Here is a 142,398-nt window from a genome sequence, read left to right as displayed (position 1 = left end):
GTTATTCTTTTTGCCGCTTTTTAAAAAAAGAATTTACAGCTGAAATTAAAAAAAAATTAAGAACTGGATCAGTGTATGTGTGAGCTCTGTTTTTAGTCTGAAGCTAAAATCAGGCTGTGAAGAGTTTAGACTAGAAATCCATTCAGGTGTTTTCTTGCATAACAAATGACTTCATGTAAGTGATACAGAGCAGTGGCAATAAAAATGTGGGAAACAGACGTGCTCGTGATATTAGATCCTTGTTTCCTTTCAACAGAGACTTCGACAGGACTCTTAATTTAATTTAGGTCAGGAATTGGCTATAATGTGTACATTTTTTTTAAAGTTGCAATACGAGGAAAATAGAAAAAATCTAATTAAAACAGCAAAAATGAAGTCTTCAATTGTAAAAATAATAAAAATAATCATCTCATTTTCTGAACTGCTTTATCCTCACTAAGGTCCTTTTTTGGGGCACTTCTAGCATCTGAGCCTTGCTATGATACACTGCATGAAGAAATGTGAAGTATTGCCCAATCTTGTACTCGAGCAAAAGTTTGGCATTGACGGTAGGTTCACACGTCGAGAGACGCTACTGTCCTTGGATGCGACGTGCGTCTCATTGCGACCACCGTATTACCTCAAAGTGTGGCCTTCATTACCCATCCTCATGAGGCAGACCTTGAACTGACACCGTACTCACTGTGGTATGTGCATTACCTGCATCAGTGTGAGTGGCGTCGTCGCCCACATCAGCGCGGTCCAGGGCCGAGAGATTCCCGAAGCCGACGGATCTTAACGGAGGCCGCGTCGGGGTCGTTGGACGACAGATCCACGCCGGCCTCGCCGAACCGATGTGCCAGCGAGCTCAGAATGCGAGACGCTTCATTGACCAGACCTGACCCCGTCGCCACCTGTTGCCACACACGTATACAAAATTAGATTCAAAGTAATTAAACAGTTTGGTATGGTGGGAGCTAGTTGTACAGAAACAGATAGGCATTCGAGTTTGAATACTCGTTTGTCGCTACTCTTATAAGCCTTGTGGCTGGCGACCAGTCTCAGATATCCTTCGGAAAGCACCCAATCGACGTCCTCACCTCTTGCACGATCTGTACGGCGTCAGTCTGCCATTGATTGGAGAAAACAGCACAGTTGATTGCCAGATTTAAGATCAGTAAAGGTGCCGGCGATGGCGCCCGAGCGCTGGGTGAAACAAGGGCCAGCACGTTGCCGAGAGCTTCCTCGGTATTGAGATGAGGAGGACGAGGGGAAAAAAGGAGACGTAGGAGCTGCCAAACTTGCTGGACATACACCTGCGGACACAATGAAAGTCACCTGTGCTTAATTCTCTCAAAACCACCACGGACACGACGCATCGCTTCCATCAGGGAAAGGCAGCATGAAAGGAAGAATCAATACTTCATCATTCTCTATCCCTTGGATAGGGGTCATCTATTATTTACTTTGAAAGCGACTGTTTTTGCACTAGACACCCACCATGATGCGAAAAGAACCAAATTCATCACTAAGTGGGCGTGGATATGCGGGTAGGGGGTTTCTTTTAGGTGAGTGGGTGTTTGGATGGATTTTTGTACAATTGTATCCATTTACTGTCAAATAAAATACTAGTTAGATCTTAAAGAATACAATTTCTACATCGTTGCAACCAGAAGAAAAGGTCATTGGGCAAGTATTTTGTTTTCAAGGTGAAAAGGCATACATATTAATTTATTGATTAAATTTAGTTTAATGTATTTTTACGTGTTTTTAGAATCCTACGTTTTTGATCTACATAAAATGTTATGGTGTAAAAGTTTATATTTTGGACATTGCATTTGAGATACTGGGAAAAAGTGATAAGTAAAACTGCAGTAATGTAATTATGTTTATAATTAAATAAATGGACTGGGCTTGGTTGTCTAAATATTTGTGTGTTTGTGCAAAACTACAAAATTGTGAAACTGTTTAAATTCTACTAGAAGTTATTCAAATAGGTAGTGTGTGTGGTCTTAATTACTACCACATTTTCCACAAGTAAAACTATTAAATAATACAATATTATTTTCATTTTAGACTATTGCCCATTCGTTTTGTATTTTTGGTTTTCTTTATCCGCTGAATGGACGTAGACAATAATGCAAGTCCAATTTTCTGGGTTTTTGTTAAAAGCCCTTCTAATACACAATTGAACTTTGAAGAAGGTCATACCAGTCTCTGATTCCTTTGGTGCTCCCTATTAGTGGGGTGGTAGTAAAACGTGAGGAACCACAGCAGGGGGTGACACTCAGAAGTCTCGGTGCTGACCAGCACCTGAAGCACCTCTTGCACCCAGTGGGAGCACTGGACCAGCAGGAACCAAGCCTCAAACACTGCACCAACGTTCCTGCGAGATTCAATGAAAAGATTACTTTAGAATCGACAGACAGAGCGAGAAAAAGAAAGACAGACAGACAAGATAGTGAGTGTATGTGCCTGTGTGTGGACGTACGTACATGCAAGTGCGCGTGTCTAAGCCATCACTGCCAGCTGCCTCCTCTTCCTCCTCTGTCAGTCTCCGTAATGAGTCGCTGAGCCAGTTCAGGTGACGTCTGCGTGCCTCCCTTGACGCCTCTGCAAAGAACACACACACACACGGCATTAAAATGTGCACTTTTCCACTCAATTAGCAGCTGCAAATACTGCAATGTAGTCAACTGTGCTCAGGCAAAAATGTTCCCAATTTAAAAAAGTGCGTTCTCGACAAAGAAGGCGACAACGCAGTTTAGGAAAATTCCTTCTCTTTAAGTGCAGTTTAATGGCATCCAATACAAACAGTGTATCAAGTGTATGTTGTCCTTATAATAACAACTCACTTTGAGTTACTATATATGTAATTTAGAATAGAAATGCAACCAGTTATGGTAATATCCTGCCTTTACTGTTTTCGGTGCTGGCTCACTGCTTCTCATTTTTCATGTTTAGCAGATACCATTACGCCTTCCCATTTAAAGTAATATTACTGTTAGTATTATTAATATTTACATTCAAGGTTTTGAGGAGAGTAACCATAAACAATAGAATATAAAGAATAATGAGGCATAGGACATGCATTATTATGATTATTATGCATCATAGTGATATGCACATCCAAATCACAGTCAAGGCTTTAGATTCTGAATATCTATTGGAAAATTTTATGGATTTTTGCATGCTCCTTTCAGTAAAAAAGAAACAAACTGCTCGCTAGTTTCATTGGGAATCGACAAACTTTAACTTTCCTTTGCAGGCATCAGTTCAAATGGATCTGATTTACATCGTCGCCATTGGCAAATGGAAAGAGTTTGACTGATACTAGAAAAGGTGTTCCCAATAAAGTGTCTGGTTAGAGTGCAACTCAGTCGGCAGTTTCTTGGTTGAACCCTCAGGCCGTGTTTTAACAATGCAAAAGCAACTTTTTTGTGAGGTTTAAATCGGGATAAAGAAGTGAAAAGTTCAGCTTGTCACACTTATCATTTCTATTCAAGCCGCTGTGAAAAATTACCCTTCAGCGCACTCGCGCACACAAACACGTGCACACACACACACACACACACACACAAATAAGTAGTAATCATTAACTCAGAGTTCTGGCTCTGCTCCAACGTTCCCTTAATAGCCCCATTCATGTCAAACTTTCCTGTATGTACACATGCTGTCGCACATTGATAAGCACCATTAGACGTGTCCTTACACCACCAATGCTGGTGACAAACATATGCAATATGATCATCTTTATGAGCTACAAAGGTCCAATAGCATCCAAAATGTTGCCAGCTTTAGGCTTGGTGAGCTTTTTACACCTCGTATATCTTTCAATCTTGACTGCCTTCATTTTTCTTCTAACTTGACAGATTCTTTTTGCTGGTTTTAACAGCTCTTTTTAAACGATCCGAAAGGAAAACATAAGAACCGAAACACTTAATTTTATCTTCATGTATCAATATGTGAATGTGTTAACATGAAACTAACAGTTCTAGCTGAACTTATCAGAGTCAATATTTGAAATGGCAGACTGAAAATTTTAATTGCACCAAGGAATGTAGAAGAAAATAACTCTGGATGAAAAATTGGGGTCATTTTGGCACTGTCGAACATCAAATAAATAATAAGGAAAACTGCTCTTGCCGGGATAGTAAATACATTCTATTTGGTAGAAATATTAAATTTTCCATAGCCCTGCTACTAGCAGTTGGCAAAGATGCAACAACGGAAACATTGTATAAAAAGGAGAGAGAAGGAAGTCCCAGTAAAGCTGTATTGATATAATAATTTGATTTTTGTAGCAAATAAGTCTTCTTCCTGAGTGATGTTACATTTTTTAATTTGTCCGTATTTATTGTATTACTTCGAGATGGAGCACATTTTTAAAGTGTGTCTTGCATTATATATTAATATAATACAAACCTATTTTAGGAAACAAAGGATTGCCAAGTCATTTAAGGCGCTATACTTCTTATTTAGGGGTCTTTAGTTTTGCAGTTTAGTGCAACTGGTTCATCTTGAAAGCCATCAACTTTAGATTTCTTTTGAATGTCTGTTTGCCATCTGAAAAATTATAGCCTGGTCGCACGTTTGCTCGGTTTGATCACAAAAATATACCTCAAATCTTAATACATGATTTTGACTGTAAAATAGCCCATGCTTACTGGAGTTCTTGAATTCATTGTCTAGGAGCCTAATGTTGTATCTATGAGTCCACAGCTGAATACTTTTAGTAGGTGACAACAACTGCACATCATGTGAGTACAATCACCAGTTTTTAAAATAGTATTGATTGGGAAAACAAGTGTTCATTCAGTGGGCAGCAGGAAGCCGGATCTCGTTGGAATAATACGAGGCATTGTGCATTCATTGTCCAGTGACACATTTACTGACCTGGAGGCTGACTCAGGAGCGGAAGCAGCAGATTTGGAGGGGAGTGAGGGAAGAAGGCCTTCAAAGGCATCTGAAGTGACAAAAGAAGTGTGAATGAGTGAGGAGCACTGCCAATGACAAATGTGGCTGCGACGGTCAGGTTGCGGAGCGCTGACACCACGGTTGCTGAGTGTGTAATGTGGCGTGTAATGCGATGGCATTTCATGCAGTGGGGTCTCAGTCATCAGCACACCAGTTAAGAAGGCTGCCACTGCCATCTAATGTTCCTCCAAAAACTAGCAACAATTCTCAGTCTGTTTTCATGATATTCTACACTTGTGAACAAAATAACCTCATTTATATTAACTTTATATTTTTATATATATTTTTTATTAATCTATTTATTTTTTTTAAAAAATTTATATATTTTTTTTTTAAAAAATGTGCAATTTGTCAGTCCTATGATTACGTAGGAGAAACGTTAAATTTTACAAGATGGAAAGACTCTATTGCAAGATGGGGTGTCGGGGTTAAATTGTTAATGCACTGATGTCATTCAAAAACAAAAAAATGAAATAAAATAAGTAACAAGATTCACTGTGCCTGTGTCTGTAGCAGAGTCAGTTCCCTGTAGAAGCAGCTGGTAAAGCTTTGGATGAGATCCCAAAGGCGCGGCTGACCTTGTTTCTTGAGTATGGCCCTGTGAACACACACACACAACGGCTGAAAAACAACAACATGAATAACAGCAAAAGCATCACCTTGACTAAAACCGCCCAAGAGCAAGAGTGATCTTCATATCATTTGTCAGTTCTCACCTACGCACTCGTCCATCAACAAAAACAGAAAATGTTTTGCATGTGATTGTTATTCATTTTAACGATTTTCATTTTATCATTTTATCTTTTTTGTGTGTTTTTCGCATACAAAATTGGTATATATTCTCATCTCATCTGAGCCCATGTATATATGTATATATTCATCATTTTTAAAAGGTTTAGTATAGTTGGTAGCATTGAAACGGATTCAGGCTTTTCAAGGTAAAATGTGTCTCTCCTTACAAAAAAATTCAAGTTATGAAACCACTTCTGGAACAAATTAAATTTGTAAGCAGAGGTACCCCTTTATTTTTAAACTAATGAATTCAATAACAAGAATACAATAATTTAGAGTTTTGGTTAATCAAACTGGTCAGATAACTCATTACCCCATGCACCAGTTTAAAAAGACAACTGGCATAAACAGTCTGACTCACCTGAAGATGTCATTGACCAGCAAGAAGATAGAGCAGTGTTGAGCGCAAGCCTTGGGCTGGAACACACAGAGAAAACACAAACTGTGACCATGCACACACCACAAGGTGTCCCTCCTCACCAACTTTTAGAAAAGGTCAAATTTAATCCATTTCCTCATATCCCCACTTATCGTGAGCTCTTCATGTGTTTTAGATTTAACACATTCTAAAAACGCCCCAGCACAAACTCTTAACAGCTGCATTGCGACCGTCTGTCCTCCCTCGCTCTCTCTCTCCCCTCCATGTTTATGTGTCTCCATATTTGATTTGGAGTTTAGACAGTTTTATGACTAAACAACACATTTACCATACACTCTCAGAGACACTGAATAAAGTACATTGTGCTTGTTATCAACTGCTGCAAAATAGGTATTGCATCTCATCTCAAGTTGTTTCGAGTCAGCTTTGAGTGAGCCAAAATGAATGTTGTGTGCTTTCTATAAAATGCTCAAAAATACAATTCCGGTCTTATTCTCGATGCCCATAGCAGGAATAATCAATAAGTAGAAGGAAAAAGCTTTCAATACATAAAAGTATTAACATCCGTACTGAAAATCATTTAATTACAACCAAGTCTAATTATTGATGATCAATTTATCATATTAATTAAAAAAGGTACAGTAAGGGTGAAAGGTAGCAAATGTATGACAAATTAGTGAAGGAAGGGGTATAGTCAAATTGTATGTATACGAGACAGTAAAACTACAAATTTTAAGTGTCATAATCCATAAACGACAGTCATAATATTTGACAATTTAATTTATAATCCCTAATTTACGCCAGATGTTATTTTAAATTCAAAAGGAAATGGGGTTGGATTCCACTTCAAAAAAGTTCTAATTTCCCAAAATATGAAAAGCAATGACACCTACATAAACAGACATGTACCCAAGTCACATATTTCTATTCTAATCTCTTGAAAAAACAAATTGTGTGTCACCAACGTCCAATGTGCTCTTGTTAGATACCCAAAGCCGGATAAAATATTGGGATAAAAAGTACGGGTGGAATCCTGCGGCCAATACACCATCTCAACTTTTTGGGGGGTAAAAAGATGACCTTTGCAGGGAAAAAAAAATCGATGTAAATTGGAGGATAGGCTGCAGAAATGTATTATAACAAATATTAATTGGCCAATGTTATATTTGCAGATTCCTTTGCATGACAGTGTGCACACAGTGCCATGGCTTCTGCTATCTAAAGCAGATGGATGCACTTTTTAGCATCATCCTCAATTTCCTTTATCGCTAACACTTACAAGAGGCTCAATTACGGCACGCAACAAACATCCTGTTTTGTGTTTCCTTTGCTCCGGTGGTCGGAAACGACGGAGCAAACGTTTATTGTTTTTGGACTCGAGTCAGAATAGATTATAGAGGTGACGGCACGACTTAAAACAACGTCTCTCAGCTTGTCAGGTTTCTCATTTTGACTCCAATTATTAAAAAGAAGGCGACGAGAGACACCAGTCAGTCTACTTTTTTTGTATGTGTGTGGACATCTGACACCCAGACAGCCTAAAGACAAAATGAAAGCTAAACATTTGCGTCCTACCCTTGTAATGGCAAGCACCCAATGCCAGATGTAAAATCATAAACATAGGATGTCCTCTAAAGACGTGCGTGTTTGTGTATAAGGGTGTCAAGGTGATAAAACCAAGAGGTAAATCGGAGATCGACGGAAGTATAAACAAATCACAGAGAGATCCAAATAAAGGATAGTAATTTCTCTGCCTTATATAAAGAAAAGTGTATAACTTCCTTCCATCTGGCCTGGCTGATTAGTAACTCGTGTGAACACACGATGGCAGAAAGTACAATCAACAAGCGGATATACAGTACTTCTCAGTACAATGTTGATCATCTATCTTACTTCACAGCGAAAAGAATTTGAAACTCAAGTTATTCAACTGAATATGGCTTAAGTGGACCATCACTTGGAAAACAGCAATGACGCTACTGATGAAAAACTGAGCAAGGTCCGTTTAGTCCAAATACCACAAAAATAAAGTTTAAATAGATCAGATTTAACCAGAAAAGGTTGTGATTTTATCTGAATACCTCAGAAAATCTTACATGCTACGACAAAAAGACATAATAAAATAAGGATACCACGGATAATTACAATTTTGTGACATAACAATTTTGTAGCCATAACTTTATGATATACACTATAAATACGCAACAGAATTCTTCCATAAACAGTTTGACACATCTAAAGCACATGTTCACAAAAAGTGCCACATATTCTTGGTCATGGATCAATCGGATTCCGTGATGTGTGCTTGTTTTTGAACTTCTTGGGGGAATCGATCCATTTGCACTTGAGCAGTGATTATTAAATAGTTTTAGTGGTTTGGCTTGCAATTTTACGACAATCGTCACTATTTGTGGCAATCAGCGTGGTTCTATTGTTTTTACATTGTGAAGAAATGTTGATAAAAAATATTTCATAACGCTATACTCAACTATATTTTCTTTTGTCTTGTTTTTTTTTTTAGCTCTTCTTTCAGTGATCCCTTTAGCAGTGTGTTTAGCAGTCATGTAGAAGAATGTACAGATATGCAGATATGCAGCAGAATGTACAGATAGAAATGTGATGCTATTTTCAAAAGGATATGGTAACACTTTACATTAATTGATGCAAAATCTTATGATCAATGACTTTTCCACACTATAAACCCAGCTCGATCTTCCGCTCTGTTAAACGAGAAGGAGGGGTGTGGGGACTCGAACGATTTAGCGCGCACAATAAAGACTGTGTGGTGTATGCCAAATGATGTGAGATGCAGTTTGAAGCAGGCCAAATGACGTGGGGCACATGCTGGGCAAATCCAACAACGGCAAAGGAAAGTGTCAATTAATTTCATTTTTTTTTTCAAAACTAAAACAAACACGTGTAAAAGTCGTTTCATGGATTTTTCGCTATAAAAATTGTGCTACAGAATATCGGGATAAAAGGCAAAATCAATTTTCAAAAAGCAAATTAAATTGGGAAGTTCTTAGTAGAATCAAAATATAGAAAACCCACCAATAATGACTGAAAAAGTTGCCGCTCGAGCTGCAGCGGTGACAGCGGCATGTCAGAGAGGACAGTCGACTCCAGCATGCTGAGCACCGCCTCCTCCAGGCTGGGCAGACAGTGATACCAAAGGGCAACAACTGTGTGATCCTCCAGTGACAAGCAACCGCTGTGAAAAATCAAGTCATATCTATTATGTCACATGACATTGTTTGAAATTGCAAGGGAAAGCATCTGCGATCCAGATGTTGAGGTTCAGCTATGGATACTTTTAAAAACAATGCAATCACTGAGTGGAACTAAGAAATGAGAGCCTTTGATTTGTGTCCTGATATAGACAACATACTTAACATTGATTGCTCCTTGAAGAATAGGAGGAAAATGAAAGGCAACATGTGCCAAGCATTGTTGCCAAAAGAACTTGAACTACGATAAGTGGAAATGTCTGATTCAGGGACAAATAAGAGGCTGAGGCCCAGTACTGATTAAATAACTATGAATGTGTTATCCACTACTCAAAATACGAAAATGCATTGGAAATATTAAGAGCCTAAAAACAGAGGCACACTTTAGTTATTATTATTATAGGAGAATTGAGCTGTGAATTTAGTACAATATACATTTTGGATCTGATAAAATAATCCAAGTTCATACTATGCAGTAGATAAAGAAATTTGCACTACTAGTCTCAAACACTCATCAACTCAAACATGCAGTACTTTTACAAGAATATACAAAAAGTCCTATGAGAATCATAACGTAAAAAGCTCAAATCATCAAATGACAAACAACAAATAATATAAAGAAATGTGTTAAAGAAAAAAGTCCATTGTTCATATTAGATGTGTTAAAGGTAATACCTGCTATAGGCAGCGCTAAGAGCATTCAGGAAGTCATGATTAAGACTTGCTTGTGTACAGGTGAATGGCCGCTTCAGCAAGGCTCCAATGAGAGGAGCAACCTCACGGCAGGTAATTAGAGGAGTGCACGCCTCACTTGTAGCCACAATCCTATCACATGAACACCTGCAGAAACAGACAATAAGCGTAGGTACAACATCATGCTGGCAAAATAATAACGTCACACATTTTTTCCTGTTATTTTGCGGATTAGCAGAAGAAGCTTTTTTCCCTTACCTTTCATTCCTATCACCCAACGAAATGCAGTTTTCCTCAATGTTTTCTTGCAACCGGGCCACCACCTGTGCATTACAAACCACATGATTGTATATTGAATGATTCATATAGGGTTTTAATAGGTCACGATCCTGAAATGTCCAGTACCTTGCTAAGGACTTGCAGATGGTACTGTGGTGGGGACACATTTAAATGTTTGAGTAAAACATCAGATGGAGATTCTACATCTTCTGTGGCAAGTTGACACAAAAGTTTCTGCAAAAGAAACAATTGTCAGGGCACATTTTTATAAATGATGTCCATATCATAAGTGGACACCAATAAATGCAAATGGTTCTTGACTATGAAAATGGCTGATGATGGTGATGAAGGGTTAAGGAGAGGAAATATTCAACAGCTGAGCTAGATATGCTGGCGAAACAGCATTTGGACTTTTCGTCACAGGAAATTTTAAAATGATAGTTTCTCATAAAATGATACATTACACTAAAGAGGGAAAAATAAAAGTAAGCTAGATAGGTTACAGTATTCTGTGGTGAGATGTTTCAAAAAATATTTTAGGTTAGGTTTGAAGAGGTTCAGCTCCCCTGATGTAACCATTTGTGATTCACCACACTAAATTGGCTTGTTTAGTAAAGGCTTTTTGACAATGGCCTCACATTTTGCTGAAATATTTTATAAATTCAATGGACCGCAGTAACAAGCCCACCACAAAAAAAAGAACTTTATGCATGTTTTTAAAGACAAAAGGCAATCGCGGGAGGTGAAAATGAGACGAGTCAAATAGTTGGAATGCCGCGTGGCGAGTCATCGCCATGCTCTCGGCGAAAATGTGTGGTTATACCCTCCACATCGCTTCACAAAGCAAACCCCAATCACTACCATGTGAGCATCCCAAGAGTCCACACAAAAGCAATCCAATTCATTTTGGAGGAAAAGTGGGATTGACAGAGTGAGAAGAGCAAAGGAACCATGGTTAGAACCAACGACGACCAACTTGAATACACAGAAATTCTGTCAGTTTCCAAAAAGAAGAAAAGGGCGTGTCCACCAACGATGAAAGCCAAACTAACTTTTGGAGGCAAATGTTGAGACAAAATTCGTCTTTTGTTCCCAGAAAAACAGCAACCGCACTGGCTTTTGGAGACACCACAGCAATTATGCCATTAAAACCAGGCATGCATAAAAGAAAATGGAAAAAAAAAAAAACACAGATGGCATTTACTAGGCCAAAGCTGAATTGCCCAATGAGAGATGCATATATAGACAGATTCAGACCAATTCCAAAATTCAACAATCTATTCTGAATGTTGCCTTAGTTTTTTTTCAGTATTTGTACCATTTATTTAAATTGGTTAAAATATACGTGAGCAAAACTTTTTTAAACATCACACAGGTGGTCGAATATGTGAGTTTTGAGTTAAAATAAACATACAAATCAAGCTTCTAACTAAAAAAAAAACTAAGATGACACACTTATAAGCTAAGGACACCACGGTAATGGAAAGTAGGCGGTGACGCATGAAGGGGCCATCACACAGTTGCTGGGTATGCTGATGTCATTCATAAAATCATATCCATAATGGAGGTTTGAAGCATTCGTAAGTAAAGAATAACTGCATACAACTGTAGAATTCAAACTGTATAAGTTTGGGCATTACTTCTTACTTTAAATGCATCTCTGGATAAAGCTGGTATATTATTTGATCATACATCAAGATCTTAGAAGAAACACACTTTGAATAGCATTTAATAAAAAGTGACATGTTGCAATAGCAGTGGATGGTTGACGTAAACCAAATGATTTCCAAAAAACACAAAAAATTACAGTCAGTGTGAGCTCAGAGTCAGAGCTATGTTTTAACACTGGAAAGCAACCGCAGAGGCTCCAGGGACCGTCTGTGGTTCACACCGCTTGAGTCACTAAGAAACCCCTTGAAAGAAGAAGCAATCAGCAGCCCTCTAATATAACACTCTCACACTTATTTATCATTTCCTCAAAGACCCTGGCATGCTACAGCCGTCACTGTGTGGTCCTCCTACAAGGGCAGGACACAGTCAGCTTCAAACGGAGCCAAAGAGCTCAGATGTGGTGATGACATGCACACAATGAAGACAGACAAAATGAGAGGGTAAAATATGTTGACACACGCAATTTTCAAGGAGGAGAGGAGACGATACAGACCAAAGTCCAACCAAAACACAGTGGATACGCAAAACCATCTTGGTCATTAAAAGGGGTAGTATTCGAAACCGTTTCATTAAAACTTGAACAAAGTTGTATTATCCACAAGCCAAACCAATGGCAGTGCTCTATGTTGAGGAGAGCCCATTTATATTTTCTTTGGAAGTCTTGTTTTCCTGATTAAAATATCAGAAATTGGCATTATAGCTCTACCCATCTGAAGTAAAGAGACATAGAATGTCCATGTGTTTTGGGGGAAATCAAGTACAAATTGACAGGCATTAAAAGAAAAACTAGGTGTATATAGGAAAATTCAAATGGATTTCTACATGGATCACTGCATTTGTCACTTCTCAAATTAGTAGTTAAAATGACTAACAGCCATAGATTGCGGTTTGAGTTCAAGTTAACTGTAGCTAATTGGAAGAAAGTATAGTAATAGAATCCATACCTGTATCCAATGGTTAGCCTTTCTTTCCAAAGCATTGGCTGGGTTCTCAGAGTACAGCTTCCAAAGACACTGGAATACTAATGATCTGCTTGTATCTTGAAATAATAAGAAAGGAAGAACCATGTATATATAGTGTGCTAATTTACTAGAACATGGAACAGTTTTCAAGGTGTCTGTGTTACTCTTACTTACCATCAGCAGTCACAACAGGGATCCAGCACAAGCGACCGAGAATTTGGCCCAGAGAAGGCATCTTCTTCATAATTTCTGTTGTCGAACTCTTGAAACATACAAAAGAAAACCTTATAGTGTTTAGAATTTCACTGATCAGCCCCATTTTCCAATCACGTAATAAGATCAAGGAAATTTTAATATATTTTGCTACCATCCATTTATGCCTACAAAACCATTACGTGTGTTTTTATTCTATAAATATCTCTGCAGGTTTTTGTGTGAAGTGTGAAGAAAGTATAGGGAAAAAACAATGAATGAAAAGACAAATTGAGTTCCCACTTTCGCAAACTAACTCTAGCATCAACATTATTACTCCAACTTTAATAGAAAAAAAATAGTTATTAACAGGAATAGACACTTAAGTGAGCCTATGAACAGTAACCAATCCAGTACAATTCTCTTCATGAAGTTTTTTTTTTTTACCACTGAAATTTGTACGACGTCAACAGTCCTCAAATTCCCGCCATCTCAGCAAGATTACGGCAAAAAAGGAAAACTAGCCAGAAGCTCACCGCTTTCCAAGAAATTTTCATGTTGTGGTTCTTGCCATAGCGGCCATAGTTAAAGAATGTACAGAGCCTGGCACATGTCCATAGTGCTTTACTTTCTGTATGTGCTTGTCTGTGCAGCTTAGAAACCACCATGTGCCCTATTTCAAAAGACAGCCAGTTAAAGTATGCGGGAGGTTTTGAAATTACTACATTTCAGGATTTAGAACCATTTAATCTGACATCCCCCAGCAATAAAAGACAACAAAACACCAAAAGCAAATAGTTACATATAAGAAACATACGTATATATCCTAAATGCAGAGAAGCCTGTGTACTGTATTACCTAATTAAGGCATATCAAGACTGTATCATGTTTGAACTGTGAGGTAATTAAATTCAACAGCGTAGCTTTGTTGGAGGAAAAAGTCCACACAGCTCAGTGGGACATAAGCAAGTTTAATTGAGGCAATGTGCTGTTGCTCAAGCAGAGGAAAACTCAATTTGGCCACAAAAGTGTTGAAAGAGCAAGCTCACATGCAATTACACACAGCTGCCTTTGTGATGGCTTCTATTGGTTGAAGGAACCATGTTCAAGTTATTCTATTTAAGGTCTCCAGTGTCAAAGGCTAGGATTAATCGTGAAGATAACTGTACTCTGTATGAAAATTTAAACTTGGTCTTAACAACATTCTCCCAAAATATTTGTTTTTCTTTCCTAAAAGCAAATGGTCTGGAATCTAAATCTGCTATAGGCCCAAGGTCTTAATTAAATCAAACAGACAAGATTGCTATTTTGACACATTTAGTTATGTAAAATCACAATTAATTGGGAGCAGAATTTTCACAAGATTTGCCTTTGGCTTTTGCCAAGGTTGGAAGAACAAGACAGAATGAGTTTTCTGCCCCACATTGGGAGCAGCAAGATGAAGTGGCTTGGGCATCAGATTAAGATGCCTTCTGGAAATCTGCAGATCTCCCCACTTGGAGGCGGATCACAAGAAATACACATCTGAAATCCACTGCCTAACTGAGGCCCTGTTCACAATGTTATTTGAGGCTAAAACTTTCGGTCCTCGTACTTTGATTAGAGACAGACAGAAATTAATTGCTGTAAGACCAGGATAAAGTTTGTAGAGGATCTTGCTAATTTGAGACAAAGAAATCTAAGCGGAAACACTTGCACAGTCGGACCAGTCCAGACAATAAATGACAGAGTTACTATGGTGAGCACATGAATAAAGTGTGTAGTGAGATTACACAAGCTGTTTGAACTTTTATATAGGGACTGCTGGGGTTTTGAATTGTTAATGGAATCAATGTAACGGGAACCATGAGGAGATCAACAAGAAAATGAGAAACACCCAACTTCTTTTCAGAGCAACTCCTCTTATTCCACACTTCACTTTTTGGTCACTAGCCACAAGAAAGTAGTTAAGTCATCAACGGATGCGAAGTGCTGCCAAGAAGCAGGCTATCCTCAGCTGGTCTTTTATGACTGTGGTGCCTGTAAAAAGGATTTTAGTCCAATTAAACTATAGCAGCTTTCTCTCTCTTTTTTGATCTTTCTTATCCAGTTCTTCATTTTACGCACCTCACCATGACATATGCCTGGAATCATGCAAACAAACGAGTGAAAAGATGTCCGTCTATGCAGTAGCTATGAAAATTCTGCATTTCACAATTTAATAAATGATTTATTGATTAGATTTTTAATTCATTGATAAACTGGCTTTTTTTGATGCCCACATCTATATTAAAAACAACTTTATTTGATTGATGGGTTAAAATGGGTTAAGTTCATTCAACTTTAAAAAAGAACGAAATGCGCTTACGGAAATCTAATTGGGAATATTAATATGATAACGAGTAAATTAAATTCGACAAAATAAATAAAACCATAATTCAAGGTAAAACGATGTAATAAAAATAGTGCTCATCAGTAGATGGCTCTTAACCTCTTTTGGTTAACTTACTAGCCACTTTACCAACTTTAAAATAGTTACAGGCAGTGAGTGTAGAAGACCGACAAGAAAATAGTTCAAGGAAATTCGTGAGAAAGAATTTTAGTGAGAGCAGCAAGAAAAAATGTCTGTGCCGTGTCCCCCACCCTTCTTGCCCAAGGCTGCTGCAGCTGATTTGGGGATACATTAGGTTAGCACTGTGGGTCCCTGTGCGGCGATTACCTGACAAACTCAACATTGCAGTGCTGCCAGCCAGACATAGGGGACCACTGCAGCGCACAGAGAAGCCTCTGTCGGCCTACAAACGCTGGGCTTACTGTACCGAGCTGGCTTGGACATAGACCGAGAGTGTGCGTGAGTCTGTGTGGACTGTGTACGAGCGTAACTTATTACTCTGATGGCCATTTGGCTGCTGAATCAATTGATAATTCATCTCAGATGGCCGAACGTGTCAGAGAGGCATGCCTGTATGAACCAACAATCAATATCTGTCAAAGCACCGTACTTTCTGCTTACCATGCAATTGATGTGTATAAGGAGTCTTTGGAGGAAATCTTTCAGTGTGGTCAGATGAGAGGACGCATCTTTCTGAATGTCTACAATTTCGGCTCGGCCCCAAGCTTCAACTTTGTCCAGCCACAACTGCATTTCTGTTGGCTGGACTTGGACCGCTGATTGAGACATCCTTAGAGATAGATCCTTAGAGAGAAATGACATAAATGTCATGATTACACAGGAAAGTCATGGACTATTGTCAAAGAACTGGGAAGTGAGCCAGTAAGAATTCACATTGGTTTAATCAAAGTTTAATCATGTTTTGTTGAAGGTTGCACAATGTAAAACAGTAAGATCACACTATTAAAAATAAAGAAATGTACTCAACATGAACTGACTCACATTATAATTCACTTTTTATGGAGCAAATATGCATGTAATTGGGTCCAGTCTCAGAGGATGCAATACAAGTGCTGTAAATAGGTACAGGATCGAAATCAGTTTTGCTTTCTTAACATTAGATAGTTTACAGAGATGCAGAACTGTCTGTTGTGATACTGAGAAGCTTCTCTACCAAGGTAATGAAATGAAGTAATCTCATAAGTTTATATTCCATGTTAAATGGTTTTCACAGTAATAATGTCATCTATCTGAGGAAACATCTGTTATCAATTTATTCTTCCATGGCCCTAGTATTGTGTAATGACAAAATGATTGGTTAAGCAATGATCCAATCAAATCAATCGAAATGCAAAGCAAAACATCCATTAACACAGTCATCTTTTAGATATATCATTGTCCAAAGAAGCGATATGGTAATATCATTGAGATGGTGATTTGCTATCCTACCTTGTACAAGCATGCTTTTGGAATGTGAAAAGAAGAGTTAGGAGCTAACAAATTAAAAGAACCCAAAGGACCACAGAAAAGATTCCAACTCTTGACTGAACAAAAATGGCAGGAAACTATGGAGGTGGAGATTGTGCATTCATCATGAACAAATACAAAAGTAATTACAAATTAAACTGATTTGGACCAAGCAAAAAGTTAGTCATATGTAGCTTAATTGAAGTGTTTATTCAACTATGTGAACTGTTTTCATTTTTTTGTCATTGCCGATCTACTGCAGATCTGTCTGGTATTCAGCTGCAAACTCCATTTCCTTCTCAATGACCCACTGGATGAGGTCGTTTTGGGCCTCCTCCTTGCAGAGTTCCTGGGTTTTCAAGGCCAGAACTTCCTCTAGACCCTTCTGATAAGACAACTGACTTTCTGCTTCCATCAATTCCACAAAGACTTCGTTCCACCTTTGCTCCTCCTCGTCACTCTCGGCTTGTTTGATCAGGAATGGGCTCGATTGACCTTCAGTGTCTGTGTGGTTTCCTTCGAAAGCCAATTCTTGAAGAAGCCTCATCTTTTCGTGTTCGTCTTCCAAACACATGTCCCGCACCCTTTGAAGAAGATCACTCTCGTTCCTTTTCCTCGACTTCTCCACTTCCACCTGCTCTGTCAAATACTCCACCTGTTGCCACAAGGTCTTGTACTCATCTATTTCTAGCCGTAGTTTGGCAGAGAGTTCCACCACGGCGGGCCCTTGAGATGTAACCCGTTTCTCCAGACATTGGAGCTGCGCTTGCAGTTCCATCACTTCTTTTTGCAAAAACTCCTTCTCTGCCACGCAAAACATGCTGAATATCTTTTGGCGAGCTAGGCCATAAGTATCGAAAGCTAATCGCATCAGGCGTGAAAACATGATGCATGGTTGTTCGGGGATAGACTCGGGGGAACAAAACAAAAGTATGCATTCCATCGGTCATGCCAAAGCACCAGCCGAAGGCAGCAACAATCCTTTTGAATTTGACTTCCAAACCTTTGTGATGTCACAATATTTATGTCATCACCATCGCAACACCTGACTTCATAGCTGATAAGCATTATGTGACAAAAGCGTATGCGATGGAATGTCTTAAGGATGCAGACTAAGAATGGAGAGTGGTAGTCAGTCCAACATTCTGAATCTGATTCTTCCTTCAGGAAATAGCAATGTACCAAGCACCTATATGCAATTGTGGTGAAGGCAAAGCCATGCATGATTTATATAAAATATACAGCACATTGCCCATGTTAACCTACTAACTGAATTCAGAGAACTCCTGAATTCCCCCAAAATATACATAAAGCACTCTTAAGCTGTTGCTTCAGTTTTTGGCCGACAGGAGACCCTCTGGGAAAGAAGCAAGATGTGACTGATCAAATATTATCTTTGAAGATTTGTCCGACTAAGGTTGTGGATTTTGGGTTGGGATCCGTTTGCTGTTCCAATTAAGGGACTGTTTATATTATTCCAGTATAATCAAATCTGTAAAACATCACTTTCTAGTTGAAAATCAATGTGTGCTTCTCTGTTTTGGTCTCATGTGTGGAAAATATCAGGAAACCCCTGAATATAGGCTTGAATGAACACAAACATGGACACTTTTCACCCTCATATTACCTTCAAAATCAGAGGCAGGCACGTTTTAGAAACATGCAAAATAAAAAACTAAATGATTGCCAAAATAATAATTAAATAATTCAAATTGGAGCTGTGCGATCTCATTTATCGTGGACCAAACGCGTCTATCACAAACGAAAAGAACGCGGTTCCTTGCACATGGATAGTTATTTTTTTCACGCACACTCATCACGATCGTGTACCAAATGTTTCTTAGCCTGTGGACAAAAGGTAGTGCTAACCGAAAAGACAGAATGCATCACATTAAAATGAATGAAACTTTTATATGGAGGTAAAGTTACCTTTTCTCAGTGGACTTTGACAAGGTACTGCATTCCCATCTTTAGGGAAAGTTCCGCGTGCAAGGGAAAATGATTGGCTGATAGACATGACGTTAAAAACGCTTCAGCCAATGTTTTGTGGGAAATGTAGTTTAATTGGAGCCGCGGACACAAGACGCGCTTAGGTGCACCGATTAAAACATTAGTACATTTGAACATATATTATTCTCACTGAGGTATTTGGGTAAAACATTAAAATTGATATTTATTCAAAACTATATAAATGTGTAATACATTTATTTTAAAATATTTATAAGGTGACAATAAAAAAATCATAAATTCTATATGCAAGGTTTGATCATTACAAAAAATATCTTGTCATGCTTAAAATTATTTATAAAATCCCTTCAATAGGTAGAATTTCAGTAAGATATAAAAGATTACAGACAATGTATACTTGTCTAGCCGCATGCTGTGTTGCGCTTTCTTCCAAAAGGAGGTTGCAGGAAGTGGTGATGGCCAAGATGATGCTTTAAAGGTCCTTCCTACTCTCTGCCCCCATTCTTAGTGAGGTGGGCCCCATTATTGAGGAGAGTGAATTTAATGAGTCTCTGGAGCAGCGCGCGTACCACGCTGTGATGAACTTTGAGATGACACTGTCCACTGCACACCTGTAAAAAGTTAACTACGAGGTAGTTGAACGGCTTCCTCAGGAACAAGAGGCCCAAGAGGGAACTTACTCATGGTCATGCCCCAGGATAATAAAAAGAGGGACCCCCACAACTGGTTAGAATCAGTATTTTTCCCCCTTCTCTCAGTTTAAAGATGAATGAAGACATTTGTAGATTGATGAAGGTACGTCAATGTTTACAATAATGTTTTTTTTCCAAGTGAGACTGCTTGTTTTCAAGTCCAGTTTTTCCAATAGAGACAAAATACTGAGAACAGCCTTCCAAGCGAAATAAAACCTGAAGAAGCAAGAGGTAAAGTACTCCTAAGTATGCCTCTTTCCCAAGAAACTTGGAAACAGCAAATCACAGGTAAAAATGTTGCATCATGGCTGTTTTTTGTTTTTGGTGTTGTTGTTTTTTTAGTAATAACCTGTTTAACCTCTTGGACTCTTGCAAGGTATGCATTTGTAGTCCGTAATTTAACATTGTAGTCTTTGAAAACCTAAAATGTGTCTACATGTGGACGCCAGGTCACAGGAGGTTAAAAAAAACAACACTTCACTCTAAAAGACAGTTATTATCATCTGAAACGTAAGTAAATAAACATGCCCTTCTCCTGGAAATGAAGTCTAAACAAAATCATTAGTTATAGTGACTTTGTGATTATAAATAAACACTTTTACATCCCCATTGCAAAAGTAAGTGTGCCTGCATGCAAACAAATAAACCTAAAGTTAAACGATTCTCAAGGTGTCTGTGAGGCCTCACACCAATCCCCTTGACTCACACACACTTGTGTGGATGAGGACCGGCATCAACAAGCCATGCGATGCTTCCTGCAGATATCTTCTTCTATTGTGCTTCTTATAAAGAACGTGTAAATCTGCCAGGATCGTGTCGGTGTGAGTGTATGTGTGCTCCCTTGTCAGTAGCACAATCCCTATACATTTGAAATTAGACAGGGCTAGAAAGGTATCAGTAGTAAAGTCAAAGAAATGCTTTGCTTTACAAACGATAAACAACTATAAAGAGGACACTATGATTTAATACTTATGGGTAATCTTTTTTGGGGGAACCCCTCAACCCAAAACAGTACATTCTTGCCAAATCTCAAGGCCTAAAAATGTCAAGTTAAGTTAAAGAGTTCAAACTGACAATTGTCAGCATGCTGTGAACGAGAAAGTTGTTACTGGGAGTTTTTATTGACTCTAAATAAATTATATGCTAACCTCCTTTGGTTGATTGCAAGTCAGCACTTGTTTCTTATGATCATAGAAAAGTCTTAGTTACCCACCATCATCCATCTTGATGCTTTCAGTGCAAAGCAAGAGGATAACATAGGGCTGCCACCCATGCAGCTGACAAGGGCGGAGTCGTGGGGGGCATCCTGCTCCCTGCCCCACCAGCGCCAGCACCTCGAGGCCACGTGCCCTTTTTTCATGACTGCGAGCAGGGCCAGCTGCATTCTGACTACAACCAATTTCCTTGCAGTCTATAAAGCTGTCAGTCAAAATCATATAATGGAGGCCAGGGAGCCAGAGTTGAGCAATAGGGGATATACAAAGGGGTGTGTGTTGGGGGGGCGGGGCAAGAGTGTTTCCGTGCCATATGTTAGAGGAACAAATACAGATTCATAATTGAACTCGAAAAATAAATTATTCAGTGGTATTTGTACTTACGAAGTATACATTGGTACACTCGGAAAAACTCAAAAAACAGCGTGGTAGAAATCTGTGACAAATGAAGGTAGAGGGTACACAAAAAGCATCATTGTTACACGGCTCCTAGTCGATGGGAGGTCAACTTTGAAATGAAATACAGCATACTACAAGCATATTTTAGTTTCAATGAATGCTTACATTTTTAAATGTCGGATTCTGTAATTTCTTGCAACATTGTTTTGTATCCAGAGACAAAATGTTCCCATTAGGCCATTGTGGATGCTCATAAGTACAGGTAACATTGTAATAATTATATTTACACTAGTAACACTAGTACAAATGTAGGAATACTAAAATGTCTACTGTACAAATAGAATAAACAATATTTGGATTATAATTTGATGCACAAAATAATGTATAAGACATAAATCAACATATTAATTACAACTAATTTATTCGTAAAAAGTAAGAGCACTACGCAATGCAACCTTTTTCGGAATTTCTTTTTTATTCTTAAAGGTATGAACAAAGAGACAAATAAGTTATACTTTTGATATTATTAGTTAGAATTCTATCAGTGTTTGAACATGAATATTTGGCGAGCTAGTACAATGTCCTACTTGGATGGCAACACACACACACACACACACACGGATGTAATCATAGGTTCACACAAACACACTTGAACACATGCATTCATCTGCGTAATACTGAAGGGGAGGTGTTGACGTTGTGTGCACCTTTCCCGTGGTATGGTACTGTATATCATTCCATATAAACTCTTTCAAATATACTTCTGTCAAAATAGCCTTGACCGCGACTATGTACATTACAAAAATAAATTTTCATATAAATAAATTATATGGCATACATTTATCTTTGTAAGGGAATGACAGCATACATACAAAATGGCAGTCAGAATACCCCCCCTCCCCATTTTTCCTTAAAAAAGTCCTCTAAGAGCTATGATGAGACTTGTAGTGTAAAGGTTTTATACCATCTTTTTCTTATCCTCCTATTTAACATTAGTAAGCACTTTATACAGATCAAAAAAATACGTAATAGTGTTGTTTTTCATCTCATAAAAATCCCTGCATTTGTTATCCACTGGCATATCAACAAAAATGACAAAAAAAACATTTCATATGACAAAAGAAATATAAATATCCCTATTGAGAGTCGAGAACAAACCAACCATGTTTAAAATCGAATAAAATAGTTGCCAGCTATGATTTCCTCCACTATTGCCAATATGACTTGGAGAGAAAACAAATAAAATAGAAATAGAATGACCCAGTTCATGCAAGCAGCTGATTGAACAGAGGATAGGAAGAGGTCACACACATACACACAGAGGAAGATTTGGGCTGAAATCAGAAATGAAAAGTTTGTTGGCTACCAATTCGCATTATGGTGCTAAATCCAGTTAAGTTACAAAAAAGATGAGGATATAAAATTAAGTTTATGTAGCATACAGCCATTATCAGGCCAGAGGGCTAACTAGCTTATATTTCTGCCTTCAAGGAAGAATAAAGGCTCTGTGAGGAAAGTTGTTGCTACGACTTGAATTACAGTTGATGGCCTGGGCGGGCCAGCTCGTACAGTATGTAGTGCGAATATTTAGCTTATTCGCAAGGCTAGAAGCAGAGAGGTTTAACCACTCAATGTTTGCTTGGACCCTGTTCCAGAACTTTATGAGGTGGTTGAAGGAAAATACAACAAGAACCTGGGGTCACCCACCAAGGTTAAACAAGATATGTGTCTACAATACAGGTGGGGAACATAGGGCATATGATGCAGCCCATCATGCCAATTTAAGGGCAAAATGTGTCAAAGGAACATGCAAATGCTCATAATAGATTATAATAAAATGTATATATATATTTTTTTGCAATTCCACTAGTATGATGATAAATTAAGAAGACTTTTTGGGTATCAATTTTTTGGTATTTTTAGACATGAATTCATTATATCTCCTTTTACCAGTGTCTGTTGTTTTATTATTTTGTTACGGATTCTAACTACTACTTGCTGTCAATGGGCATTGCAAGACTGAAGAAAAACTTCAGTGGCCCTGATAGGACTTAAATGTTCCCCACCCTTTTCTACAAGAGGAAACAAACACACTGATAAGAGAAGTGGAGTGCACAACACGTTCAAATGTAAAAGGCAGTGACTTGAAAAAGAACAAACAAACAACAAAAACAGCTTCACTTAAAACAAAAGGAAAAAATAACTTCATATCTGCTTATCTTAAATAGCACGCATAGCGTGTGCAATTAGAACAGTCATTGTAACAAAAACTACCACAGGTTTGTGATAAAATGTCAACGTTTACACACACACACACACACACGTACCTTTGTACAACAATCATTACACACCCACACTTTTTTGCTAGTGAACAAGCCTAACCATATTTTCCCTCATGTTCGAAATGAGCATGATATAAGTTAGTTGGGTTCCTAACAAGCCTAACATACGTACATGGAGGGGTGGAAATCACAGAGCCACAATATGGTATTTTACCAATGATATAGACTATTATTAGAATGTGGAAGTATGTCAACAATAGCATCAAGATACCATCTTTTTGCATAATAGGTGTTGTACTAAGATACTATTAATATTGTGATGCATGATCTTTCTAACAAAATTTTGTATCAATACGATATTTTGCTAACTTTGTTAAAATAATCACATTTTCTGAAATTGTAGATTATCAATGATACCATAAGAATTAGAATACTAATAGCATGTAATCACAAAGCAGTATTTGAGTGGTTTCACAAGTATTTTTGATGGAAATGTTATTGTGACACAGTGTAAACATGGAAATATGGAAAATAAATGAATTAATATTGGTTATTGCATAAAGCATTGGAATATCATATGACTAGCTCCGCGATTTCCACCATCAATAAATCATGTCTTTAAATTTCTTACTACATTTGCATAGTTCAAATTGGTTTAAAATGTTGTGATGGAATCATACACACACATACAAACACCACACAAATGGCTGCCCCAGTCCATCAACATGAGGACTTAAATCACTCTCTCCCCTTTCTAAAAACAAACAAAACAAGAGAGCTACTTCTTCTGTTCCTATTTACATATGTAGACATCTTTTTAAATATAGATAGAAATATTTTAAGACATTAGGGGGTTACAGTAAGAATGAGCACCATGAGGAAATGGCATTAGGACCATGGGTGAGCCAGGCCAAGCCACATCATCGGCGTATAGTCCACATCTTTGGCCGTGACATGCACAAAAGGACTGCAAGACAAGAAATCTTCATATTAATAGCATATTATTTGAAATATTTTTTCTGATTAACGACATGTACTGTATGAAATGGGATACCTCAGCTGGCGCGCCTGCCACTGTCGCCGTCAGCTTCCTCAAAGTCCAGATCTTGAAGCTCCATGGCCTCCACCGTGCTTCCTCTGTGACTTGGGTGGGGGTCCGTGGGGACATGGGGGTCCTGGAAAAAGGGCTGGAGATCCTCCTGGCGGTAACCGTCCGAGGTGGCGTAGCCCGTGTAAGAGGAGCCGGGGGGATGGACAGCGACTGTGACGGAGGCCGATGCCGTCACCGTGGTGATGGGCTGGCCGTAAGGGTTTGCGTGATGCGGGGGTGCGCGGCTCCGACGGCTTGCAGAGTGTTCTCTGTGGCCGTGGGCGCCGGCCTGCCTAGAGGATTGGAAAGCGTCTGTACGCGGGCGGCCAGGGGGTGGGGCCTGCCAATGCTGCTGGTCCTTAGGGTCCCTGTTCCGTGACGGAGCACCGAGCCCAGCTCCAGCATTACAACCCTGAGTCTGTGCAAGAATAAAGTCAAATTTAGTGGTATTTTAATTTAAGCAATAACTTAAATATGTAATTATTATGGAGGATGGGCATTTGTATATTACAATTACTTCACTAAATACTGGGGAAAAGAGGAATTGATTAAACAATTAGAAAAAAAACTATATGCAGTTTTCAAAATGTCTTTTGGAAAGGAAAAAAATCATTGAGTTTTCTCAACAATTGATATTAATTCATTTTCTGCACAGTTTATCCAGCTCACAAGGGTCGCAGGGGGTGCTGTAGCCCATCTCAGCTAACTATGGGCATTCATACATTTTACATGGTAGAAAATTTGGGAGTGAGTTTTCAAACAGGTTGAACATTTCAAAGAGCTTTTGGTTTTTACTTTTAAGAACAAATAGAATGTAAAATGGACATTTTGAGAAACTTTAATCTTACCGAGGACATATTAGAGGATGGGGGATCGGGCTGTCTGGCTGAGCGCCGATGTCCCGATCCCACCCTCCTTTCCCCTTCTGGCCTGTTTACTCTTCCTCTACTGGTGTGGAAATGGTACTGCTGTTGTTCTTGGGCTCCAGCTTGGTTCCTGGTCGGAGGCAAGTTGTCGCTCGGCAGCCCCTGGCTGGCACCTGAAGCGCTGCTGTTGACGCTGTACTCGGAGTCCGACGAATCTGAAGCACCCGAGGTGGCCGAAGCGTTGGGGCGGGGATGGACCGAGAATCGGACTACGTGAGACGGAGACTCTGGGGTGGGTAACCTGCTGCGGCCATCCACTGGCGAGACCTGACATACAGTAAACAAGTCAAATGTGTTCTTTTGGGCCGGTTTAATGTACTTTTCCTTCATGTTAATTTATTTTATCTTCATTTGTCTTACCTCAGGATAGGGACCAAAATAGGACAGCAAAACAGGAAGAAGGACTAATCCGTTAAGAACTCCCAAAACTGTTAAGATGGCCAAGACTGCAAAGAAATACCTGCAAGCACAATCCAAAGATGCTAAATCATCTTCCTAAAGAATGAAATAATTTTTAGGAATAAATAATAAACATGACAAAACAGAAGGGACAAAATATTTTTGGCCAAACATTTTTGTCATAAGCACAATCTTCCCTAACAAGAACTGTTTATCTTGAAAATATGCAACTCATCTATTGAACCTACAATAAAAAATATAAAAAAAAACATTTAAAAAAAACAATGTACTCCAAGATGCATGCAAACGTGTTGGTGCTAATCTGTGACATTACATGCTGTTTCTAAAAATATGAACAAAAAAAATAACAATGCCAGTTAGCAAATAAAAAAATCTCTTTGAAAACTACAGACATTTAGACAAGCCCAACCACAACGAATACCCATGTCAAAACAAACACCCATACAGTAAATCCTCTTACACAGCCAGGCATGCACTGTGTATTTGAAGGAAAACAGTACCTGATGCGTTTTTAAGTCCGGCTAAAAGAGGGTTAGTCTTAAAGATACCAGGAAGGGAAAAGAAAGAGAAAGCATAATTAGCCAGTGCTGATTAATGCGAGAAAAATTAGTGGCCTGCAAGGGGTTCTGGGATGATTGAGAATAAGAGTATACTCTCTTTTGGGTGTGTGTGTGTGTATGGTGTATAAGCAAAACATGAAGAAAACAAAGCAAAGAGGAATGTGAAAGGAGGAGGCGACGGGTAAAAGAGGGGCGACGAGGAGGACCTCCCTCTCAAGAGATTGAATGGAGCGAAGGGTATATGTATTAGAAGCTTGAACAATTTAGCGGGCAAGGAAGGAGAAGCCCGCCCACCTGCTCCACCTCTGTGGCCCCCTGTCTTTTATTTCGTTTACTCACTTTCCTCTTACTTCTTTCTGAACTAAGGCCCTGTGAAATTCCCGGGCAAACCACAACCCCCCCTCCATGTATAATTAAATCTCCAACATATCAGATTAAGAAATACACCCCTCACACCCTCTCACGCTACCATCATTAGCTTGAGATCTCTATCTAGAGCACACATGGACCAGGAACAACTTACTCATTTACATATGGAATCAAAATAAAATGATGCATTTGGATACAGGTTAAATTGGTTGTTTTACCACACCTCTAATGTATGAATAAGGCAGTCAGTCAGTTGAATGGTCAGCTATTTTGAGTCCATGAATTATTTAAATTACTTTTTTCAGATTCCCAGTGCTGAACTATATATTTTTTTCCTAAATGAGTGGTACAGTAACCAACTTTGTTTTAATAGGAAAGAAACTGAAAATATTGTTTCTTTTTAGATAACATTATTCATTTAGAATTTAGAAAAAAGTTTAATAAAAGGTAAACATCCAATGATTCATTGAGTTCATATAATTTTCCCTTAAATTTACCATTCATTTATTTTACCACCAAACAAAGTCGATACACATCGTGGTGAGACGGAAAGATTTCACTGGATTGGAACTTCATTAGTCAACCTTCTACTGAATTTGTTGTTGCTTCTCTCAGGTGGAGAACAAGCTGTGCAAACAAGTACGACAGTCCTACGACAGTTTATAAGGACACGTGAAGAAGCCTGCTTATCATTGCGAAAGAGTCAGCAGTGTACACGCCTACAGGCGACAAAACCCACCCTCTTTCTAAAGCGCATGCTTGCGCCTGTCCACGAAATTACTAACACCTGGTTTAATTCTCTTTTATGTTTAGCTTGACTGTAAACTTTACACAGCTTGAAGCCCCCAACCCCCCAAGATCTGTTGACTATGTGCCAAACTACTGCTTGTGAAGTAAGATGAGTTCATTGCCACCATACAGCGCTAGTATTTGAATTTATTGCTTGAAAACCAAAGCTCCCCCCACCCCTAATATAATGACTCACTCATATCTTGAAAAATATCTAAATGGGGTCACTCTTATCTCCAGGAAGTCTTATATGAATGAAGTATATGAAGAAAATATTGTGCAAACCCTGCAATCCAATGTTAATACGTAATTTGCTTTAACATTTTTGCATATCAATCTCAGACAAGATCAGTTGTTTTAACCAAAAGCACTACATACCTCACAATAAGTAATAGGTCCACTTTTTGTTAAAAATATGAGCTTGTCCAGAAAATAGTTGGTCGTTGTTTCCAAAGAAACAAGGGAGATTATTACTGCACACCAAACTACCATTATAACTGTGGTCCACACCATGTGTGGTAAAGAATACATCACTAATGGCACGCGGACACACATAGAGACTCGTGTCCATGTGCAGCTCACATACCGGGGCCCAGTGCCCCCGCCAAGTTGTTTGGAGTAAAAACATTCACATGGCTGACGAGGGAAAATCAGGGAACCACTCAAAGCAAGAAAATATGAACGGTCCTTGTTGTTGCTGCAACATCTTGGGGCGCTGCTGTGTTTGCTCACACAACAGGAGAACCTTCCAAGACCCAGAAAGCAGAACACAGCACTGGAAGTGAGGAAGGATTGCCCTGTGAGGGTGCAGGCTAGCAGGCACACTATCGTTGACCCTCATGATTACAAGGTCAGAGAGCAGGTTGGGGGAGGAGGGCGGCGTGGATGTATGGGCACATGACTAAAGTTTGCGTGTTTGGGAGTCACATGGATCTTTTCTTAAAGGAGCCGGCTGCCCAAATTACACAGCCAGCCCATGTTGCGGCTTCACGCGACCATATATATTCCAATGTGAAATTACTCTCTGAGCTCACTGGAAATTTCTCATAATGCTCTCTGGCCATGTGAACGTATAGAATGATGCGTGATCTACAGCGTCACCGAAGCTGCAGTCTTTGCAGACTATTCTCATATAGGATACAGACTCACACGCACAAAACCACTGACAGAGCCCCCACACTGTGTCTGCTTTCTACTTCTCCAGGCTTTCCACAGCTGTGCTCTCAGCCCCCCCACCCAATGCCTTCCCTCTGCACACCCTATGCTTTTAAATTTCTACCGAGGGCTGTTTAAAGTAAATTTCAATAGCCAGACGATTTTTCTACTCTTCTAGTACAACCTAGTAAAGCCTTGTTACTGCAAAAAAGCGCAACTCACCTGACTTTAACCCCATTGAGAAGTTAGGTTCAAGAGAAAGACTAGGGAACATAAGCCCCATAAAGGCCAATATCAAAGCACATGAAAAATTCTAATTTTAATTTTTTGAGTCTCCCATAATCGTCAAAGTTTTAAATGAAGCCATAAAAAAGGGACTGTACGCAGTAGGTATTCTCTTTTTACGCACGATTCTGTTGCTTTGCTATATAATCTATCATCTTGAGGGTAAATTTCGGACAGTCGAAACCATTTGACACACGACTCTAAGAATCTGTACCTTTAAACCAGATGCTAACCACATCCCAAGATGGGTTTTTCAAACTGTGCGTCTAACAGGGCATGCTACGCATTTCCCCATCCCACTTCTGACAACATATGTCCGAACTTTCTCTGAATTTAGATTTGATCCAGGGTCCCTACAGACAGAATATTCAGTCTCACATACAGACAAAGCCAGATAAAGGTTGTAAAGTTATAAAGATAGGGTTGTTTTAACATGTTTTAAAAGACTAAGGATAAAAACAGTGCAATTGAGGAAACTTCAACAATTGGATTTAAAAAAAGTGTTCTTCAGGTAGTTGAAAGAAAAAAAGGTTAGAGGGGTGAAAAGGAGGGGAAGAAACCCTCATGCATGACCAGCATCTCCGGTAGATTCCAGGGCGACATGCAGGTTGAGGCATGGTCTTTACGGTTTGCTAACACCACTCAGACCCCGAGAGAGCATTTCAAAGTGTTGCAATCCTGTGATCTTATACTAGCAAGACTAGCATCCATAAGTGTAGACAGGTATTCACCTGACAATGAAGTCAAACTCCGAGCCCGCGAGCATCATAACGCCCAACAACGTGGAGAAGGCACCGTCGAGCACCGGTGCAAACATGTGCTCCAGAGCCAGCACTGCCCGCTTGTGACGATCCCCTATGGCTGTCAGGAAGGCCTTCAGCGCACACACACACAGAAAAAAAAATACTTTAGCTAATTCTTGAGCACCCACCTGGTCACACCACCTAGCCAGCCCACATATAAAGTTGATATGCATACCAGGGCCACATGCACAGTGAACTCCACTCCAATGCCCACTGAGGCGATGAGAATGACAACTGGGACGGCACTCAGCTTGATTCCCATTAGGCCCATGAAGCCAAACAGCTCCACTGTCATAAGAGACAATACCAATACCTACAGTACATGGAAACAGCAAGGAGGGTGGTTAATACATGGATTTAAGGCAATGCCGTTACATATTCAGCACATGTACTTTATTTACGTGGACCTTTCTGAACTGCTTTGTGCTTAGGCAGCAGAATGTGGCACAGTTAATAGTACCAGCACATGTGGGAGGAGTATAGTATTTGTCTTTATGGAGGCCACTGAGAAGACAGGGACAGAAGCATGGAGTAAATGCCATTATCAGCTGACAGGTGTCAGGTTACATGGGGCCCAAATCCTTTGAGGATGGCAGGCTAGTAAAGCAAAGAGTGTGTGCATGTGTGGATATAAATATTAAGCAAGAACAGACAAGGAGGTGGATGAAGGTACTATGTATAATCATTCACTATTACCCCTTGTATCTTCTCATTCACACACAGCCACACGCTTCATAGTGTAATTTTCTAAAACAGTTTATTGAGAGTGAATAGTATTTTTTCTAATGATTTCAACTACCTTCAAAGTGTCTTAACGTCACATCATGTACTCACAATGATACCAGCGGTCCATGGGTTGAGTAGGAAGAGTGCGCAGACCAGGAAGGTGCAAGCAAGCACCACACTGATGGAGAGGAGGAGCCAGTGGCGAAGACTGACATACTGCTCCCAAAAGAGGAAGGGGTAGCCGTTGGGATATGAGGGAAGACCCTGCCGACTGTAGTTGCTGCATATAGCCCGAACACTTTCGATGGCCTCGACGAACTGCGGTGTCTCCCGGAGCCCGTTGAGGTAGAAGGGGAACTGTGCATATTCGATGGGCTCGGCAGCAGGGACTAAAGAACAGATCAAGCAAAAACAATGTTAACCCTGAAATGCATATTTAAAATTCTGCAAATGCTGTGAAGCGCTGAACCTAGACGGAAAATATATAATGTTCCTTAATTAATACAATTTCTCAATTGTAATACATGTGCAATACTGAATAAAATGAGTGTGCCAATAACCAGAAGGTGACCTGCCACATCCCTCCTGCCACATCCCTCTTCCCACATCCCTCTTCCCACATCCCAAAAGCATGCATCGTAGGCTGATTGAGCACTCAAACCTTTTGCTATGGGAAGTCTGTGTGTGTGTGGTTGTTAGTCTACTTTCGCCCTCTGATTGGCTGGCAAACAATTCAGGGTGTACCTCGTCTATTCTTCATTATTGGCTGGGATATTCTCCAGCACCCCAGCGACCCTCATGAAGATGTGTGACTCAGATAATGAATGATTGAATTACTTAAAGTCAATCTCTGTTGATGTCTTTTAAAGAACACGTGCTAACCACTCGAGTCACCGGGCTGCCTTACTATCAAAATATAAACCATGAATGACTCCTGTCAAAATGGTCAGAAATTAGCAGATTACTTTGCACAACATATTCTGTGCCAGTCATGATTTCAATGTAAAATAGATAGTTTTTCATCCCATGCCCACCACGCCCTAAAAGTACACTAAAACAGAGTACTAATAACACACAAGATTTGACTTCAGGGTGACAACAATCATTAGCACAAGAAATTAAATAGCATGTGTGCGACAGGAAACAGGGTGTAGTAGTTTTTATGTATGACGCGTCCCTTGCTTGTGCATGGATTGTAACATTCACCGCGGTCCCCACCATGATGACCTCAGCTAACAGTAAGTTGGCTTTCAGCATGGTAAACTAAATCAGGGCTAATAGGTGGACAACAAAAAACCACGAGGAGTAAACACAGTTTAGTATTTTGTTTACTTGTTTAGATTGGAAATACTTGACCGAGGGCTATATTGGTAGTTTTATTATATATATGTATAGATATACAGTATTTGCATATGTGTATAATACATTATTATTATTATATTTTTTTTAGAATGACTTACTGCTGAGACGTGTTTCGGGCATTGAATCGGTGGGGTCGTGAAGCCATTCGGGAGGATGCGGACGAATGTTGGCCTGCGAAGCAGCATAGGCCACTGGGTCGTTGCTGACCCAAGCGGTCAGGTAGATGTAAAAAGCCCCGGGGTTTATGATTCCGTCAGCATCCACAAGCCTGTGACGGGTCAGCTGACAAAACAGGTAAGGCAATTGAGTCCGTTTTATTATTATATACACATGCGCACGGTAAAAATAACAGTAATATATTGATTATTTTTACGGAATAAAAAGTAATTTCTTTTAGAATCATCAGGAAACACACAAAAAAACATTTGATATTTTTTTTATATTTATATATGTTTGTAAAAATATGATATTTTAAGAGGGTGGCACTATGCTATCATGGTAGATAAGGGAGACATGTTTTTTTTGTTTGTTTTTAAGAAAAGATTCTGTTGAATCAAGTTGACCAAATGGTCATGGTGGCTTTAAAATGTGGCCTCCCATGTGGAGGTAAAGAAGTATAACCCTTGCATTAGGAGTTAGAAGCTTTACTATACATTGCGCTGCCACTCTCCATTCACTCAGCCATAAATTCCTTCTTCTAGGGAGGAAGGGAAATGTCCAGGGGGTGAAGCCGTACTAATGGGCTTAGGTAGATTTTCTATTTTTCGTGATGTTAGAAAAAAAATGCTTGAGTTAGCGTAACAATAAAAAAAATTGGCTGGAGTCCCTGAGCCCGTCTGTGTGTAGTTAACCTGGTTGTTAACACTGAAGGAAATGCCACCCAGCAAATGGAGGAGAGCAATAAAAATAACAGGACATCTGTACAAATGTTGCTTGCACTTGAGTCTCTTGACCTCCTACTTACAATGCCCGGCGCCATGGATAAATGAAACTCTTGATAGAGTCGCTCCATAGTAAAAACAAAACAAATACACACCAAAAAAGAGCTGGGGGCTTCAGGCTCTTTAGTTGAACAGAAATGCAAAAGTGAAGCATGCAGGGAATGGAAAGGAGAGGGATTCTGCAGGGGTTTTGTGGAACTGGACAGCGGGAAATAAAGAATTTCTCTAGCTTATCCGGGGAAAGACACCAGTTAAGTATGTGACGTCAGATGGAGGTAACATTATAGCTAACGCAGGCATTAACTGCATACAACACAAAAACATGCAAGGAGGTCATGAAAAGAGGTAACATTACATTGTAATGACTTCATGGTCTGGAGACATTTTTTTCTTTAATCAACTATTCCAACGCAAATGAGTAAATATAAGCGGTTTACGCAACTCATTGTTTTGACAGCCCCTTCTCTCCTTACATTTTTATTGCTGAACGAACTTGAAGAGTTCAGAAGTGTAGACCTCCAAACAAAGGACTACCACAGAAGAGATGTTAATCCCACTCTTTGCTGGTATCCGGACCACCCGCCGAGACCAGAGCTAGTGTCATTTCCTTTCCAGTTCTGAATTGGATGTAAGCTTATTTGAAAAGGTAGTAGCTCAGCAGCATCTTAAATAATGATCACTTTCGAAGTTGAAGCTTTTCTGGCGAAAAATATAAACCTCTTAACTCCACTTACAAGGAATGGACTGCAACTTGCCCAATAAAAATATTTTACCACATGGAAATGAATATAATTGAGTATTATCTATTGATAATACATAAGGGATACATAAGCAATTTTCACCAACTTGAAACATTTTCCAAGTGCTCTAATAAAATGTCCGAGGCATGTTTTTTTGTGAAAATATGCCAAGGGGCGAGCATTGTAGGAAATCTATATTTGTGGTTTTGCTCATAAAGGCCCAATTTTATCCAAAATAGCAACTGCATACTACTGGGCAATTTAATTTTTTACTACCATTGGTTTGTTAAAAACACTGATATGATATCTGATCACTCAAATGGGTTGTGGTTAGGGTTTCACGCACCAGCTTCTTTGTGTGATGCTTTGGAATCCCAGACAAAGTGTTAAGCTGACAGGCCGCATGCTACGGGGAGACATCCCGCTGTCGAAAACCCTCACGCACGTTCATCCATCACACGCTAACACTCAGCAAGAGTTAATAGGTTTTTCAGAAGGCGGGCCGAGGGTCCCGGCGAGAGCTTTAAATTCCTCAGCTAGGTAAAGTCATCACAAAGTGCGAGACGATGAGGGAAGACAGACAGGGAGGGGTGAAAGGGGGGGGTGCAAGTTTGCAAGGTGGGCGTCGTTTCTCTTGCAAAAAACGTAACCAAAGATGGACAGACCGTTTTCATCTTATAGGATGCCTGAAACTTACCAGGTTGAAGTTGATGGGCTTGTCTCTGCGCCCCGTTTGTACCAGGAGCTTGTAAGCCAGCACTCCGTCATCAGAGCCATTCCTGTAGCTGTTCAGAGTGATGCGACCGGCCTCCCAGTCCTTGTCGAAAGCCTGCTGCAGACCTGTGCGAGCACACACACACACACACACACACTCAACTCCAGAAACTCAAACTGTACCCTTGACTAATAAGATTGGCTGATTTAATACGATAACTGGCCCTGAACCACCTTGGGAAATGCTGAAAATGTTGTGTTTTTTTATTCATAGCGACCATTAGGGGGAAATATCAAGAACATGTGTCTCCTTCTCTTCATCCATATGTGCCTGTGCCGCGCTCTCCCAACACTCACACTGGGAGCCGTCTGCGGGAGATGTTGTTTTGGGTCTCGTTCCTCGGGCCTGTCTGGCTCCAATTTGTCCCACCATTGCACATGGTAATATCACACACACAAGCTCTCTCTGTGTGGCTCACGCACATACACGCAAAGCACGCACACTTTGCATAAGGTGTTCTCAGGACAAAGTCAGAGAGTGTATGTCCCTGTCCGTTGTGACTTAAGAGAATTTAGGATATTGCTTTTTTGGGCCGTCAAAAACGACCTCACCAGACAACGGAATGCTTGCGTGTACCTCAATAGAACTATTATTAGCAAACAACCTACTTAGTATTGAATGATTAATTGAAACAGGTGAAATAAAAGTCTTACAAATATAATGTTGATCAATTTTACTAATAGATACTTTTGATTTGGAGAAAAATAAACTGGTTTGGCCTGTTTGAGATCTAATTGCCATAAATGTGCCCCCTGAACTGAAATGAGTTTGATTTCCCTGCATTCGAGGAAGCCCACGATAAGACGTATTGAGAATAACAAATTATGTTTTGTGTTGTTGAAAAAGTGCCACCATTGACTTTATCAGCAATGGATGTAGAAAATTAAACTCCTCTCTCATATCAACACTACCTTGCAGCCAGTCCCTGAAGTGATGAACCCACATGGGGGGCAGCTGACCATTGTCCTCCTTCAGCACGTAGCGAACGGAGTGAAACCTCCGGTGCAGTTGTTGCAATAGCGGCTGCTTGTGAGCATAGTCGGCTCTTTGCGTCACGACGTACATGTTGTAGAAGGAGAAGAACTTGAACTGTGCACCAATGAAGTCGTACTCGCTGGTATCCCGTGGCACGATGTCGGTCAGCTCCAGGCCGTCCCGTACCTGGGTGGTGCCATACAGGCTTACCCCCAGTAGGCAAAGGAAAAGCGAGATAACCACCATCTATAAGAAGAAGGGCATGGAGAGAGAAACATTTCATTGATGACTGAACCTTAGATTAATGTGTTTATGAATTACCTTAATGGCACACCAAAAAGTGTTGTGTTTTTGTTCTTGGAGGAGTCAAAAATGAATCCACTGGGAACAAGTCACTACACATTTCCTAAGCAAAGTGCTTGCATCCTTCAACATTTATTTGTGGTTCCTTCTTTTCCTTTTAAAGAGGTTTGGATAAGCTCGTATACAAAGCCTCTGATCATCTAACCATGTGTTGCCAGATTGGTCTGATAATCATGGATCAAAGAGCACAGATGTAATAAACTGGAATGTTCCTTCTTGCCACTTGGCTGCAAAAAAAGGATTGCGCATGAAATAATTTGCTTAAGTGGAGAAATGTTTGACAGTACGATGAAAAGACAAAGAAAAGGTTTTGTAATGATGTCAAGTACAGGCCACCATATGATTTGAGTTGTGCGAGTATTTAGAGAGGGCCGGCCACCCACTAGAATGAGGTCAGACTGTGTGTGATTCAGATAGGACATGACTCCAGATTTCCTCCTACTCTCGCATGAGCCCTGGTGACTAACACTCTTCATTCAAACTCACACACATTTGCACAGAAGCCACACTGCTCTGCTTACCTTGGTGGTAGACTGCAGCAGAAACGGAGCATAGTGCCTCTCGGCAAAAGAAGCCAGTGTCCATCGGGTACAGGAAGGCTCCATGCACCTCGCGCCAAATGAGCCCTCCCCATACTGAGAGAGCAAATCCCGGGTGGAGCTGTTGTTCTCTGGGCTCTGGTTGCTTCCTGAAGCAGGATCCATCTGAGGAACTGCACCTGAAGCAGCAGCTGGAGTACCGGTGTGACGATATTGAGATGTCCGGTGACTCCGCCGTCCACTGTTGTTATTATTATTGTTGTAATAGTCGCCATGTGGGTTGCTCCGGTCGGGCGGTTGAACTGGCTGCACGGAGATCTGAGACCGGGGCTCGGCCGTGGTATAGAAAGCCTGCGTACGGGGGTCGTATTCGGTCCGGAGCTGCACCGTGGACTGCATGGTGATCTGGGTCTGCTGGGCAAAGCTGTGGCTGCTATAGGAGGGCGGCGGGCTGTAGCTGGGTGGAGGCGTGCAGTAGGAAGGCAGCTCCGCGTTGTAGGATGGTGGAGGACTGAAACGACTCCCATCTGATCCGTCGAGGTAAGCCTGAGGCTCCATTTGGATCACGCGGTTGGCACATGGGCTGCAAAGACATACATAGTAAAATAAACTCTGGACTTCTCTATATATTTTTACATGTTGGTATTCTGTTTAAACAAGGCAGACCGAATGGGGGAACAAATACAATAAGTCTTTTTTCCCCTCTTTCAACTTTTGCAGTAGCATGGGAAGCCCCTTATATACAACTGGCCAAACTTTTTTTTTAAACTTGCACAGATTTTTCTGTTCATGCATTTATTTTTTATTTTTTTTAAATACAAAAATATGAGATGTCTTTAATATGTTTGGTTCTGCTGATTCAACCTTTCACACATCCCCAGTGCAGCAGAGAATGTTTAAGAAATTAAAAAAAAACATTTAAAATTGCATTTTGACATATAATAAAGAGCTGTATGAATAAAATTTGACCTTTTTGATCAATCTCTTAAACTGACTCTCATGAAATGATACATGATTTAGGAATGGATTCACCAAAGAGTAAGGGGCTGAAATCCAACCAGTGAATTCAACCATGTGTGTGTGTGTGTGTATGCTGTGAAAATCTGGTACTGTGCCAAAATGCATGCCCAGACTGGCAAGGCTCACAAACAACAACTAAAGTAGACCATTAGAGGGGATGGGTCAACTTGGGAAGCCATTTAGGATGGGAAGCTGCAAGCTGCTATAATCACTATTACATCACAAACTGAGATCATTCAGTGGTTGCAACAATACCTGTAAAAACAGCAGAAAATGTCGAAGCGCCTGTCTTCGCGTCGATACAGGTCCATGCTGAGGATGGCGGGGAAGATGAGCAGGACCATTGCAAAGTTAAACACCACCACCACTGCAGCCTGCCAGAAATGCAAACATCTCTAATATAGATTAATGTTTTCTTTTTCTTTTTTCTTAAATGGCGACTAAACCAGTATAAGTTGATGAAATTGAGTTGGCAAAAATATTAGCGACAGTGATAAAAGTGATACAAGCAAACTAACACAAACTATGACCATAAAAAGAAACTCCGGGCCTATTGGCCACATCTGTTTTTAATTATATATACACATTATACTTTCTGTTCTAAATAAATAGTACAAAGCTAAAAGTGAATCATTATTTCTATCATACATTCATTTTCAGCACCATTTATACAAAATAGGTCGGCAGTAAACGCCAAGATAACAAAAAATCAGACACATTCAGTGTCTCTTTCAAGACTAAAACACTTAAATATGCACAGAAAAATGTATGAGTGTGGAACATTAGCAGAGTTGAGGTTTCACATAAGAAGGTACACTGCAGCGCGGGAGGAGAAAAATGGGAGGAGTTGAATTTAGCTGGGGCGCTGCCCAGAGCGTAATCTGGAACTTGCATGTTTGCCAGACCGCTGCACACAGACACACAAACACACCCTGAAAGACACACACAGTCCTGTGTGTATGTGTGTACGTGTCTGTGTCGGACCACCCAGGAGTGGAGAGGCCTTAGGTGAAAAGCAGGGAATGCTTGTGCGCGCAAATGCGCAAATTTGGAAAACACTAAAAACTGCCTCTCGAAGACATACTTATCTATGCCCTCCCCCTCATTCTTCAGCTCACTCTGCAGTCAGGAATAATGTTAGAGACAACAAGAGACAGCGTGCAAAAACAATTCATTCTCAATTGGCCCACTAATGTTCAGACTGATCCCCAATGACTCCAAACACACAAAAGCACATGAATACACACACTCACACAGATGGTGACCGCTCGCTGACCTCCGATTGGGAAGATTTACCATAACATCTGTCCTCCACACAAGAACGTGTGTGTTCCACTGTTCATCTTTGTGTCTTTATCTGGACACAATTGCTTGCCCTTTAGTGACATGGGGTGGGAAATTGATGAAGACAGGAAGCAGGAAGAGCTGCTTGCTGATAGAGGTACACACTCTCCAGACATAAAAAATATTTAGACACCAGGGGACCTGTTTGGGTAGACAAATTCTGCCCGATATCAGTGTGTCTGTAGGATTTTTTTGTTACACCAACCAGAACAACACTGGTGATGTCATAGCTCTATTAAGTTGGTCTAAATGCATATGCTGCTTTAACACAACATGGTACAGTCCTAACCGACTCACATAGTCTGCTTTTAAAATGCAGGGAGCCACAAATATTTGCACTTACAGTAATTGAATGTGATTTCAAATTTCAATTTGATGTATAAAAAGGAGACATTCATCCCAAGTTCCTAAGATATGAATTTCAACAACTTTTTTTTAAAGTTACTCAAAAAACAATTTGTGATTTTGCCAAACGTGACAAACAATGCCAAGCCAAGATGGTAGAGTGGAAAAAAGTCCAAAGGAAGTAAAATTTGCCGTAGTGCTGGCAGAGGGATATACTCCACATCACAGGATGTACATTTGCGTTCACGGGGAAGCATGCGTGAGAATGCATGTTTTGTGCATCAGTGTGTCGTAGGCGTATGCTGCTAAACGCATGTGTGAGCTTTCAATGAAGCTGCATGTATCAGGCCCATGGGGTAAATGGATCATGTTTGACAGGATGGCTGTACGAAAGGCATCCATCCACACATGTTAATACTCTGGTGCAATCTGCCATCTGCTTGTGTGTGTACGTTACATGGACAAAATGGCGACAGAGAAAGATCATTATTTGCAATACTACACCATGAAAGACAACAACATCTGTTTCAATTTCTAATGAATGAACACCAACATTGAGTGCATTCTTATCATTGCCTCAATTCATTGTTTTGGTGCAATCTGTAGAACAAAATGAAAAAGATTTTGACACGTATCAGCTTATTAATATAAGTTCAACATAGTGTTTGTTGCCATGCGACAAGTTGAAATTGAACCCTAAGACAAGACCCTTCATCCTATCTCATCATAAAATGTCACTCAATGAAACATGAACAATTACCAAGCAAGACCAGTTATTTTCCACCAAAGCAAAATGATTCAACCTCTACACAAAACAAATAGTGAGGCCCGTACGCTGCCATGACAGATGACCCGAATTGTCCCACTTTTCATTGTTCTGGTAACTTATATAACTTGTGACGGATTCAGTAGTCAGAGCACCCTCACTGAATGATGCCCGTCCCCATCTTTACATGCAAACTGTACACACAAACATACGCACAGCTGCACAGCTAGATAATTGCGTTTCACTGCTTTCTAAACCTCCCACAGCACTTTTACATATGCAGCTAACTTAAACCTAAGAATTACACAAACACACACGTACGCACACAAAAGATTCGGTTACATAGATCTCATCCATAATCTGGAGAGACCTCGGACCCACCACGACGGGAGGTAGGTTTCAGTTTAAATACACACTTTTCACAGGCATACACTTGCATACCCATTAAGTTAAACAATTTGGAATTCAAATCACTGGATCCATCTCACGAGCTTAGTCAACGCCAAAACCACTAACTGTTTTTCTTTTGACTTGTCACCCAATACTGATATCAGTGATAAATAAATAAAAAGTGAACAAAACTGAAATACTAGCCATAGCCCAGGAAAATGAACTTTGCAAACAAGTCAATTTTACAGAACTATGCTGACAGTACTTATACTGATAGAATATCCGATGGCTTTTATAGACCAAACAATATTTACTAAAGTCTATTAACACTAGTGTGACAGTTAATATGTCAAAAAAATTATTCACGCCTTTACATTCTTTCCTATTGGCAAAAAAAAGTCTTATAAAATGACGTACGTACCTGTAAGGAAAAAGCCCGTAGCGCTGGGATAGGAATGAGGGCGGCCATGAAGAAGGCAGTCACGTTGCTTATAGAGGTAAGTGCCACACTAGCCCCAGTCCTCTTCAGACACTCGCCCGTGCGGTCCTGATCCAGACAAGATGAGGAAATGACTTATCAACTCTTGATGCAACTGTAGCCACAGGCCAAAGTGTAATACTTGAGACGAAGGAGTATTCTCCTCGCACTGATGCTGAGTGACATTGATTGCCACTAGCTCAAGTGTGATTAGGTTATACAGGAGGAGAACATACATTTCTGAATCCCACATGAACATAATTGTAAAAGGTAATGTCTGGAAACTTCGAACAATTTTCCCCATCTTTTGCAAACTTTACAAGTAGACATGCATTGGAGGGGATTTGGGAGCAACTGTGTGAATATTATAAAACGTGCTGGACCACACAGACCGCATCTGCATGCAGGCGTGTTTGTACATGTGCATGTGTGTGTTTGTGTGTGTGTGTGTGTGCGACTGAGACACAGGATAGATCAGGTTCAGCTCTGTTTAGTTTTCATCTCCTCAAAGGAAGCTGGAGGTTGAGGCAGAGTAGGAGACAACAAAAACAAGCAAATGCATGCCTGTTTTTCCCCAGGGGAGATTATAATAAAACATACAAAAACATGTGTCCGGTCCACACACTTTGTTGTACCATGCTTAAAATATTTCACTAATTTTAACATATACAAATCTAGGTTAGAGAAGAGAGAATATAGTTGCTTTTAGTCCTTATGTTTTTTGATTCTGTTTTGAGTATAGGGCTCACTTTTTCCCCTTATTTCAATGATTTATGATTGCATTAATCTTTTGAATAGCATTTCATTACTTTTTCACGATGCTATCAAGTTAGATTCAACTGAGATCACAATGAGTAATGCTACTAGAACAGACATGGAAATTGACTGGAATAAAAAAGAAGAATTCTCAGTCAAGTGTTGAAAATGTGTACATTAGGAAAGTCTTGAAAACCAATCCAAATGACAATAAAATGAAGGCTGATTGAGGTACCTCAAATGGGATCCTCTTGTTTTGTCCTGTCTCACTGAAGGCATGAGCGAGAAGAAAGACGTCGTCCACACCAACTCCAAGAGCTAGAAATGGCAGCACCTGCAGCCCAAAAGAATTTTACATTGATTAATTAAATAATCTTGCCAACTAACCATTTACATTAGACCAAGGGTCTCAAACTGGATCTCAAAGGGCCGCAAATGCAGCTGTTTTGCATCAAAGTTCTCCTAATATTTGATTTATATTAATCTCATGGCGTGTTACCTGAGTGGTGGCAGCATTAAAGGTGATGCCCAATAGAGAGCAAAGGCCGAGGCCCGCCGCCACTGACAGCGTCACCAGCAGGACACCCGCCAACCCAACGGCCCCCTGAGATTTGGCACAGTCCCACCGCAGCATGGTCAGACACGCGTAGGCCAGCTGGGGAAAGATGATGACTATTACATATGGGGGTATAGAACACTATTATTAGGATATGAATGAATGGGCATTTGAGCTACCATAAGCAAGTAGCCACTGGCCACGCGGATAACGCTGATGTCGGAGAAGGACTTAAGAATATCCTCCAGGGTGGTGGTTGTGAAAGACAAGACTTTTTGGGATGAGTTAGCAGCCACGCTCTGCAACACAGCCTATAAAAGAGATTACAAAATGAATCCAATGAGACGAGGGATTTCAAATGCTTAGGATACAACAAAAAAGAACAAATTGTGTGTAAACACTGTATACACACACAAACATTATAAATTCAATAGAAGAATTCTACACTTAGAACTGGTCAGCAGCCATTGCACAGGGAGGAGATGTAAACGCCACACAGAAAGGCTAGAGTATATGTTTGAACAGTGAACTTCAGAACTGAGAGCTTGTGTCCTAACCACTTCCAAACAATTATTTATACTTAAACGCCTAAAAAAGAAAGCCTAAACTCCTAAAGGGAGGATTGCGGACGTGTATTCATAAACTGATTTTTTTTTTTTTTAAGACAGTACCATGATCCACCTTCTCCCTGTCTTCCTATCTATGTGCAGACAGATGTCTTGAACATTGACCCGTACTTACTGCTCAGTGGGGAGTTTGGCTCACACACATTCTTTCACACACGCATACACACTTGGACCCACGTGTGCATTACTCTTAGGCACACCCAACGGTGGTGGACACACACACACACAACACAGCAGGATGCCAGCTGCTTGTATTACAGCCATTGATTTAAAAAAATGAAAACATACAGCCATAGAACACACAAATCTTTTTGTGTGGCACTACCCCGGGGACCCCCAAGATGATAGGTGTTCATATACGCCTACCCGAAGGTCGGGTGACGTGTCAAACAGGGGTTTGGTGTTGGTGAGGAAGGGGGCCACGATGATGTCACACACGAGCTACCAACAGGCCCCACAGCTGGGAAAGAGATTGGAAGCAAAATCCAAAATCCCCTAAAATATTCCATACATATCAATTTCAATAATAGTGGATTACATTTTCTACCTTTCTAACCACTAGTACGCTATAACATCAACTAACAGGTGGTCTAGCATTCATTGGTGGGCCATTGCAATCTTGCACACTATCCTGCTAGTGATTTACAATAAAGTCGATGAGAATTAGTAAGCGAATTTTATTCCCGTCTAGCTTGCGTACCTCAGAATATTTCCTCTGCCAGGCCTCTAAGATGGCCGCAGCCTTTTCCTCATTCCAGTTGAGGTGGGAAACCTCCTCGTAGCCCCTGAAGTGTTCAAACATCTGCTTGGGAGTCATCAGCTGGAACATGGTCTGTAGGGCCTGAGCACTAGAGTGAGAAGAGACATTGTTGTATGTTGTGATTCATTCATTTCACATACCTCTTATTTTCATGAGGGATGTGGGTAGGGGTGGAGGAGTCTATTCCAGCTGAATATGAGCAAGGAAATACCTTGATCTCAAAAGTCTTAAGTCGGCATGCTAACTAGTCAATGTTTTTTTTTACTAATTAACAAAGAAATGTTAGAATTATTCCTTAGTTAACAACATTGTAAAAGTTGTTACAAATTCTCTCATATACCAAATTGGCAGTAATTTTTATGTTTGTAAACTTTTAAAGACAACTGTTTGATACAGGTGTTACTTTTAAGGCCTTGGTTGAGGAAATCTGTTTTTATATTTTAGGTGTGCACACAACCTGCAAATAGTTTTCTCAGAGATAGGTAATTACAGCAAAAAGCCATTCTTCAGAAATAAAAGGATAACAAAAATGTCTATCCCTTTTGTGCCTTAGTTCACTATTTCAATAAACTTGGTATTATAGCTGCTTAAGGACAATACATTTACGAGTGTAGAGAACAGACACAGTCAAGTGAGGCTCCTCCAAGTGACCTTAAATATTTGTCTGGCTGCTTGATTTGGAATTAAGCCTGCAAAAAGTGTGGTATATTTGGATAAACCATGCGAGTCATAGATCACTATATGCATGCACTTATGCTGTATATACAGAATATTTGTGTGGAGGTGAAATGGCGGTCCGGTGTGTGCATTGTCCACCAGAGTGGTCTGTGGTGTAGAGCAGCTGAACCTAAAATACTTCACTGGAATCTAATGACTTCAAGATTTACGGTCCGCTCTGAGTACACGCATGTACAAACACTGGCACCATTTCAGAATTTAAAAAAAAGAACAGAAAACACAGATCCTTTCCAGAATAAGCCTGGTGCCGATCATGTTGGATGAGTTACCTAAGCAGGGGTCCGCTTCCATTCTTGGTGGTCCCGCCTACAATCAGTTCCTCCTGCCAGTGCATGTACTTCCTGGATAGGCCGTGGCAGCCACCGCTCAGGGTCCAAGCCACATCTAACGGCTTTTGCAGCGATGAAAATAAAAACAAAATAAGACAGAATCTAAACTGTCAACACCTACGCTCAAAAATCCAACGTGGAGCCAAAAATAATTTTACTGGCGCCTACCTTGGTGGAATTCTTGTTGGGTGCAGTGAGAGGGCAGTCAGGGTCTGCAGGGTTCAGGCAGGGTCGGTCCATGTAGCCGTGGCCAACATCGGCCTTTTCCAACATGTCCTCAAAGCTCTCTACAGGAAAGTGCGCCCTCCGTAGGTCTTCAAGGAAGTCTTTGGGATCGAAATTAGTCCACTGTAAAGGGTCTTTACCTCTATGAGAAAGGTATAGAGATTCAGAAACGTGTCAAACCATCTTTCTACGTAAACCCGACCAGTTTTCAGAGACGCTTCTATTTTATTCATGGAATGAACGTGCACTGTTAAACTACGTGCTGGGTCGGTTGGAACAAAAACCTGCACCCACGGCGGCCCCCGAGGACCGGTTTGCCCATCCCTGCACTAGGGTCTGATTTCTGCTTCAAGTGCTCCTTCTTCCAACTAAGTTCTCCATGCCTCTCACATTCCTGCCCGATTCTCTCACTTATTCTCTCTGTCATTCAGAGCACATTGTATGTGCTTAACCAGGCTTGGGTTATTATTCCCGGCCTCCCAACTAGAACATAATAAAAACTTCATCTACTGCTTTGCACCAAAAAGGACAAACTGCAACATTATATTTATAGGTTGATAGACAACTACCATTTTAGTTGATTCAAGCTGAGTCAGTGCTATACATACACACACAGAAGGAACCACACGTGGATGCAGAAACACATTTGCAGGGTTAAAGCATTACTGTAGCAGAAAGGCCAAACAATGATGTGAGGCCCAGGGCTGAAGAGAAACGATCAACAGCGATACGCATGCCAGCAACTACTACAATAGAGCCTTCAGAGGGGCCAAATTCAGGACACACACACAGAGACACACACGCTAATACTCTTTTGGAGTCTGATGGTTGTGCCTGGGAAGCACACTTGAATAGCAGGAAAAAAGATTCAGAGATCCACCTCTCGTCTCTGCAATAACAACCATTCCATAATGGGCGGGCTACACCTCTGATTGAAATGCAAGTCAATCACATGGCAGATATGATTGGGCACTCATCAATGAATGCAATGGTAAAAATAGATTTTTTTTAAATGCCCTTGCCTCTCTTAAATGATTCAACAATGTCTGCAAGGCAGCAAACTGTTAGCCGGATTACAAAATGTCAGGGGGAGTGCGATAGTTTTATATGTGTAAATATGTGACACCACCACATGATAGGGGGGAACAAAATGCTTAGTAATTATATTATCCACTAAACAAAGGACATGCAGTTTGGAACCCTGACACTTGAATTGTAAACTAGAACAGTTGGAGTGTGATTTACTAAATAAAGGGACAGTACATATTAATAAACATAAATATTCATTTTAATGAACAGATAGATGTATATTTATATATAAATATGTAAGATTATAATTCTCAGAGATTATAAAGGTTGAAACTACTTACGGTAAATAGACCATTCCAGAGTGGAGCTTGGCACCCTCCCAGAAACAGTCCAAAGGTGTGATGATGAGACAGGGATGAAGCTTTTCTATAATCTGTACAAGCAGATATGGAGACATATTCAAACACCTTTCTTATTTTTGTGTTACATTTACATTTGTTTGTGTTAACGGTCTTTACGCCAGAGAAAAGACGGTATACTGAACATTTAACATTACCAACGTGATTCATGATGACTGACAAAATATTGACCATGACGTTAAATTAGTTCTGATTCAATGAAACGATGAGTACTTAACGCCGTAGCGCCTTGATCCAATTTGCGTCAACACAAAAAAAAGCCTACCTGATCCATAAAATGAGTTTCTGTGACTAGTTCCCCTGATTTGTAGCATAAATGTTCCAATTTCCATTGTCTGAGGAAAAAAAGAAAATGGTGTCATGATACTTATTCAATATATTTCTTTATTATCCAGATTAAGTTTGTCTTTGAATGGGTGGTGACACATATGGACATTTACCGGTTATAAAGGAAAACATGAACTCTGCTGGCTCGCATAGCTGATTCTAGATGCTGCAGCAGTGCATCCACTGTTAGTACAGTGGCTCCCTCCTGGCGTGGTGTCTGAATCATGAGCTGAGGGTTAAACATGGCCTCTTCGCCGATTTTCTGCCTGGTGTACTTCAGCTCCTGGTTCACACGCCCGCCCACTGTTGGGAGAAGATATGGATGTTAGGGTAGGTTAGGTTAGAAGTACTATTTCATCCCGTATTCGGGAAATTTCTTGGTTGCAATAGGAAGACAGACACAAGACACTGTAGAGTAGCACAACGTTAAGGTTTGATTTTTTTTCACCCCTTGGTAGTCCCGAGTCCTCACAAAAAAATATGGACTGAATATGGATTCAGGACTGAAATAGGGTGGCTTTTTCCAATGTTTGCTCCCAGTATCATGGAAGGACTAAACCCCATGCGTGTGCCTTTGGCTCTCAGCTCACACTAGTTATAAAAGCGGCCTTTCAGTTCCTTCGGCTGTTCACCTCCTCCCCAGTAGAGCCAAGCCACCCAGGCAACGACTCTCACACAACACACATGGAGGGACAAATGGATGTGACTACAGTCGTGCAAACATGTCTACCCCGCTGTCTCACTTCTAGAGGAATGCCACACCACATGAAAAGCTAGATTAGAAACATCATAGCTAATGTTCCAAACCACCCTGATCATGCTTAACACAACCAAAACAATGACCAGAGATAACGACAATACCCAATTTCAAAACTTGAAAAACACCCAACTCCTTTCACATACCACGATTTTGACACCAGAATGCAGCATGGCGTCACAGCCTTGCAGCAAGTGTGCACCATCATGGTGCCATGAGGGATCTGAAATTATCTTAAAGAGGGTTTTCATCGAGATAGATAAAGAGCAAATTATTGGGCCACCAGGGGAGCATGAGTAGAATACATTTTACCTAAGCAAACTTTTCAACCAAGAAAATGGTAGCATTTGTTTAGCACAAAAAAAATGTCATTTGTATGTACACCATACCACATCGACTAAGAGGTGTCCCCAAATTTTCAGTGTATTGTCGGTATTTTCGTCTGTATTATCAAGCTGTGATGTGAGAATTATGTGTCCTCAATGAGACACAGAAAACAAAATCTGTGCAAAAGAATGGGGAACATTTTATGACATCCTAACCCAATTAAATAATGCAGTTTGGTTGGTGAAAACTGGCATAGATTGAATTTTTGCAAGTTGTTGTAATAGCACTCAAGTTAAACATAAGCAAGCTTGTTTTCCTGGAGCAGGACCACCCAGAAAGGAAGTAGGACAAGTGGAAAGTCACTTTTTGAGTTATTAAAAAACATTCTTGATTTATTTTTCTTACAGTGACAATCTTTATCTCTTCAATCCTTTGAAATATGAGCAGGATTCCCATGTGATCCCATTTGTTTTACTCCTCATTAATAGCAAGCAAGTCTAAGCAGGTGACAAGTGGCGACATTACGCAGGTTCTACTTTTCCTTCAAGAAAAAGCACTGTTCCACTGGCAGGCTAGCCTATCTGACACATTAAAAACAAACAGTGTTCCCTAAAGCTGCATTCAATTTCACTGCAAAAAGTAAATTGCAAAAATTTGGAAAACAATACATATATGTTTTATGTACTGCAGAAACTCCAGTACAGAAGGTGGCAGTGGAGGTAGGATCCCAACCAAACTCATTGAAACAAGGGAGGGGACAACTTAAAGGAATGTAGTCGCTGAACAGGAAACAGTACATTACAGCCTCGGCCTCAGAGAATTCCACACTTCACAGGGTGACAGCATTTTGGGGTCAACACTTACATAGCCTCGGGGGAATTAACACCCCAGCGAAAACACCAAAATGTGTGTATACGTATGTGTGCGTGCATACGTGTTTCCCTTAGTGACGCATATTTCCCTATACCTTCTGTGGTGAATCCTAATTGGTGCACTCACTGGTCAATCTCCGCACCAGGAACCAATGTACTGAAACCACAAAAGGTGAACCACGAAGTAGTGAGGGATTATTTGGCAGAATTACATTTTATAAAATGTTCACTGTGGAATTAACAACTACTAGAAAGATTGTTTTACTTAAAATGAAAAAAGTACACGTGTAACTGGTCTGAATATGGTGACGTCATGGCGCATAGTGCTGTCTTCTTGTTCTCCCCCTTTGACAACGGGCATTTGAACCCGCAATATCATGGCAATAAGGAGTGCAAAGTACTGAGCCAAACCCCTGATTGTAGACACCGAAAGAACATGGAAACTTCACATAACATGGTCAAAGCGCCAATTTGAACCTCTGAACTTTGAGGCAGTATTTAGGATGTACCACATTTTTAAGCCATAAAACATTATCTCACACAAACGTGGGAATTTTGAGACATCAGTGCACATCTTGCCATGCTTTTCCACAAACTGTGACTCCCAAAATGTTTATGATTTTCTCGTTAAAAGTAGACTTGCAAAAGTATTCAATGACTGTCCATAATGTGTACATCGGCAATATATTATGGAGCAAAAAAAATGAAACAATATGTTCAAATAGAGTTGAATAAGTAAACAGGCTTGGGTGAGAGTTGGAATTTAGCGTATTGCATAACATTAACCCTTTAATCCCTCTTTTCTTCTTGCTTCTAAGGACCCTGAAAAAAAACATATCCTCCCTCCTTTCCTTACAGCTTTTAACTCCCCCTTACTCCCCATCCTCTTTTTTACACACTCCCCTTCATTTCGCTATTCAAAGCTGGCCCGTGATTGGCCAGATCATGATGGCAATCAGCCCGTCCCCTCTCTCAAAGCCAGACCCTACCCTTTTATTTCCCGCCCCAACTCCCCACCACTTTTACAGCTTTCACGACAAGAGAGCCCCACGGTCTGCGTGGACATGGTCTATGCTTGACAACGGAAGTCAGGAAAAGCCACACAAACAAAATAAAGAGTAAAAAGGCACACACAAGCCCAAAAGTCAAATATCCATTGCTTTCAAAGTTAAAATAATGAGTCATAAAAACATGACTTCATTCTAGCAAATGGACTAGACATGAGCACACTGCATAACAATCTGTATGCAAGGGTGCAACCACCAAATGTGAATTTGTCAATGTATGCATTTTGTGCATGTCAGTGTGCAGAGAAAGGATTAGCTGGATTACAACTCCTATCAGCTAAGACCCCCTGGGGCAGAGACGATGCCCCCCCCCCCCCCCCCCCCCCCATAACCAGGTCATCTCTCTGCAACCAAACATTAAGCGACCTCCCATGACCCCAAGACCTCCTAAAGATAGTTGGGAAAATGTACATGAAAAGTACACCATGAATGTGTGCAAAGAGCCTCAAACCATTGAAAACTGCCAATGTAAATATACCAACACCACTAGAGCGGTAATATTTTCTATCATATGATAAAAACATATGTAAAAAATATCTATATTTATATGTTTTATGCATGACTGGTGACCAGTCTAGGGTGTAGTCTGGCTTTCGCCCAGAGACAGCTGGGTTAGACTCCAGCAACTTTCGAACGCACCCTGGCAACATCACCATGACAGCATGGATTTAACTTTAGGGTGAAAAATTGGTTTTATACATACAGTTTTTGTTTTACTATTAAGATGAGGTCCACAGTTTTTTTAAATGCACTTGTAGGAATGATTGTGGGTTCAGCAATGCAGGTGTGCACACAACCACAAATATGTGATGAAAGGCCTCAGTGAGAGCTAAGACCCCATCTGACCCAGGGTGAAGCCACCCCCCTTTAACACACTCTCGCTCCCTTTTCAGAGGTGAGACGGGCAACCACAAAGAGAATGCATGAAGCAATAAAATCTGATCATGAGAAAGGAAAAATGAGAATACAATTTTAAAAAATAGTAGAAATAGGGGGCATTCCTCAAACTTGCATGTGTTACCTCCATGTGCAGCTAAGAGACTCAAACCTCCATCACCAATTTCAACACCCAGCATTACCATATGTATGGTGTCCCTTGCCCCTGATTATGCAAATCACCTGTTCGCCCCCTGCTTCCCTTAAAATGGGTGTATTAAGCAGTCGGACTGAGGTGTACATTCACACACTGCTCAATGGGCAGATTCTTCCACGTTGCTGCCTTCATTGAACATGAATCATACCCTCTCTATCAGAGAAAACAGTATTCAAGTTCAGCCAATTCAGCACAGGACAGAGAACCAAAAAAATGCAGCAGTTAACATTCAACTAAATATGTACATTACTGCTCCTGCTCGGTTGGGGAAAATTCATATCGGTGTCTATCAAATTCAACACAGCTGAACCCAGCGCTGCTATTACTTGATTGGCCAACATCCCCTAGGCCACAACAGCCAATCTGCAGCAGCCATCTCCCCGCATTTCCTGGAAAGATAGCACCCGTGATTCCAGGTGTCCCCAAGTGGCACATTCCTAAAGCATGTCGAAAGCAAACTTCAGCAAATTGTTCTCATGCCCTTATATTAAAGCTCTTTTCTCTTGTGTGACAAGTTGCTGTGGTTACCCCAGCTGTCGTGAATCAGAGTCACTATAATTTACATCCACCGACCCAACATTTTTTTTTACAATGGTAACTGGCAATATAAAAGTAGCCATCTTTTGGAGGTCAAACGTCACGATTTTTGGGTTCTTGACAGTCATGACATGGTGTCCTGAAGTTGTGAGTCTTAGAAAGGAGGTGGTCACACTATAGGACCGGAGTCTGCCCGATAAACACGTACTGCTGCAAAGAGTGTGGTCCAGCAGCTGACATTATTGAGCAGCGAGACAAGTAGTACCAGATACCAGTCTTGTTGACAGAGGGACTTCATATCATAATAGTGATGGTCTTCTGCTGTCCATGGAAAGTAAAACATAAAAAGCCTTTTCAAAGCCTCTACAAAGAGGAAATATTTGGTATCTCTAAATCTTTACTTGGCGTCATGTTTGCATGTGTGGTGTTGGTGTAATTGCTAGATTGCGTGACAATTTTCAGCAGGAATTGCAATTCAAGTGTACGATAGCATGTGTGTTGGAGGACTTTCAAATAACTTCATTGTATGCTTGCATTGAAAAACACTGCACCTACTATGCTCCAGCTACAAACACACTCGCCCTCTGCTGTTTGCGGCTTCGTCCGCCCCTTGGGCAGCTGGTGCTGGGAGGGAGTGGGGTGAAGAAGAAGAGAGAGAGGGAGGGATGGAAGGAGAGAGACAGAGAGGGAGAGAGCAAGAGAAGGAGGGAGAGAGAGAGTGCAAGAGAGAGAGGGAAAGCGAGAGAACGAAGGGGGGGAGGCCAGACCACCCTGCTCTCATGGCAGGCCTGAGTGTTTACATTGCCGTGGCTCACTCTGTAATACATCTGGCATTCGGAGGCCACTCTCTCTAGCCAGAGATGGGAGGGGAGTGCAAGAGGGGTAAAAGAGAGAGACCTTCCTGGCAAGGAGAAGGAGAGAGAGTGGGAGGGGAAGAGGGTAATTCTCTCCCCATTCTCATGTGCTCGGTCATTCGCAGGCCTCTCTGTGCTTTTTGAATAAGAACGCCTGCAAGAATGCAAAATGTAAACAGAGCAACTCGGAGGCATCTCAGGGTGTCATTTCTGAATGAACGTGTGAACACCTTATATTGTCCACCCCTCTCTTTCACACACACCAGAGATAATAAACAGTTTCAACCAGACCATGCTTCTCATACCATATACAGTACAAGGTCTAAAGTCAAAGACTCCCCAAGTCTACAAATGTGGGAAAATAAGCCTTAACAGTGATTAGATTTTTCTTGTCTTTTTGTGATGATGATAAAGATAGGCAAATGAGGACAATGAATTGTTGACATTACAACTAGAAACAGAACTTGGTTTGACTTGAAGAAAAGGGTATTACTGCAAAGGACAATATGAGAAACATAATTCAATAAACAAAAAAAATAAACAAGTAGCTACCTCAGTACCAGCAGGCCCAGGCTCTATTTTTGCTGGTGAGTGTGAATGGTCATCTGTCTTTCTGTGCCCTACGGATGACTGAGAACTAGTCTAGAGTGCTGTCTGCCTGTTGCCCAAAGTCAGCTAGGATAGGCTCTTGCAACCCCCACATCACTTAAGAGGAAGCGCGGTACGGAAGATGAATGAAGGAACAAACCCTGGAATGTACCATTGAAGACTGATAATAAACAGAAATATAGTTTACACATACAAAGTGAGCATTAAAGTTACAGGTATTGTAGCGACCAATTAATGAATGCACTTTTGTTTCATTCATTCATTGTCCAGACCGCTTATTCTCAAGGTTGCATGGTGTGCTGGAGCTTATCCCAGCCAACTATGGGCAGTAAGCAGGGGGCACCCTGAATGGGTTGCCAGCCAATCGCAGGGCACAAGGAGACGGCCAACCACTCACACTCATACCTCGTGCAATTTAGAGTGTCCAACCAGCCTTACATGCAAGTTTTTGGGATGTGGAAGAAAACCTGGAGAAAACCCAAACAGGCCTGGGCATATCACGCAAACGGCAGACAGGAAGGGCAAAACCTAACTGGGATTGAACCCTACAACTTGGAACTGGGAGGCCAACGTACAAAGCACTCACACCTTGCCGCCAATTTTCATACAATTATTAGAAATTTAAACTTCTTGGCTAAGTAGTGTTGGTATTCATCGATTAAAAGGTTGACGTTTTGATTCACAAATACGAACGATAATTTAATTAACATAATGCTGCCTGAAAAAATGTTATGTAGGGACAGATACTTTCCCAAATAAGATCAACTTAAAAATTCTACTTCTGAGGTTCTATTGTTCGTTTTTATGGGAATGTACACAAAGCTTCTTTTAATTGCAAGAGACTAAGCTTAAAAAAAGATAGAAAGAGAAAGAATGAAAGAAAACAAGAAAGCAAGAAAGAAAGTATACCACAGGGGCGCAGCCTTTCCCAACATGAAATCCCGCACAAGCTAGTCTGTACTTTTCATCAACTCATAAAGTTTAACACAACAAGGCAGGAATGTTATTCCTTTCTTCGAAGCAGTAATCCGCTTTCTGGTCATCACGAGCCTTGTCTGAGTTTGGGTGGCAAAGAAAGCCATTTGCATGTGGTTTTCCCTCCATTTAAACAAAACTACACACTCAATAAGAAAAAGTTAGATGTAATTTGCAAAAGATAGCACAAGCATGGGATGTGTGGCCATGTTTGAGTTGCTGCCGAATAAGAGCGGTTGGAGATGAAGTGTGGAGAGGAGGGGGAAAAAGATGAATAGAGGAGAAAATAGCATAGTAAGGTTTGTCCGAGTCGACCAAAATTCCAACTCTGCTTATGTGACTGTGTGTGTGCTACCATGCATAAAAAGTGGGATAATAACAAAACGCGTAAGCCGCAATCTCCCCCTCCTCAGAAAAAGACGTATTCCCCACACACACAAACCATTGGCCCCCAACTGAGCTTACAAGCTCAACAACAAAATGAACACTAACTCTGTCAAGTCAGCTTTCAATCACACACGATGCGAAACAGATGCAAAGGTTAAAGCCAGGAAAGCACATGTTGTCCTATCAAATTGTACTATAATAACAATGGGTCGAGAGCATCTATACAGTAGTAAGCACATCCAGTGTTACCACTATTTTAAAATTCGTACCACGTGGAAAATCCACACATGCATTCATATTTACATTCAAAGGTTGAAATAGGGCCAGATGATTAAAATGCTATCTGTTGGGGATCAAATGAAAGTCAATGCATTGGAAGAGAAGCAGAAACGTAGCTTAAATACCACTGTTGAAGGTGTAGGACGTGCATTCAAGGACATATTATGAACAGTTAAAAAAACGCTCTTAATAAAATGAATAAGGAACACCTGCATTGCTATCAGTGTCAAGTAAGCACAGTACTCTTACTTGCAAATATGCTTTGAACCTACCACACTAATACCGCATGCCGAGTCCAACATATACGTACATTCTGGGTAGAAGCCAAAAGAGTCGTATGGATTTACTTAAGGTACGCAGATGTCAACACTTTTAAGTGACTGCTGCAAACTATAGCCTGCACAATGCACGATAAAGTCCACTTGGGCGGTAATGGAAAGAAATCCCATTTTGTGAGCCTCATCACCTGCTCCAATCCGCCCAAGCCAGCCGCAATCCAGTCATGTAGCCATGAAGGTGGAGCAGCAGTTAGGCAAGACGCTTAGAAAAAGAGAAGCGAGTTTAATACATATGATGAAAGTTGCACTCAAAATGAAATGCTTCATGTGTGTTTGTAACTGAATGTTTTACATTTGACAATTAACTCTCAATTTCAATATGTCGTCATCCTTTATTAAAATTGCTACCAATATTTATCAATAACACATGCATAATAAAGTAACATTAATACATAATCAGTCCCTTCTGCTGGAAGAGAAACTTCAGACTACGTATTGTCAAACCAATCAGCATTCACACAGCTGCACAGACCGCAAACTGTTTAAATGTGATTTCTTAAAACTATTTAAGGAATTTAGGTGATCCAGTTTCACACAATTGTGAGGATTATTCCACTTGTGAGCAATGCAGATTTAGAAGGCAGTTTTCCCCAATTCTATATGAATATCTAAAGGAAACACAAGTTACAAACTTTAAGTGAGATTAATTCAGAAAAATATCTTAGATTCATAAATTTGCTCAAATGTCACAAAAAATACAGTTTAGGGATGAGTAGTCTAGAACCCAAGACAAATTATCATAAATATTTGTGTGAGAAATACTTTTAGGTTACAAATGTAAAATTATCAAAAATAACAGTAGGCACCAAGGAAATAAACCATGTTTTATGCCTCATGCAAACTAAGCCATTGAGAGCCATTTGTAAACTCCAAAGTCAGGTACGCAGGTCATAAAATTAGGACCTTCTACAGCAGATTACCACATATTCTACAAGTGTTACAGTATATACACATGCTTATGTGCATGAGAAATGACGGCTAACAGCTGCAGCCTCGACTACATTTTAAGACGCCCCCCAATCCCAAGACCACCACTACCCTCCCCATCAGCCCTTTCAAACCGTTCTCCAGCCTCCTTCACTCTGCTGCGAGTCTTCACTCTTCACCCAGGCCACAGGGTGAGTATCAGGTGAGCTTTTAAATATCGGGGGCCTCTACGAGATGACCTAAGGATCCCAAGGGCCTACCCCTGTGGCCCCTGGCCTCTACACTATGCCTCCGCCTGCCCTCACACACACACACCAGGGGCCTCAATTTACGTCTAATGCTTTTTTATAGGGGGAAAAACAATCCCAAGCCTCATGCTGTTGTCCAGCACAGAAAGTCACTGCCCCAGGTCAAAAACCATTCACACTTGGTAACACGTACTACATTTTTTTTTTACATTAAATAAAGCCTTTCACAAATTCAGTTCAATGCCTGCTCTTTTTCTCTGAATTTACAAATAAGAGCTCCAGAACATCCCAAGCATGCCCACTTTAGAGCTCTATGGTAACACCAGCTTGACTTTACCCTTACTTCCAACTCCAAACTGTATTTGGAAAGCTTCCGCTTCAAAAGACCCACTTGCAACTTTCTATCTGCCGTATTCCGTCTTTACTCTTATCCCCCACCCCATCGGCGTTGCCCAAGCCGAGTCACATCCCAGGCTGTCCTCCAACACGTGATGGCCCGTTCTACAGGAAGGCAATGTTTATGCGATACTGTTTTAATTAGACGCAGGTGGTGCCGCTATTTTCTTTACAATTTGGCCTGTGTTTGCCTGGACCCAGAATGCCGAAGGATGGCTCCATTTTCCATTTTGGAGCCGGGTGGGGCTCTTTAAAAAAAAAAAAAAGAAAGGGGGTCTTATTCCTACTCCTCAATGCATCATGGTGAATCCGGCTTAATAGGGGATAATCGGGATATCCACATATGCAGTGTGAAAACCCTAGATGTGGAAAAAGACAAGTCATCTAGAGGTCGAGGGCAAACAACAATACTACTACTTCCTGCTCCAGCAAATGACTTCCTGTGAGTGCCACAGTTGGCATAAACATGGCATTTCCCACACTGGCGAGGAATGGGGAGGAAAGGGTGGAACTGTTAAAAAAAAAAAAAAATCTGCAAAATATTTGGCCCTGAGGTTTGGCACATTCACCTCTTTGTATATGCAGAACTCTCTATCCACATCACTCTCTGTCACTTTGTCTAATAAACACAACTTCCTGTGTCAGAGTGCTTATAAACACTGCTGTGAGTGAGGAGACCATCTCGGGTGAAAAAAAGGTTGCACCACTTGACAGTCAACACGCACGGAGCGTAGACCCATACCTACCAAGAGAAATAATCTGAAAATAAAGCACAACCTTAAGAACTACACCCAGTCAATAAATGATGAGGAAATTTAAGAACATTAGGGAATGAATACAGGGCACTATGAATATTGTGGCAACCAGTCCGGGGTGAAACCCAACCAGTGACAGCTGGATTAGGCTTCTGCCAGAGTACTGTAGAAATATGGACGTGGTCAATGGAACATCACTTCTAGCCATAGTGCAGTTCTATGTATTTCTAGGAAAGAAATCAGCCTGTTTATCCATCTTCTGTACCTCAGAGCCTTAATACTTTCATGGGGGTGCTGGAGTCTATCCTCGCTAACAGCAAGCAGAAGGAAGGGTGCTCCATGAACTGGTTGCCCACCAATCTCAGCAAATTTGCATCTCATAGGCAATATTTTAGTTTTGACTTTTGTCTATTTAACAAAAAAATCACTATGAATTTTGAATTCTGATCCAGTCTATGCTGATCCACTATTCCATTGCACAAACCACCTAATTGCTTACCATTCACTTGTCCAATATGTCTAAACCAATTGTACACTAAGGACCATCTGATTTAACAGATCAAATTAAATACAGATATGTAGAGCGATTATGAAACTGTGCCATGCATTAGGAACGCTACATTGCTGAGGTTCAAATATAATTAATTGGCAGAAATATTGATTAGACGGATGGCAAAATGTAATATAAAGTGTTTTGTAGTATTAAATTAGTCTGACAACCCAGTTTCATTTTTGCCATTTACAAGATACAAGGCAAGTCAGTCTGGTATGCTGTGGTTTCGGTTGGATTTCCACATGGGTCCAATCTGGACCGAGAAATCACAATCATAAGAGGTGGAAATTTGTGACGCATTATGAAAGGGAACTGCAGCAAATCCTTTTTTACACACCTGAGAGGTTAGGAAGGCATTCCTGTCTTTTTATATCCAGTATAAAAGCTCCTATAGGGGACTCAATAGCACTTATACAATACAAACGCTTATTTGAAGTGGGAGAGAACGTTAAACTTTGCACATAAGCTCTGACTTGATGTCAGACCAAGTCAAAGGCAGACCAAATGCTACCAATCTTTCGAGTGAAATTTGGCATTTGTTGTTTTTTCAAAAAGAAGTACTACTTTACATTACAATACATTATGGTGTCTCTTTTAGTAGATTTTTACCACAAACAGCAGTTACGGTTCCCTGGTGCGCTCACCAGGTTTGACTGCCTAACAATCTAATTTATAAAGTACAAACTGACAAGTGACAGTGTGAGTTGTATTTTGTTTACGTTACATCTGTACTTTTGTGATTGGTACTTTCAGAACGAAATGTGTTTGTTCGCCCCACTCTCTCTCTCAGAAGATCAGACTGGCTTGTCAGGAATGGTGATAATCAGGCGAGCTTGCCAGCCTAGTATAAAATAATCAAGGCAACAACAACAGTGCATGACATTGCTGGATTTGAAACACCCTGTCAAAAAACGATTTCCCTGTGGGTTGAGGCGTGTGCATGTGCATCCACGAGCCCACACAGCTTCTAGGCGGGGTCGACCACGGGTCGCCTGCAGAGGGCAGTTCCATATGAAACATAAACAGCCCCTCCATATGCTTATTCTTGCTCACTTTCCTCTCGGACGACTTGGCCAGGACACCCTCCATCACCACCACCACCGCACCAGTGCACAACGTTCCACAGTCCAGGCAGAACTAATCTATCCCTCAGCTGTATAGTCTAATCTAAACAAACACATCTCCATGCCGACATCTGGAACCCCTCACGTACAGGACCTAGGAAACCACCGAGGCCTGGTCTTTATGCGTTTGTGTGTCTGTGGGGGCGCGTGTGTTTGTATACATGTCAGTCAGACAGTAAAAGTTGATCACACAGACATCTAGCAGTAAGTTTACTGTATCTGATCATCCACTACTAAAGAAAACTGACAAGAAACTGAAACTAGTCATGATCATGATTTTGGCTTCTTTTTTGGGGGAAAACATTTAGAGTAATCAAGGAAAAAAGATAACTGTCCACAACAAGGAAATGGTCTTAGAGAAATACAGGTGAAGACACAAACCTAACCTACTAAACCTACCCTCTACTAGGGTTCCTAGTCTACCCCTCTACTTTATATTTCATTTCTGGAATTTGAAAAAGAAATGAAGACAAACATTAAATGTGTGTCATATCTTAAGTGGGAGCAAGAGCAATAGATTTCAGAGATATTTTTTGGGATTATGGTGTCTTGTGGTGTTTGCTACATATTTTTTGTTTGTATCTCTATTGTTATTGGGTATTTTTTGTCTGGGCACCATTCCTATAAGCTTTGATTACCTTCTTTGAGGTGAGGTTTAAAAAAAAAGTAAAAAAGTATTTTAAAAAGTACTGGAAAAACACTGACACATACTTTAAAAAAGCAAAATACAGGGAACACAGTATTGCTGAGGTGTTTTGTAGTTCCTAGCTGCCCAAAAAAAAAAATTGAACAGAATTTCCAATGCTGAAGAATCACCGCCTAGATATAAAAACTTGCATTTTTGGGTCATTCTAATTGCAAATCCTTTGCTGTTTAATGTGTTTGGAGTACAAAAATCATCTCTCCCATTCATGAATGGGCTGGACGATTGCGCTGGAATGTACAACAAAGGAAAGAAAGAAAAAAAGCACAGCCGCCGACCCCCTTCCTCCACTACGTCCTATCCAACAACACCACCCATGCACAACATTTCTCTTTTTTCCCCGGCTAAATCGTTCATTGTGTTTATTTTCTCTTTGAGCAACAACAAGCGAGAGCTTTATGATCTGCCTCACAAACATGAGTTCCTGTCCGCACTCATGCAGCTTCTCTCTTTCTCGCTCTCTCACTTATCCACCCCCCACAACCCCGCCCTCTCCCCCTGCAGCCGGAGGCAAATCTTTTTGGAAAGTTGAGAGCTGTCCAAAACGGGACCACACACACAGTCCGTGAGCATTCAACTGCTGGGGGCAGGCACACATACTCAGCGACACACACACGCTCACACAAAATGGCGTCTTTGGCAAAAAAGGAAGAAAAAAACTACTCTAAAAGCTTCTCATGAACTTAATTATAACTTTTGCACATGTGCAGAAGCAGTGGGACATTCTGATCATTCTCTTTATACAATTGTTGAGTTTGTCAACTAATAAAGACGCCCACCCAGAAAAATGAATTTTTGCTATCTTCTATCAATTCATAATGAAAAAGAAAGGACGAAGCGTTTCTTACCTTCCACCCAAAGCTTCTCCACGTCTGTCTCCAAATTAGCTGCCCGTAAGCCCACCGCAAATGCTCCGAAAATCATGAGGCCGACCACCAAAAACTTTCCACAGTTCTTTTGTATGTAACAGCCGAGCCTAAACAAAAGTCTCTGGAACTTTGCTCTCAGCCATAGAGGTGCTTTCCTCCCAGTCGCCTTGCCCTGGAAAAAAAAAGAATACCAAAGATTAAGCAATGTGGTCCAACAAAACTGAGATACATTGTTTAAGTGCACAGGTGAGTCATGCACAAATTTCGACTTGTAGTAACTATCTACAAGGGGTCCAAGCAGTGGCGGAACAAATTTGTGCAGGACCCAGGTGCAATGATTGTCAACGGGCCCCTTCTCCTAATAGTCGAATGGGGCCGGGGGTTGAGTTTTTCCCTAGACGGGCCCCCCTTCCTAATGCACGGGTCCATGTGAACACCCAGTGTTCTGTACATCATCTTACGTTTGTTTTATACACCACTCTCCACCCAACATTCCCTAAAATATGGTGCCTAGCGGCCAGTGCAGCTTCAGCACCCCCTAACTTACAGGCAAAGTTTCATTTGAATTCTGTTCCCAAGATTGCTTTCTACATTTTGTAGTTAAAACTTACACCAGTGGTCTCTAAACCAGTCCGTAACGGCTGCAGTGGGTGCTGATTTTTTGTTCAATCTGATCCACCACAATGATTTTAATCAATCAGGTTTCTGCTAAATCAAGCAGCACCTGACTGAAATCAATGAATGAAAAATCCTGCAACCAATGTGGCCCTCCATGGAATAGTTTGTAGACCCTAGGCATACACTAATGCATAATTAAAGTGATGTTTACAGTAAACAATTGAATGCAACAACTCTTTTAGAGTGCCATCTCATCTCCCCATCTCATCTAAGATGAGATGAAATGGTATACAGTATTCACTTTGGAAACTTGGAGTTTTTCTTGCAGTGTACTGTCATATTGAAATCATATTCTTTAAGTAGTTGAGTGCTATTTGTAACATCGAAAAAGTGTATGTACTGCTTTCGGTATTTTGTGGACTCAGTGAAGTAGATGTGTCCTAAAGTGTACTTCTCATTCATTAATCCAATGAAAGGCAATCATTAACTACCATTGACAGCGCTAGATAACGCTGGATTTAAACAGATTATAACTTCCAGTCAAAATAGATGGGATGGATGGATGGCACTGTCACTGACACTAAAAAGATGAGCATCACAGTGAGAGGAATTAGACATCAGTCCTTATGAATGGGTGGGTTTATTTTAAATGTTTTGTGTATGTTTTGTGTATGTTTTGTGTATGTTTTGTGTATGTTTTGTGTATGTTTTTTTGTTTTGTTTTGTTTTTTCCAAAAAAATACTCTCTTATCAAGGGTTAAAGCACTCGTGACACTCCACAGGTAACACACTCATACTGCCAAAACACCACAGGCAGGGTTCCAAAGAGTAACAAAAACGACGAGTGACAGTAAGTAGGAGTGAGAGAGAAAAGAACGCTTGCAGCTGGACCTCCGGTTTGAAAGGGAAAAGCTGTCAGGTCCACATGATGAAAATGGAGGAGTTGACTTTTGATAACTTAAACCAATAACATCCTACTTCCGAATAAAGATCACAAGGGTTGTGTAATGAAAGAGGGATGCAATGCAGAGAAGACTACTTTGCATGCAGTCCAGCTATTGCTGCTGGGGGGTGAGCCACATGGACTTCCACGCTGGTGCACAACATGCAAGCTCGTGATATGACGACAGACCGTTAAGTGTTCGGAAAACAAGAGGAGGGAATCCCGATCAGCTCGTGGGTGTGCGATTGCAACGAGTGGACGCACCAGGCCGGCAGACGTGGATGTTTAGGGGCAGCCGTAGACGTACCTGGGAGATCTGCTCCAAAGCGAAGCCTGCGTCGCAATAGCTTGGCCGCTGTAGGTAGTCCAAATCCGGCGGTGGTGGAGGAGGAGGCGGTGGCGGTCGCGGCGGTTCGCGGCGGGACTCGCTCCGGACCCTCCGCGTTAGCCTCGGCCGGCCGGACTCTCCTATCTCCGGATCGGGGGGCGCACTAGCAGCCGAGGCCATGTTGCGGAGACTGCGCGAGGCTCAGCGATTCCCACTTGCGATCCGACAAAGTTTCACTCGGACGATGGACCTCATAGTCCGCTTGGAGAAGGCGAGTCAAAGTAGTGCGCGTCGTCCATCCCCACATCGCGTGATCCGGTGAGGTCCTCCGCCGCCTTTGGCACCGCGTTTTCGGAGCCCGTCAAAGCACAAGGACAACGGCAAGACGGGCGAACTGAAACGCAGAGGGAAACAACAAGAGTGTCTCTCAGAAAGAGACGCACGCAATCTCGCTGGACGCTTCTGTCTGCATTGTGCGGAGATGTGTGCTGCTGCTCTTCTTCCCCTGGGCCGCGCGTCACGGCCAACTTTGACTTTGAATAGAAGAGCAGAAAAAGAGCTCGAGGAGGAGGAGTGGAAATCCAGGGAGGAGGAGGATGGTGCGGGGGCCCAAAAGAGAGAGACAGAGAGAGAGTGAGATCGAGAGCGAGATCGAGAGCGAGAGAGAAGGGGGCGTGTCCCGGCTCTAGTCGCTGTCACACCGCAAGTTTTCTTGCTTCTGATTGGTTCCAGAAGGGCAAAAATTACTCAGCAAACACGACTATTATTAGCTGCTTAGCAACAGCTCGCTAAAGTAAATCAGGGGCGCGAGAGAAGGGGGGACCACACAAGCTGGGATGGGGACCTTCACCCCCCTAAAGCTAAATCCGCTTGTTGCATGTAAGGTATTGCATGGTGGGAGTTGTTTCAATGAAACACACGCCACCCCAATGAGAACACTATATTGACTTTTTAAAAAGTAAATCTTTTTTACATTTACTAAATGGAGACCCAACTTTTACATTGATCCTACATCAGGGGTGGGCAAACCGGTCCTCGGGGGCCGCTGTGGGTGCAGGTTTTTGTTGCAACCGATCCAGCAAAGGCACTTCAACCATTGAAATGTCTGCAGAAAACAAGAAGCACCTGACTGCAATCCCCTTATTGTACTTGCAGGATACCTTATTGGTGAAAAGGTGGCCTCTTTATGGGTTGGAATAAAAACCTGCCCTCACTGCAGCCCTTTGTGGAATAGGTTGCCCACCCCTGTACTACATACTGAAGTGGAAGTGACTAAATGTGATGTCCAAATGTGATAAATTATCAAATATAAGTATATACTGTTTTCGTATGAAATGGCAATTTGGAGTGATCAATCTGTCTACCATGGATGTCTTTTGCATGCAGTAGGAAATAAGAGTACTCAGAGAAAACCCATGCATGCACGGTGAGAAACATGCAATGTGGGGAAAGGTCTCCTACATTAAGAAATAAAATAAATGGCATAGTGTGGCAGCTGTAAAAATATGCCTGTAAAATGTGCTTGAAGATTATATTGCAAGCATGTGTGTGAACTAATAGAATACACGTGAGATTACAATAGACCCCCTATTCAGGGGAGGGTTCAATCCATTACCCCTATGGTTAGTGAAAAAATGAGTAAATGACATCATTCTCCCTAAAACCCTCATATGAATAATTTAAGTCATATTTGCGGGGGTGCTGGAGCCTATCCCAGCTGACTCCGGACTAGAGGCGGGGGAGACCCTGAATCGGTGGCCAGCCGATTGCAGGCCAAAAGGAGAAAGACAACCATACACTCTCACACCCATACATAAGAGCAATTTAAAGTGTCCAATCAGCCTACCGTGCCTTTTTTTTTTTGGAATGTGGGAGACAACCAGAGTAGGTGGTGGAAACCCACGCAGGTCCGGGGAGAACATGCAAACTCAAAACCTAAAGGTGAAGGTCTAAATTTTTATAGTACAGTCAAAGCACATGCACCATTTCTTGGATCTGTCATTGTTCATATTTATCCTTTCCTCCTCCAGACGGATTTATTAATGAGGTAGTAGATAAAGTCAAAGCTGGAGCCCTTTGGGCACATGTCCCAGAATGAGTTCATCAACTCATCACCTTGGCCGACCCCTAGTAGGGTCATTCATAGCCCTAGAGGCTAGTGGCTGGAGCGCAGCCATGGGAAAGAGTGGAAAGATGTTGATTAACACAAGCAACTAGTTATGATTTGCAGGTGGATTATAGTTGACAGTGGATGTGGGCCAATATTTTGATTATACTCCATTCCAAGTTTTTTTCCATATAGTTGCATCAGAAAGTACAACCAGAAGGCAGGTTTACTAGCCCACCTGGAATGGCGATAACAATTTGCAATAAGTCTACATATTAACATAGGGAATTATGCCGCAAAATATTTTGCATCCATAGACAGGGAAGCTGGAGAGTGAAACAATAATGTTATGTCACCCAGGGGAGATCTTAAGTTCTGACTCACTTTGTTCTTCTTTTTGGTTTGGACTAAATGAAATGATTTTGGACTGTGATCGGAAATTTAAGTTGACTTTAAATTAGATTTCAGCTCAAATTGTGCTTTTTAGTGACGGGTGGGTTGGAGAGTATCTCAGCTGACTTTGGGTGAAAGGCAGACTACACATGGACCTGGAGGCCTGAACATAGAAAAATCCATATAGAGACGCAAGATTAGGATCCTTTTTTCTTACCACTGTGTTTGAACTGGTCATGATGACAGTTCGTGGTATGAAATTTGAGCCGTGCAATGTCTCACAATTGTGTTGTATTGATTCTTTTATGGCTTAAATTGCACAATTAAATTCGGCAATAGCAATGACTCAACGCTACGTGGTTAAACTGTGGTATTTGTGCCACACAGTGTTGACATCACAGTGGAATCTAATCAGCCCACAGTTTTTCTAGGCTATTTTAGATTTTGTCAAGCAAATCTGGTTGCGTGTTAACCTCCTCATGAAGCTCTGCTTTGTTTGTGTGTTGACAGTAGCAAGAGAAGTGTAACCAGATTAGATGTAATCGCTAATAATGTGGAAAAAGCACATTGTAACTGCCTTACTAATGCAGACAACCATGCGAGAGTGAAGTGAGTGAGCTTACTTTACATCAGTGGCGCCCAAATGCAGCTCCAGCCCCTTCCTTTTTTTATGACCCATAAAAAAACATTTGGTACACACTGTATTATGAGCATTAACATAATTGTTGTCTCATGCACTGTTGGGCATCCAAAAACAATGATGTTATATCAAATATAGATGCGTTAGGCACTAGGACAATGCAGAAAATTAAAACTGAAGCCTGTTCACACCACCCACACACATCGAATAACCCCCTCTTCAACACACAGACACACACACACACACACACACACACACACACACACACACACACACACACACACACACACTATTTACTCAATCAGGTTGTAAACCACCAGGGTTTTTGTACTCCTGCTCTAGTCTGCTAGAAAGAAGCATCAACTTGTTACTTTTCATGCAATACAATATTACATTTTTGTTTTACTAAATAGGCCCACATTATAATAATATAATAATAAGTAAATTGCTGAATAAATAGAGACAAGCTCGTCATATATTGCACCATCGCTAGAACACAATGGAATTGAACTTGGTCTTCCAATACTTTTGGAGGAAGCTGTGCATGCCTTAGCGCATACTCTTTTGAAGCCCTCTACTGGTGCCATTTCAAATAATTCTTTGTTGGAGTGATTGTGCAAACTATTGTCTATCATTTCCACTTTTTTACAGCACATATCCATAAAAGAGTCATAAAATAAGAACAATTATGGCTCATTAGTCTCTCTCTCCCTCTTTCTCTCTCTCTCTCTCTCTCTCTCTCTCTCTCTCTCTCTCTCTCTCTCCACCCTCTCTCTTTCTCCCCCTTTCTCTGAAGGCTTTATGTATTCTATGTTAATTTACCTTCTTGCCCCCACCTTTGCCATCTCCTGCCACTTGCCTTTCACCTCTTGGTCTCTCAATAAAAGGTGGGGATAAGCAAGTGGCAGGTAGAAGACTTCCTGGGTCCTGTAATTATGGTTAAGTTAACTGTTCTAGGGTTGTCTCATTTAAACAAATTATATTAAACTTCCCATTACTTTTTGCTAGATATTAGATATATTTACTAAATAAGCCTGAGATCTGTCCATGTCGTAGAACTCCCCTACATCTCGCCTCATGGCTCCCTTGTGTGAGCAACATTGCAAATGTAGTGCCTGCGGGTATGTTTATATTCCAACTCAAGGTTGTCTTCAATCATATGCAGAGATGTTTGACAGCTAGCAGCAGCGCCCGCCCGACCAGTGTTTACCTTTCCTAATTTCTGGCTTTGTGCTCACAATCAGTGGAGGAATCCAACATGGAAATGCTTTGCAAGAAATGAGCCGAGGATTGTTTTCTGCAGGTAAATCAATCAGCCCAATATTTATCTGGTGTATGCTTGCATTATTAACCCTTCCTATCAGCAAAAGGGTATACAATGTAGTCAATGAAGAGGATTCCTAAAACATTTAAAAAAAAAACGATACTAAGATCCATTCAATCCTGGATTGAACTCTGAACTGAACCTTAACTGTGATCGAGATATACTCTTTTTCCTGTTGAATATAATAAATATACACTATTTGGAATACTTTGTACTCAAACTTGTCGAATTATTTCCAATGAGTAATTGGTAAGTAATTGCCAAATCCTTCACACATGCTCTCTTATCTATGACATAAACATGGTAAGTTTGATAAATAGATACATGACTGATGGCAGAAAATACTAATAACAGTTTGACATGGAAACCAAAAGGTCATTGTGTTGCCAGCAATAATAAATTGCAAACAGGCAACAGACTTTGATGCTGCCTGAAATAATGTGAAGTGAGGAATGCTTTTTAAATGAGCGTAGTATGACTTTTCCCAGCAGAGGTTCCATTTTTGGTGACTACTGAAGGTTATTCAGAGGGCCTGGTGAGTTTGCAAGGCATCGCAATGCTCCACATGGGCCAATATTTACCTTAACTTTTTGGGGGTAGACAATGTTGGACGTGGCTGATATTTAGACAAGGCTGTGGCCTGTTCTTGCACAAACTGAGAGCTCCAAGAAGCTATAATTTTTGCAAGGCGGCACAACCCTCCAACATTAACAGGAAACGTGCGCCGGATTGGACGTATACACAAACACGGCCTCCACAAATAAGCAAGTCTAATTTCATATCAGTGCTACAGCTCCACGTGGAGAAAAAAATAAAAGGCAACCCAAAATAGGAGAAGACAGATAAATATACGTGCTCTTGATTGCACCTCACCTTTAAAGGCTTTGTCAACTCCGTGGGAGGCCCCACATGGAAAAAGTGACACATTTAAAGGTGGGTGAGAAGCTCGTAAGCTGTCCAGACCTGTTTACAAACCTAGGACCTCCTCAGAAAAACCGCAGCGGTAACTCTTACTTTTCCTTGCGGAATGTCCAGGCCATAAAGTTGCAGCGTCCTGTGTGAAAAAGAGAACATGGTATGCATTAAGACTACTGCATCATTAAGTCCCAAATAAATGGTATGAAAGAAAACCTTTGATACATGGATGGTAAAGATGCATATACTTAGAATGATAATTAAGCAAGAAATCTAGTTGACATTCTCCATGAGCAAGGCACTAGCCTTCCTTTCTTCCACTTTTTGTGAACGGTTTGGGGATAGTAAAGGTCTGTGGTAACTCATTGACACTAAGCTGGTAGGTATTTGTAACAGTAAGGCTACATTTACGCTGCAGAGCAATTCTGATTTCTATGCCTTCATGTGAAACGTAATGGATTTTTCACACAATGTGAACGGCCCAATACTGATTTCTTAAATCAGATTTCACCCACTATATTATAAAATCGATATCAACAAGAATACGACCGGCACGTCATATACAAGAGGGATATATCACCACTGTACAACAACAACAAAAACAGTAGGCGCAAACAAAAAACGGCATACAAAAGTGCAGGGGATGCTATTTCCCTTTTAATGCCTGACGTAGCAAACAACCCACTGGGAAATTGGTATTCATACAAGCTATTGTCTGGCTATTAAATGGCACTTCCATTGTTCCGATGCTTAAACTGAGGAGCAGTTTCAAGGCAACATTGGCCGCTTTCTAGGGTGACCCAATTAAAACCATAAAAGCTTGACCAAAATAAATGAAGTGAACAAAGAGCATGAGACTAAAATATAGCCAAATGATGTGCCTCACTGGAGCCAGAAATCACATTCCCTTTTCAATTGCACTCTTCTTTGCAGGGCTTTATTACACGGGAGCTTTATTAGAGGTTTTCAGCTGAGAAGAAGCGTATTTGATTACTGTATAATCGCTATTGAAAGCCAAGCTTCATTTACTTTTTTTTGGTATCATCTTTATCAATCATTATTGGTCATCAAAATACGTGGGGTCCAGCCCATCATGGACATTGTCTGTGCATGGTTGTTCGCCTGGAAACCAATTCAGAGTTTGTCCCATGCCTAAGGCCCACAGTTGGCTAGGATGTGCACATATGTGAGGATAAGCATTCCGGAAAACTATTCAATATCTCATGCACTGGGATGCGGTGGGCCCATTGACATTGGGAGTGCTGAATTTGATGCTTTCAGTAGTATTTTACGAAAATGTCCATCTTGGCGCAGATCAGTCTGCCAAATTCCTTAAGAGCTGCAGCGAGGCCAGCAGAAAAATAAGGATATGTTTTTCTACTACCGCCAGCTACGAAAATAGTCCCGGGTGTTCATTTAATGCTGGTTATGATGGTAGACGTTGGCAAAAGAAGATTTGTATTTTTGATTTTTATTTACTGCTTCCACCCCTGCCACCACCTGCCCACGGTTAGCACACACATACACATGCACGCAGTATACTACTTACACACTTCAAAAGCAACTATACATGCCTGACATACCACATATTCCCTCACGCAAACACACAGGCCACTCACAACTGTCTGCCGTTGACAATTGATCAGAGACTTGAAGACTACGATCCGAACGCACATATTGTGACTCCCTTCTGACTCCCCCGACCTCCGACCCGGGGTGAAAGGGGTTGTTGTGCATCGGCGTGGGGTTCATTCCCTGCGCGTGAGGTCATTTCCTGCCCGGGGGACCGCAAGGGACGCAAAGGGGCCACATTGTTTGACCTGAAACTGGGGCTCGCGGTGGGAGGCCTGAAGATGATGATGTTGGAGGACAGCCAGTGGATTAACACAATATTTGGACTTCAGCAAAAAAAAAAGTGCAATTAAAATATAGACCACTGTAATAGAAGTGGGTGGACAATAACAGTGATTAGCATTTCTGAGGGTCCTAGTTCAAACAACTTTCCTTAGTTGAGTTTGCATACACACGTAATGATCATTATCAGAAGTCCCAGTTCAAACGAACATGGCGTCTTTTGCTGTCACTGGCAGCAAATGAGTTGAGCAATGCTTTCATTTGGCTAGATTGGCGACTTTAGACTAAAGAAACACATGCATTTCTATATACTTATCCCTGACAGTTTGTTTTTCTGAACAAAAGAATGTGTATACATTTGAGGTGGCAAAAGAGTGTGGAAAAATAAGAGGTAGGGGGAAAATGTTAAGTTTTCTCTGATGTGCGTTTGTTAACAAGACTAACACAATCAACATCTCAAGAGAAACAAACATCTGGCTCCGTTTGGTATGAGCCACCCACCCTTTGTTTCCCTCTGCTTGTTTGTTAGTTAACATGTTTTAAAAAAAAAAGGAAAACGAAGCAGGCAGGATGTTTAGCGTTTTTCGCCATGCACATGGAGATTTTAACCCTTGAATGAGTTCATGCTTATTCTCCTTGCTGCCCATAAATAGCTGGGATAGGCTGCCGCAGCCCTTAATTTTCTAAATTATTACTTGAAGGAAGTATGAACTTGAGAGCTTTTAAAACACATTATAAACCCATGAGGGATTTATATCTGTTAATATTTAACTGTATTTTGCATGTAATAGACCAGTCATTTTGTAAATGAAGCAAACGTCAATCAAACAATGCAAAAGCAATCATTTTGCAGGGCAAGAAAAAGTAACACTTATATATACATTGTGAATTAAAACCATTGAGGTGGCATGCAAACCAGGGGAAAGCATCGTTTTCATATATTTACTGCAGAAGCCTTGATTTGCATGAACAAACTTGGCTATCATATATTATTTACTGAAGGAGTATCATAAAGATTCCTGGAAATTGTAGCATATCTGGTTGGGTAGGCAACATATTGCAACTTAAATCAGTGCGAGATGTGGGAAAGCTCTGCAGGCAACTTGTTAAACTGACGAACTTTCCCTTTTCTTGAAAAACACAACAATTAGTGGAGTAGGGTACATTCTGGTGCACAGTGTGAGCTCTTCAAACCTCTTTTATATTGTATGTTATATAATGTGTGGTTAAGGCAAGATGGGCTAAATAATAGTCTAGTACATGTACTGGGAAATCGTACAATGCATTGGCAGTAAATTCATCAGAATTATTATGTTGATATCTGAGCCTGAGTATTTTCTATGAATAAAAGCTATACCTTATAATTGATAGAAGCCTGAGATTTTTATGCAAATGGTTAGTAATTTTTGGCAGGAAGCAACCTGGGTTGATCACTGTGCCAATCACAGGGCACATGCGTTTTTAGTAAAAAAAAAAAATCCAAACAAAAGCCACAGACTTCTATACCTGGGCATGCTCATGCATATTGAAGTGGGCTTGTATTTATGCAACTGTACTGAGGTGGAGTGGTTTGCCTGTTTTATATGTGAATTTAAGTATTTCACGGTAGAGTGACTAATGAAGCGGATTATTTCAAACTGTCAGACAGGACATCCTGCCAAAAAAGTCCATATGTACTGCTGTGGATGACCTCAACTGAATGACGTAATCCTAAAGTGGGAGGGGAAACCCATGTCTCCATCAACACTGCAAATACATGAGTGTTTTGGTGACAGATGTTGCCATGCTGACATGGAAAAAAATCCTCACACTTTGTACTGAGGTAAATGTATAGTACAGTGGTACCTTGAGATATGAGCTTAATGCATTAAGGGACTGAGCTTGTATGTCGATTTACTCATATCTCAAGTCAACATTTACCAAAGAAATGGACTAAATACAAATTAATTTTTTCTCACTCTGAAAAAAATCACCAAAAAACAGGATATTAAAATGGATAAAGTCAATTATTGCCATTATTAGCCATTGGATAAAAGTGTATTATAAGGAGTCAAACTAAAATTTAAAAAATCTGAAAGACAAGGACAAAAGTAAACTGCATTTAACCATTAAAGTTGTTCAAGTACTGTAATTAAGTAATGTTGTTCTTTATTTACTACCACTATTTTATGTCAAAAACTCAAGCAGGTCATTTTTTTCATACACACAAAGTTGCCAAGTGTCCTGGCATGAGTCCCTGTCGGTCAAAGGTAGTAAAAACCTGACCCGCCAAAACTGGTAGAGTGACAGAATCCAATTACACTCTTTATTCTGGCTGTTTTTCTGCTAATTTGGAAGTGAATTCTGCTTCACTGATACCATATAAAACAGCTCTGTGAAATATTTTTTAGACTCTTTGGCCTCTTTCCAACCGTTGATGTTAATTGTGTGCAATCACAGGGTTATGATGCGTTTGATGAATGCTATCCAATGGCCTCTATCTTGTTTAGATTATGTATAAGGTATCAATCATATTTCAATCATCTTTTGAACATGTATTCATTGCCAGGACAAATATGAAAGGAAATATAACTTTTGAGGCCTGTTAAATGTCTGTTAGTATTTTTTTTCAATTGTTGAAAAGTTACAATGACAACAATTTATAGTGCAGCCTCTTTGGTGGCCTTGTTGACAAAAACATGTCAATTTCTTCATCTTGAGGCCAAACACGCAACTATTGACCTGCATACTCCACATAATGGAAAGACCTGATCCTTCTCCCATGTTAGAGCAAGGCAAACATTCCCTTGTTTCATTGTGCAGACTTTCTGCATGCGGCCAGGGAAGGGCATGCTTATTCGGAGGTCTTTCAGACCACACACGGAGCGGTGTGAAGATCTTTTGCTACATATTCCCTGCCTCTCATTTACTCTCTCTTTTCCCATATTTGCCCTCTCTTACCCTGCCGTCCATCTGTCCTCTGTTGCGTCTTTGTATCTTCATTCGGCGTCATGTTTGTTTGTACTTGTTGATGTGAACTGAGAGAGAGAAAAAGGAGAGAATGGTCATTTACAATGATATTTGTGCCTTGAAGACCACCCAAGTCAGACGATGGGATTTTTAGAGGTTTTATTTTTTCAACGCCTCCATTCTTCCCAGAGTCTGACTGAGTTTAATCTCACCGATGGTCACGGAGTGTGTGAATTGTTTGCAATGCTCAGATCTGTCTTTGTATTGGTGAAGCAGCAGGCAGAAGGACAACACAACAAACTCATTAGGGAAGTTGCAAAGTAGTATCACGGGATTGCTGTGCCACTGCCTTAAAACTTTGATCTATTAAAGCCCTAAAGAAAAGAAATTGAGATGTGTGTTGTGACCTGTGCAATATTGTTATCTCACTTGATATTCTGAATGTCAACCAAAGGCAAGATTAGTTGAGGGTGATATGCTCAAATGACTTTGAGATTGGTTCCTCTGCTAAAGCTAGACTAATTTAAGATATATACAGGATAGGTCAATCAAAAGAAAAATCCAACAGGAAGGTCTAGTAGTTGAAACTCAATAGATATAACGTAAATTATCCTGCCCATGGACCACTTTTATTTTAAAGTAGAGTCGTAATTCAATGGATGGATTCCTTCATGAAATTTTTTTGGAGGAGCAATAAGAAAACAATATTTAAACCATTTGGTGTAACTTGATTTCTGATATGCCCTGATAAGGAGGCCCGAGTATCGCGCTGGGTGGCGCTCTGTGTGAGTATTCCACTTACAGTGTCTTGGACCACACACATGCAATGTTAAGGAGAGAGAGAGAAGTAAGGAAGGAGGGCAAATGTGAAAAAGAAAGACAAAGGATGAGAATGTAGTTGGTCTGGGATGATGGAAGCTAAGGACCTATAGCTGTGGGTGGGAACCTTTTTGACCGAGAGAGCAAGCTGTATCTGTCTGTCTGTTTTGTGAGCACTGTTATTTTATGTTGGTATTGAAGACATCACTCTGTACAGAAGCATGACGGAGATTGTGCTTGGATTTTACAATTAATTGTTGGGTTGTGATTGGAATAAATCTTGAGAAAACAAAATGGGAATCCTGACTATGTTAATTGGGATGTCACAATATCGTTACTCAGTTTACCACTCATCACCTGGACAATAAAAATATTCAGAATTAAACATGTTTTTTAAAAAAAACTATATGCTTCATGGTCAGTACGTCTAGGAGAGTTGTCCGACGTAAAGATATATGTGTGCTAAATAATCGTGGGTTAGCCCGGCTCTCTGAGCAAAACCCTTTGACGTGCCGGGACCCCCACCCATTTGCTCTTGGGCTCCATATGGTAGATATGTGTGTGTGCTACACGCATGGATGCATGACCTATTGCTCAGTAGGGCACCTCCCCGCTGGATATCACCCTGTAAAAATACACATCTGCACACACATGGACACATATGAAGAGCATCAAACATACAAATCGTTAAAAAAAAACATCCATCTGCATATTGTCAAGATATTTGTGTAGGGAAGCGATTGTCAAACTGAGGTCAACGTGTCATAACTTGGTTTATTTATTATGTCATTTCATTTAAAAAAGTGCATGTCAGGTAACAATGAACCAATCACTCAGAGCATTAATATGATATAACTACTTGCATAAACACAGCAAAGGAGACCACCATGACATCGATCAGAATTCAAGCAGTGGCTGAGACTCAACTCCCTCCCTTCAAAGGTTGCAGCCACTGGCTCAGTAACATTGGTCTTTAACTGCAATTGTTCAGCTGAACTGTATAGATTTAATACAATGTGCAACAACTCTAAGCAATAACAAATAATGTTTATTGTAATAATCTGTGTGTACCACACACACAAGCACCCCATTTAACACAACGACAGCAATGAGCCACGACAGGCACCACTTTGTGTTCCTCCCACCACTACCCCCTGATTGTGAGTCAGGGGGTTAAAAAGGATATAATTGCATGCCTAAACGCCTGAGAAATTGACTTCCAGTTCTGCTGAGCTGGGGCTTTTTGTGTGGCCTCATTGTTTGGGCGTGCAGTCATGCAGCATGTTGTGTTTGGGGCCTGAGATGAGTTGGGTTTGGACGGGCTGGATGTACAATTGTGGCTATTTTGTCTTTGGCCTGAGACCTCACCCCAAGCCCAGGAAGCTTGATATTTCTGAGTACAGATGGAATGGATATGCATCAGCCCTTTTGTCAGTTTTTAAGGAGTTCGATAATATGCTCATATGCACATGTTATGGACATTATTATGCACATGTACTTTATATTACTTGGTAAATGAAGGCCATGGCCAATTGCCATGCATTGGAGTAAACCAACCAAGTACATTTTACCTGTTGAGACATGCTTTACATCTGTCCTACTATTACATTATTTTAATTACAATGCTGCTAATTTAGGTAATATTGATTTAATAAGCAAGGTTCATAACTTTTTTCAAGTCCCAGTACTGACTAAAACAACATTACATCGAGTCATGATGATGCAGCCTTATAGACAAGTTGCAATGGTACAATGCCACTGCTTCTCATGTAAAATTAGGTAAGCGGAGGTGCATTAGGTTTTTTTTTCGTATCTAATACAGAACTGACTGTGAAGTTGTATTAGCAGAATTTATGTATGATTGGTTAAGTGCCCATGCATCGCGGACTCAGTGTGTATGGCTTTAAAACGTGGTGGTGTCTAAAGTGGATGTTAACATACAAACTACAAAACAAAAGGCTCCTTCATGTGCTTGCTAGTGTAATGAGATGTGTAAATATGTTTCCATCTCACTGCAGGACAAAACAAAGGATGAACCATCACATTTAGGTCATCAGGGACTTTCGCGTTGTAACTCACAACGAACAATCACTTGGGTGCAGCAATAATGGTAATCTTCATTAATCATCTTTTTTCTTGATATCAACATTTATATTAACCAATAACGCATCAATAAATGAATAATTCCTGCACCAATGAGGAATGAAATGTCAGATAATTGCACCATTATCTTTGCTATGATTTTACAAGCACAGAAAAATACTGTCCTGTAGATTTTGAAGCACATACTGAAGTAGTGTCTATGTAGACATATCACTTATACTATAATTCACAACTTTCTGTCACTGTCATTTACATTAGCTTGCTTTGTAAACTATGTATCACACATTTTCCAAAATTGGTGGGCGGGTGCATCTTGGCAGTGGAAACAATTATTATTATTTTGAGGTAATGGTCAAATGGTCTTGAAATTAGTTTTAAAAAAATAAAAAAAACACCATCTCCTAACCACCAGATGCCACCATTGCTACGGGGTCCTCGTTAAATGAAACAAACTGGTCCCCCATAGACTGAAAGAACAACTGTATACATTTTGGATCAGCTTATTGGAAAGAAAAAAGAGAAACGCCCCAAAATTAATAAAATTCATTTAAATATGATTGTGCCCTGCTATTGGCTGGCCTCTGGCCGGGAGACAGCTGGGATTTGCTCCAGCACCCCCTGCGATCCCAATGAGGATAAAGCGGTTCAGAAAAATAAGATGAGATGAGAAAAATATGATGGAGGAAGGAATTCCAGCAGATTATCTGTGTGGCAATTTCCACATTGGTTGTGCAAATCCATCTCAAAAATGCAGAATGATGAAAAAGATCCATTAGTGGATTTGAGGGAAGAATAAAGAGAACAGGTTTACATGCATAATAACTCATAGTGTGACATCACAATTGTCCAATTTCAACACAAGTTACAATTATGTATGTATATACTTACCAAGCAATAAGCACAGTTAATGCTTGCATGATTTAACTGTGACTTATTTAGTGAACTGTAATTTTGTCGAGGTACTTTCACCATAGTTCGATGGCATTAATGAAAACTGATGACTCGTGATAGCAAGGAGAAAAAACTGTATATTATCATTTAGACTAAAACATGTTCTTTTCCAAATAAATATTATTTCTTCTTTCATTGTACTGCATTTTTTTAAATCTCGGAGCTGAATGTCGAAAGTGCGGTGTTGAATCTTCAGATTTGTAAACAATGGTCATTAAAGCAAGTCGATCCACGAGAGAAGAGTATACTATCAAGTTAAAACCTAAATGGGTAACATGTCCTATATACACGATTGTTTTCATAATTCATAATCATAGTAAAATGTTTGGTGAAGAGGAACTAAACGGGAATGCTAGCGATCTAGCATAATGGAGTCTACTGCAGATGAAAAAGGTTAGTGCGTTGTGCCTTGATGTGATCATTTCTCATTCTTCTTGTCGATTGCTTTCTTTAATGTCTGAACTGATGTATAACGTGCCTCCATATTCACATTCTGCATAATGTGGCTTAGTTTACTGCTCCAGCTGCAAATTTGTTTCATATAAAAACTTGACATATTGCAATCCAGGTTCATATATAAGGGGAAACCCCCAATGAATAGACTTAATGACACAATTATTATATACTATTTTAGAATTCCTCATACTTTAAAAATATTATGAAAGTTACAAGCTTGGCACGGCCATCCAAGGGACGTTAAAAATTATAGTAATACAATCATTTAAAAAATGAATTTTTCTTTGGTGAATTAACCATTGATTAAAATCCAGGGCTATTTTGTGTTCTAAAATATTTTTCATTCACCTACACAGCTTTGGCCTCCTGTGAACACTTGGCTCCCGAAAATGTTGTTGATGACACTTGCCACAGACAGACCACCACACCTCATGATGAGAATGAGGACAGTGATGAGCAAAATACAAAAGAGGAAGATGCTGCATCAAACCTCACAAGATCAAGTTTAAATCCTTTAAAGCGTGAAAAACCTTTGTTTACTAGTGGCACTGAACTAACTCCAGATGGTTCATGTGTTCCATTAAAGCTGTGTGATGGAAGTGAAGACAGTGTACCTTATACCATCAACAGATACCTGAGGGATTACCAGCGAGAAGGCATCAGGTTCATTTACAATAACTATAGCCGTTCGAGAGGATGTATCCTTGGGGATGATATGGGCCTTGGGAAGACAGTGCAGGTAAACATTAGAGTAGCTTGGAAAAATTGTTAAAAATGTGGAATTAAAAAGGCACAAGATTTTTGTTTATTAGCCTGCAAAGCGGCAATGATTGCAAGGCACTTTTCTTCATTCAGTTGCTTAACTGCAACTTAACTTGCGTGACAGCATGATTAAACAGTCCATTTCAACTCGTGAACCCCATTCTTCAAGGTTTTGTTTGGATTTCACTGCAGGTCCTTGGTTTCCTTGCGGCAGCATTACACAAAAAAGGAACTTGGGAGGACATTGAAAGAAACAAGCCTCACTTTCTTCAGAGTCAGACCTCATCCAAGCATAGCAGGCCAAATCGAGTGGGTGCAACAATCAGAGCATAAAAAGCCTGACATTATTTTTCAGATGACATTCATCCAGATGAATACTGCATTAAGTACAACAATAATGTCTGCAAATATCATCAGCCCGAGTGTTTTTGCGATCTGTCGTAGCTTTTCCTGATTGTAGCTCCGCTGTCAGTGCTGTATAACTGGAAAGATGAACTGGACACCTGGGGCTACTTCCAATACGCGGTGGTCCACGGGTTGAGGAAACAGGAGGAGCTGGCTCGCGTCAAGAAGGGCCGCGTGGAGATCACACTCACCACCTACGAGACTCTTCGCCTCTTTTTGACTCAATTTAATAAGTAAGAGACATGAAAACACAAGCAACACACAAATGTCATACATTTTTTGCGTAATTGTAAATACTCATTCATTTTTCATACCACTTATCTCACAAGATTCACAGGGGCTGCTGGAGCCCATTCCAGCCAACCAGGTGGGGAACACCACAGCGTAGTGGGCAGTCTATCGGCACAAAGAGATAGATAATCATTCACACTCACCTCACTTACCTAGTGTTAAACCAGCCTACCTTGCATGTTTTTGGAATGTTGGGGGAAACCGGTATACCGGGAGAAAACCCATGCATAGTATTAAAGTTGATCTCATTTTATCGCTAGTGGTAGATTCCATTACTATCTGCTTTCATCACATGACCTTTTCCTATCCTGCAGCATCAATTGGTCTGCTGTGTTTGTTGACGAAGCTCACAAAATAAAGAACCCAAATTCTCAAATCACTCAAGCCATGAAGGGTCTCAAGTGTCAGGTCAGATTTAGTCCTTACTTTTATATGGCACCCTGTTTATGAACCAGTAATTTTAAATTTGTTACAGGGGAATATATATGTATTAATTTTGACTTTTTTTCTAGATTCGATTTGGCCTAACTGGCACCATCCTTCAGAACAACCTTGAGGAGCTGTGGTGTGTTATGGACTGGTACGTTTTTTCTTCAATGTTATTTGAATATAAAACAGTCATCTAATTCTGAATTTGTCAAGGCTCAATTGAGTGAGAATCAAGAGATTTCATCTGGTGTATGTTTTGATTTTTTTTTTCTAGGATGTTTAACCTTTTTTTTCGTTCTGTTCTTCCACACAGGGCTGTCCCTGGCTGTCTTGGCAGCTTAGGGCATTTCAAGAATAAAGTGTCAGATCCAATTGAGCGAGGCCAGAGACACAGTGCAACCAAGAGAGATTTAGCGACTGCGAGGAAGACTGTCAGAGACCTAGTGAAGAGTATTTCCTACTACTTTCTTCGAAGGACCAAAACCTTAATCAAGGATCAACTTCCCAAGAAGGTTGACAGGGTAGGTAACAATTGACTTAATGCATTGGATCCAGTGGTGCTGTAATGCTATGCTATGTTTTGTCCTCAATCTAGGTAGTGTACTGCTCTCTGACTGACTTTCAGCAGATGGTCTATCAAACTGTACTGGACACTGAAGACGTGCAATTGATTCTGAGATCTTCAGAGAATTGTGATTGCCAAAGTGGAAATACTCGAAGAAAATGCTGCTATAAAGTAAGTTTCTCTTTGAGATGTTCCTTTACAGGCTGTATAAGATGGTTGTGCACAATCCATGTTATCATCCATGTATTTATGAGTGTGATTTTGTGGAATATCAGTAACTTGTGAAAAAATAAGTCAGCAGTGATTTTCCATTGACTTTGACACAATAGCAGGGATGTTGCATCTGTGGCAATTGTGGAGTTTTCTGCATGATAGTACCTTTGTGTGATAGTGTGTCAACTTTCAACTAATTATGTTATAGGCAGAGAAACTGGGTAGCAGCATTGTATTGTTAGACATGAAACAGACGGGCACAAATGCAGACCTACTTGCTAACAGATTCTGAAAATTTGAGGTGACAAAAGATATTTTTTGTTCTTTAATTTCAGGCATAATGGCTCGGCACTCCAATTCCCAACTACTAGTATTCATGGAATTAAAGAGTCATCTCCACAACATCTCACTTTTAATATGTTCCTCTCTTTCAGACAAACTCAGAAGGCATACCTGCAAAGGCACTCTACTTTACTTACCTGACTGTACTGAGGAAGGTTGCCAGTCATGTTGCACTCCTTCAGTCTGCCACTGGCACCAGTAAGAAACAGGTACACAATACATTTTAAAGTCAATGTTACTTATAGAGCACTTTAGGAACAACTGCAGCTCCTAAAAATTCCCCGTACAATAGGCAAACTTCCATTAACTTTATTCCTTTTATGACTTGGCTCATTTATGCTTCCAGGAACAGTGTGCAAGCGCTATTTGTAAAAAAGTGTTCCAGAAGTTTCCCAACTTTGTCCAGAGGTGCACAGATGAAGCATTTGAGGCCCTTTCCGACCCATTATACAGCGGTAAAATGAAGGTGAGGCACAGGGCTTTGGCTCAGTAAACTCTTCTTGGCAGACTATGTATATATACAGTGTTACAAAAAACCCATTTCCCTGCATAATCATTTATGAAGTTATGAGATACATGTGTATTGCGCTATCGCGATGCTAGGAATCGGAAATCCAAGGTTTCACATTGCTTTTCACATGGCTTTCATCCCAAAGATTGTCAACTCTATTATACATATATGAACAGGTAATAAATTAGTTTATTTTTTCCTCACAGGTTTTGCAGAAACTAATCAGATTCTATCTGCAAAAGAAAGACAAAGTGCTTCTTTTTTCACTGTCAACAAAGGTAAGGTGTACAAGAGTGACAAGTAGGGACATTGGAAATACGTATCATGATTTGTGATCTTTATGGGGTATTTCTGAGGGGTTGTAGTGATGAGTAAAATGTATCTGGCCCTGGACTTGTCTGCAATCAATTACATTAGATGAGCATGTATTACAGTGAAAATTCACAGATGCTTTGCGATTCAGTTATTTCGATTTGGTCCTTGGCAGATCTTGGACATTCTGGAGAGGTACTTCATGGCTGAGGGCCATGACTATAGTAGGTTGGATGGGACCACCAAAGCTAAAGAACGAGTGCACATTGTGAAGCAGTTCAACACCTCTGATCATATCAACCTGTGCTTGGTGTCCACCATGTCAGTCTACACACAGTACACACTCTGAAATAATGCATATGATTGTATTTCTATTTATAATTAAACCGGTTGACTATATTTGAGTTTAAGTGGCTGCAACTGCCCTGATATGAATTATCAATGATAATTACAAAATATTTATTCTTTCCAGGGCAGGTGGTTTAGGCCTTAATTTTGTAGGGGCCAATGTTGTGATATTATTCGACCCAACTTGGAATCCAGCCAATGACCTCCAGGCTATTGACAGGTTGGTCTTTAAAAAAAAAATGTAATTCCACATTTTCTTTTTCATCGCAGTGTGTTACAAATGTAATATGCGTTCCATGGTAATGTGTATGTGCATCTCTTTAGAGCATATCGCATTGGCCAGTGCAGGGACGTGACTGTTTTCAGACTAATTTCATTGGGGACCGTGGAGGAAATTACCTACCTAAGACAAGTCTACAAACAGGTACTGTTTGCCTGGTTATTTCCAGTTGCAACTCTAGTTTGTTTTTAGAATTTTGGGGTTGGACCCGATCAGAACGTCTAAATTTCTATCATTGAATAATTACTGACAGGCGATCCTTTATTTGTATTCAGCAATTGCAGAGCTCAGTTGTTGGCATGGAGAGTGCAAGGCGGTACTTTGATGCCGTGCAGGGTACCCACAAGGGGGAACTATTTGGGATCAATAACCTCTTCAGGCTGCAGACTCAAGGCACATGCCTTACCCGCAAAATACTTGAGGTAAGATTTTGTCAAAAAATGAATGAAGGAATAATAGCATAGGTATTTTCTAAACCTAAGAAATAATAATTTCTTGTGTAAATATGAAACTCTTTATCTTATCTATGAAATATACTAGTCAAAACTAAAAATCATTTAGTATTTATCAAAATTTTCACAGTTCCCCTCCAATATTATATTGAAAATTATTTGATTTCAAATATGCACAGCTTAGTCATATTGTAGATATATACACAATGTATGATATTAAACCTAAGTACATGAGACTTTTTTGACTTGCAAATGTACAAACTTTTTACTTGACGGTGATTTGTTACCCAAGCCAAATATTAATAAGTGGGTGTGTCTCTTCATTCTAGCGTGAAGGACAAGTGGAGGCAGGCGTCATGACAACCAGCGCACACACAAACATGGAGGCAATGGAAAAGGAGGGCAAGATGCACCTCGTTAGCGTGAGTCCCTCTGCTTTTCTCAGGGACCCAAAGCACGGAGCACAGATTTTCCCTTGTCCCTTGTTCACACATCCCTCCCAAGTGGCCGGCACAAACCTCACTTTCCCATGCTAAAAACGGGTATACCTCATACTAGAGCTTTTCTGTGTGTCAGTCAACCAGCTGACAAAACAGCATTTGCTTCTTTTAAGAAATAATATAATTTTATATCTGCAACTATTTCAACTGTTTATATAAAGGAAGGGCAACATTGTAAATCTGTCTTTCTGACTGATTAGATTGTAAAAAAAGTATTTGTAATATTTTACATAACTTCAGTGGGTAGCAATTGATTACTAACTGGTAAATATATATTGAGGGGAATTGATTCAAATATACCTACTTCTACATCAATGCAGTTTATGTCTTAACAAAAATAAGAAAACAATCTTTGTACAGTTTGGTGTGTGTAGCACATAGCCCGAAAAATAGAGTATTTTACAATTCTTGCTTATTGCATCTTAAAACCTGAGGTTATCATTTTGACCTTCATGCATTCTTGATGTAAAAACCCTGAACAATTTTATCCAGCTGGCCTGCTTTCAATTTGTGTATTGTGACTTATCTCCTATCATCTTTATAGTTGGTGCTGCCCTTGACATATTTTTGATTGATAGCAATGAACCATGCATATGCTCAAGCTTATAGCCTTTGCGGTTCCATATGTATGCATGTAAACTCTTTCGATATGGACAGTTCTGTCCAGTGAGTACTAAAAATTGGATCTCGCTTGGTGGTCCAAATGAATTCCAAATGTTTATAGCTTCTGGACATGTCGGTTCCTCGTGTTACATCATAATAGGAGCCTGTGTCACTTTGTGGTTTATTATGATTTGCTATTACCAACATCTGTTTTGTATCCACCAGGAATGTTCTCATAGGCTGTTTTTTTTCATAGTTTATGACCTTTTCCAATGCCAACGTACTCTTATGTTGTTGTTTCTGTGATTACAGGAAGCTGCAGATGCATCCGAGGAGAGCATGGGTGCATCCAAGATCCCAGAAGAGCTGCTGGACTTCAGTAGCGGGAGCGATGATGATGTGGAGGAGGAACATGGTAGTCTCAGTAGAATAGCTGGCACTAAGAGAATAGATTCATCCGCTGGGCCTGATTCGAACAACCTGCTGCAGCATCTTTTCGCCACACTGCTCCAAAGGCTTAAAACTATGCCGGAGTCTGGTGAAGACAACACTAGTTCAGGGAGTGATGATGGGTGTGCGAAAAGAGAATCCCACATTGGGAAAAATGATTACCCTAAACAAGGAAGAGGAATCCCAATCAATGGAAATGCAAATCTGGGACAGAACTTGTGTAGGACCAATTTAGAGGAAAGCGATGAGGACAGTGCTAAAAGTTCTAAATATCAGCAGCTTTCCAAAGCCCACCGATTTGACAATTTTTCCGATGAGTCGGACGATTTGGACATTAACATACCAGCACAGTCTAAGGGCGATATCTTGTATTCCAACAATAGACAAGGACAGAAAGCTCAAGTAAAAAACAAATGTAATAGAAAAAGAAGCACAACCAAAGGGGCAATTTTCTCAGAGAAGATTGAGTCTTTCACAACTTCAGAGGAGGATAATACCACAATCTTTGATAAAGCCAAATTAAGGCACCCAAAAGATGCTCACGTTTCTGGAACAAGTCCTCGTGAATGTAAAGTTGCTACATTCACAAGTGTGAAAAACAAAACAATTCCAGCATCTAGAGGAACTATTGATGCTGTCTTAGGTAAGACTGTTCCATAAAAAGAGTATGAGTGGCATTTGCTTTGAATTAACCATGTTCCTAATCAAAGGTGGGCTCCAGGAGGTTGCGTTCACCCACTCCAACCAGCGGGTGATAGGAGGGAGCAAAGCCGAGGAGCTGATTAGTAGAGCTGCAGCAAAAGACGTGTTTGAGCACAAGATGTACTCTCAGCTCCCTGCAAATGAACTGCTCACACCTTGCAAGGTACACAGCACACTTAAAACCACTGAAGAGTGAATACGCCAATACAGTCTTTGTAGTGTATTCAATTAAATAGAGGTTGAACATATTTGTTTTAATTGTGTTCTGTTTTTATTTATGTTTAGCATAGCTTCGCAACTTAATTGGAATTGTGGTTGTATATCAATATGATTTTCCCTGGAACTTGCAGTTGATTCTATAATTTCTGTACAGGCCTTGCCAGAAAGACCACTACACTGCCACTCCAGCAACACTCCTAAGATCCAAGAGCTTCCTAAAAATCACACAGTCACCTTCAAGAAGAGCATCGTGGAACACACCAGATATAACACCTTCATTTTGGGGGAGACACCTCTGGCCTTGCGCAGGTAGGAAAGGATTTGTCTGGAGAAAAGTTAGGAGGTGGGAATAAGTGTGTACCCTTGCAGGCAAGCATTATAAAGTGTAGATTTTTCTGTGAGGGAAAATTCCTGGTAGTGTCGGGAAATCAGCCAAAACTCACCGCAGATTGAATGTCTAGCGCCCCCATCTGGGCCCCAAGAAATGGCGTGTTAACACAAGACCACCCCTGAGTTCATCCCACTACCCATTTCCCATCATCCTGCCAAACATTACACAGTTGTGTTCAGACCTGACGGTTGCCTCCAGGGAATTGACGACGGATATGCACCAACTTCCTACGAAACACTTAATGTAGACATCTCTCCAAAATACACTCATAAACATGCATCTCCTCCCCCTCACACACCTATACAAGCACCTTCTTTGGCTGGCATCTCATTCCCCAGGTGGAAGAAGCCATCTCTGCCCAGAGGCACGCGAGGGTTTGAAAAACAGACAACACACCATGTTGATTCCTCATTCCGTTAAATTATTCAACTCCAAATAGGGGTTTACTGCCATCACGTTTTTTTATTTATTGTTTTTCCAGTAAAAGCCACAATTTCCATTAAATAAGACCGTCTGTTACTGTCACGCTTTGACGTGTTTCTTGTCCTGAATCTGGATAGACCACACTTTTAATAACAAGTGCCTTGGATTGCTGGAGGAGAGAAACGTGAATATGTCTGACTCTATACAGAAGTATTCATTTTGGGTCGGTCTTGATGTGCCCACAAAATATCTGATTAATAGCATTGGACTTGTGGCTTTTTAAATAAAACGATGAATGTAGCATATGTTGTGTGTTCAGAATATAGTGGAAATTATATGCAACGTAATGCTGCTCAGTCGGCGCCAATCTACAGCTGGGCCAATAAATACTGGGGAATTTAAAAATGTGCAAGTTCACCGATTTAAGAAGAGGACAGGTTTGTAATTTTCATCATTGGTAGACAGCGCGAGAGACAGAATGTACAAAAATAATCATGGAAATTGTTTTATTATTTTGTATGTATTATATATATATATATATATATATATATATATATATATATATATATATATATATATATATATATATATATGTATTAATATTTTATTTTTTGTATATTTATCTGTAGACACCAGTTGCAGGAGATGGCGTCCAAATTGAATTTCCCCTCAGCCCACCAGTTTGCCACCGACGTTCTGAGAAGCGACTACAGTCAGAGACTCGCGTGGCTGCGGGGCTATTATGCCTCGCTGGGCTCCCCTGAACTCGGAAGCTTCGTCACCAGCAAATTCCCACCAGCCGACGGGGATCAGACCCAATCTCCCAAAAGCAATGAAACCACAAGGCGCAAATCTAATCAGAAGTGTCCAGAACCCAAGAAGAAGAAACGGAAATCGCAGAGGAAATTGCCAAATGATATCGTAAGTTTGGAGCCTGAGGAGCGGAAGGAGGAGGTCAGCCATGCGAGAAGTCATAGGAGTACAAAGAAGACTAGTGTCGATGGCCTCGGTGGGTGTCAGACCAGCAGCAGTAGTTGTTCGGACCCCCAGAAGATGGACGATACGCCCTTCAGCATGACGCAAACGTCAGCCACAAATGTTCAGCATCATTCCCAGGAGGTTCCCTCGCAAGAACAGTCCTGTCTTCTCACAGAACTTTTAGGGGACACGTCCATTCTTGATGACTTGTTAAAACCCAAATCCAAGCATTCCCCCGTAAAGACATCGACCTCAGAACTGGCTTCCCCACCTCCATCTAGAACCAACATTACCTCAGGTGGCATGGACCATCATCTGCCACAACGGTCAGCATCAAGAGTAGGTCGCAAAGACTTCTGGGACATTTTGAATGAGGACAATGAAGAACGCATTAACAAGCTTACGGATTTGGACGAGGTGCGGAGGCTGTGTATCGACACCAATTTGGCAGCTCGAGCTCCTTTTGTGGAGAAGGACAGCACAAATCTCTGGAAGACCAACGACAAGTTTCTGTGGAAGAAATAACAAGGCAACAAAATAACATTCAATGCATCTCAGAAGTAGGTCAGTCCATTGTTTTTATATTAGAACACCCATCATGTATTTGTATTTTAAACGTAAGATGTGTTTAAATGTTTATCTCTAATTCTATTGTGTTGATAATAAAAGGCAAAGCCTTTCTGGTGCAGAGAGCTCTGTTTCTGATAAAAATGCAATCTCTTTGCCATATGCTTTTATACATATATTCCATGAAGTATATATAGTGTATCACTATTTGGTCACTTTTTTTTAGAATTATTTTATGTCTTCATATTTGTTACCAGTAAAACTAGGAACTGAGGTCTATGTGCGTGTGAAGATGCAGCCTCAATTGAATGCATTGAACGGCCTTTATCACTACTCAGCAGAATCACCCGCATCCTCCACAGGTGCAACATCATTCCTATTTTGACAAGTCAAAAAGAAAGCGTGCACTGTTTCTTTTTTGTTGTTGTTATTTTGGAGTCTGATTTTTTTCACTCTGTGTCTGCAACACTTGCCTATCATGGCTTCAATGTCGTTTGATTCAAGTGTATTTAGTTCCCACTCTCAAAGCTGTTTGACGTCGCCAAGCCTCACCATCCAGATTAGTAGTGGAGCTAACTTCTAATTTGTTTGCCTGTCATGATAAAAAGCTGATAGCTATCAGTAAACGAGCGGATGTGCGTGCCTCAGCAGGATGCGGCCGCCTGGAATATCTTTGCGTGCTGGGTGGTACGACCGGGGCTGTGTTCACTGTCACACCTGTTTACATGACAGCCAGAGGAAAAGAAAAGGCCGCTTTCATGCTTGACAACCCGTCCAGCTCACAGCCCCTCCTTTTTTCCATTCATGATTCCTTTCTTTGGTTTGTTTTGTTTTAAATTCCAATCTTTTGTTTGGCAGCCAGTTCAAGTGTGATAGCAGGGATTTGGACGTTGGAAAAGCTCACACACAGACTGACATTAGTTGGGAGCACATGAAGGTCAGTTGGCCCAGAAAATCCATTTTCTTGACAGATAATTGCGGTTGCATAGAGTGCAAGGGGTATGCACATAACATTTGGGCTTCACGTTTCAAATCTCTGCTCCTGTGTGGACTTTTAATTTAGCCCCTTTCCCAAGATTTCTTCACATTCCAAAAACATGCATGTTCATTTGAACATGCACTTAACTAAAGAGACTGCAAAGGCCTATGTGATGCATGGATGTTCACCCAACATAATATATTTTTTAATATTTGTGGCAAAAACTATTCACAGTTGAAATGGATTGGATCTCTAAATATGAACTATGAAAGATCCAAAAAATTGTGCATGTGCTTTGACTACACTACAAAATTTTAGACCTTCGTTTGCTAAGTAAAGTTGCTAGGTGAAGTCACCAAGCCAAACTCTTGAGTGATATGGGAAATTGTCTCTAGTTCGTGTTAACTGTGTTTCAATTGTATTCATTGCAGCTGTGAGGCTTCATTTCTTTCACCCAAGTTCCTCCATTAGTGTGTATGTGACATGGGAAAGGTGAGACGTCTGTTTACATTTCCTGCCAAAATAAGACGAGTGTCGGTGAGTGTGTTACAAAGTGAACATGGCCTTGCAGGGTTTATTTGCACAAGCCAAGACACTGACACATTGTTTGATTTGATTTGTTAAAATAAAAATGCTGTTGGCCTTCATTGACCCGTGGGGGCCCCTGACACACCCAATCCATCTGTTTGGCTCAGGTTTCCACTTGCCGTTACCACAATAATGCTACATACATACAAAAGTGTTGTCATATTAAGTACATAATCTACATTATTAAGCCATGTAGGGCACAAGACTATTTTTGGTAAAGGCCACCGATTCAGGGTGTCCCACGCCTCTGGCCCAGAATCAGCTGGGATAGGCCCTAAAATCTACTCCCCCCCCCCCCCCCCCCCTTCCCCCCCCCCCCCCCGACCCTAATGAGGATGAAGCGGTTCAGAGAATGAGATGAATAAAAAAAAAACTTTGATCATAGAACACACTTAAAAGCCTTTATTTTCCAGAAAATCCAAGTGTGCTATAAATGCCAACTGTACATGAAAACAAAATTAGAAAACATCATTTTTAAGGAATATTCACCAGTGTAACATAAGCACGAGGGGACCAATTAGGTTAATATTAGATTGTCCAACATTATTGCGGCAATTACAATGACTTCAATCTTTTAACTATTGGTTTAACCGTTGAATATGGCCGTAGACCTCGTCTCCTGGGTGGGCTACTGCTGCTGTGTGCTTTTGTTGGACCATTTTTGGACCGTTGTGTTTAGTGAGACAACAAGCAAGGAAGGCGCTTTCAGTGAGGGTGACGTATCGCACAGGCAGCATCCTCAAAGACTCTCACCTCGCCTTTTGCATTCTAACATTTTCTGCTTTCTTGTCTTGCCTCCAACACTCTCAAAATGTACATGCACTCCTGTCCTGACCACCCACACATTTTGTGATTAAAAACAACTTTTCGAGACTTAATCTGTCATGGCTATTCTTAACAATTTTGTGCTCATTTGTGTTCCTTTCTAACACATGGTTAACCCGTCGGCCACGCAGTGAGGGTTCAAATCCAGGTCGGCCCATTAAATACTTACTATATACAGTGGTTACCTTTCACTACTGCCTCACGGATCTGTTTTTTGACACTGAACAATTCAAGTAGTAATAAAGATTTGATAGAATGAATTGAATCACGTTTCACAGTTGACAATTCCAGATAAATAAAGAGGGTGTGTCAAGAAAGGCATCCTGTGTAAAAAAAACTCAACTGTCAACAAGTGCTTACTGTGGCGACCTCCTGTGGGGTAAACTAAAACTAACCTACATCCTTCACTAAACAGGTTTGAATTTTGGACCTTGTATTGTTGTTGTTTATAATGTTGTCATTGCAGGCATGTCCCTTTAGGTGTCTCTTATTACAGAGATGCAACTCTTCCTTTCTGCTTGTTTTCTTTGCACGTAGTGCTGCAGGCCTTGAAATATAGCCTCGGTGTGGAGAATCTTGAGTGGGATGGAATGTAGTAACCAGCCCTGTGTGAAAACATTCACAATTTTCATGTATGGTGCACCCAGAAAATATTTATGGCACTTTACTTATTTTCCACATTTTGCTAAGAGTAATCTCCCCTACCAGGAACATGTGACAGATGCTGCCGTACGTTTTGTCCCCAGCTCGGATATACTGCAGCGAACTCTTCACAAAGTCTTGTGGGGAAAGCATGAATGCATTTGTTTGCTGGTAGCCCGCCATGCGAGTGGACACTCCAAAAGGTGCCACTGCCTGAGGAAGTAAAGGTAATACAAAACCTGATGTAAAAGTGTAGCATCATTATGCATTCTGTGTAATTTATGGTTGTGTAGAAGATCCTATTAAGCTATTGCGAGATATGACATAATTTTTTTGGAAATTCCCCCAAAATAATGGATTTTTTTTCAAGGCACCTGTATAATAACACCTGTATCTTTGTATTCTGCGTGTAGACCTTGAGAAAACCTCTCCACAAAGATCTGGAAAGGTGATACACAGTTGGAGTGAATGAAGATGTGAGAGTCCAACGATGGGATGAAGAGCTCATACTCACTTTAGATGCAGTGTAGAGTGAGTACATTGGGAATGGAATAGAGGCAACTCCGGATGCAATATTTACTATCACTCCTTTTCTCCTGAATACCACAAACATAAACTCAAAAACACTGTCTTATATAGGCTATTAATGACCAAAATATTGACAGCCCCACTCCGCTCAGCAGGCGTATGTAACAGTCCCCGTGCTTTACTAAATAATATTAAAGCCCAAACAAAAGTAACAAACGTAAACCATACTTTATATCTCCTCTAAGAATGTTAACCTGTTTGTCATTTTAAATATTTTAGTCAACTGGTTGAAAAAAGTTGAAAATAGCTACAGGATTGAGCGTCTATAATTGGTATTCTGTAATCACAGGGGAGAATTGGAGTAGAACCCAGCAACATTTATCCGTGTTATCAACTATTGTTATCAACTTTTTCTTCTTAAAACAAAAGGAGTAATTGCTTTGGAATAAAAATTGTGTTACATCAAATGAAGGGAACCTGTTTTCCATGCCTGGGAGGATTATTTTGCACATCTGTTGCAAAAAAAACAACATAAAAATGTATCACTTTTGGGAAGTTCAACTTTAAAGGTTACACTGTAAAATCAGGATCGTACCTTTACCATGGTTTTCACGTTGCAATTGACCAGACTCGTGATTGTCTGAAAAGCAAGATATTAAGAGTCTCAAATTTGCAATGAAACAATGCGGCCTTAAAACACCTGACACACCTCCACCTGACAAACATGAAGCATGGAATAACAGCAAAATATAAATACATATAAATGTAAATATGTGGCCCACCACTAACCTGGTCTAGATTGTCTTCTTCAAGGAATTTGCGAGGGACAGTATTGGGCACCATACCTACGTTATTAACTGGCAAACAACAATCCACATTTGATTGAATGATTGTGATTTCACTCCAACATACAGAATTTTTATCCTGTCAGAGCACAAATCGTATAATATACGGTGAAAGTAGTACCTAAAACGCCAATGTCCAGGTACTTGAGTTCCTCCTCAATCTCCGTGAAGATGTCTTCCTTTGTGAAGTCTGCCACAACCACTTTTACCATCCGATGTGTACTTTCGCCTTTATATTAAAACAGCAATTGTTACACAAGGTACAATGGTAGATTTAAAAATTGAGGGGGGGAGGGGGGGGTTGTAATTCTTACTTATTTCCTTGGCCACCTTTTCCAGATTAATTTTGGTTCTGCTCATGATAACCACATTCATCCCATGTTCAGCGAGCTAATAATGGTACAAAATAGGCATTATGGACACAAAGTATCATGTAATGAAATACAGTATTACAAATACAGTGTTTATTGCAATACTGGTTGTTTGTTATCCGAACACACAATTCAAGTATAATTACTTACTGCAAAGGCATACTGTCTTCCAATGCCATCTGAAGCACCAGTGACCACTGAAACAGCAACAAATTGTCAAAGTGAAGGTTTGTGTTTACTGATTCATCATGTTTGGGTAACAATGTGTACTTTCAACATGTTCCCCTGATAAAGAACTCGCTGAGAACAAACAGGAACAACTCACATACAACTGTTTACTCCTCATATGATCATCCCTTTCAGGACTAAGTGGAATGTGGACCAATAGAAACTGCATATATAGATTGAAATATAGACTGTCACTGGAATGAAGCTTTGTTGAAGCAGTGGAGTCATAATTTAATAAAAAAAACACGGCAGACCTGCAAGGTGCTCAACAGTATTTCACCATCTTTCAAATGACCACAACACAAAAAGGAGCAGTAAGAAAACAGTCAGCTGGGATTCAAAGTGCCAAGTGTTTCCTTAATGGATGCCCTACACTGAGAATTTATCCACTGGTGCCCAATGTGCCAGCCCATGTTAAATCAATGTCAGTCACCTCACAGGTAGACAGATTGAGTCATCAAGTGACACGAGGGAAAATGGTATGAAATGCCTCTGGACTGACTGACAGTCGCACCTTATATGAATTCTCCTGTTTGAAAAATATTTATTAGATTTTTTTTTTAAATTATCCGCTTTCAGTGATTATAAAAAGCAAGTTCATGATGACCCACGCCTGGTGGGACTAGTTTGTTTTCCTGTAATGAGTAATTTTTAATTCAGCAAGGTTATCATGACATGCAGTGTTACGGGACAGCATACCCTCGATGTGAAAATAATCCAAAGCTATTCATTCATCATTGGAGTCATCAGTTTGACACAAAACATAATGAAAATATGTAGATATGGCTGAGTTCCACTCAAAGATGAGTTCATGACCACATTCCTTTTTGTATTATTTTATGCCTTTTCTCTGATATCGTGGCATTCTACTCACTTTGTTTCATGACCTTGTACTTTATTATTAGCATAGGCAGCCCATCACCCAGACCCCTCTCCCAACATACACACCCACAGCATACCCAATCACACATAGTAAGCTTACCTGCCCACTCTCCCATGGAAAAAAAGAAAGATTTTGGGAGGGGAAACCACCTTTTTGGCTGAAGCATCCTAATAAAAAGGAGCAGTTTTACTCCATAGTAGACAACAACCACAGCACCAAGAGTCGTGAAACAACATTCCATGAAGTTCTCCATTCTTTCCCGGCACCTGAGGGACACTTTGTTGTCCCCACAAGTGCTGCTTCAGCTGCTGATGTGTTCTGGTCAGAATGCCAATGAGTGATCCTACTTAATAAATATAGTACACACAGAAAGCTGACACTCCCTTTTAAGGAACAACACACTCACTCTGCCCTCCCTGTCCTACAACTTCTAGGGATGTCAAGTCGTTCAGCCTGTAATAGCTTTAAGACGTGTCGCTTTAAGACAGTCAGAGAAGATCAACTTGAAAAACTGCTTGTGTCTTACATTGCTGTGTGACAGATGTAATTTTTGGTTGCTTACTGTTCATTTAGTTGATATAAAAAGTGTGCGTCCCCTGTCATAACTTTTGAACCTTTTTGACCATTCAGTTGAAGGAGTCTCAAAATATTTCATCAGTGATCAAAAGGATCTTATAAGGTTGCTGGGGTGATGGAGCACAGTAGGCAGGGTACACCCTGAAGATGCTGTGTAAACAAGCAGGTTTTTCTTTATAGACAAGAAAACCCCAGTTTAAACATTGTTTTCATATACCCTGATGGCAAATGTGTGAGTGGGTGTTGTCCACTGTCCAATGGTACTTCAGGCCTGTAGCGATATCATATTGTAGTGTGCGGTATATTGTATCATAAAATATTGCCAATATGCAAACTATTGTAGAAAATTATCAACAATCTTTTGATATAGTGACAATGTATCCTAATAAATCAGGTGGCTTTTTGAGAAACTATTCTTGCTTTTTGGGGCATCAGGATGTCTACAATTTAATCATTATTCAACATTATCACTAGAGGACGCCAAATGTACTGAGATCAAACCATATGCAGGCATTTTGAAATCTAAGTAAATAAGAGAGAGAATGAATACAAACTGTAAGTAAATTTGAGTTTTGAGAGCAAATATCTCATAATTAGTCATCTTTGGGTTTTCTGTATCATTTCACACAGCAGGAGCACGCACCAAATAGTCTATTTCTAAAAAAATACACGTGCATTTTTATTTCCTTAACAATATTCAGTGTATGGCTGCTGTAGACAAAAAAACAACAACACTTTTTTAAGACTAAACCTTCTGTTTGTGCATCATTGATATGCCCATCTCAAGCATTGCTTCGCGGGCAACGTCATCAAGGCGCGCCGGATTGCGTTGCTGGCGCCATTCGGACAAGCGTGTATTCCCCATCTCCCTTGCTTGAGTTAAACTCATCCTTGCTTGCACTTCTCCGTTATTTCTTTTGCAATCGCGCTTTAAGGTGAGTATCGGTACATTCAATTTAGCTGTGTGGTGTGTGATCATCACAGTGGAAGCTGTAATCGGCGGGTAAAACGTCCATCACTCTCCTGTCTGCTATTGAATAAATTTAGCTCTGTCGCTAGGCTTAAAGTTAGCGTTGTTATTTAGAATATCGTGTCCGATTAGTCAAAGAGCAATGTCATCCCAACGATCTGCAACAAATGAAATCCCACATATTTGCAAATAACAGTCCGATCTCTGTAAATTGTTACATTATGGGTGATCCGGTTAATCGAGGATGAAAGAAACACTTCTATGGGTTTAATTTGGGATGCATTCATCAGAAATGCCAAATCGTGCGTTTTTTCGAGATGCTGTAACGAGTGACTCGGGAGCCACGTCCCCTCACCTCTTATGTGCCTTGTGACAAGCAATGTTTACATCCCCTAAACAATAATTGCAGGATTCATGGGATGAGACACACACACTTGCTAATCTATTGTAACAAAATGTAAGACATGAGAAACATTGCAGCCACCGTGAAAATTCATTAAGAGAAAAGGAAAAGGATAGATGATTGGAAATCAGTCAATCAGTTCTTCTCTTCTTGACTTGGATCTTGACTGACATGTAATTGATGAACACGTGGCTATCGGAAATCACGTGATACTATTGTTATTATTATGTGAGTATTGTTATGATTATTGTTATTATGGTGGTTATTATGATTATTATTATTATTATTAATATGATGATGATTATTAGTAGGATTATTAATAGTATTATTATTGAAATAATTTTCAGTAGTCGACATATTGAGCAGGTTGAGAAATCAAAGCAATAACCATGTCACCTGTGATTTATGTGAATATAATCATGCACTGGAAAAACCGGGGTTTAAGGTGTTGTAGGTTATTTATTTGAGACTTCTTGTTTGCAGGCGGCCCGGTGTGGCGAGTGTTTAGCACGTCAGCCTCACAGCTCTGGGGTCCTGGGTTCAAATCCAGGTCAAGTCCACTTGTGTGGAGTTTGCATGTTCTCCTTGGGCCCACGTGGGTTTCCTCCGGGTACTCTGGCTTCCTCCAACATTCCAAAAACATGCATGGTAGGCTGATTGGACACTCTAAATTGCCCCTAGGTATGGGTGTAAGTGTGCATGGTTGTCCGTCTCCCTGTGCCCTGCGATTGGCTGGCCAGAGATTCAGGGTGTACCTTGCCTCTGGCCCACAGACAGCTGGGATTGTCTCCTGCACCCCCCCCAGCCCTAATGAGGATATCATACATCATATCATATTTAATGGTTATTGGTTGATTGGCAGCGCTCCCATTAATAGCTGATAGCCCCATTCAGAGGATTTACAATTTAATGCACTTATTTATGTGGCAAAATTAGATGCAAACGTCCATGAACACTAAATGAGATTAAAAAAAAACAGGACGTCTCTCTCATTGTCTAATACTGGTCTGTTGGTGGCAGTGTTGCTCAATATATACTTGCAAAAAACAGTTTCAACAATTGGACTTGAGCATTGGTACCATGTATTATTAAAATCTGTTGTGTCCTTTTCACCTAGAATTGTTTCGATTAAATGTTCCTATATTTCCTCAGGGTTGATGTTGTTCTCCCAAACTTATCCAAGCTTTCCTTAATGGTCCTTGAAAGTGACTTTCTCAGTCTCCTTTTTCTTTTTTTGCTAAAAAAAGGTGCTTGTAGCAGTCTAAGATCTTGCAACCTGTTAACATTCAATAATATTAAATGTTTGGAAATAACTGCTTGTCCACTGTCCACTCGTCCTGGTATCAGACTCCTCAACAAATAAAGCAGGGAAATAAAACATCAGCCACTCCAGTATTTATCACCTTCACACATTTTCACATGCTTCAAAAAGTAATTTTTCCCAGTAGGACCTAAATTCCCATTATTGCAATAAACCTGGAGGTGTCGCTCTTATTGCCTTTTAAGATGAGTGAAGATGCTTGGGGAGCCGAGGTTCTTGAGCATAATTGAACTTAGTAATTGAGAAAATCCACTTGTTTCGTCCTAATGAGATGTCGTTGCTTTAGATTGGGGGCAAAAATGTTGCCAACTCAATTTGTTCTGCGATACATGTTAACTAAGTGAATGTAATTTCAAAACAATTTCTCCCCTAAGATATGATGGTGTATTATTTTGTTTGTTTTTGGCTGCAATTTTGCCAAACCTTTATAAACTCCACGTGGTTTTTGAATAGTATTTTTATAAATAGTGTTTTTAACATTATTTTTTATAACCTTTGATGCAATTTTAGAAGAAATGTGATGTCACGATTACGAACCTAAAGGTACTAAGTCGTACTCCCGAAACGAATACTGTAGCATACTGGCACTGCTTCTCAATTTGTTGTTTGTTGTTTTTTCAAGTAATACTTTTATGAAATTACTATATTTCGCACTACACGGCTGTCAGAGAGTAGACTGAGAGCCATAAATACACCACATCGAACAAATCTATGACAATGTAGATTTACCTACAGCAAAAGATTAATAATAGGCGTTTTTTGTCCCTTTAAACATTTTTGCTGATATTTTTGAAACATCTAAATCTGTCTTCTATTCAGGTATATCCAGCTATGGATATAGACGGTGCCAGTTCAGTGGTGCTGAAGACCTTAACTCAAGCAACCAGTCAGGACACAGCTGTGCTGAAGCCTGCTGAGGAACAGCTCAAACAATGGGAGACACAGCCCGGCTTCTACTCGGTCCTTTTGGTAGGCAAGATGTGAAATTATTATTTTTGAGTCAATATTTAATTCAATGATGTAGTTCTGGATGGTTCTTTTAAAATTTTTACGGGGATCTGGCTGAGTTGAGTTGAAAATGGCTGCATAGATGACAAAATTGGACATGCGTATTTAATTACTGACGAGTTATTCTGGGTCCTTGGTGAGTGTGTGGTGTACTCAGCCATAGCTTGCCCCAGGAGTCTTAACCTTACCCAAGTCATGGCCTTAATGGCAGATGTGTTTTTCATTTCTGACATTTAATCATTTTTGGATGATGGCTGGTTCTGATTTCCTTATTTTATTCTGCTAATATAAGCTCACCACATGTATGTCTTTCTTTCGTTTTAGAACATCTTCAATAACCACATGTTGGATGTGAACGTCAGGTGGCTGGCAGTGCTTTACTTCAAAAACGGCATTGACAGATATTGGAGAAGGGTGGCCCCCCAGTAAGTAGAATTTTTCAGCATTTAATGTCTCCCTTGCTGTTGTCTCTTTGCAACAGTATTTGTTTTACTTGTTTTATAGCCATTGCCCCCATGTTTGTTTTGGTTCCATTTTCCTGTAACAACTCTCTTATGTGTATTGTTTCTTTATTACTGTCTTTATAGCTACAGCTTCTCTCTTCTTGCCCTCTCATTTTATTTATACATCCTACACTTTTGTGTCTTAATGCATCCTAATGTTTGTAGCTTTTGTGCTTTCACCAAGTCCCATTTGCCGCAGGCTAACTTATAATGTCAACTTTGTTGGATTTGAATGGAACATTAATCCAGGAATTTAAATGACATTGGTAAATTTGAGGTCTTCAATGCTGCCTCACCAATCTTGGTTTGTGACCACTTTGTTTCTCACTCGTTTCTTTCTCAAGAAAATGTCCTCCTCTTTATCTGACCAAGCGTTTTGTTCTGGCCCTGTCAGTATTTTATTGAATGGACTTTCATTTTTCAGAGAGCCTTGTAAGTTGTTTGGCTCGATGTGATTTGATTGTACCTTTGGGCTATTTGTTACAGTAGAAATTGAGGAGTGGAGCGATGCCTCGGGATGCTACACAGAACGCAGTGTCTCAGTACACTGTGCAGGACATATTATCCTTTTTTATCAGTGTATTTGAGTGTGTTGGGAAAGTTCTTTTTCTTCATGAACTAGTCAGAGGTCACAAAATTTAACATGCACTTGTTCAGCTCATAGTTCCTCTTTAAAAAAAAAAAAAGCTAATTTCAACAATGGGTATTCTCTGATCATATGGTGAAGATGTCTTGGGAACATGGTGTTGTCTGTAGCTCTCTCCAATACTAATTCTTTGTCTGAACATGTTTCCTCTCTGCTTCTATTGCCAGTGCTTTATCAGAGGAGGAGAAGACCACTTTACGTGCTGGGCTCATCACAAACTTCAATGAGCCAATTAATCAGGTTAGTGATTTCACTCCACCCTGCTGAAATCCTACTTGCGCTACTGTTGGGCTCCACAAGAATAATTCACTGAGAGAATCTATAAAACCCAAGACCTTCATGCAACTTTTTTTTTTGCTGCATAGCTATGCATAATGGGAGACCTCAATGCCTTTTAAGCGGTGAAATAGTTTTGTTGTGGAAAAGAAGAATTGACAGTACTCCCTCTTTGAACTAACTGGCATGGGGATACACAGATTTCATTTTGTTATACATAAAAAATTGTTATGCATAAAACTGAATAATGAAATATTTGTGTATTAATATTATATATATGTTTTCCTTTACTCCTTGGGGATGTATCAACAGATGAACTACTGTCTTAGCAACTTGCACTAGACACCATATTGTAAGGTACCACTCGTCGGTATGTCAAGATTAAATGTATACCACTCGTATGTTGTCACAGTGCTTTTTATGAAGTCTTGGCGCAAAGCAATAATGGGGTGTTGGAGGAAATCATGTTGACAAGAGCTTATAAAAATGATAACAATACAGCAATTCTGATTGCAACAGTTGAGGGACTCTTTTTGACAGAATACACAAATGCTCTTTCAGAGCTATTGTGGCTCTTTACTGGACACAGCTGGCAAGATGAAAGGCTGAGAATGAAGTAATTTGCACTCTGTGTAGCTAAAGTGCCACCACCTCACGCTATTTGAAAATAAAGGCTCACACCTCATTGTGTAAATATGCAAGGTGAATCATATATATATATATATATATATATATATATATATATATATATATATATATATATATATATATATATATATATATATATATATATATATATATATATATATAATATTCAGACTTTAAGTATATATATTGTTTATATGCTGCTGCTGCTAATGACATGAAATAATGAAAAACTGACTCATTGAAACTCCAATGGGCAATTTCCCAATATTCACTCTAAAATACTTCCTCATTTGCCATCAATGCCTAATTTTTTCCCCCCGTCTGCTTCGCCATCAGATAGCAACCCAGATCGCGGTGCTGATATCTAAGGTTGCCCGGCTCGACTGTCCCCGGCAATGGCCGGAACTCATCCCTGTACTGCTGGAGTCCGTCAAGGGTCAGGATGGCTTGCAGCAACACAGAGCGCTGCTCACCTTCTATCACGTTACCAAAACGCTTTCATCAAAACGTTTGGCTCAGGACAGACGGCTGTTTCAAGACGTAAGCCAATTTCTTTTCTTTTTAGGTATAGATTCTCTCTTTCAAGAATTTCCTTGACTTATTCATTTTTTTTACCATGACCTCATGCTTGCCAATGGAGTGGTTTGAATGTGTAGTACCATGTGTCCCCGATGGATGATGTTGTTCAGCTGCGTTTAGATGAAAGATGTATAGAAGCTGCATGAACTTTGGTCACAAGTGTGTTTGTTCAACGCATGATTGATTGTGTCTGTTTTTATCTTGGTGAATCGTGTCTCTGTTTTTATGTTCATGTTTATCTAAATTTAATGCATTCAGTGTTTTAAGAACATAAAACTACTACCAAATGGCTTTAGGGAAAATAAATGATCAAACAGACTAATGAGAACACCACTGTATCCCCTCAGCTTTGGAAGCTTCTACGTCTCCCGATCTTCTCATCTTGTTAGACGTTTGTCATTTTTACGTAAACTTTAGACACGAACTTGCCTCAGGCTGTGTTTTTTTTGGTGGATGCTAGTTTTTCCTCTAAGGTCTCCTTCAATTCTTGATAAATATTTCCTCGCATTTTTATCTTGCACCGTGATCACCTTGTAAATGTCTTTACCTCCATTTTAACTTCAGATTTTCCACTCATTTTTATCTTAAAATATTTTGCTAAACTGAATGTCGTTTAACATTTAACGCTAAGGTTTAGAACTGCTTTTAACCAAATGTATTCTGTAATTAGGACTTCAGTACTCGTTTTCATTACTGACTGACGACTTAGATGTTAAGTGGAACACTATTGTAAAGCAATGTGCCATTTCACACAAGTTCTAGTACTGATGCTACTTTCGCAATTGAATTGATATTAATCACAAATAACAATTGTCTCATTATGAGCAGATCCTCCAAAATTTCCAGACTCTGATTAACCAACCTATTTACAGTTAATTCAAACTGATACTTGATGACTGTTTGGCTAGAGAGTGAGAGTTACTGCCGCACAAGTAAAATTTAAGGTGTCAATCACACAATGAAAAAGATTATTTTTAACAAAACAGGATACCCAAAATATGGCATTGATCGATGTTTTACATTTTGACCGTGTTGATAGTTTGCTTAGTCAATTGATACATCAAAAAAGATCAATGTTTCTTTATACCCCCTCGTAAAGAGAGGTTAACCTAGTTAGGAAAAAAACAAAACTAAAAGAAGAAGAAAATCAAAATAAACATGCGTTGCACTATTTTCCTGAAATTAACGTGCAGCTTTGTATATAAACCTCTTTGTATCTCCCTGGTCTTTCTGTATGTGTGTGTGTGCGTATTATACTACATTGCTCGAGTTCAACGCCATATTGAGTATGTGTATCATTTTATTAGTAGGAAAATCAAAACCCAAAGCTCATTATTGTGCCCGGGCTGGTTGTCTGAGGTAGTGAACTGTGCGACGTACTGCACTGGTAAAAGGAACAGTGGTGCTTTTGTTTGCCTTTGATCGTATTATTTAGTTTGACTGGAGTATGTAGCTTACCAGAAAAATTGTAATTGGTTTGGGGCCCCGAATATTGTAATGGGAATGAGAGAAATAATTAGTTCATTGAAAGTCTGATTTTTCCTGTGACTCTTAGGTTCCCTATTCACTTTCTACTTGTTTCTTTCTTTTATATTATGTCTCTTTTTGTATCTTTATGAGTAGCTGTTGGGATTTTTCCATGTGATCATTATTTGAAAATGGATTCATTCCTTGTGCTTACCGGCGTGTTGTTGAAAGTTTCTGCTGATCTAGCATGATTTGATCACTTGGTGATGGACTGTTTTGTTTGTGCATGTTGGCAGCTGGCATCGGGCATTTACAGCTTTGCGTGTTCCCTGTGGAGCCACCACACGGACTGTTTCCTCCAGCAGATCTGTGCCCAGGACGAAACGAGAGCAATGGCATCGTTAGAGAGAACACTGCTTTCTCTAAAAGGTAGCTGACATGACACACCTGTACATTTGTAAACCACACTTATCTTTTCTCTAAAACATTGCCATACTATCTTATCATATTTTTTGATAAGATTGTCCAAAACTGTTCCCCATCCATACTTCTGGAAGTTGGAAATTATGGCTAAAGTGATATATCAAAATTCGTCCCTCGGCTTACACCATACAAACTTTTATTGTAAGATTCATTGGTAAATTTTATATATTTTTTTCTTAAAACAGTTTTGAAACGTGTATATGCACTACTCAATATCAAAAGAATAATCCTTGTACCAGATATAGCAGCAGGATATTTCCATCAACAGTCGATTTATCATTACGTAGTTCTTCTGTGGGGAATGCTATTATTTATTTTCCCCAAAAAAGTAATATGCTTGCGCCAATGGGGGTTTCCTTTTTTATTCTTTTCATTTGTATAACTTGAGTCCAGCGTCAACAAGCATTTATCTCACTTTCTGCAAACAGTATGCATCCGAAGAACTACATTGTCATTTCATTTAGAGCCCCAAATTTTCAGACAAACATCAGATCCAAATTTTAAGAACAAGCTGTCAATTTTGTTTTCCTAAAACTCAATCTCTGAAAGAGTAGGTTAAAGTGGTGCATCTCAATTGAGAAACGAAGGGTGTATATATTAAGGAGTAGGCCATTATAGCTTGGGAATGAAGTAGACAAAGACACAAGATGTTCACTTATTTTATCAAATAATACAGGAAACATAATATATCCAAATCTGGAAAAGTTCAAATTCTTATTTTGCAGTTGAAACAAATAAAATTGGGATTTATGAAACATTTTGCGTGTGGGGCACACAGTGGCATCTTGCCAATATTTGCGGCAGCACTTGTTCCCTGTAAGATTTGGAATCTTGTAAGTAGGCCCACGTCCTTTGTGAAAACTAATCACGTTGATTAAACTGTGGAATCTTTAAAGTTGAATAAAACATTTTAAGTTATAAACCACTGCCCGTCACTGACCACGCAGCTCTTTGAGCCTGTCCAGATTTGGCTTTAGTGTAAGAAAGAAAAAAGAAGACATTCAAAAACCTTCAACTAGGGAATCTTGCCTTTCACTGTATCAATAATGAAGATGAAGAATGTTACCAAATCTGTTTCCCCCCTCAGTACTACGCAAGCTGACTGTTCATGGATTCCAGGAGCCACAGCAAAATGTTGAAGTGATGGTGAGTGAGCGTCGTAACATTTTGTTTAAATTGCGTATCTTTTCTTCAGAAAGGACTTCATGTATTCATTTTCCAATCCGCTTATCTTCACATGGCCATGGGAATACTAGTGCCTATCCTTGCAAAGAATGAGGAGTTGGCAGCGCACACTCAGATTTAGTTGCTGGGCAATTGCAGGTTCATAAAGAATTGATATATGCCTACCTGTGAATTAGGTGTTCAAAATATGGGTGTCTATTGGGTTTTCAAATGCCTGGAGCCCTCTTTATGTTCAAAAAGCCAAGTTGATTTATTTCCTCCTTTTTTATTCAATTAAAAAACATTTTTTGTAGCCCCTCTATAACAGTCACTGTAAACAAAAACTGACTCCGTGAAATGCATGTAGATATTTCATTTTGTATTCCGTTAGGCGCTCTCTGTTCCTTATCTCTTTTGGCAGTCAAGGCTCGCTGGAGATGAACCACCTCCTATAAAGTTATTTTTTTTATATTACTCCCAGGTTAAAGTGATTAATTTAACTATTTAAAATAAATATTGTATGATAATTTATATTATATGTATGTGTGTGTGTGTGATTGTGATTGTGATTGTGTGTGTGTGTGTGTGTGTGTATATGTAAGAAAGACTTTTTTGGTCTGTTATAGCACAAATGAGTCATGTTCTAGCTAGCAGGCACAAGGTTGTAACACTAACATTAAAATGTCATTTGCCTCAAGCTGGTTATTCCAGATCAATGAGCAAACATAAAGGCTTTAGAGTTAATATTTCATGTTCAGATTGCATTAAGTTGTTTCATGAGTAGTTCAGAATAATTTCTGGTTTAACTCGTATTGCCATTCTCCTCTCACACATTCCCTTAGAATTCTTAGATTCCCTTCTCTTTTCCAGGCAGAGTAGTCTTTTTATTTATTTTTTAAAAGCACAACTAAACATGTAGCCTTCAAATTTCACATTGCTGCACTCGACCCAATTGGTTCAGACCTTTGATATAGTCAACGGTAAACCTGATTTGCAGTGGAGTCAAAATAGTGAAATGTGTTTGTATACAAAAGTGGGATGATTTGTGAGGAGTCATTGCATTACAAAATGTAAATACTCTACTACCTTCCCTGTTGCTCAAAACACTGTTCTGCATTTAAACTGAGTCATTTCAGATAATGGGGTTTATACCCACGTTGTACTCAATTTTCTTAACAATTTAGAATCTAGGGTCCTATCATATTGTAAAGATGGAAATGTTCCTTATTCATAGACTATGAAAGGAGCTCACTTCCATTCTCTAAAAGTTGTCATATCCTTACTGTGGGAATGGGAGCAATTAAACCTTTTTTCTTCTCTTTTTTGCTTTTAGGGTTTTTTGAATGCAGTGTTTGAAAGGCTAAAACAGTTCCTGGAATGCTGTAAGTTGTTTGTGTTTTTTATCTTTATGATCAGTTGTTGAATGCATGACATATTCCAAGATTTTTGCCCTTTAATGTTTTTTGCTGGAGGTTCTGACTAAAGAACTGGCCTGATCTTTTATGAGGCTGTCATCACATCTTTACTAATTCTTTGCCATTGAAAGGTCTACTGTTCAATTAGCGTCTAAAAATTCACTGTGATTGTCAATAGGCAGGAATGGGAATACTTTAATGTACTTTTTTCTCAGGATTGAGTAGATGATGATAGATGAGGCCCAACATTTAATGACCCAAAGATATAGTTATCAGTTTATTATAGAGATTTTCTGATCGAATCACAGCCGATAAGACAGGTGCAAATTCTTCTTATTTATTTGACATAAGTTTTGTTTTGCATCTATTACATTAACACCATGTCTGTGTGGCCGTCACTAATTAATTCAGTGTCTCCATCAGAGCAATGTCACATATTATGGAAGTTTTTTATTTTAGTTCCTCAAATTGTTGTTGCTTTTGGAACAAACAATCAAGCATTGCACTGCCTGGTAAAAGTGTACTAACAACAACATCACAATTTTTGTGTGGATAATTAAGACTCCAACTGTTACAAACATTGTCATTTGTTTATTGTGTATTTTAGGTCGACAAATTGGTCCAGGCAGTACATGCAGGGAAAAGCTGGAGAAGACAATAATACTCTACACTAAAGTTGTGAGTGTTGTTTTATTGATGAAGTAGATAAATTTGGTGCTTGATGTCAAATTTTTATCGACTAAACAATGCATTCTTCTTTCCTTTGACTTAGTTACTGGATTTCTTGGAGTACCATCCCTGTGCATTCATACCTCTAATCCAGCGCGCACTGGAATTTTCTGTTAGCTACATTTTCACACCTGTTGGGGAAGGCATCACTTTTGAGCGCTTCATCGTCCAGTGCATGAACCTCACCAAGATTATTGTTAAAAATCAAGCCTATAAACCTGCCAAGAACATTGAAGGTGAAGTATGAATTTGTTGGTCTTTGATATAATCCGTCAATTCTTCTTCTCATTTTATCCATACCACTATTATTTTATGGTCAATGATTGGAGTGCAATCTATTTCCATTACTAAAAATGTCTTTAAATTTTTAAATAATATTTAACTCAATTTTTACATTGTAGGGTTTTAGGATTTGCCCAAGTGTGTGTAATCATCTTCTAATGGTGACTGAACTCTGTGAAAACATACATCCATTAATTTACCAAGCTTTAGAAAAACTATGAATCTTGAGAAAATCAGGTCTTGACTCAATTTAGGTTTATTGCCAGTATGTGTGTTTCAAAGTTAGACTGAGTTGAGCTAAACTTTGTTTGCTTTCTTGTTCCCACCTTCCAGATAGGGCAATATTGTAAGGTGCAAGGTTGAACAGCTAAAGGCAAATCAAGACACGGCTGACCTATTCAGCTACTGGCATCAAGGGGACTTATATTTTTATAATAGTTATATTTTTCTCACCCTGTCAGTCATGTAGACAGACAGCAGGTCTCTTGTGCATCTGAGACCACGATAGGTCGCAAAGCTGTGTAGTTCTAATGAAAGTAAAAATGAATGAACTTTATTCTCCATTGGATGACTGAACATGTTTGCCAATGAACTATTTGTGGGGAGTAGCTTGAATAATTATGTCGGAAATAACTTTTACACTAATTGATATGATTTTTTAGCAATGATTAAGATTTTTCATTCCGAATATCTTCACAAGGATCGTTAGGCGACCCTCCGAGTTGGTTAACAGCTAATCGGACGGCACAAGACAAACAACCACTCGCGCTCAAACTCAGATCTAAAAACAACCAACCTCCCATCCAGAAACAGTAACCAGAAATAATTCAGGCAGGCATAGCGAGAACATGAAAACTCTAGACCGGAAGATCAGGAGCCACCGTGATTGAACCGGAGATATTATTGTTATGTAGGCAGGAACAATGTGTCTACTCCATTTAAAACTTTAGATGTAAAGCTTTGATGTCATGTCTTTGTAGATAGTAAACCAGAGAGTCTTGAGGCCCACAAGATAAAGACGGCTTTTTTCACACACCCCACCCTGACGGAGATTGGCCGCCGTCTCGTCTCCCACTATTTTCTCCTTACGGAGGAGGAGCTAGCCATGTGGGAGGAGGATCCCGAGAGTTTTGGTAAGTCTAAAAGTTGATTTCCTAGAATATCTTAATTATTGACAGATTCAACATTTTTACTTGTCTGTCTTTCACTCCGTCAGACATCAACTAATGAGCAGTTTTAATTATAGTTTTACCAAACATCAAATGTCAATTTAGTAATTTCTCTATAATTGTTAATGATGTAGTATAGTTAATTCATTTGACTAATCTAATAAAGATACAATTAAATGTGTCAAAAATAGAGGTTGTGATGCTATGAAATGGGTAAAAAAAAACGTCCAAGTTTGCAAACTGTGGAGGATCATTGACCACTTTAACTTGGATTTAAGTTCAAATTAAGGACTGTCTGAGCAAAGTAGAGAAATGTTCCAAATAAGTGTTCTATGTGTAATGAGCATCTAATTTCTTCTCACCCTCTACTTGGCAGCGGTTGAAGAAACAGGTGGTGACTCTTGGAAATACAGTTTGCGGGTGAGTAAAAGGAGGATCCTGCTCCCTTCATGTTAGACCATGACAATTGCCTTCCACAAAAAAAGGGAGATCTTTGCATCAAGTTTGATAATGCGATATCTGTAACAGTAACAAAAAAAAATCTATGTGCATGTTTTTGAAGTTGTATCTAATTTGTTGTTAAACCTATTTTCATTACATTTTGGCACTGCCATGTACAGTGTTTAATTCTTAACCTATAATTTCCCCTATCACTTTTTCCCCTTTCATGATCAGAGGAGTAGCAAGACTTAGAAATAGATGTTTAGGATGACTTTTCTTTAATTAATGATTATGTACTGTATTTAATTGATATCATAGCTACCTTCATTTTCCATACTTTGCCGTTAACAAAAACACATGACTGTTTTGAGTTTGATAAAATTCTATAAAAAATATTACCTGGCAGCCATGAATTTGATATTCTCCTAATTACTAATTCTTTCTGTGTTAGCCCTGTACAGAAGTGTTATTCTTGGATATCTTCCACAACCACAGCCAAACCTTGATACCGGTGCTCCTGGACATGGTTCAGAATCTCCAGGGTCAGTGAATAGCATTTACTAGAGTAATTGATTGTTACAAACCTGCCCACCCTCTTTAGCACTACAATAATTATTTATTTTCCAAATCAGAAAATAACTTATGTGGAATGCCACCTCCAGTCTTATTATTGATGTTTTATATACAGTAGTGGTGACATTATATTAGGACTTTGTTAGCAAGAGTTAACAGAAAAATTTGCGTAAAGGGTTGTTTGTATCCTTGTGCCCTGCGATTGGTAGTCCAATTAGGCCCAAGGTCAATGGGTTACACACCCCAGACAGCAGGGGTCCAATGGCTTAAGTCATCTTAGAAACTAAAGGAATGTTTTGTTACAGGTCCAACCAATGTGGAAGATCCTGTTCAATTGTTAATGAAAGATGCAGGTAAATTAAACTTTTTCTTTTCTCCTCTCTAAATGTGTTTGTTAATGTTACTTCTATGCTGCTGGCATGTTTCTTTCTTTTACGTTTTGGGAATTTGTTTTGTGTGTGTCAAAATAGTTTTTGCCTTTTCAAAAGAAAAATATCACACCTAAATATGAACTCCTTAAACACAGGCAAATTACCAGAAGACCTCAGGGCATAATTGAAACAAGTTTAGCCTAGAAACGTTATTGTTTCATTTTACATTGGTCCTGCTACAGAACCACAATATGGAAAAAGTTGGGGAAGGCATTGTCATTATTGAATATTCCAGCTTTTCAAAACTCATGAGACATTCATGAACTTGACAGCAGGCAGACACGTAAAAACTGACTTCTTCCAAAGATTTAGATGCCCCTATATTGGTTTTAATTGAACGGACTTAGAAAAAAAAGTGCAATTAGCAGCAACTCCAATTCCCTGACAGTTTCATTTACCTGTCTGCAATACCTTACCTCTTGCAATGTTTAATTGATCACAATCCAAACTCTTGCTTTAGCACCTTCAGCCCATCTGTCTTGTCTTTCTATTTGTGCTTGCACATCTGTTACTCAAGATGAATGAGAGCAAATGTGGCCGAAAGGCGTGGAGTTGCTCAAGTTAAACAAGGCAGTTGTGTCCCACTTTCTTTTTCTCCTTAAAGGCGTGTGCACATGGAGGACTGCTAACATCTAGTTCGGGGGACATTAGATTAGCGGCTTGTTCCTTGAATAGCAAATGCCTTGCAGTAGATTATAAATGTTTCACTGGCTGCATGATTTCAGTGCATCTATGAGGACATTGACCATCTAGCTGCAATTGAAAATTATTGGTAATTGCAACTCATGTGTCTCTAGCATGATCAAATAAAGATACATTCCCATTTCATTGTTAATTCCATCCATTTGCTCTAGTGCTTTCCTCATTAAGGCTGTACATAAGATGTGCAGCCTGCTCTAGTTTTCTTTATGCGAGAGGCGTGTTATTCATATTCCATAGTAAATCGAGCAGCAGTTCCCTAGAACAATTCAGATAAACAGCTCAATTTCATATTTATGTTAACATTTTGATGTGGCTGTTTCAACTTTTTCAGTTGGTCTGACATAGCCCTCATGGAAAATTCTTTCTGAAATATATTTCTTATATTACAATGTTTGGAAATGTTTAGTAGCACAATTGGTGTCTTTTTTAGCACCTCAGGCCTCTTATTGCTGACTTCTGAAGCCAACACGCGTTGAGACCTAAATGCCCACAAATTTCTGTGGCCACTCTGCATTCAAAGCCAGCCAAGACAATTTTGACAGCTGCTACAATGATTGTGTAGAGACGGCGCCAACGTGCGTCGAGAGCCAATTTCAAAATACAATGCCAACAAGTAATGCTCAAATTTTGATGCAATCCATAGTTTGTTTTTATTTTAAAGTTGGCCTTACCATCATCATTGTGATGACTGCCTTGACAAATTCAATATGGCACCTGACCTTTAAAATTCATGGTAAGCAAATGCTATGTGAGACCACAAATGTAGTCTGCAATTCATAAATTAGGTGTGCAACACTTTCATGTTTCCCACTTGTAATGCCTACATTTCACACCTTTTACGTGAATAGCACTTTAATAATTAATTAGGGGCTTAATGTTAAATTTGAGCAAATTAATTGATGTTTCAACACTGCAGGAGCTTTACTATGGGTGTGCATATTTTGTCTCATGAAGTCAGTAGTTTATATCATACATAGCAATGTTTGTCGCTTGACTTTTTATTGTATTTAAGTAATAAACATGGTACTAGTCTGGGGCCCAGTGGTTGGGGATTCCTGTTCAATTATGGTGTAATTCTGTTCCACGCAATTACTGATACTCGGAACTGTTACATAAATTAATAATTGTTATGGGACAGATAAAAATTCATTAGGTTTTATGCTCTAATTTTGAAGTACACTTTTCCAAGTGAATTTTAAATTGTGCTGTTCTAGTTAAAGGGAAAGACAACTCCTTCTTCATGCACATGCTAGCAGAAAGAATCTTTTTCAATAAAATGTGAAAACAGACTTATTTTTCTGATAGTGTAGTCGTAGTGAAACACAAACAAATGCCAGTAATTCCAAAAAGTGGCCACCCGTAGTGAAGGCAGAAATGTAATCAATGTCAGTCCTGTTTTATTTTATTGAATGTGAACATCTCAGATTGCCAGCATTTCCTCATGACGTAAGTAATAATCATTGTCCAATGTGCTTAGTATTCTGGTCCATTAATTTTTACACTATGGCTTCAGGTATAAGTACGTCACAAAAAGTGACAAAATTGTGTTTAAACATTATTTTCTACATCATCAGCATTGTAAGAAATCCACGATTTACAATCTTAAGATAAATACTTGATACACATGAAGGTCATTTATACTATGTGTTGGCTTTCTCTTTTCATGAAATAATGTTCAAATATTAAATTACATGAGCACATTGAAATGCCAATGATGGTTTGACTTCATTACCAGTATAGTATCCTTTAACATGGTTCTCGGTTGGATCCATTGTAAGAGCACATGCCGGCAATCTACAATGAAAGGGAATTTATTGACTTTATATTTACAGCTTTTCTTTTTCTTTAATTATTTACAGTGTACAATGCTGTAGGACTGGCTGCCTTTGAACTGTTTGACAACGTTGACTTTGACCAGTGGTTTAAGAATCAGCTTCTCGCGGAGCTTCAAGTCACCCACCACAGGTGACAACTTATTTATTATTAAAACTTAGTGAAAAACTGTTCTATGAACTTAGACGAATCACATTGATTTAACGAAAATTGAGACGGCATGTCATCCGGATTAAACGGACAAAGACAATCAGGGAAGGGCTCTGGTTTGAGCAGTCATTGGACATGCCCACAGCGCTCATTGGCATTAACAACATTATTTACTTTTGCTCAATCAAACAATTTATTACTTTTAACTTTGACTGAACAGTCCTTTTAATGATAATTTCTGATCACCAAAGTGGAACGAAACAAATTTTGCTGTTGACTCAAATCATCAGCACAATAAGTATATGCCAAATACATCATTTATAGCCAATCGTTGTCTGGCAGGCAAAAAAAATTCTATGCCCACTCATTTTCTCCCAGACTAGTGACAGAGCAGTAGACGCAGAGATGCAGGCTCATCATACTTTCATATCAGCTGCAGGCTCAGGCAGTGAGCTGGGAGATGAGTGCATTTAAAAAAAACAAAAAAAAACAAGATGAGAAAGTTGGAGAGCGGCTGGTGTGAGTGATATGAAGAACAAAGAAGCGCCCTACAGGCACAAATGCTAGGATAATCAAAGTACCAAGTCGACAGCACTCCAAGTATGAGCCACTCAGGCGGCTTTGCGCACGTCAGTGAGCAGACGCTCTGATGTCACAATGACACTGCTGGCCAGGTGCATCCATTCATTTTACTTTAGTCTGCCAATGTGGGCGCTGACTACAAGGATTTTCTATTTGTTAATGTCACTTTTTATTGATCACTTAAATATTTCATGGTCACTTTCACAATTTAGATATTAACATTTTTGGTCTTTTTTGGTTCGTGCATGGTGCACTGTGAGCTCGTGTGCATACATTCATAATACCGGTCATATTTAGCAGGTTATTTTTATGTTTAAGAAAAAGTGAGTTTCATGATGTGACCAAATTGTTTATTCGTTCATTAATCGTACCGCTTATTCTCACAAGCATTGTGGGGGGCATCCTGAATGGGCTGCTCTTTAAAATTTTGACACAGGTAGAATACATTTTGCCTCTCGTCTAAACTTTGAGAATACTGCAGAAAAACTCCATCTGCTATGGGTCTGGCTGGACCTTTGAGTCACCGTGCCCCAAACAGATGCCAGCTTAGACCAGGAGTGGGACAACGGTGTCGCCAAATGCAGTGATGAGAGTGCAGCTGCACCACATGAAATTGGAACCTCTTACAGGATGGTCAATGTCCTTGGTCTTTTTTTCCTGTCACTGATTGCAGCTCATTAAAATCTGCACCTAGATTTTTGCTGCAAAATCATTTTGATTAGGTTGGTTTTATTATAGACATAGTGATTGAATGACTGCAATTTCTAGCTTTCAACCACTATACAAGGTCTGATGTTAAATGTCCTCAAATGCCGTGTTAATAAAATACATTTTCCAGTGCTGGGAATATGTAAAGACTGAGAAAAAGTTAAGGAGTTGCTCTCCAGAAAGCTTCTGTTAATCTTCATGTTTGGTAAATAAATGCAGTAGTTAACATATAATTTAGACGAAAAGGCCAGATTGTGATGTTTTAAGGCAATATTTAAATATTTATACTGTCAGCAAAACATGCACATGTTGAGAACGTAAGTCCTTGAAAGGAAGGTGCTGTGAAACACGGTCAACAAGCTAGTAAAGTGCCGAGCCATCTGATATTTTATAATTAAATAATTCTTTTCTTGGTGAGAATCCTGGCGCAGCATTTTCTACCATTTTCAGGCCTTTTATAAGAAAAGGCCAGAGAGCAATACATCACGATAGTCAAGGCGGAAAGTGACATGGGAATGGTCTCGGCTCCACTAATTCACAAGATGTGTCTTTGCAATGTTGCCTGGATGGAAAAATGCACTCTAGTCTCCAACTGAAAAGAAAGAGCAGCTTTGAAACAAACACAGATTTTCTTGGTCTGTCATTTTGAGTAATGGTATTGTTATTGAAATTTAAAGTGATATACTTAAATATGACCTTATGTTTTAGTGGGCCAATAAACAAGTCACTTTTCTTCAGTATTCAGAGATAAACTATTGCCAGACTTTCATTGTTTAACCTCAATGACACACACCTCCAGAATACAGCATTGGAGTCGATGGAGTATGTGGTTTTCACTGCAATGTATAGTTGGGTATTGTTAGTATAAACGTGAAAGCTACTCTAGCAAAAAGTAGTATCAAGCAGCAGTAGTACTCATGAAATATCAGTCCATTGCTAAAACAATCGTGACTCTCGCAAAGGATGTTTCAATTTAAGAAAAGGTCAAATGTAATTAATTGCTCCACAATTCCATTTTCATCTACAGATACAAGCTGATTCGCCGAAGAGTCATTTGGCTTATAGGCCAGTGGATATCTGTCAAATTTAAATCTGACCTTCGCCCTTTGCTGTATGAGGTCATCCTCAGTCTCATGCAGGACCCTGATTTGGTGGTAAGTCATTCAATAATCTCCTAATACCCAGACTCTTGCAAGGCATGCATTTCTATTTTCTCTTTGATATTTAGGCTGATTCGAACCTGGAACCTGATTAGTGTAAAAACAAAGAATTATCTTTTTACAGGATGTAGTTTCTGAAAAAAATAAATAAATAAATATATATATATATATATATATATATATATATATATATATATATATATATATATATATATATATATATATATATATATATATATATATATATATATATATATATATATATATATATATATATATATCGTAAGAATAAGCGGCTCAGAAAATTAATATTCATATTTACTGGTGATTATAATTTTGGGAGTCCTTTCTTTTAAAACCTCTTAGCAAATTTGATGACTGTTCCATTCGTAATCTCTGAATAAAAACACAGATTATACACATGATGATTCTGAAAATATAATGTGTACTCGTGCTAGATATGCCAAGGCCTGTCACGATAACAAATTTTAGTGGGACAACCATAAAGTATTACCAAAACTCAAAAATGAACCACTGCAATAAATGTTTGCTCTTAAATAAAATAGACAAACTATATTAAAAATAATATCACATTGCTACATTTGTGGATTGCATAATATGAAAAAGGTGAAAGACCCAACACCATATTATGTAGAGCTTAACTCATTGTGCCTTGAAGGTTTTTTTCCCCCTGAATTTAAATTAGTTTTTAGTGAAGACAGGATTTCAACTGTTCTACAACACAACTGACCCTTTTCTCTAATGAGAATGGTGTTCTGCCACTGTTTCTACACTCAGGTTATGCATTTATAATACGCAAACTCTAAGGAGAATCTCTGTGTTATTTTTATTGCCAAGCTCTGCCTTCTAAGCAGGAGGCCCTGATTTACTTTGAAATTGTTACAAAGCAGGCTTTGAAACTGTAAAGCCTTGGGCGATATTGTAGGATCCATGTAATTACTTTGTCCTATCTGCGGGGGGACTTTGAAAATGTTTGAATATGAATGCATTTAATAACGAACTCTAATGTAATGCAGTTCCGAACAGTTGGCAAGGCATTTTATGCAGTAGGTTAAGGGAAATGCCTTTTTAATTTTTATCAAATTAATATCAGAAGTAAAAAAAACTTTAGTTTGTTTTCGCAAGGCTTTAAACTACAATATTCCATACACTGACCTGCCATTTTACATATTTTACTCCTCTCCAATTTTGCATTCACACACCGTTTCCAATTAGACAAACACACGGCAGCAAGCCAATACATGTACAAGACAATCTGCTATGTTCAAACAGCATCAGAATGAGGAACAAAGTTGATTTGAATATCGTTGAAAGTTGCATGGTTGTTGCTGACATATGAGCTGTTAGTTATTAAGGCCTGACACATATCGTTGCTGGTCCAATTTAGCAGTTCTTATGGGCAGTTACAGGTGTCATTATGTATTTCAATATATACTAAATATATGGCTTTTAAGAGTTATCATGCTTTTATGAAACTCATTAGAATTATTTTTTCCTCATTTAGGATGGTATTTTCGATATCCTACCTCAATTGAATTCAATGGGTGTTACACAGTGAAATATGTGGTCACATACTGTCTCTAAAAGCCCATTCCAAAGATTGTGAAACCACTATAGTGATTTAATAACATTTGTTGTAAAAAAAAAAAAAAAAAAAAGAAGAAATGCTGACTCAAATGCCTTCCCAGACCCTTGTGCTGGTTGAGAAAAGTGCTACAAAGCACTGACCGTAATTGACTTTTTAAATCTCCTACCAATTTCTTCACTCGCTTACCTTCCTTTAATTCCCATCTTCCATCTGCTCGCTCTTCCCCTGGGTGTCATTACCACTTCCATCACTCTTGCATGGCAAAATTGTAGCCTCTTGGTTCTGAGAGTGGATGCTCGTGTAACCTTTGAAAGTAGAACATGCATTTAACCAAAAGTATTTGCACAAAATGTGTTCACATTTCCAAACTACAATTCCACTACATCACGTCTCTAAATGCTTTTTCTTGCTATGGGCTCCATGTAACAGAATAATAGAGACAGAATCAAATTCTATAGTATTTTTACAATTTGAAGCGCTGTCTAGTCGGCACTCAAGCATTTGTTCCTTTTGTTCTTGTGGACAGTAGTTGACATCCAACTTTTCTGGTATTTGCGAACCAATCAACCGATATCTATTGGTCTTCAGAGCTTCAGCCTGTAGTGTGCTGATTGTTACTTAGCAATTTCTAGTCTTTAGTTAGTTTACTTTCCCAGTTTATTTTTTTATTTTCATAATGTGCTTAAAAAGTGCTTGAATTTGAACTTGTTTGATGTATAAACCTTCTGGATGTTTTGGCTTAGCTAATAAATTTGTCTAACCTATTCATGAGACCTTATTATCTCCTGTACACATTTTTAACAACTTTTTCAATGTCAAACCTAATCAGTGACTGCATCATTTCTTGCCTTACTGTTAGTCTTAATATTAGGCTTAATATTTTTATATCTTCATTTAGACTGTCATTCCATTGCACAGGCTGTAGAAACTATGTATTACCTGTTTCATCTTCTAAGGTAGCAACCTAGTATAGAATACATCCACAACCAACTTGTGGTCATCGTTTTGCTTGATTGATTTCCGAAACCATTATTCTGCAACACATCTGACACGATAAAGAGAAGTTTAAGTCCATCAATTAATGTATTACTGTGCTAATTCATACCTGGTCTAGTTTAAATTGATGTGCTTTTTGTAATATATTTTTTGGTTTGGTTTTCTCCACAGGTGCGGATTGAGACAGCTACAACTCTGAAGCTCAATATCCAAGTGCTTTAGTTTGAAGCATTTACTGTTAAAGTTGATGCTACAATTGAACACATACTGTAACATAAATTCTGGTTATCTTTGTCTGACATTTAATCTTAAAGTAGTTGTAAGAACTCAAAAATATATTAATATGAGTTAGTGAAAATTTCTTTCTATTGCACTAAATGTCTAAGTCACAGAGAAAATTGTGTATTGTTGAAGGATCGAATCAGTCTCACATCTATTTTTAATATACTTAATCACCTTTTAAGACATGAGGTTAGAGAAACAAGTTGATATCTTAACAAACTGAATGTATAATTCAGTATTCCCCAGCCTCTGCTGATGAAGATATCCGTAATTTTAAGACAGTTCAGTGTTTATTGCAATGCGGTATGACTGCCAATATTGGTATGTGATTCTCTGGTGATTAATAGAAATCCTCTATTGAAAGCTTCAACTATCCACATTTTAGACATTGTTTTTATTTGTGTCTTTATTTGTTATGAGTAATTTGTTCTATTTTGCTCTTAACTCACCACTACCCGTCGATGACTTTGAGTTCCGGACAGAACAGTTCCTCCCTGTGAGTACTTTTTTTTTCTCCACTGTTTCACCAGATTAAATTGTTAATGTATTCTCACTAACTCATTTCCACTCCAACTAGTACTTGGAATCCATTTTTGGGCTACTCTTCCAGTTGTTGCAGCAGGTGACAGAGTGTGACACCAAAATGCAGGTGCTCCATGTCATCTCCTGTGTCATCGAAAGGGTTAACACACAGGTAATTATTATGACATTCAGTCTATTCAGCTCTCTGGAAAATTGCTTGAGGTTGCCAAACAATTATTTCTTGCAAATAGAAATGTTTTTGGGAAAACCCCAATAGTGCAGTCTGTTTCTGATAGGTGAAAACATCTGTCACAGAGATCACCCAAGGGGTCTCCCACAAAAGATCTTAACGATTTGTTACACTAACACTGGTAACAGCTATAACATTTGCCTCAGGTGGCACTTGCATCAATGTCATTTCTCACTTATCCCTGGAGGTCAGATCCTTGTTGTATCTCAGTGATTTATTTTCATTCCAATTTATTATATATTACTGTATACAGTAATCCCTCGGTTGTTGCGTCTTCACTTAGCGCGAATTCGCTTCTTCACTAATTTTTTCCGCTATTATTGAAAAAATAATTCCATAAAAATGTGAAAATCCACGCTGAAACTCATGAGCGGAAGCCATTTTTGCTATTAGGACTCACCACTGAAGAAAATACAAAGTTATATTAGGGGCGACTCTACTTTGCGATTTTTTTTTGTCTGGCCCAGATTTATCGCAATATTTGAGGGATTACTGTATATCTATTTTCCATTCATAAAATTTCCCATAAGCACGTGTTTGTAAACTCAACAACAACAACAACAAAAACATCACCCTCATCATGACCTCACTGGGCTCTTTTCATAGCCACTTTAAGCACCATCCATTAAACGATGCATCTCGTCTTACATTATCTGTAATCTGCCTTTTGCCTGCGGTCAGCAAAGATAGGTGCCATTTCCTAGGCCCAGAAAGTGTATAAAGGATAGTTTTGGTCAAGTATTGCTGTAAAATCCATACTTTCATTGCCATTCCGTACACATTATAAATGTCTAGAGGAGTGAACCATATTACCACTTTTTAGGTTTGTGTTCTCTCTTGCAGTTGTCTTAGGTTTTACAATATTTGCCCCACAATAACCCTTCTTTTTTTTCAGATCCGGCCCTATGCAGGCTGCCTAGTGCAGTACCTGCCCCTGCTTTGGAAGCAATCTGAAGACCACAACATGCTGAGATGTGCTATACTAACCACTCTTATTCATCTTGTGCAGGTACACAATGTTCCAAACCATTGGCTGACATTGTTTGTCCCTCATATTTTGCTCCCCCTCAATTAATTCACGTGTTCTTGTCGTTTTTGTCTAAACTCTTAACTTTTCTGTCAACTTCTATTAAATATCACATCCCAATATGTCTACTACCAAGGAGTAGTAGAGTTAAGTTGTGTAGCTGTGTACCATTTAAGGAAACTTGCCATTTGATCACATTTCGATTGGAAATGGTCAATATTGTGCCTACTTCATAATGTCGAATTTTACCTATAATTAAGTCTTAAACAATCTGTGTAGAACACTGATTAAATTGAAACCACTGTTGTTAAATTCCTCAACCTAAATTGATTACTTCTATCTGTTTTTCAGGGCCTGGGTGCGGAGAGTAAGAATCTTTATCCCTTCCTTCTTCCTGTCATCCAGCTCAGCACAGATGTGTCCCAGCCACCTCATGTGTATTTGTTAGAGGATGGACTAGAACTTTGGTATGAACCCTGACTATTTTGTCTCTGGACTAAAACATTTCTATACGTGATGGTGGGTTATTTTTGAAACCCCATATTGTGATCAATGATAATAAGAATTTTTTTAAATTCATAAGTGACTATGGTTTTATATAATACTAATGTTTTAGGTTACATTGTCTTATATAATAACAGCTTACAAAAATATTTTCTAGTGAGGTTTATGGGGTTGTTGAAATCTATCAATATGGGTAGGCACATTTATTTTGTGATAAGGGAACATTAGCTCACATGACAATAAATGATAAAAAGATAAATAATTCTATATATTATAAAGCCTTCTCTCAGACATGCTGTAACTGTTGTTGTTAGGTCTGCAAAATATTTGACTGTGTGTGAGTGGAAGATAATTTTGGCAGGTGTTTGCTTTTCATACTCTCCTGTCATCTTTTGTCTTTTTAACTCTTGTCCTTAATCTCCCTCTTCTTTGAGTTGTTGCCGAGCACTAAGAATTAGTGTGATGTGAGAGTGTGTGGTAAAAAGCCTATACCTCTCTCCCTCCCCTTTTCCATCCTGGTCTTTTATCTTCTCAGATAAATAGTCCTGCTCAAAATATCCATTTGATTTGTTTTCTGTGAGGTTGGCACCCATCTCGGCTTTTATCTTCTGTCAACTATTGATTCATATCATTTGTTTATCATATATCAAATCTCTCGAGTTTTCAGACATTTAAAGTTAAATCCACACGCATTCTTCAATGATGTACAAGAGAAGCAATTCATTTCTATACATTGTGTCATGTTGTGTGGCTTTTGAAAATTTTAATAATTATCTTATCTCCTCCCCTCTGCCTGTTCTTCTTTTTATGCAGGTACGTGACTTTGGAGAACAGTCCAGCCATCACCCACGAGCTGCTCCGAATTTTCCAGAACATGTCAGCTCTATTGGGTAAATCCCTCAGAGATTTCTTTCTGCTTTTTTTTATTTTGGATTATCGCCCCCCTCTCTGTCAAACGACATTTTAGCATACTTCAACCCAGTGTTCATGCAAGTGTTAGATACTAAAAAGGCCTCATGCATATGCATGCATACTGACAGGATGACAGATGTTTCCACCGGAAGGCCATGAGCTGGCATGGCGGCAGCCCGTTGACATGTCACCTCACAAGGTCAAGGCTGAGAAACAACACCAGATGCTGACAAAATGTACAGCATTAACAGCCACTATTTAGAAAAAAAATGTATTACATACACTCAATTTATCCCTGAGGGGGACCATTCACATTTTACTGTGCTGGTACGTGTTATTACTGCAATATGCCACGCAAAACCAATTCACACACTGTCAAGGGAAAGATGAGTGATAGAGCAGCACAATGGTAATATTTTCTCGTGTGTGGATGCTCATATTTCAGTGCCATTGACGGTGCTAGAGGTTCCTATCTATTTTGACTGAATGAACGTCAAATCAGATAGGACGTCTAGCGTCATCAATGGAACTCATTAAGTTAGCTTTTATAGCCAAAAATATACTGTTCTGGACCACATGAGATTTAGTTGGCCCACGAACGAAACTGAATTTGATACTCCTAATGTAGGGCATCTTTAACTGGAAGACAATTTAAACCACTGTTAACAAATAACACCACTGAATATTTAAAGATACAACTTTGCCCTTTTATTTCTTGTCAAACTAGTCTAGTCAGTTATCACATTTGGCTCCTTTTTATCGCAGTATGCAGTGGTTAATTTTGGTTTGCCCGTGGAGAACAGTGCAAAGATGTGGGATGCAGAAACGAGGTCTGGCGGGATTGGTGTTGTAGCTTGCCAGGTATGTAGCCTGGCCTGCCTGATAAAAGAGCCCCACTTCATCACTGCTAAATTGGAGCAACAAATTCCCTAATTAGAATGTCAAGAGCCTCGCCTTGGCCTGACTTGATGAACATTTTTCATTTGTGTAATACTGCCACGACTGCCATGTAGGGTGCACTTCAGCTCCAACACGAAATAAAGACTCATAAACAGAAGCCATGTCGATGATTTTGCACAGTGCTTATAGCTTTGGTTCATCAGTCAACAGCATGGAACCACAGCACTTGAATTTGTTAGGAAATTTTACTTTTTACAATCGCTGTGCAGAGTGAGGAAAACCAACAAAATAATCTACATACAGTATGAACACACTAGCAATGGTATCCATTCATTGCAAATATTGAGTACTGCTCTCAGTGTGATGTAAAATATGTTAGCCAAGCTTATTACCAATGTTATGTCCCGCGGTACCTGGCGGGCCGTAACATTTGTTTCTGCAATGCTAGACACTACCTTCTAGCTGATTGCAATTTGCTATTTAAAATCCAACTGTCACCTCAGGGGGTATTTACTGAATTCAATAGACTCTACTTCACTTGACCACAACCCATAGTCCTTTTGTGTAAATAAACCAAATTAATGCAAAACACAGTTTTATTCCAGCTTTTGTGCAAGCCAGTGTTTAGTTGTTTATTCCCCCAAAATCATTCAAGGTTTTCTTCAGCTCAATAGTTAATGCATGTTGTCTCAGAACAGTACTATTCTTTTGTTTGATCAAAACACATTATTACTAAAGATGGCTTTGACAAAATGACATGGCCGTCATTGTCTCCAAATTTGCAACTTTGAAATATCTCTGTTGCTATTTTTTTGTTTTTCCAATTGCTTTGCTTGAGAGTGGCCCAGCGGCTGAGTGGTTAGAGCAACAGCCTCAAAGGGTTCAAATCCCGGTCACATCCACCTCTGTGGAGTTTGCATTATTCTCCCTGGGTCTTCGTGGGTTTCCTCCCACATTCCAAAAACATGCTGATTGATTAATTTGGTCCTGGACATATGAGTGTGAGTGTGAAATGTATTGGATGTCTAGAACCGTCACTTGCAGCCTGTGAAAACCTTATAAAGGGCTAGCACTGGTTATAAATGTACATAAAAGGATGGAGTAACTTTCTAGTCTCTCCCTCCCATCTTTTATTGGTAATGTGGAAGGACCTGTTTTTACGGACTTGTCCGGAATGTCTGGGTCTTTGACAGACACGGTTAATGTCCCTCTCATCTTCTCCCGATAAAAATATCTCCATTAAAAACTCACGTCATTGGAAACAATGCATAAAATAATGTTGCTCTTCAGTCAAACTCCATTCATTGAATTTCTTTTACTTAAAATATACTGCCCATTAACAAAGGTTGTGTCTAATTCTTTATTAATAAAAAAAAAAACTAAGGGGCAAAAAAAAGTTATGATTTGTTGTTTTCACTGAACTAAGATCTATATGCTGCTTATCAAGAAAATGTGTGAGGCTGCAAATTTGTTTGGGATCAAAACAAGATACCTTCTCACATTTAATGTTGTTAATTCCTTGAATTAATAACTGTTATGCAAAATTTTTCATCATCTTAGCATGCATGCTTGGTGTCTGCTTGGCCTGCATGGTTTCTCTTTGTTTCGGCTTAATGTGTTTTGTTGTCACAGTTCCACTTCTGTTCTTTTGAATATTCATGTGGTTTTGCTAAATAAAAAGTCTGAGGAAAACACTGTGCCTCCACAGATGGTTGCATACATTATCTTTTTTTTTGGTTTTCTGTGGCAAGCCAAAAAAATTGAAGTGTATTAGATGCTGTTCATCATACCTGGCTGACTCAGTTGCTAATCACAGAACCTTTTAGATACTGTTCAGTTCTAACTCATTTGTTGAAGTTTTCTTTGTTTGCTTAATACAGCTTTATTCTTTGCTTTTGATGATGGACCCAACCCAAGAAAGTTATGGTGCGAGTGAAAATAGAAAACTTGCTTGTTATCAAAATATTCATGAGTCTTACTATTACTTTTAATTGTGGTTTCTATTAGAGAGGTTGTAGTGTCTTGTAGTGTTGTGAATTTCTCAGTGCCCACAAAGCCTTTTTATTCTTTAGAAATTAAATCAGGATGATTAAATGACCTAGTTGGTTTTCCCCAACTAGGTTTAAATATCAAAAAGCTCCTACAGTAAAGCCCAATTAAACAACGGAGGTCGAGGATAATATATGTCATTATTGCCTAATGAAGTTGTCAGAAGTGTTTAGTAATTAAATTTAGGTCATTGTTGATATTGCCTCCTAGATTAATGTTGGCAGATGAGCAGCCTCCCAGGAGCTACATCGGCCCGATGCCACGCTGTTCCTTTGCTCTTGTATACCAAGAAACATGTAATTAGAGAAGCTCCACCAGCTAATTTTCTAGTTTATCTTTTATGGTAAAAGATGGTTTTAATGTGATGCTTTCTTATGAAGTAAACAGCCCAAATCAGCTTTGGGTTGAACCCCCAGTGCCATTTGATGATCAAGCATAGTTGTTTTGTCTTCATTTCTTCAAAAATGGAAACTTGTAAGGCTGTAACCTGCATGTGATTAGAGGATATGTGCTTTCTCCAGTAAATGGAGGATTTGATAATTTATGCGAAGCCGTTTATTCAAAATTTTGCATATCCTTCTCACTGCCTTTTAGACCCCTGTCTGCTTTGTCAAGTGGTTAAATCACACTCACGTCTGTTTCTTTTGTGTTCAGAGTTGAGCTCAGAGAACCTGCGCACATGCTTCCAGATTGTCAATGCCTACCTATACCTGTCTCCAACAGAGTTCCTCCAGGTGACATACATTCCCAGAGTCAAAAAACATTAGTGCTTTGTAATTTAGCCTAATTTAATATCACTTTTTCCCCCCAGATCAACTTAAAAAAAAAAGAGAAATCTGATAAAGATACAAAATGTATTTCTTTTTCTGTGTAAAAAAAAAATCTGAGATTTTAGTTTTAAGCCAAATTTCCATTCCCTAGTACTACTGTAATATGTAATATTGTGCATTACTTCTTAGTGCTTATTGTAATATAAGTTAATTCATCGTCTTACTGTTTACAGTAAGTGTTTTCTTATACTTGGGTTTATTATTTTCTTTTGCAGAATTATGCTGAATCCTTGTGCAAGTCTTTCTGCAGTCTGCTTAAGGACATCACGAATGAGGGCCAGGTCCAAGTGCTCAAGGTAATTCTTGGAGTGTCTTTGACTACTATGTTGAGTGTCTAAAAATAGAACATAACTTTTTAGCTAACGGCATATCCAGGGCCATATTTTTGTGGGATGGTATCAACGAGGTGGTGGAATGCTGTTTGTAAATAGCAGCTACACCCTCCATTGTGTCTTTAGTTAATCACTTCTGATTATAATGGAGATATTTATTCAATCATTCATTTTCCATATTGCGCATTCTCATAATGGTTTTGGGGTTTCTGGAGCCTATCCCAGCTGACTTCTAGACTTGTCCCCTTCAGCTGTGGGTCGCACAGAGAGCAATAGAACCATTCGCAACTCAAAATCATACCGCCCCCAAGCAAGAATTGATCTCACACATTGAAGTAAGCCAAGTGAACTACTACACCTTCAGGTGGCTTTGGAAATATTTAATGCGGTCAATATTCTTGATAAGAGTAATTCGCAAAAAATAGATTCACCAATTTCTACTTATATTAGCTGTTTTTTGCAAGATCTTTTAGTACATAATACTAGTTATGGTGACGAGTAGATTAGCATTAGAGTAGTTTAGTGCTACATTGTGGAGTATTCTATCGTGTAAATATGAACTCTGTTGTCAACTCTGTTCTCGCTTCCTTATAGGCATAAAGCGCAGTACTTGCATACATGTGAGGCTCCTTTGTTCTTACTAAAAGAAACACCTCAGCCCACACATTGGCACTTCACATTACATGAGCTCTCTCGTTGAGGTCTTTCTATGTAACGTTCAGAAGAATATAGAATACATGCAGACAATATTTGTCCTTTTCATTTACTTTTTCCATTCAAATGCTAATTTGTTGCAACATATACAGGGAAATGCCATTAAAGATTCCTTTGGAGGTTTAATTTTGTTTAGACTAATGACAGAGGATGGCTGCTTATTTAGTGGATTCATTTGAAGTCTAGAAACTCAACTGAGCTTTGACTTTTAAAGCAGCAGTCTTTAGTAAGGGGTAGTCAATTTTCTTGTGCAAATACATACCACTAATAATAAAAGAGTCGTCTTTAATTCTTATGTTTGCTTTCAATTTTTCACTTAACCCACTTATGATCATTTTTGGGGTGGGATTTCATTTTATGTTCCCTTCTGAAATGTCTTTAAAACTTCCCTAATCATATCCATGATCCAATCCAATCATAACTCAAATCCCAAATAATCTGTAAAGTGAATGTTCTTCTCTCATTGCACACAACTCAGTACAAACTAAATATAGATTCCGTAGTTTTATACAACTTTAAATTCTGTGTTTCAACAGGTGGTAGAAATAGCATTAAAGGTCAGCCCCATAGTCGGAGCCCACATATTCCAGCCACTGCTGCAAGGTGTCCTCACAGGTGTAGTGAATGGCGAGGTGAGTTTTCCTTATCCCCTCTTTACACTTGTAAACACCATTTTAAAAATCCTTGAAACTTTTTTTCTGTGTAAAGCATTCTTTATTAGCTGGACCAAGCTTATACTTTGTTGCAAGCAAATGAATAATAATATGAAATAAAACCCTGACAATGGGAGAGCAACACTATCATGCCTATTTCAAAATAAAATGCAGCATGGTACAAGTGTATTTACGTTTAGAGAGTTGTCCGCTCAGGTCGCAAAATTAGCCAGGACCGCCTCTGACCCGATGTGTCAGGAGATATTTATGTACATAGTATTACATTTTCTGATTTCATCTTTGTTTTGTGCAGAGATATCCTGTGGTAATGTCCACCTACCTGGGCATCATCGGCCGCATCCTTCTCCAGAATTCAAGCTTCTTCTCATCTCTGCTCAGTAAGCTGGCTACTGAATGTGGCCAGGAGGTGAGATTTCATGCATGTCTTTCTTTTTTTGCCTTCTCAGCAATCTCTTGCAATAATTATACTGTATCAAAAAAAAAGGCCTGTGAAAGTTTGATATGTCAGAAAGTGTGCTCTAAATGATGACCGATGGAATTGTTGGTGGTACCATATCTAGGCACTCATGCAAAGGTCTAGTCCTTTTAGTTCTGGAACTTTTACATTTTGTTTAGCCCAATTATACGAGAAAAGGAAGAATAGGCTGTTTGGAAAAAACCCTGGGCTGTCACTCTTCAGTGACAACCTCCTCTATCTGAGACTTAAGGGAGATCAATTGTTATCAACGAGATTAATTCAGGCTCTCTTCCAAGACAGTTAATTTCTATTCCCCCATTTTTGTTCTTTACCAGATTGACCAATTGTTTGGTAGTGTGATAGAAATGTGGGTGGACCGATTAGACAACATCACACAGCCTGAAAGAAAGAAGCTTTCGTCTCTCGCCCTACTTTCCCTCTTGCCATCTGACAGCAGGTAAGGCACAGTCATACATACACATTTGGGGATTTGGAGCCATTGTTTGGGGGAGTAAGAATATAGAGATACTGTATATTATCAGGCCTGTCGAGTTCGCAGATGTAATTTATTAGGAAAGCAATTGGAAGTGTGACTGTCACACTTAAACAAATGCAGTAGTTGATTTTGTAAACAAATCGAGTAAAGCTCAAACTGTTCCTTTCTGTACTTCTCAACCAATGCTTTTAGTTGGGTTTGCAACTCATTTGAAACAGCCTTTAAAAGCCAATTCTAGATAAAAAGATATTCTTGAATGGCAATGAATTGGTTCTTTAGAAAATATCACTTGCTAGTACTACGGCGTCCTCAAATTTTGTGAAAAAGTGACACCTTGAATAATTGATCCGTAGTCTCACAATAGCCGCTGCAGTGTATCTTTAAATTACTGGCAGATTTTGTATGTATTGAGGAGCTTGCCATCCACACACTCATATCTATTACCTTCACAAACACATATCCAGTGATTTTTTTTTCTTCTTCGTTCCAACTCTAACAGCTATAAAGTTGCAATTTACTTAAAATTGCTTTTTGACACAATGCATTACATATCTTATGAAGTATTAATAGTTTGAGCTTTTTTGAAGAAACTTTAATATAAAGGGGGGCTAGTAGTGCATTTGCTCATGGAGATTTTGGGAAAACTGACATTCTCCACAGTCTTGATTTTGTAATGTTAGATAGCCATGAAATCCTTTGTCACACCCTCTTGCCAATTGGAAATGGCAACCTTGGCTGGTCTAGAACTGCATGACAAAACAACTATCCGCAAATTAATCACAGTTACAATTGTAAGGGTTGTTTATCTTTTCTTATTTACGATTATGGATCTCATTATTTTTTTCTTTTTCTCTGTGTGAGTGACAAATAGTTGTCTAACTGAAGCTGGGTAGAGCAAAGTTTTATCAACTTTTCTGCAGGCTGTTTTCAGTACCTTCTGTCTTGTATACTTCTTTTCTAACAAACTACTTGTAAAATCACAATAAAGCTAGGATAGGGTCAACATAGTAGTTAGTACATGTGGTATTAAGGGAAATGGATAAGAGGGTATTCAGTTAGTCACAGGGGAAATTGTCCGGCGCCACATTGGTTATAGCATGTTGGCCTCACAGTTCTTGGGTTGAGGGTTCAATTCCAGGGCCGTCCTCACTGTGTGAAGTTTGCATGTTCTCCCCAGGCTTGTGTGGGTTTTCTCAGTTAGGCTGGCTGAATACCCTAAATTCACCCTGGGTGAGCCCGAATGGTTGTCCGTCTCCTTGTGCCCTGTGATGGGCTTGCCACCGATTCAGGGTGTTTCCCGCTTGGTGCCCATAGTTACCTGGGATAGGCTCCAGCACCCCTGACTCCTATTGACCCCTTTTCTTGGACGTCATCAAAATTTGTGTGTGCAGCATTGGCTTCCACAAATTCTTTGGCACACCGTAGGAGTAAGGAAGATTGTCTCCATCTGTAATCATTCGTTTTGGTCTTCGTTTACCTGCAGTCAAGGGGTTTATAGTTGTGTCCTAGAATGGAAAAGGAGAGCTACAGCATTGATAAATGGAATCGGTCAACTTGTCCATGTGCTTTTTTTGCCAGCTACTTAATCATAGGGAGCGTTTAACAGATTGTGAGTCTTTGTTAAAGTGCTACCCTCATTAGTTTTACTTGATACAAGCAATTTTCGAATGTTATCAGTGACAATGACTTGTGACCTGATCATTCATGTGCCATTTAGTTTGATCCAGGACAAGTTTTGCGGTATAATCAACATCTGTGTCGAGACTTTGCATGACGTGATGACAGAAGATCCTGAGACAAGCACCTACAAAGAGTAAGTATGCATCTCTATATGGTACTACATCTATATACAAAAATAATAAAGACTCAAATTCATATCGAAAAAGGAAACTTTTTTTTCTTTTTGGACCTTCTCCAAGATATATTCATACATTTAGCTCAGGTATTAAGCTAAGACCTTTTGGAGAAAAAAGGTTTTAAGAACAGCGCATTCTTGCAGGCACTGCAAATAGAGATAGAACACAGAAATACCAACGCTGCATCTTTTCATTATGGCATGAGTGGCAGCTGCACCTATCCCGCTTTAATGATAAGCACAAGGGTGAAAGTGAAGGCATTTGATAGTAGACTAATCTAGATAGTGACAAATTGACTGAAGGGAGGGTGAGCACAACCAGAGAAAACAACCTGTGCGCATTAGCTTGATGTGGGAAGGGAATAAATATCCCATCATACTTTGAAATTGAATCTATCTCTGTCTATGTTTGTGTTCTTTTTCACTGAGGCATAAGACTAATTTCTAAGCTCTGTACATATTCTTGTTGCCTGCGTGAGTTTTCTTTGGGTGCTCCAGTTTCATACCACATCCCAAAAACATGCATGGTAGACTGGTCGAGGACTCTAAATTGCTCCGAGGTATGAGTGTTAACATGATTGGTTGTCTCCTTGTGACCCCCAATTGACTGGCCACCAATTTAGGGTTTCCCCTGCCTGCTTGCCATAGTTAGCTGGGATATGCTTCAGCCCCCCCATGACATGTCGTACTGAAACTGAATGAATTAAATTGGAAGGACTCAAGACTCGGGAGGATTTTTGTCTTTTTCCCCCTGCATTCAATTCACCAGTATGAATTGCAAGTGCAATTTGTGTGCGTGTGTGTACTCTCTGTCCTGAAGTGGTTTCCTGTCATGAAGTATATGTATGGTTATTAATATTGAGTTGAATATTATTGTGTTTGCAGCTGCATGCTGATGAACCACTTTGAGGAGCCCAAGTTGAGTGAGGATGAGGAGCCGCCGACTGAACAGGACAAAAGGAAAAAACTAGTCAGTCAAACAAACAACACACATCCAATCATTCTTGAAACATTTCCATGCTTCATTTGCATCTTTATAAAATTACCCTAGAATATATTATTCTTTTAGATGCACGACTGCAAATAGCAGATAACTGAATAGATACACAATCATACATTTCATATTGGTTTTGGTCCACCTGAGAAAAGTGTTAACATTAATACAGCCACTAAATGGTCCCTTTGTGTGAGGCTAAATGGTTGCCCTTCGATTGACTGGTCATCAATTCAGGGTGTACCCTGCCTACTGCCTGTTATCGACTGAGATAGGCTCGAGCACCCCCGCAACCCTTGTGAGGATAAGCGGAAAATGAATGCAGGGCCTGACTCAATTCAATCCCTCTTCATTTAAAGCAAACATGCTAAAAACTATCCAAAAGTACTGTTTGAAAAATACCACATACATAGAAATGCTAGAATTTAGTATCGGTACCGTATCTTGAATGTTAAAGTACCACTAAAGCGATTACATTTTTTTATACAAAAAAGGAAAACAAAGCTAAAATGCATCTTCCGACATGCACCTATAGCTTATAACTTTTGATGGACTTTGCAAAAGTAGTGAAACTACATACCTATACACTATTTATTCCAAAATTAGAAAGTGGACCCAAAGGAGCTAAAGAAATCACTTTTGCTTATTGGGGACTAAATGCACTCAAAGCTGTTTTGGAGCCATAAATTGTGCAATTTACATATATAAATGAATTGAATGCTTTTATTGTCATTATACAAGTAAAATTAGATTCATAGCCTCACCACGAGGTGCACAATAACAACAAGAAAATAATCAATAAATAATAACAATACCTAATAATTAAATAAGTAATAAATAAATAAATCAGTAGTCAAGACAGGATTTTTCATTCCATGTTCACATCTTGTTGCTATAAATTATTGCATTTTAATATAGAAAGTCTACAATATCAACCCAGCTTCCTTGTGATAAAGCTTTTTTTCCCCCTTTCATCCACCAGTTTATTTTTTATTTTCTCTTATATAAGAAATAATTGATGCTGCCTTCTCTCATGAGATTTCAACAAGGAAGCCACTTACCACAAGCAATGCAATAATATTTTTGCCTTCATACTTGTGCTTGTCTTTTAAGTTTTTATTCTTACCAGGCTCATGTCTTTCTTCATGGGGACATTTGTCTCACTGAGCCAATGCGCTATTAATATTCAGTTCTTAATTGATCATAATACATTTTAATTATCAATGTGACACGTGTGGCTCTTTACAAGCTCATCTCAGGCTGATTGTTTGTTCAAAAGACTTGATAGTTAGTCTAATTGAAGTTGCAACTAGAGTACAAAAGTCCCTAAGGATTGATAACATATTCCTGGGTCTCTGGAGAGCGGGTTTGTCAAGGTACACCACCATTCAGTTTCCAACTAATTGGGGTTTGCTGTGGAAAGATGGGAGTAATTTAAATAAAACCTTCATCTTGAATCATTTAAATTTTTGGGGCAAAAATTTGCCTTTTTTCCATACCACCTTTGTCGGACATGTAAATATGGGATTGATTGATATAATGTGTTTATTTATTCCTCGTATTTGTTCAGCTTTCTTTTAAAAAAAATGTGTGCACTTCTAAATTCATCCCATTAGTTGCAGCAAATGAACTACTAGAAAACACATTTATTGACCTCTAAACAATATGTACTTCCCTCATAATAAAAAGGTCAATCATTCATATTCTAGTCCGAAGTACATTTTCAATCAAAAATAAGTCGCAGTATTGAGACTTTTTGCCCATATCTCATGTTTCCTGATTAAGCAAATATGCATGTTGTTTAAATCTAATACTAAAGTTCTTGTCATTTTGAAACGGTTTCATACTCCTGCAAAATAGAAGTTGGTGAAGGTTTCAGCTTCAAGTGATGGTTTTCTCATGTAATTGGACAAAAAACAAAACACTGTTAATGGTACAGTCTGTGTTTGATAATAACCAGCATTTACGCCTTCTACCAATTCCTATTAGTAGCACATATTCCAATTTGTGAAGCCTCATTTCCTGAGCAAATGACTGCAATCAAATTGTAATCCTCCCACTACGTCGGATCATAAAAAAGCACATCTTGACAATGAGGAGTATTTTGTGCACTGTTGAACAATCTGTCCTGTTATATTAAAACCTTCTTAAATATCTCACACTGAAACAATCAGTTTAGCATTAAATTAAATCTAGGCATGGTCACTTCAAATAATGATTGTATTGCTCTCTCAACATTAAGTAGACACTGACTAAAATCCAGGTCTAGAAATACAAGTAAAATGATGACTATCCAGGATCAGTGAAGACAATCTATAAAGGTCACTCACACATTATTTATTAATTGGATAATTGTCAAACATGACATCTTAAGAGCTCTTTTGCAGTCTTGACGCACCAAGCTTAGCCCACAGAGTTAGCCGGGGTCGCAGATGTCATGTCAAAAACAAAAAAATGGAATTAATATCTGTTTGCGTGTCACCCAGTCAACCCCACACTGTCAGCAATGCTTTTTTGTGTCTGCTAGACGTCATTTGGAAGCCTCACAGCTCATTACATTTCATACGTGCGTGTGTCTGAGCTAGTATTCTCACTGTTATCGACATGTCGTAAATCCGTTGCGTGATTATCAGTAAATTTAATCTTTTTTCCATCCTAGTGAGGAAATGTGGTTTTATGCTCCTGTCAGTTTGTTAAGTATAACATATCAAGCTCCATCAGGATTTCTTTAAATTTTTCTTCCCGATTTATGGCCAAAGGATCAGTTTCTGTATATCATTTCTTTGAATGTAATATCACTAAAATAGGTCTCCAGTTGTGTGGTTCTTAATGAAGTCTTTTTTGTGCAAATCTCATTTTGTTGTAGGTTAAATAACATTCCCATTTTGTTAAGTCTATTGCGTATTAAAGGAAATATGGTAATGTGTATTGCTAAAATGGAAAAATGACTTATTTAGTGGTAGTGATGATCCAGAAATCAGGAATGACACTGAGCTTGGGTTCATGATGACAACAATGCTGGTCTTAAACACAGTAAACTCTGATCAAGTTCTCTTTTCCACTAGACTGTAATTTATGCTGAGTATATACTTTTCTCATTAGGACACAATAGCAGCCACTCTTCAGGAGCTTGATTACCCTGTAATAGTGGAAAACTAATGAGTACTACAAGTGTCATGATTAGCAAGAGACTGTGAGTTGCCATCTAAAATACTGTTGCTCTCCAGCGTCTTATTTGCCTGTCCTTTCCCCCCTCTGTTTATGACGTCTACCAGCAATGACAAATCCAACTTTGGCTGATTAGATCATTAACACTAGTGCTAAAGAGAGCTGCTTGCTTTTCTTATGGGTCTGCAGACTAACCTAGTTGCTAAGACTCGGCAGACCAAGAAACAACACCAGCATAATTAGTGTGTTTAGTGGTAAAGAACAGACACAGTCATGAAGCAAGAAACAATTATTAGTTAAACAGTAAAACCTCTGAAGTTGGATTTACTTTCAAAACAATTCCCAAGTGGTGTAATTTGGGTTTGCTATATAGGCCTATCATTGCCGAGAAATCTCAACGGCACTTTCTTTCAGCAGACAGTCCAAACCAGGTGACTAAGAATCAGAAACAGGACCAGGACATCTCTTTGTTTCTAAGACACACACATAACATCTTAGGTTTATTATATGATTCAATTGTTGTGCCTTAGTCTTTGTAATATACAGTAGTATTTGCTTTCTCTGCTTTTGTTCAATTCACCAAAAACTTTTACATAAAAAAGTTTTTGTTGTATTGCAGTTGGCCTTGGAGGACCCTGTGCACACCATTTCTCTCCAGCAGTTTGTCTATGAAAAACTGAAGGCTCAGCAGATCCTCCTGGGTGACCAGGGCTTCGGCAACCTCATGGAAAGTGTGGACACGGAGCTTGTAAGGCAGCTCCAGGAGTTCCTGCAGGGCTTCTGAATCACATCCACATCCTACACTAGCCTATACAACTCACCATTGCCATTTAATCCTCAATGCCTTCTTCCCTTCAGAAAAAAAAAGACTCAAACATGTAGGCCCCATTGGAAATATTCCCAAACGCTGCCCATGTTCTCTGCCTTATCTACATCTAGAAATAGTCTTTTCCAATCGCCCGTTATCATGTCACCTCCCACCATTAACAAAACAGATTGCTTTATTATTATTATTTTTTAGGAGTGTTTCATGCGTATTTACCATTAGTTTGAGAAGCTATAGCTCTTCCGAGCTTCTACTAAATTTCTCACTTTATATTTTTCGTCTTTTAGTGTGGTTTTGATATGGAAAGAGTAGAGGTGTACTTACCAAAAAATAGTTTGTAAGCCAAGGACTATTCAACTGAATTATCTACAGACTGAAGCTCCAAGGTGGTAGAAAAGAAACCAGACAGACCTGAAACAGTTTACAAAATCTATCCCCCAAATCCCCCAAGAAGAAAAAAAAACAAATGTAAGTTTTGTATCTTTGTAAAATATGGACTGTATTTAGCATGACTATATCAATTTGTTTTTACTTCCCCTCCATGATTTAAGGTGTTCACGTCACAGCCAGACGTCAAATTGAATTAACTACTGAGTTTTTTTGTTTTTAGTTAAATTACACAATGGGTGATTTTTTTCTATTTTTAAGCCAATGACCTGAATGTGGAATTATGTATATACGTATCGCTGCTATTTGTGGGAGTGTTGGAGCACTTTAACCAAAACTATTATTTTCATTACTGCTGTGTTTAACACATTGAATACTAGAGGACATATACCTAAGCTTAAAAAAAAAACATGTATATATAAATATACTTTTTTCATCAATATGATCTGCAACTACCCTATTATGGTTAGTAGAATAAATTACAAATAAATCAGGAAATCTTAATTTAGAAATGAATTTGTGTTCAAGCTCTAAAGTGTCATTTGAGCCTCAAAATGCAAAATCATAGTCCTAAAATTTGTACTTCGTGAAGGAGCTTTGAACTATTTTCCTTAGGTTTCATAATTGTACAATATAATGATAGACTATATTTCATTCTAGCTTTAGTTTTCCACCAGAAGTAAACAAACATACAGTTTCCAAGTATAATTCAGCCTTTTAGCCTTTATAATGGCACGAGATCATTGTTATTGCTTAAAAATATTTTGTCTTTATTCCGCTAACTCTTGCTTGTATTGTGTGATGTGACAAGTTCGCACCACAAACTGAATATTTGCTTTTGGCAAAAAAATAAAAAAATAAAAATAAGTTCTTTATTTCCTTTTAAAACTTTCAATAAAATGAAGTAATAAAACAAAACAATAAAACTTCCATGACTACAAAGAAGAAAAGACTCAAATGAGACTAGTTTAATTGGAATGCTCACTAAGGAGCCAAGGCTAAAGATTCCCATTGCTTTTGTTTCCCTGTTGTTTTTTCAGTTAGATGACCCAGGTTTGGCAGTCAACTTAATATCATTTCTATACAGTCATTTGGCCTCTGCCTCTTATGGATCCCAATGCAAGTGCATCATCAGAAAAGCTGCCATCACAAAAACGATGACAATTATTTTTGATTGACACTGCCAGGGAGATATTAATACTAGTTTATTGTGGAACTGAAGTGCACTGCTTCAAACAGCTGTTTCTCAGAGATCATGTAAATTGACTCATCAGTAAACAGTACTGTAGATGTTGTGTTTGGCTTTTCACAAAATATTGCGAAGGTGCTATATTGCTGATACAGGGTGTGGTATATACAATACTAGAAGAGGAAATGTGGTTTCTCTCAATCTCTTGTCCCTCATCCATAATAAATGTGATGCGGAAAAATTGCTGAGTCGGCTTCGGCAACCCATTGACTGTCAACTGTACTTTATGTACAACAGACACATAACAAATGACATGCTTTTAACATTTCCATCCATTTATCTTCTAACAGTTATGTGAGATCAAGTCAGAAGGGCAGCAGCTTTAGCAGGATCAGCTCGAGTGAGTGTTGAAGATCAGTTTATTGAAGCCAACAGTACCATATTGTCAAAGAACAAAGATTAATAAATTCAGCATTTTGTCTGCGAGGAACTGAAGGCTTATGCTAATAAATCCAGTTCACCCAAAACTGCTTAATATGCATAAATGAGTGCTCATTTCTAGTAAATTGGAAAGAACAAGGTCAAGTAATAGCTGCGCCCCTGTTGGTCTGCAGAGTTGGGCTTTTGCTCGATCAAGCTAAATGATGCAATTGAGAATACTAGAAGGCCCACGATGCTGTCCATGCTGGGCCTTTTAGCATGTTTGAGGCCACCTGCGGTGTTCCCAAAGGAAATCTTAAAACTTGTGATTCGATGTTTTAAATCACGACAATAGTCTACCAGCGGACATGCAATTATTGGATAGTGCACAACTAACAAGGCAGTAGTGTGTAGTGTGTGCACATGAGTGCTGTTAACCCGAAAAGGTCTTTTGAAAGTGACCATTAAGACAACTTTCTGTCACAGTGTGTAAGTCTGTTTTTGCAGCCTGACCGTGTCAATGAAAGCTGTAGTTTTAATATCGATTCCTCATGTCGCTGTTAATTAAAGCCGGCTGAACTCTACTCTTTTCACGAGATGCCTTTTGACTTGTGGGTACTTTGGAGTGGATAGAAAAGGTCTACACTGTTCCACACTGCCTGTTCAGATGTATGGTTTTCTTATGGTAAGCAAATCAATGTGCAAAGCATTTTTCCACCATTTCTGTAAAATATAATCTATGAGTTTATCAGTAATGGTTTTAATATTTCCACATTTTATTCGCTTTGCAGAATTGTTTAAGATTTTTCAATCTGTAACGATCTCCAGCGCTCATCTATTATTTGATCACTACATCAATACTTGATCAAACTAATCATAATGGCTTACACTTGGACCAAGGAATTAGTACCAATTTCCAAGTGTAATACTACCACATCACCGGTAAGTAACTCTAATGTTGATTAATGTTTTTGTTTATTGTTTTTTGGGGGGTTATGAAAGTTTAGAAAGCCTAGAAACTAAAAACTATTTTCTCTTTTCTGCAGCCACTGTAATAAAAAAAAGTTGTCTAGAAAACTGGAACTGCAGAGCTTAAGTATTTCCGAAGTTCTGCACCTCTCTGAAATAGTTTTTCAGTTTTTGTCTTTACACAGTCCATTACATGTTTACATTAGGTGTTCATCTTGTTAGACCACACATGTGGATGACATGCTTTTTTTCATCCACTTAATTTTCAAGCTTATGCAACTTGCAGTTGGAAATGATCTATAAAATAATGTGTTCAGAATTTGCCTAATAATTGTACTCAGTATATACCTGATTGAAATAATGTCTAATATAAATTATTTAATGAGGTGCCTTTGCAAGCATAGTAGCAAAGTTCGAGTTTGGATATTGTCACAGGTAATGTTATGAAAATATATTTAAGTGATGTTTTTTGTTCTGAAATGCCAGTGTATGAGTGTAATTTTGTCTTCTATTTCTTCCCTTCTCTGGATGTCCTTATAGCATTGAACGCTTGAATGAGATGTCCACTTTAGCACAGTAAACTCATTCAGTGACTATATTTGGCTGGCCTCTGGAGAAGCGACCATGAGATGACATCATTTGCAATCACAAACATTTCTGGAAGGTAGGTTGCACTCATAATGTCACATTGGACTCAAATATCCCAACATCACCAAAAAAAATCATTTGCGAAGTATGACCTCAATTTCTTGCACATGGAAAAGTTGTTCTACTGTCGTTGCTGTAGGCGGTTTTAGAAAAAAAAATCCCTTCACGCTGTAAAATCACGCCAGACGACCAAAATCACAATCACTTTTAGCTGTCAGAAAATGCATTACTGACAAATAATACATCTCTTTAGTGGTTTGTAGCAGAAACAAGCAGTTGGTGTCGTTATCACCTGCTCCCCTGACCTGAAAGTATTAACAGCCGGAATTCCGTAAATCTGGCCTAATCCCTCCCCAAATTGAAAAAGGATTATTGATAAGTGAAAAATGCTTAAGAGAGAAAACAGATAAGACTTGCATCTAAATTAAATAAAGACCAAAACATCCTCTTATCGGCACCATTCTGAAGATGTCTTCTTATCAGTAGTTTAAAGACACTCAGGTTAATGCAAATAAAGAGGACCAATGTCCCATCAGGCCTCTCCTGACTATTTGAAGGACAGAATAGTGCTGAGTCTGTATTTTTAGGGTGCACTCTTGGTTAAAAAGCAATTACAGCTATTATAACAGATAGATACTTAACTTGGACACACCCACCAAGGGCCTCCCCTCAGATGGACCTTAATTAGCCCCAAATCGTTGTCTCTTTCTTCCCCTAACACGGGTTTAGTTTTTAATACGTGTTTCTCCAATGAGACTCTACGAACACCATTCAGATTTTTGACCAGTAACATGGAGGTCTGCACACTTCACAAACCCATTACACTATCTTAACTTGGAGCCAATTAAAAATTTCGACAGGTGTGTGAGATGACATTAAATAAATCTGGAATCTCCTGTATTACAGATATTTTCTCAAACCTATACTTTACTGAAATACTTTGTCCTATGTTTCAGATAAAAAGCGAATTAACCTTTTTTTCAGTTTTAAGAAGTATAATATCAATATCATACAGGTTATATTTCTTAAGGGTCTCAATGGAAGCAACCCAATTTTGGTAGAAAAGAGGACACGGAAGAGACATAGAAGAAAGTTGACAGCAGGTCGTTCTTATCAAGGGATCTTGAGATTGGAATTTTCTTCCATTCCTCTTGGTTTTATTGATTGCTGCTCTGTTTGAATATCTTAGATGGGTCAGTAATGTGGCCCAGTTTGAACAGGCTGAGATCTGATTTGGAGTCTTGCTAAAAATAATGTGACCAGGCAGCCCTAGAAATTTCCATTTGACCAAGAATGGAGTCCCATATGCTTCCAGACTAAATGCAGTCATAAAGCCAAGCAACCATTCATAACTCAGAAGACCGTAAATATTAGGACAAGGACAGTAAAGCACCACTACAAGATTTAAAAACAAACAGAATGTGCTTTACGTGCAGATTTCCATCTTAAGGGACCAAAAGTAATTGAATAATTGTCTGCTCAACTGTTCCATGGCCAGCTGAGTATTTATGGCTGCCAGTGGAACCGGTTCCGTTACAACTACTATTCCCAGTATTCTGCCCCATCTCAATTCATCATGCTTTATAATTCCTGTGTAATCACCGCTGTTCAAAAGTGAAATTCCAATCACAACTTTTAAATATCACAGACAGTGATAATCAACCACTAAACAACCCACTAAGAGCAAAAATGTCAGAACACTCTGAATCCTACTCCCACACATACATCATTTGCTTCTTTTAAGGTGAAATTAATGTTTGCCCAGCAGGTGCAGGCACCTTGCTAAAATACCTGATTAGATTCTCCTTCAATTTAAAGTGAGGATTTGATGAGAGGTCGTCAAACAATGGCCCCACGGCTATGCGGCAATTTTTCTTCATGCGCCATGGTTGGCATCCGTCTTTCACAGGATACAACTAATTATCCATATATTTCATGCATAACAAGGGAATACTGAGGTTTCTAACAGACATCATATATCCCCTCCCGAGGTGTTCTCTTCGTTTTCTATTAGTCGCTTCATGCTACATGTTCTATGAATTGCAAGCAACTCTATTTTCAGTGAACCTCTGCAGATTTGCTGTACAGCATTCATAAATTCATTGCATTTTCATTCTTTTTCTTTTTTATTTGCTACGGCCAAAACAATTCATAAACATAGCTTGCTGTCATCCTGTGGCATAAACTGTATCTGAAAAAGTAACTATATTTTGGTAGCATGTTGGGCTTTGTCACCATCAACTTCATTTGCTTGCTCATATATTCTATTGTCATCGATTAGTCCAAACTTTTTCCGAGGGCTGCTTTAAAAAAATGGGCCAACTTGAAATCTTTCTATTTTTTTAATCTATTAAAAAGACAACCGAAATTAAATTGTTTTGGACATCTATTGTTGTCAATGGCAGATTGACATGATGACTCAATACAATTTGGAATGGATTTGATGTATCTAACTGTCAATGGAATTGAATGATTTAAGGGCTACAGGCAACAGAATGAGCCAAAAGTGTACATGTATAAATTCTCCACCTGAGGTTAAATTGCTTTCCTGCACTAGAAAAACTTTTTCGGATAGGTGAAGACCTGCCAATAGCATCTATGTACACCCACAAGAACACTCTGTTCCTGAGTTGTGCCTCCAGCATTACCAAAAGTACATCAGCAGGCAGTTCCTCCTCCTAACTCTCAGGAAACAAAACTCAAATGCTGCATGTAGTATCACTTAAAATACAATACGATATATAAATATGTATACATATAGATTTGTGTTTGCATATGATATACATACATATATGTGCACACTTGTTCCCAACTCATCCCAATCTGTATATGAGCACAGTTTACATATGTTTTCTTGCGTTTGTTGGTGTAGGAAATGTGCCTTACAGAAGGACGGCTTTGAGATGGTGGTAGATGCATTTAGAAATTAGCTTGCTTCCCTGGAGTGATTATAATATTTTTCCCACAATTAATAGTGGATTTCAATAAGCACAGAATCCCTAATTGGCGTCCTTGATTCATAGTGTAAGCAAGTGGTCCTATTTGCTCAGCATGTCTCCTGCAGTAGGAGGAAATACTTTTATTGGTGGGTGTACACATTTTCAAAACAATGCAATTTACATGGAAAACTGCAGATTAATTAGTACATGCAACTAATAGAGTTCAGTACCTCAAGAAAATGAGCTCACCCATTATAATTTTTGTAAAGACTTCATTGTTAGTTTTCATGATATTCAAAGACATTATGCAAGTCCACAGCTTGTATAATCATGTAAATTGCTGTCACCTCAAAAGAAATGCTGTATAAAAGTATGGAAATATCCACCTTAGGCACAATTTGTACTTTTTTAATGAGTTTAATCTTTAGTCCAAAAGGGAAAAATGTTTTAGTTAGTATATAATAGATAGAAATTGTGCTAGGTGGACCGATGCACCTATGAGAGAGTGTAACTTCAACAATTGTTACATTATGAAAATGCTTCACCCTGTTTTTTTTCCCAATGGCACATGGGAGGCTTTCTTCATATTTCTGCTTTTATTCACTCCACAATTAGTGCAAAAGTAGTGGTGAAGTGAGAACCCCAAACCCCCAAAAGAAAGTTAGGGTATTGTAATAAGGCTTCCATTGATATTCTCATCCATCACGGATGGAGGGCTGCCCCTTAAATGTGCTAGCAATGATTTACACACTGGGATTTATCACCTGGGGCTTTTTCTATGGGCCCCATACTTGGGGCTGCATGGTAGTTATTTCATATCCTAAAAGTTGTTTTTCAATTCCCTGGCCTGGGAAGCGTGTTTTGACAAAGTCCTTCTTAGGAAAGACCCTTAACACTCCTTATTTCGTTTCATTAGTGGGTGAATAAAGATAGGGTATCAGAGCACTTTGAGTACCTCGAAGGGTGAAATGTGGTATACTCCATTCGTAAAAGCCCTTTTTTCCATTTACGTTTTAAGAGCCATGGTGCACGGCGCCTGCCTCACAGCTCTGGGGTCCTGGGTTCAAATCCAGGTCGGTCCACCTGTGTGGAGTTTGCATTTTCTTCCCGGGCCTGCACAGGTTTTCTTAGGGTACTCTGGTTTCCTCCCGCAATCCGAAAACATGCATGATAGGCTAATTTGACACCCCCCATTTCCACTAGGTGTGAGTGTGACTGTGCATGGTTGTCCGTGTCCTTGTGCCTTGCCTCTGACCCAGAGTCAGCTGGGATAGGCTCCAGCACCCCCCGTCAACCTAATGAGGATAAAGCGGTTCAGAAAATGAAATTAGATGAGATTTTAAGAGCCTGTGCTTATGTGGGTATTCTCTATTAGGGAATTCCAATGTCAATTTGTGTACGACTGGAAATTAATTGCTTGAGAGAGTGGGAATACTGTAGGTAGTATTATTTTTTTTGTATGTGCAGCTCTGGCAAACTAACCATTAATTTGAAACAGAAAAATAAAAGTAATAATTTAGATGTGTACTTTTTTCTGTTATAAATACTAAATCACAACTGCAGTAATCCAACAAAGTGTTTATAGTTTCTAAGTGTCTGCCAGGGAAAGTCCATTTAGATAGCTTTTTTTTCCAAAGTTGTGAAATATTGCTATTGTCAAGACCTCCTAATCATTTATTACTTAAAAATTGCACGCTGTGCTGACCTTGAGTTTTGTTAGAGTTAGTGGATTATATTGAATGTCATTCACTGATTTATTTGTCACTTCTCAGTCTAAGCCTGCTGCAATTCCAGTGTCATGTGTTGTATATACAGATGTTAGATTAATGGCAGCTATGTATTGGATAAGATATATCAGTTGTGAGCAGTGTGATGTATGTAAAAATATATTTAAAAATATTCAGTCCGATCCGGTGTAGTACATCATATCTTAGCATCAAAAATTATAAGGGGTCATTTTGAAGAAAGGTGTAATAAAAAACACTTTTTGTGAGGTCACTGGGGAATATTATAATTATGATGCAACAAACAAATGCAGCACTTAGGAGATTATATTGGTAATTTAGATCATTTTCATTGTATTCATATTTCATTTTTCTTCTGATTTCCATTTATTTTCCTGGCTATAACACTTGAGAATGTGGCCGTAGTGGACAGTTGCGGAACTTTGAAGATAAGCATACTGACAGTGGTCATCCATCTCCCCAGTCGAAGGAATCGTTCTCCATTAGTTTTCAGCAACCCAATCTATCTATGCCTCACGGTAGCTCTCTCACACATGCACACACATTGAAAAAAAAACGAAAGATCAAAAATCGTGACTTGCTATCAATCTTTGATGATGAATCAGGTCCTGGCTTTTTATGGTCTTGCTGTGTTTTTGTGAGCAGGTGAATATGGTCACACTTGGTTATGTAATATTCTTTAGCTTTTTAATAAGAAAACACCCATTAAAATAGGAAGCTTTCCTAATGTGTAATTTCTCAATCTTCTTTTCAATTTTGTATATTTGTGCTGACAAGTAAATCAAAAACCTGCTTTGTCCAGGCTCTACATGAATGCATGGGTATGTTCAAGTCTGACTGGAGTTTTTATTTTTATTGCCATAAATTACCTTAGGTGCCATTCCACATGTATCATTCATTAATATATAATATTTACAAATATGTTGTTCCCAAATATTGTTTTGTGCATGCATAATTCTGTGAACAATGTAAATAAATAATACCATTTGCATTAGTACCTCCGGCAATAGAGTTTCCAATTTAAAACTTCAAAAATAAAATTGTTAGAAATACAGAATCCATTAATCTTCTAATCTATTATACATGGAGGCCTTCCCCATAAATGTGCCAGCAAAGCTGTCCAAGCTGGACCTCTGGGTCTATCTGAAGCTTTATCTTGGAGTCTCATGTTTAGATCTGGCTTAAATTTTGAATGCAACCCTGAAAACTTCAACATTTTATACATGTTAAATAAATATCCCTATGAAAATTAATATGATCAATCCCATTTCCATATCTATACATGTATACATCTACATTTTTTACATATTCAGTCTGCTAAAATGTTCTCCAATTTGCCTTGAAATCGAGGAAAAGTCAGTTTTAGTATGAAATGTAGAAGTATAAAGCCCTATATTGAATTTCAAACTTAGCCTTGTCATAAAACGTTACATAAAATACGTTCAGAGAAAGAAGTTGTACTATTAGGACAATAGTACAGCTTCATTCTCGTAGTATTACTACGAGTTCAATTTTTTAGTCTTCTATCGTAATGTATTGTAGAGACCCATTCAAAAAAATAAAATTATTGTTCGAAAATGGTTTCTGAAAATACCTTGCCCCCATGCATATTACACCCACTCTTATCTGAAATTATACTTGAGATAATGAGCTTTTTTTTCTCAGAAAAAAACATTTTCTATTAGTCATTCCAATGAACGTCACAGGGATTGATGTACTTCTATACGTTACTCTTTTGTGAAAGTGTATAAAATGACCATAACCCTTGGATCTCGCCTGTAGGACTAATAACCAATAATTATGGTGATTTGAATAGGGTTGGCAAAAGTCACTTGGAAAACGCAATTTTCCTGAGTTGAGAGAAATGTTTGCATCCCATTTTGAGCATACAAGGGTTCATCCATGCTCCCCATCTTATAGCAGCCCATTATTATTTTATAATCTCATCACATTGTGCCCTTCGGGCAATGCATGAACACGCGTATACAGATGTATGTTGCTATTTATATTTAATATCATCCATGTAGTCCATTGTGATGATGTGTACTTTGTAGGATCCAAAAACCAATCGGCTGATGTGAATGTAGCACTTGATGCTGTTTAATGATGCAAATTTGGGGATCTGGAAAGCTCACCATAGTTAATTTTGGCCATTGAACTTTTGAACCAAGAGTTAACTTCAAGAAGTGTGAAAATATCTCATTTTACCACCAAACGCCTGTCCATGCACGGCTTCACTCCAAGAAAATCACATCGTCAGTTTGAAGTGAGAGGTGATGTTGCCAAAAAGAGGTGTGAGAAACCATCATCAAA

At 39.3% G+C, this 142,398-nt stretch overlaps 6 protein-coding genes across 25 annotated transcripts in view; 3 read left to right on the top strand and 3 right to left on the bottom strand.

Moving 5' to 3' along the window:
- Window positions 1–65, top strand: part of LOC144215405 (aminopeptidase O-like) — a 67,407-nt gene extending 67,342 nt beyond the window's left edge. For all 8 annotated transcript variants that reach the window (XR_013330423.1, XR_013330425.1, XR_013330424.1 and 5 more), the window contains one exon: window positions 1–65. This exon is cut by the window's left edge. The gene's annotated coding sequence lies outside the window, so the exon portion shown is untranslated.
- Window positions 1–19,048, bottom strand: part of LOC144215407 (Fanconi anemia group C protein-like) — a 26,567-nt gene extending 7,519 nt beyond the window's left edge. For 6 of the 11 annotated variants that reach the window (XR_013330426.1, XR_013330428.1, XR_013330427.1 and 3 more), the window contains exons 1-15: window positions 18,919–19,048; window positions 16,144–16,326; window positions 13,134–13,221; window positions 12,942–13,036; window positions 10,453–10,560; window positions 10,306–10,370; window positions 10,030–10,194; window positions 9,179–9,338; window positions 6,110–6,165; window positions 5,458–5,554; window positions 4,876–4,945; window positions 2,475–2,592; window positions 2,191–2,365; window positions 1,080–1,295; window positions 1–893 (exon numbers count right to left, since the gene is read on the bottom strand). The exon at window positions 1–893 is cut by the window's left edge. Coding sequence is in view for 4 of the 11 variants with exons in the window: in XM_077744312.1 (XP_077600438.1) it covers window positions 732–893; window positions 1,080–1,295; window positions 2,191–2,365; window positions 2,475–2,592; window positions 4,876–4,945; window positions 5,458–5,554; window positions 6,110–6,165; window positions 9,179–9,338; window positions 10,030–10,194; window positions 10,306–10,370; window positions 10,453–10,560; window positions 12,942–13,036; window positions 13,134–13,221; window positions 16,144–16,311 (1,743 nt within the window). In the remaining 7 variants the exon portion in view is untranslated. Of the gene's footprint in view, window positions 894–1,079; window positions 1,296–2,190; window positions 2,366–2,474; window positions 2,593–4,875; window positions 4,946–5,457; window positions 5,555–6,109; window positions 6,166–9,178; window positions 9,339–10,029; window positions 10,195–10,305; window positions 10,371–10,452; window positions 10,561–12,941; window positions 13,037–13,133; window positions 13,222–15,032; window positions 15,066–16,143; window positions 16,327–18,918 lie in introns of those variants that run through there. The other 5 variants (XR_013330431.1, XR_013330432.1, XM_077744315.1 and 2 more) reach the window with 2 other exon arrangements.
- Window positions 19,049–21,714: 2,666 nt separating this feature from the next.
- LOC144215713 (protein patched homolog 1-like) lies at window positions 21,715–62,640 on the bottom strand. Of its 2 annotated transcripts, XM_077744809.1 has the most exons (24): window positions 62,009–62,640; window positions 60,120–60,312; window positions 46,584–46,773; window positions 46,409–46,478; window positions 46,066–46,157; window positions 44,639–44,837; window positions 44,411–44,532; window positions 43,344–43,491; window positions 42,197–42,328; window positions 41,961–42,116; window positions 41,697–41,795; window positions 40,649–40,774; window positions 37,638–37,756; window positions 36,345–36,945; window positions 35,397–35,706; window positions 34,408–34,550; window positions 32,128–32,311; window positions 30,776–31,056; window positions 30,117–30,254; window positions 29,870–30,012; window positions 25,921–26,020; window positions 25,483–25,827; window positions 24,599–25,052; window positions 21,715–24,511 (listed from the first exon to the last, which is right to left on the bottom strand). In XM_077744809.1, the coding sequence occupies exons 1-23, from the start codon at window positions 62,207–62,209 to the stop codon at window positions 24,600–24,602; spliced, it is 4,545 nt and encodes a 1,514-aa protein (XP_077600935.1). In that variant the 5' UTR covers window positions 62,210–62,640; the 3' UTR covers window positions 21,715–24,511; window position 24,599. The 2 variants fall into 2 exon arrangements, 1 of the variants encoding a protein (XP_077600935.1); XR_013330483.1 differs by lacking the exons at window positions 21,715–24,511; window positions 24,599–25,052 and adding an exon at window positions 26,481–26,517 and having other exon boundaries at window positions 25,780–25,827.
- Window positions 62,641–76,283: 13,643 nt separating this feature from the next.
- On the top strand, window positions 76,284–86,432 carry LOC144215839 (DNA excision repair protein ERCC-6-like 2). Of its 2 annotated transcripts, XM_077745009.1 has the most exons (21): window positions 76,302–76,354; window positions 76,419–76,477; window positions 76,897–77,279; window positions 77,495–77,611; window positions 77,747–77,940; window positions 78,313–78,406; window positions 78,511–78,578; window positions 78,741–78,952; window positions 79,027–79,163; window positions 79,640–79,756; window positions 79,894–80,013; window positions 80,265–80,336; window positions 80,546–80,691; window positions 80,843–80,938; window positions 81,043–81,142; window positions 81,274–81,420; window positions 81,780–81,872; window positions 82,866–83,646; window positions 83,714–83,868; window positions 84,079–84,233; window positions 85,368–86,432. In XM_077745009.1, the coding sequence occupies exons 2-21, from the start codon at window positions 76,453–76,455 to the stop codon at window positions 86,239–86,241; spliced, it is 4,086 nt and encodes a 1,361-aa protein (XP_077601135.1). In that variant the 5' UTR covers window positions 76,302–76,354; window positions 76,419–76,452; the 3' UTR covers window positions 86,242–86,432. The 2 variants fall into 2 exon arrangements, with proteins under 2 accessions (XP_077601136.1, XP_077601135.1); XM_077745010.1 differs by lacking the exon at window positions 76,419–76,477 and having other exon boundaries at window positions 76,284–76,354.
- A 1,805-nt stretch (window positions 86,433–88,237) lies between these two features.
- Window positions 88,238–92,556, bottom strand: LOC144180884 (17-beta-hydroxysteroid dehydrogenase type 3-like). Its single transcript, XM_077709036.1, has 11 exons — window positions 92,272–92,556; window positions 91,212–91,258; window positions 91,005–91,080; window positions 90,812–90,919; window positions 90,635–90,702; window positions 90,441–90,485; window positions 90,323–90,357; window positions 89,832–89,913; window positions 89,692–89,757; window positions 89,381–89,530; window positions 88,238–89,280 (listed from the first exon to the last, which is right to left on the bottom strand). The coding sequence occupies exons 1-11, from the start codon at window positions 92,423–92,425 to the stop codon at window positions 89,152–89,154; spliced, it is 960 nt and encodes a 319-aa protein (XP_077565162.1). The 5' UTR covers window positions 92,426–92,556; the 3' UTR covers window positions 88,238–89,151.
- Window positions 92,557–93,561: 1,005 nt separating this feature from the next.
- LOC144215807 (importin-11-like) lies at window positions 93,562–133,001 on the top strand. Its single transcript, XM_077744963.1, has 30 exons — window positions 93,562–93,683; window positions 96,262–96,411; window positions 96,775–96,875; window positions 97,767–97,839; window positions 98,860–99,063; window positions 100,866–100,998; window positions 102,140–102,198; window positions 103,550–103,598; window positions 104,239–104,309; window positions 104,404–104,596; window positions 105,623–105,775; window positions 106,188–106,231; window positions 106,704–106,794; window positions 107,131–107,178; window positions 109,818–109,923; window positions 112,259–112,385; window positions 115,168–115,201; window positions 115,734–115,774; window positions 115,856–115,972; window positions 116,946–117,059; window positions 117,429–117,544; window positions 118,395–118,471; window positions 122,097–122,176; window positions 122,488–122,568; window positions 123,855–123,950; window positions 124,285–124,398; window positions 124,785–124,906; window positions 126,663–126,758; window positions 127,686–127,770; window positions 131,582–133,001. The coding sequence occupies exons 2-30, from the start codon at window positions 96,274–96,276 to the stop codon at window positions 131,744–131,746; spliced, it is 2,928 nt and encodes a 975-aa protein (XP_077601089.1). The 5' UTR covers window positions 93,562–93,683; window positions 96,262–96,273; the 3' UTR covers window positions 131,747–133,001.
- Window positions 133,002–142,398: the final 9,397 nt, after the last annotated feature.

The sequence above is a fragment of the Stigmatopora nigra genome, chromosome 22, assembly GCF_051989575.1.
Source record: "Stigmatopora nigra isolate UIUO_SnigA chromosome 22, RoL_Snig_1.1, whole genome shotgun sequence".
NCBI classification, from domain to species: domain Eukaryota; kingdom Metazoa; phylum Chordata; class Actinopteri; order Syngnathiformes; family Syngnathidae; genus Stigmatopora; species Stigmatopora nigra.
The sequence above is the reverse complement of the archived record's forward strand: the minus strand, read 5'-3'. Positions and strand labels throughout refer to the sequence as shown.

Excerpts from the sequence above, each read along its gene's own strand:
- LOC144215713 (XM_077744809.1), bottom strand. The coding sequence starts at position 62,209 with ATGGCCTCGGCTGCTAGTGCGCCCCCCGATCCGGAGATAGGAGAGTCC. Across the intron at positions 30,255-30,775 it reads CATGGACCGCTGGTATCATT|GTATTGGTATTGTCTCTTAT; the intron begins GTGAGTACATGA and ends CATGTACTGTAG. Across the intron at positions 30,013-30,116 it reads TCACTGTGCATGTGGCCCTG|GCCTTCCTGACAGCCATAGG; the intron begins GTATGCATATCA and ends TGTGCGCTGAAG.
- LOC144215839 (XM_077745009.1), top strand. The coding sequence starts at position 76,453 with ATGGAGTCTACTGCAGATGAAAAAG. Across the intron at positions 81,421-81,779 it reads TTACCCGCAAAATACTTGAG|CGTGAAGGACAAGTGGAGGC; the intron begins GTAAGATTTTGT and ends TCTTCATTCTAG. Across the intron at positions 83,869-84,078 it reads AACTGCTCACACCTTGCAAG|GCCTTGCCAGAAAGACCACT; the intron begins GTACACAGCACA and ends ATTTCTGTACAG.
- LOC144180884 (XM_077709036.1), bottom strand. The coding sequence starts at position 92,425 with ATGGAGAACTTCATGGAATGTTGTTTCACGACTCTTGGTGCTGTGGTT. Across the intron at positions 90,703-90,811 it reads CCTGGACATTGGCGTTTTAG|TTAATAACGTAGGTATGGTG; the intron begins GTACTACTTTCA and ends GTTGTTTGCCAG. Across the intron at positions 89,758-89,831 it reads CACTCTACACTGCATCTAAA|ATCTTTGTGGAGAGGTTTTC; the intron begins GTGAGTATGAGC and ends TCACCTTTCCAG.
- LOC144215807 (XM_077744963.1), top strand. The coding sequence starts at position 96,274 with ATGGATATAGACGGTGCCAGTTCAGTGGTGCTGAAGACCTTAACTCAA. Across the intron at positions 106,795-107,130 it reads CATGGTTCAGAATCTCCAGG|GTCCAACCAATGTGGAAGAT; the intron begins GTCAGTGAATAG and ends GTTTTGTTACAG. Across the intron at positions 107,179-109,817 it reads ATTGTTAATGAAAGATGCAG|TGTACAATGCTGTAGGACTG; the intron begins GTAAATTAAACT and ends AATTATTTACAG.